Source organism: Pleurodeles waltl, chromosome 3_2 (genome assembly GCF_031143425.1).
Source record: "Pleurodeles waltl isolate 20211129_DDA chromosome 3_2, aPleWal1.hap1.20221129, whole genome shotgun sequence".
Taxonomy (NCBI): domain Eukaryota; kingdom Metazoa; phylum Chordata; class Amphibia; order Caudata; family Salamandridae; genus Pleurodeles; species Pleurodeles waltl.
Window position 1 is genome coordinate 129,541,289 of NC_090441.1, and position 144,179 is coordinate 129,685,467.

Below are 144,179 nucleotides of genomic sequence, written 5' to 3' on the forward strand. Positions count from 1 at the left end.
TCCAGGCAGCATGGGAAGAAGAGTACTTGTTTGTTGAATGGCCAAAGGAGAAAGCTACCTGTTTGCTTTGCAAAGAGAAAGTAAATGTTCTTAAGAGATATAACCTGGAACGGCACTACAAAACTCGAAACACAAGTTATAGTGAGAACTTCCCATTGCACTCACAACTGCGTTCAGCAAAAGTGGCATCGTTAAAGCAAACACTTCTTTCCCAGCAGAAGCTCTTCCTTTGCCAAATGAAGGAATCTGAGGCTGTTACAGAAGCATCATTCAAAATATGCTACCTGCTTGCCAAACATCAGAAGCCATTCACGGAGGCAGAGCTGGTGAAGAAATGTTTCCTTTCAGCAGCTGAAATTTTGTTTGAGAACTATAGCAACAAATCCAGCATTTTAAAAGAAATTGGTGCCTTACAGCTATCAGATTCCACTTGTGCACGCAGAATAGAGGCAATGGGTGAAAATATCCAGGAGCAGGTGATCAAAGCTGTCAGAGAGTCACCGTTCTTCAGCATTGCCATGGATGAGTCCACAGATATAGGCGATGTGGCCCAGTTATTAGTTTGGGTGAGGTATTTGGACCAATCACTTCATCCCAAAGAAGAGCTCCTGTGCCTTCTACCACTGCACGGGCACACAAGAGGAGAAGATATTCTGGACAGTATCTGCAACTACTTCGAAACACATCACATACCACTGGACAGTCTTGTTAGCATCACAACAGATGGCGCGCCTGCTATGGTAGGCCATGACAGAGGCTTTGTATCTTTGCTTAAAAAGAAGCTCACTGGACAGCCTGTAATAGACTACCACTGCATTATTCATCAGGAAGTTCTGTGTGCAAAATTAAAGCATGGAGAACTGAATAACGTCCTAAAACTTGCAGTGAAAATTGTTAATTTTATTCGTGCCAAAGCCCTTAACCATAGACTTTTTAAGGCTATGCTGCAGGATTCTGAAGCTGAATATACAGACCTCTTGATGCACACTGAAGTGCGATGGCTAAGCAAAGGGAAAGTTCTGGAGCGGTTCATTGCTTTGCTTCCTGAAATTGAACACTTTACAAACAGCAGAGGTCAAACATTTTCTTTCAGATCTATTTGCACACTTCAATGCTCTTAATTTGATGCTGCAAGGCAAACAACAGCTTGTGTGGTCCATGATGAATGGTATTTACTCATTTGAAAGTAAGCTTGTGCTATTCAAAGAACAACTGGATGTTGCTGACTTCACCCACTTTCCAAAACTGTTGGCTGTGACTCAGAGGTTTCCAAATGCACAAGAAATGCTGCCAACGCTAAATCTTGGTGCATGTCTTGAGGAAATTTCTGGGGAGATCAAAAGGCGATTTTCTCAATTCAGAACCCTCACCCCCCTATTCAGGCTGGTTGAAAACCCCTGGATGGTGAGTGCACGAAATCTTGATGCTGTTGAACTTATTGGCGTGAAAAGACCGCAAGCACAAATGGAGCTGATAGACATGCAGCATAACTCAGCTCTTGAAGCATCTTTTTTGGGGCAGGCACCAGAAGAATTCTGGAACACTGTGCCTTCTGACAAATTTCCTGTTCTTTTTACAGTGGCCCAGAAAATAATTTGTATGTTCGGGTCAACATATGTTTGCGAAAGTTCGTTTTCCACAATGGGACTTTTGAAGAGTAAATTCAGAAATAAGCTAACAGACTTACATCTGGATCAGCTCTTAAGGCTTGCCGTTTCAGACATAATACCAGATTACAGAACACTAATAAGAGACATGAAGTGCAAAATAAGTTCGTAGTATGTCTTCCTTTGACATACCTATTTTCCAGACTCAGAGAAAACTGTGCTGCATTGGGCCTGTGCTGAATATCCTGTTCACAAGAATTACCATGCCATGCCTCTTAAGATTACTATTGTCTGATAATAAAAATGTTTTTCAAAATGTCCCCTTTGTAGGTTTGTAGTTATACCTGGATTCAAAATACAGCATTGTTTAGCATTGTTTTGAAAAAGGGAGTGGGGTGGTTGTTCCCCCTCTAAGCCCCGTCCCCTCTAAGCCCCGCCCCCCGCTGTCACTTCAGTGCGGCCCTTGGCCGCAAACCATACTGCAATTTTGGCCCCCGAGAAAAAGTTTGTGAGTACCCATGATCTAGAAGTTCCAGGACCATACAGAGGAGCATATTTACAAGCCCCAGAGTGCCACCAGAGAGTCACTTATTGTAATGTTCCCAAGGCGCTGTGCATTACGCATACATATACAAGGCAGCGCTTTTGTGGCTTAACGGCGCCTTGTAAATATTTCCCCCAATGTAGTTTTCTGCGGCAAAGGGGCACGCAATGGATGTTGCTGTGGGCATTCCACCGTAACACCCACGCTTTTGACGCTGCCCCAGATTTACAAGAATCTGTAATCCTGGGGCAGCGCCAAAAATTAACACCACCTCATGGGTGGGTGTGAGCATGGCACAACGAGGAGAAATGCTTTAATTTCTCCTTATTTTTGCTTTTGCACAGAGAAGGATCAAAACTGCCATAAATTATGTTTATGTGCAGGAAGGTGTCCCTTCCTGCACAAAAACAATCATTCAAAAATGACATTTGGTATTTCTATGTGTGTTGCATTATACAGCACACATAGAAGTGTCAAATCACCATTGTAGATTGTTTATGTGCAGGAAGGGACACCTTTCTGCACAGAAACAATCAATATCCTCAACGCAGTTGCCCTTGCATTATAGTGCAAGGATGCCTGCGTTGGCACTAGGCAGCTAAATTTTGCCGTAGCGGAGGGGGAAGCACAGCCGTATTCTTGTAAATAGAACGCATCCCTGCCTTTCAAAACTGCACCAGTTTGTTGTAAATCTGGCCCAGAATATCTAAAAACATTGTCCGTATTTTATTTCTGCCAGGGTTTGCAACCATAGGCTGAAGATCACCGGTAGGCAGACTGTACAGACTTGGAAGACAACAGTGCCTTTTTGCCTTGCAGGTAATACAAACACAAGGGTAAAATGTTTATTTTGAATTTACTCTTTAGTGTAAAACATGTTTAGTGCTGGAAAGATGCCAGAAAGCAATGCGAAAGAGCACGTTAAGCTGCTTTCCGTTAAAGGGGTGTTTCATGGGTGGGACATGATCAATCTCATGGAACTACGATTGATTTGTGACACAAAATCCTATCTGCTAACAACCTCAGACAGGGTTTCTTACCAAAAAAGAATGGCTCTTTGAGACAGACAAAATGCTTCTTTCTCTCCAAATTTTTCTGACTTTGTATATGTACAGCCCACATACAAAGTGGGAAACATTTTCAAAGTTGTCTAGCCATAGTCTTTTGTACTGGAAAGGTACCATTCCAGTACAAATCCTATGTAGACATCGCACACACACCCTTGCATTACCGTGCAAAGGTGTGTAAATGGCACTAGCCAGACTAAGGGGCTGATTATGAGTTTACACCGTCCGCCAAACTTCCGACTGGGAGTTTGCCCCTATACAAGCTACCTCCCCGACTGTCTCATTAAGAGTTTCCTGCTAGGTCAGCAGCCGGAAACCTGAGATTTGGCCCGCTGGCCTAGTGGGAAACTGCCTACAGCATTGTCTCCGGCTCGTAATCGAGCCAACAGCAATGCTGTAGAGCGCATGGTGCACCAGCATTCTCGCAATGTTTACTGTGTGCAAAGCAGACAGTAAACATTGCGATAGTGCTGGCCAGGGGGGTTCCCTGCACTCAGTGCTTAATTTGTGCTTGTTGTTTCCGGTGCTGAGCACCGGCACTCATTTTTGAGGGCAGGGGCTTATTCTTCTGCCTCAAGCATTGGCTATGAGTAAAAGACACACATAAGAAAGATGGAGGAAGGTATAAAACAAAAAAGTATCACAAAAGGAGAAAGTAGAAAGCTGCAAGAGTGAGCTGAAGGGGCAGGGAGTGGCTTTACATGGATTAAAGAGGCCCGAGATGGCATCAGGATTACACTGCCTCAGTATTCCATGTTCACACAACTAAATGCAGCAGCTGCATGTTTAAGAGGGGGGCTTTGGGCATCGGCATATTATTCTTTACAAATTAAGCACTGCCTGCACTGCCCATGTCAAGTGCTTGGGCAGTGCAGAGGCACCCTGCACCCGTTCCCCGCCAACATTTTCATGGTGATTGTACCGCCATGAAACCGCTGGCAGAGAAGGGAGTCGTAATCCCCAGGACAGCATTGCTTGCAGCACTGGCCTGGCGGATTAGGACCACTGACACCGCCAGACCGTCTGGATCTCAAATCCTTGCAGAGCTGGCGGTTCCCTGGCGACCCGACCACAGAGTTGTCATGTCCGACCGGTATCCACAAGTAATGATGCCCAAACTGTGTAACATCTCTAGGAGGAGAGTGCAGGAAAGTGCCATATTTCAGTAGGTATGGGGGACATTTACTAATATTACTTGCAGTAAGGCACAGCAAGGTAACTGCTGCAGAATGCATCACACATGGAAAGAGAAATTAACAAGGACAAAAAAAAAATCCTCATAATGCCATCTTCTGTAAGTTGTACTGATTTGGCGCAGTCCCAGATTGACAAGGCTTTGAAAATCCGGAATTGCATCAAATCCATGGGTGGATGAACGGGGATGTCCATGCTCCACCCATGTAATGCCTACCAACTTGAAAGGTAATACAACACAACACAAGCCACAGCATTGTGTTACATTTCTTACAAAGCCAGGCAAGTCATTGCATATCACCCCTTGCACAGTTTAGTAAATTGTACTGAAACCTTTGTGATTTGATTACATCACTTTACACTATGCAAGGACAATGCAAAGGCTTAGTCAGTCTGAACCCTGATGCTTTCCTGCTCTCTCACACGATGCGGCACCTAAAGTTGCTGTGCTGCGTACTGTGATGTTTGTAAATCTGGGACAAACTACCCATGGAACATTAAAATGAAACAAGCCTAGGCACAGATTTAGTAAAGTTTTGTACTGTGTTTCTGTTACTTTTGTAATGCAAACCCAACTCAAAAAGTTATGTTGGGATTTACAATCCAATCCAACCACCCAGGATGCACATTGACTAGTTTCCCTAAGTAAAGCAAAGTTGTACTTGATGCTATTTTCCATTATTTTGTGTCAAGGGGCGTTCCATAGTAGGTACTTGGGCACTCCAATGCAACTACCCAGGGGATCTGATGCATATCCCTATCCCTTGCAAAAAGACCTAGGGACTGGACTTAGCTGATTGGCTCCCTGAGTCCCTGCTGCACCTGAGACCCGCCCCCCACACCTGCTCTGGCCCCTTAAGTTTGCGGAGGGAAGCCCAAGACAGCCACCTCCATTTTGTGAGCCCCTGTGTCCTGATACAGCCCAGTGTTCTAGGATTGCAAAAAGACCTAGGTAAGGAGCCCTGAGATTTTTCTGGGTAAATAGTATTATTTGTTCAAAAGTGTTTGTTTCAGCTACCTGTGTCTGTTTCACTGTGGACTCTCTGTGTTTCAGGCAACCTGGCCTCTTTTAAAGTGGTGTTTTTTTTAATTCGTTTTTGCCGTGACTGTGTGAATTGCCTTGCTAGTTTGTGGCACCCCCCTCCCCTTTTTTGTATTCTAAGTAAAAAAGGCTACATACATCTTGCAGAGTGTGTTTTTAGGAGACTGTTTTAATCTGTTTCTGTGATTTAAATTGTGCTTAAAAACTGTCTGCCCCCCCTGTATTTTTGCCTTTAAAAAAGACCGATTTTAGAGTGTGCGCCCAGCACTTTTCCAGTGTTTGTTTGTTAAACAATCTCTCCCTTACTTGGAAAGTAGACTCTGCTAGCTTGGAAGTGTGGATTCAGCCTGTCTGTATCCAAGGAGATTCTGAATAGAGCAGCAGTTGCCTTTCCCCCTGACCACAGGGACTGGACTTCAGTTAACTTGCTCCTTATATATCCTATTGGTTGTTGCATATGTTGTTGTGATAGGTTGTTGGGAGATGATCTTTCATTGGTTGCTGGCTGCAGGGCTGGGGTTATTTTTGGTGGATAGGGCTGGGAATCTGATTGGCTGTTGGTTCTAGGGCTGAGATTCTGATTGGCTGTTGGTTCTAGGGCTGTGATTGGTGGATAGGGCTGAGTGGCTGTTGGTTCTAGGGCTGTGATTGGTGGATAGGGCTGAGAATTCGGATTGGCTGTTGGATTGGCTGTTGGTTCTAGGGCTGTGATTGGTGGATAGGGCTGAGATTCTGATTGGCTGTTGGTTCTAGGGCTGTGATTGGTGGAAAGGGCTGAGAATTCTGATTGGCTGTTGGTTCTAGCGCTGTGATTGGTGGATAGGGCTGAGAATTCTGATTGGCTGTTGGTTCTAGGGCTTGAAATTGGATTGGCTAGGGTTAGGACCAGCTTCTTATTGGCCAGTAGGGCTATTAAAGGCCAGGACTCAGGGCGTCTCAGCCCGGGCGTCGAGGCAAAGGGCGGATAGGACAAGGGCAGCTGTCTGTTTGGGCCCGTTCTGGACAGGTAGGGACTAGGGACTAGGGCCAGAAATGCTGCCCAATTCTCAATGGACCAAGAATGGTTCCAGCCCCTACACATCCCTCAACATGCAAACACATATTCTACAAAGGCATCCAACTCATACATCACAAACTGACCACAGACAGATTGCATTGCCCCATCACCCAACACAATACCCTTTATACAACACATATACACAAATCCCCCACAACTACTACAGTCAAACACCTGCATTCTCACAGCCAACACTACTCTGTCCACTCCCACAACCTGCCATCACTCACACAACACAACACTACAATATACATTTCTCTCAGTCTCAGCCTTCCAGATACACACTCTCTGCTCATACTAACCAACAACACTATCCGCTGTTTGCTCCACACAGACCACCTGTCATCATAACAATGCCCAAACCCTGCCTTCAAACACACCATCTACAAACTCTCTTCCCCTCTCTTCACCAACTACACACAACCATACAATCCCCACATTTCACTCCACCACACATATTACCTTTTCCAGTCATCACAACTAATACTAACACCCCTGACACACACCCATCACCTCTTACACACCTCGTACATTCATCTCCAAAACACATCAACACCCCATCTAGCACTCAGTTGACTCACATACAAATCCCTCACCAAAAACAACTACACAATATCCCCTCTCACTATTCCACAAAAACAATACCGACCACAAACATCAGCACATCAAAGCAACACAAACTTACATTACACTTATCATCATACCCACTCCTACCCTCAGGACTACACAAAGAATACAAATTCCATCCTATCTCCACCCCTACTTTCTCACTCTTCACAAACACCTACCACAAGCACCCCAACCCAGCAACTTTCATTCACTCGCCTCTCCTCCATTGCACAATTTAGAGCCTTACATCATGATCCACATGCTCCTCCACCACCCCTAACCCATACTCCATCCACACTAAACAAACGCAAACAAAATAAAAAAAACATGCCACTCATAGCAACCTCGCATCCCCTTGTCTATTACATTATAAAACTACCCTACAAAAAACAGTACACTCCTCATGGCTCTCTCAGCCACCAAGTCCACCACCCACACACACAGACCCAACAAAATGCCTCCTTAACCTGCTGGAAGAGGAACACTATATTGAAAAGCAAGACTATTGTGAGCCTCAAACAGTTTTCACAACTAGCAACACTCCTGCTTTAAGCTCACATTATACTACTTACCCTTCTCCTAAACAAAACAACACTACCACTAACACACCTTTTCTAAACTGCCAGCTCATAAATGCTCGATCACTCTCAAAAAACAAGCACCACATCTACGACCTGCTCACAGACACACAACCTGACTTACTATTCATAACTGAATCCTGGTTGGGAGATGACATGGCACCAGTGTTGCACAAAGCCGTTCCTCCGGGCTATCAAACCATCACTCAAAACCGTATAGGCAAGAGAGGAGGTAGACTAGCTATTATATTCAAACAGGCATTGAACCTCAGTAAAACAGACAACATCTCCATACAAGGTTGTGAAGCCCTCCTTACCAGATGCCACCCTACTCCAACTTCCTCCTCTAACTTTTCAGACCTCCACCTAACAACTCCACATTCCCAGATGCTTTTCTAGACACAGTCTCAAACCTTATTACACTATACTCCAACCTATGCATTCTTGGGGATCTAAACATTTGGTTTGACAAACCCAATATGCCCCATCCAAAAGCTATCACCACTGGCCTAGTCGCATTTAACCTACATCAGATTGTACACAATCCCACACACATTGCTGGTCACATCCTAGATGTCATTTTTGCTAAGCCTGAACTAGTTACTATTCATAGCATCACGTCAATCACTTGGTCAGACCACCATATGATAACTTTCCAACATACAACTCCACAAATCAACACACCCCACAACTACTTACATACATACAACTATCGGCCATGGAGCAAACTCAATTTGGATCACTTAGAAACACAACTAACAGCAAACACAGATCTAGATACAATGAATTCTGTGCCAAAACTTTATGAGTGGCTACATGAAGCTTTTGATACCCTAATACCACTCAGAAAAACTAAACACAACACAAGAAAACCAACACCTTGGAGAAAAACAGAACTTAAAAAGATAAAGCAACAAATCAGAAAGTTGCAGCGGACCTAGCTCAAAACAATCAACAGTCAAGACAAACTGCAGCTACACAAACTTAACAGGATATACAAATCATCAATCAAAAAAGCTAAAAAAAGATACTACTCAGACAGAATTCATAATGCTCAATCTACAACCAAGGAATTTTATAAAATTCTCAATGAATTTCAAAAACCTACATGCATGGAAGGAAGTCATCCCACTACTCAAGATTTCACAAACAAATTGGCAACTCATTACACAACCAAGGCAGACACATTGGACTCCTATTTAAAACAGAAGAAAACCATCATCACCAACCCCTTTCCTAAAATACCCTCTAAGAATAAACCAACCCAACCTCTACAGTCCTTCAAACAAATATCCCAGGATGAATTTATGGATTTGGTCAAAGCAAGCAGACCTTCTGGTTGCCCTTCTGACCCTTGCCCACCACAAATCTTCAAGAACATTCTTCTATCTACTTCTGCTGCCACACCTGTAAGAAGAATCATCAACAACTCTTTAACTTCAGGAACTTTTCCTGTAGACCTGAAAAAGGCATACATACGACCTTTATTAAAGAAAACTAACCTAGCAAGACCCCAACAACTACAGACCAATCACAAATGGACCTTTCCTGGGCAAATTGATAGAAAGAGCAGCATTCGCCCAGATGTCACAATTCATTGAAGACAATTCTATTCTTTCAGACTTCCAAACTGGATTCCACCCAGGAAGAAGCACTGAATTGGCACTCTTAGCAATCTGGGATGATCTTAAAAACACAGTTGACCGAAATGGAGTTGCTGCACTACTTCTCTTGGACCTCTCAGCTGCCTTTGATACGGTTGACCATGACACCCTAACTCAAAGACTCCACGAAGCCGGCATACTAGGGATTGCTCTTGACTGGATTACTTCCAATCTTCAAAAAGATCTAATATCATCCACTCACCTCCCTTCTCGTCCAAACCCTACCTCACAAAAGCAGGGGTCCCCCAAGGGTCAATCATCTCACCTTTGCTTTTCAACATCTACATGATATCTTTACCAGAACCGATCAATGATTTCCATCTCACATGCTACAACTATGCAGATGACACACAAATACTACTTAAATTAGAATGCCCCAAAAACATTGAAAACTCACAAATCTTCAGTTGCCTCAGAGCCGATGATCAGTGGATGACCTGGAGCCATCTCAAACTAAATACCTCCAAAACTGAAATTCTCATATGTGGTGACTGGAAAAATTATGACCCTCTGTGCGTCTGGCCTGACGATCTCGGACCACCTCCTCAATTATCCAAGGAAGTTAAAAACCTAGGAATCACCATGGATTCCAAGTTAACTATGAATGCCCAAGTGGACAAATTAGCACAAACAAGTTTCATCACCTTGAAGACTTTACGACGCATCTTCCCCCACCTCGGATTTCCACACAAGGTGCAAGCTACTATCTCGCTTGCACTATCCAAACTGGATTATGCCAATGGCCTCTACCATGGATCTTCTCTATCTGTTATGAAAAAAACTACAACGTATCCAGAATTCCGCAGCCAGCCTACTATTACATGTAAAGCCGCAAGCCCACATCTCCCCTGCCTTGAGAGCACTACACTGGTTACCCGTTGCCAGAAGATGCACTTTCAAGCTGCTTTGTATCACCCACAAAGCTATACATGGAACAGGACAGCTTCTTATCAGAAACAAAATTACCAAATACATCCAACAAAGAAACCTCCGCTCCAGATTGGCACCCCGCCTTAGAACACCACCATTCAAGAAAAAGACTATAGGTGGTACATCCTTTCCGTCAAGCAGCCAAACTATGGAATTCATTACTCCCAACTATAAGAGCCACAGATAACTTTCTTGTCTTCAGAAAACTACTCAAGAGTTGGCTCTTTCCTTCATAACCACCATATTCAAACAACTATGAACTGCATATGCCTATGTTGATAAATATTTTTTTCAGATTATGTGTATATTTCTAGTTATTTCTAATGTCTTTAGAAAATATGTATCGCTACTATGTCATAACAATAAAATACACACACACTCTTTAAACCTGTTTGAGTAAGTATATTTTACCCATGGTCCTAAGTATGTATTTTATGTGCATATGTGTGTGTATTCATGTGTGTGTGTGTATATATATGTGCATATGTTGTTTCTGTGCTTGGCATGTTCGTGGATCATTGCATGGCTCCTGGGTGGGTTGTTATACTAGATCTCTATGAATTCCTGCTCTCATCTTATCACACTTATCTACCCATCATCATATGTCATGTCTCTATCAAACTATCCTCCATTCTCACTCTGACTCAACCCAAATCCTATCTACTACTTTCATCTCCTAAATACCTCTGCCTAAACTCTTCCCTCCGATTCCACATCTAACTCACCAAACCTCACTCTACTACCGTGACCTCCCACACAACCCTACTAAATTCTCCCACATTTATCTCACCCTGCTACTATGCTCTCCCTAACCCTTCCACATACTCTTCCCTCCTCCACCCCCCTTTACTCATCCCACGCCTTTGGGTTGAGTAAATGAAGTATATACTCCCAATTAACACTTCTGGATTTCTTTCCTCCTACACCCCTCCATTACTCCAGTCAATCTAACTAACAAACTCTCATATCCGCGGCTCAAATTAACTCATAATAATACTAAAACTTTACTCATTATTTCCCGATACTAATCCATCACTAATTCTTGTTGGGTTCCAGAGTAGCGTGCTCCTCACCGAAAAGCGCTTCGACGCCTCGTCAGGGGTAGTAAGCGCTATATAAATACAATTACAATACAATACAATCTACTAACAATCATGGAGAGGGATTTGCTCCAAAATCCTACACCTTCTTGCAGACGCAAAAAAGAGAAATGTTTTCATTTCCACTCATTTTCCCTACTCTGCATGCATACTGCATTGTGCAGCACAAAACACAGAGTGTCAGCATGCTAACTTCTACTAAAGAAACACAAGTTAGCAGAAAATAACATTGGTAATGGAATATACCTCTCCTACTGCCAGCATTTAATTCAGTTTCATCAGCAAAGCATGTACATCATCAGCAAAATCCGTTTGGAGCACCATCAAGGACTTTGAATAATATGGGCTGCACAGTGAAACAATCAGGAAACACCCAAGGGCTAGGACCAGAAGAATACTCTAAAGGTTACTGACTGAAACCTTACAAAGTCCTTCCCTAATTAGAAATACTCAAAACAGCTTGATAGGTCAGTTTGATGAGTCCAAATCATGCAAAAGGGGCAATGTCCAATTAGAATCTGAGCACAAATCGAATTTTCAACATGAAAGAAAATTCTTGGGTTTGTTTAAAACAATTTTGTACATCACTTGATAGAACACACATTCTTCTCTTGGTGTAAGGCGATTAAAAAAATTCTCCTGGGAATGTTCATGTTAACAATTTCAATTGCTTTGGCATTGAACAACATATTTATACTTTTTGACGCAAAACTGTGCAAACGCAGTTTTGCGTCAAATTTTGCATCGGCTTGCGCCATACGGGCATCATCTTTATAGTATGATGAACGATGGCACTACGAAATGGATAGAACCAAAAATGTTGACGTTAACCCCTGTGCCCTGTCGTTAGGCAAACTGACGTCAATGCTGCAAAACTGACTCTAACCCATTTTGCAGCATGAAAACATGTCTCAAACGGATATGCACCAGTTTAACACCGCATTTGCATCAACTTTAGACGCAGAGTGCAATCCAAAGGAAAGATGGAAGCAGCAGGCCAGGAGAGACCCCAGGGTGACCCCATCCACCCAGGAACCAGCCAGGAGAATACACAGAAGTCCTAGGAGAAGGAAAAGAAAAAGTGCAAGTGTCGGTTTAGTGAGGAGGAGCATGAGATCCTTGTCAGGAAGGTGACAGAGCACCAACACCAGCTATTCATCACCTCCAAATTGCCAATTGGCAAGAGAGAGGCAATATGGCAGCAAATAGTGGACAAAATCAACAATGTGGCAGAGGTGAAGCAAACTGTCACAGAGTGCAAGAAGCGCTGGCATGATTGTAAGTGTAGAACTAATGAGAATGAGAAAATTACCAGGAATAGAAAGGCGGCACTGCAAACTTGAGGTGGAATTCTTGCACCACAGGAGGATCCGGATGAGATGGAGGAGATGGTTGCAGCGGTCATCCAGGAAGAGCTGGTCACAGGAATACAAGAACAGGACTTCCAACAACCACCACAAATGCAGGGTGAGTTGCAGGGGGTGAATAACTGCAAGTTTTACTAATGTCAGAAGGGGGAGGCACATAGAACACACTGTATGCTAAAGGAGTGCAGAGGGACACATTGCCCATTAATCAGGATGCACCATTCAAACATAAGCAACACATGTACACATGCCTTGGTCGTGCCATGCACCACAACACATACGCAACCTGGACATATGTTAATCACCAGGGCAATATACTAACATGTACATATGCTGCACACTGGATGTAAGTCATGTCTAATTACTGTGGCTGTGTCATCACAACACTCCTTGCATATAATCAAACCTACCTTAATCACACAAGTGAGACATCAGAGACTATGAAGAAAGTCAATACCATTCCTGGGGTTATGTCATGGTGGTGGCTCTTGCAGAAACACTTCGCTACTTCAATGTCTCATTGCTGAAACACGTGTGCTGCATCTTACAGCACACATTAAAATGGCACCTTAGCTAACATTACTGATACATGCGCAGGAAGGAACACCAGCCTGCACATAAACAAGACATCCCCAAAAGGCAGTCACTTCTCCATCATGCTGCAAGAATGCCTGTCTGGGTACAGGGAGAACTAATCTGTGCAGCTGCTGGGGGAATTGCAGGGTGGTCCTGTATCACAGTAAACATGGCACCACCATGCGTAACTAACCTGGTGCAGTTTTGAGCCGCACATATTGACACTGATCAGAACTGTGCCACCAGAGAAATATTTCCAATACAGATTGCAATTTGTAGAACACAACACATACAGGATGAGCCTACAACAACTGTGCCACAATGTGAGCCACATAGGAATGGGAAAACAATCACACAAACATAACATATGGTGTTTGTCTGTGAACATCATAGTGCGCATTATCATAATGACGGGTGGCGGATGGCGCATGGGCAATTCTGGCAGTGGTAAGACTGCCAGTGTGGTTTTCCCTCCGCGGTTGGCAGTGTGGGGTTTTACGCTGGGATGGAGGGTGGAAATCTGTCTCCACATTTCAGCTCTTTGGGAAAGTTAACACAACATTGTTGCTGGATCAAATAGAGCCAGCGCCAATCTTGGGATGGATTGAGTGTGACAGCACATGCTGCAATTGTGCAAATCATGCAGTTAAAAGGGCAAACAGCCTGGCCATGGGGCTGCTGGCGGTCGCCTCCTGGGCAACGGGGCTGCTGCTGGCGGTCCTGGCTGGAGCATTGTGGCTGGTGGTGGTCGCCTCCTGGGCAGTGGGGCTGCTGCTGGCGGTCCTGTCTGGGGCAGTGTGGCTGCTGGCGGTCGCCTCCTGGGCAACGGGGCTGCTGCTGGCGGTCTTGTCTGGGGCAGTGTGCTGGGCAACGGGGCTGCTGCTGGCGGTCCTGTCTGTGGCAGTGTGGCTGCTGGCGGTCGCCTCCTGGCCAGTGGGGCTGATGGCGGTCTTCTCCGCCGTGCTGATCTTCCCAGACGTGCCAGTTTTCTTGTGCCCCTTCCCCACCTTGGAAGGTGTCGCAGCTGACTCCACAATCACAACTGTACCCCTTGGTGGCTGGTGTCTTTCCCCTCTCCCGCCAGGCACTGGCCAACTTTTGATGCTTGACAGGTGGGGAACTGTCCGTGCTGTGGCTGCTTGCCACACTGCCTGCCCTGCTGCCTGGTGCACTCCATAATCCGGTGACTACTGGCACCACTGGTCCCACCGATGTTGTGGCTGAGGTGCTAGGTTGGGACCTGGAGAGTTGGGCCCTAGGAGACTGACCGGGTGGGGGAGGTGAGGGAAAGAGGTCAAGGGTGGCCAGGAAAAGTTTCTTAGGAGCATTGGGACGGGTAGATGGAGGGGGTATGGGAGTGGAGGAAGAGGTAGTGGTCGTAGGAGGTGTACGTTTGGTGACTTTGGGTGAATGTGCATGGGCTGGAGGCTGTCGTGAGGTGGATGGCTGTTGGGTGGGTGGCTGCGTTTTTGTACCTTGGGAGGTGGCCTCACACACACACTGGGAAAGGACACAGGGGACGTGTAAATGTGAGTGGGGGTGGTGACTGCACGTGAGCGGGGTGTGGTGGCGGGTGTGCTGGTGATGGATGTAGTGGCTGAAGATGTAGTGCATGCAGGTGTGAGTGGAGACGAGACAGGGAGGGATGAGGGAGATGAGGAGGAGGGGGACACAGTGGAGGCAGTGGATGTTGGTATGTCTGCATGTGTCTGATGCTTGCGTGAGTGCTTGTGGGATGTGTGGTGCTTATGTTTGCCTGAGCTCCTTTGTATGTTGAGGTGTGTGCATGCCGGTCTGATGGTGTGCTTGGGATAGGCTGAGGTACAGGGGTGCAGGTCTGGGTGGAGGAAGTTGGAGGGGGGAGGCTAGAGACAGGGACAATGGCTGCCATCAGTGCTGAGGCCAGAGTCTGAAAAGCTCGCTGAAGGGCTGCCTGACCAGAATGAATGCCCTTCAGGAATGCATTGGTTTGTTGCAACTGCCTCTCTACACCCTGGAAGGCATTCAAAATGGTAGACTGCCCAACAGTGAGGGACCTGAGGAGGTCAATGGCCTCCTCACTGAGGGCAGCAGGGGTGACAGGGGCAGGGGCTGAGGTGCCTGGGGCGAAGGTGATGCCCACCCTCCTGGGTGAGCGGGCACGGGGCAAAGGCTGAGGGGCTGCTGGGAGGGCGGTGCTGGAGGGGATGTGGCGGCTGTACCAGTAAATGCGGGGGGTACAGATGGGCCCGCCACCGCAAGGGAGCTCCCATTAGAGTGGGAGTCCGTATCGTTGGTGTCAGCTCCTGTCCCCGCCGTGGAGCTCGCCCTCCGTCCCACTGGTGAATTCAGTGTTTGTAGTCTCGCCCTCCAGGGCCATGTGGGATGCAGCTCCCTCCTGCTCCAGTGCCACTGCTCCTCTGCCTGATGATGCTAATGCACACAAGTACAGGGAGACCACAAAAAGGGGGGGGGAGACAAAAGAAAGACATGTTGAGTGCATGCAATACCGCTACCGTTGGCGGACACGAAAGACACAGAAGCCCCTTGCACTACGCCGTGCACTTGGGGTCCACTATTCAATCCCTGGTACATGGCTTACAAGGCTATGGCCGATTTCTGCACACATGGATGTCATATGAGCCTGACTAGGTGTAGTTGGCACTGTACCCAGGTGGGGTGGGGTGCCAAGGGGTCTGTCTGAAAAAGGGGACTTAACTAGCAAACTCGCCCTGGCCTAGGGGAACCCACAGCCCACCTCCCCCACCCATACACCTACAATGCGCACTGAATCAGCTGAATGAGAGTGTACTCACCCCCTTGTTGCTGCTGTGATGCCCTCAAGCGTCCATCCAACTCCGGGTATGCCAGCGTCAGGAACCTGAACATCAGGGGGGTCATGGTGCAGTGGGCACCCATCCCACGTTAGAAGGCCATCCCCAGATGGGCCTCCGCCGTCTTCTTGCACCAGTGGCTAATGTCCTCCCATCTTTTCCGGCAGTGGGTGCTCTGTCTGTGGTAGACCCCCAGGGTCTGGACGTCCTTGGCGATGGCACGCCAAATATCCTTCATCTGGTGGGCGCTGACCTACAGGAATTGTACAGGGGAAAAAGAGAAGTTATTACCAACAGCACCATAACAGTCATTGGCCCGCATCCCTACCCTTGCCATGTGGCACATGCACTCACTGTTGTCTCATGCACGCCTCATCCCCCCCCTATCTTTCATCCACACCACTCCACACAGGCATTGCCCATACAGCATGCTCCCAGTGTACTTAGCTGTTTGTCTGGAGGACCGTAGAGTAGCGTGAGCTGGAGGAGGACCCCATCCACGAGTTTGTCCAACTCCTCCTTGCTGAAGGCAGGGGCCCTTACACCAGACGCACAAGCCATTGTCTCTTCCAGACTGAGGTCACAGCAGCACTTGCAGTGTAGGTCCTCTCCTGTCGAAGATCAGGTATCGAGTGATTGAACAGATAGAAAATAGCGGTCACGTCCGCGGCAGTGCGTACCGTCACTGCCGGCGTACATCGTCATTAGCAACTGGGACCCATAGGGTCCAATGTTAACCAATGTAGAATTGTGCCGCGGTCTTCGACCGCCTACCGCGACAGTGTACAACGCCAGAGCAGTTACCTCATATCCCATTGTCCCACTTTACAGGTCAGGCAGCCGCCATTTCATGGGCCCACATGGCTTTATTTTTAACTGCGTCACACATACCTAGGCCTTGGCTCAACACTCATACAGGCTAATTTCGGTTTATGAATGGTTTTCTGAGTAAGCTGTGTTTACGTACCTCAGAGTTGGTTGACTCTGTGCTCACTGTTCTCCTCCATAGGCACCGTCCGCTGGGGCATGTGAGGAGGTGGCGGCATCCTCCGGTGTACAGACCGCTGGTGGACCTGTCGATAATGGAGGAAAGACATGTGATCATCACCTACAGGCTTGATTGTGCCACAATCCTGGAACTGTGTGCCCAGTTGGAGCCAGACCTTATGTCAGCTATCCGCCATCCCACAGGAATCCCCCCTCAAGTGCAGGTGCTGTCAGTGCTCCATTTCCTTGCAAGTGGGTCATTTCAAACAACAGTGGCCATAGCATCAGGGATGTCCCAGCCTATGTTTTCCAACGTGTTGTCCAGTGTGTTGTCTGCCCTGCTGAAACACATGTGGAGCTACATCGTTTTCCCTCAGGTGGAGGATTTGCCTACAGTGAAAGGTGACTTTTATGCCCTGGGACATATCCTCAACATCATAGGTGCCATTGATGGGACACATGTGGCCTTGGTCCCCCCCGCAGGAGTGAACAGGTGTACAGAAACCGGAAGAGTTACCATTCGATGAATGTGCAGATGGTGTGTTTGGCAGACCAGTACATCTCCCATGTTAATGCCAAATTCCCTGGCTCAGTGCATGAAGTTACATCCTGCGGAACAGCAGCATCCCTTATGTGAAGGGGCAACTCCAGAGGCACCGTGTGTGGGTATTCGGTGAGCACCTGGAACCAAATCAGTGGGAATAGTTGTCTGGGTCTGGTTATATCTCTAAGAGTTTGTGTGTGTCTAACAGTTGTCCCTCGCCATTTGCAGGTGACTCTGGTTACCCCAACCTGTCATGGCTACTGACCCCAGTGAGGAATCCAGGACAAGGGCAGAGAAACGCTACAATGAGGCCCATGGGCGAACTAGGAGGGTTATAGAGCAGATCTTCGGCCTCCTGAAGGCCAGGTTCCGGTGCCTACATATGACAGGTGGTTCCCTATTCTACTCACCAAAGAAGGTGTGCCAGATCATCGTGGCCTGCTGTATGCTTCACAACTTGGCTTTGCGACGACAGGTGCCTTTTCTGCAGGAGGATGGTCCAGATGGAGGTGTTGTGGCAGCTGTGGAGCCTGTGGACAGTGAAGACGAGGAAGCAGAAGAAGAGGACATCGACAACAGGAACTCGGTGATCCTGCAATACTTCCAGTGAGACACAGGTAAGAAGACAAACCTGCCTGCTACATGTACTTTAACACTACTACCTCTCTACTGTCTGTCCTTTTCACCCAGTGTATGGTCATTGAGTTTTCACTTTCCCATACGATTTCACAGATGTGGGTCCCACTGTGTGACATCTGCTTTGTTTCCTCATGGACTAGAGCTGTGTGACATAGGTATGTTGACATTACATTTGAAAGAGCATTTTGTCACTGTAATTGCTAATACACTAATTCGAAATCACAGACAGACTCAAGATTGTTTTGCGCTTTAAGGGTGTTTATTTAAGTGCTGAGTATTGGAGGGGGTTGTAAAATGGTGAGGGGTGACGGTGGAGGACTGTCCATGCAGAGTCCAAGCTATTAGTCTCACAGGTGCATTGTCCAAAGCGGCATAGGAAGTGGAGCTGGGGCAGTTTGAGGATGGACAGGGTTACAAGGTGGGACAAAAGGATGACAATCAGGGTGGTCTCATTTCTTGGCGGGGGTCTTGGCATCGTTCTCTGTCTTTGTCCTGGATCTCAGGGACCGTTTGCGGGGTGGTTCTCCATCTGCAGGGGGTGGGGTGCTGGTGTGGTGGTCCTGTGGTGGTGCCTTCTGTCCACTAGCGCCGGTGGAGGTGGTGGGCAGTTCATCAGCCAGGCAAGTGTCAGGGGCCCCTTGTTGTGCCACAGTGACCCTCCTGGTGTTGAGGACTTCCTTCAGCACCTTTACGATGGTGCCCAGGGTGGAATTGATGGATTTGAGTTCCTCCCTGAAGCCCAAATACTGTTCCTCCTGCAGCCGCTGGGTCTCCTGAAGCTTGGCCAGTACCGTTGCCATCGTCTCCTGGGAATGATGGTAGGCTCCCATGATGTTGGAGAGGGCCTTGTGGAGAGTGGGTTCCCTGGGCCTGTCCTCCCCCTGTCACACAGCAGCCCTCCCAGTTCCCCTGTTTCCCTGGGCCTCTGTCCCCTGAACCGTGTGCCCACTGCCACTGCCCCCAGGTCCCTGTTATTGTTGGGGTGGTGGGTTAGCCTGGGTTCCCTGTAGTGGTGGACACACTGCTGATTGAGGTGTCCTGGGGACAGAGGTATGGGCCCGCTGGGTGGGTGACGTGCTGGTGTTTCCAGAGGGGGGAAGCTCTGTGGTGGCCTGTGACTGTGTCAGGGGAACCGACTGTCCTGAGGTCCCAGATGGGCCGGGCTGGTCGTCAAGATCCAGTTGGACAGAGCTGCTGTCATCACTGTGGGCCTCTTCTGTTGGTGGTGTGGACATGTCTGGACCCTCCTGTCCGGTGACGTTGGGTAGGGGTCCTGCAGGGGTGCAAAAGCATGATTATTGCATCTGTGTGTGCCATGGTGTGCAATGGGTGGGTGGCCGTGTACCCCAGTGCTTGCATTCCTGTGTGGGACCTTGTGTGATGATGGTTTAGGGGGGTGTATGGGTATGTGCAGTGGCCATGCTTTGGTGATGGGTGTCCATGCTTTGTTGTTGCATGCAGGGCTTGGTGTTGGGATGGGTGGTTTGTAATATTGGGACATTTGTGAGGAGCTGGAGTAATGGGGGTGAGGGCGAGGGTGGAGGTATGTGATGGCATGCAGGTAGGGTGGGGTGGGGGATATAGTGTTAAAGATTTGACTTACCAGAGTCCATTCCTCCAGCTACTCCTGTGAGGCCCTCAGGATGCAGAATAGCCAAGACTTGCTCCTCCCATGTTGTTAGTTGTGGGGGAGGAGGTTAGGGTCCGCCGCCAGTCCTCTGAACCGCAAGGTGGTGTCTTGAGACCATGGAACGCACCTTCCCCCGTAGGTCGTTCCACCTCTTCCTCATGTCATCCCTATTTCTTGGGTGCTGTCCTACTGCGTTGACCCTGTCCACTATTCTTCACCATAGCTCCATCTTCCTAGCTATGGAGGTGTGCTGCACCTGTGATCGTAATAGCTGTGGCTCTACCCTGATGATTTCCTCCACTATGACCCTGAGCTCCTCCTCAGAGAACCTGGGGTGTCTTTGCGGTGCCATGGGGTGGTGTGGGTGATGTGTGGGGTGGTGTGTGTTGTGATGTGTGGGGTGATATTTAGAGGTGTGTTGTGTGAGGTGCGTGGATGTTGTGTGAGTGATGGTGTTGAGTGCCTTTGGATGCTAGTTTGTAGATGGTGGTGTCTCTCTCTGGCCCTCAGTCACAATTGTGGTCATAAGGGTTTGTGGGTGATGTGAGTGTGTGTTTTATATTGTATTGGATGTGTGGGAGTGGTGTGTGTATGTGTATCAGCTGTGTATATTTTAAATTGTCCAATGTCGTTGTGTTTTGTAAATAGGTGTGTATTTTGAGCGCGGCGGTGTGTACCGCCAATGGATTACCGTGGTTGAAAGACCGCCACGTGGATTCGTGGGTCGAGATAGTGTGGGCGTATTCCTGTTGGCGTGACGGTGGAGGTTTTGTTATCGCCAGTTTATCACTGACCTTTGCTGTTGCAGACTTTTGTGGGTGTCTAGATTTTGGCGGATTCCGAGCTGTGGGTCATAAGGCGGAATTCCGCGGCGGTGTGTTGACGGTCTTCTGCACGGCGGTAATCGGCTTTTACCACCAATGTTGTAATGACCCCCTTTGTCTTTAGCTGTCTGTTACTTTAACCATCCTCGCCTTACCCCCTGCCTGATGTGCACTTCTCCTCTGTATGAGGGAAGAGCCTTTTATTTTGCCCTGCTGAGACTTACCTACTTATCCTGGCTGATGGCGAATCGACTGGTGTCCTGAGGATGAAGACTAACACTGTATGCTGCCCTCTTTGGATGGGTAACTATCTGATGATAAAATTGTAATGGTCTGTTTGCCTTTTCTTTCTAGGTACCAACTGCTCTTTTGATAGAGCCCATAGTTAGATGTTTTCAAAATTCATGTTGCTAAATTGTTTTGCATGAAGCCCAACATGCTGATGCTAATTAGAGGTTAGTTAAGGAAATCACTAATATCGGGTGAAATTAGACAAAAGACTGAAATCTTTGCTTTGTTGAAAAATTTACTAATGATACTCTGCTAAAGTTTGACTCATGTTAACGTCGTGCTTTGTTCTAATGTTCATGACCTATGCTTTGATAAAGCCTTATTTGAGTTTCCAAGTTATAGTAGTCTTGATGTGCTTATTGCGACTAATAAACATGATATTAGAGTGTAACTAATAGGGAATAAATATCCTAAATCTTACTAGATTATGTGTGGTTATTCATGGTTGAAAGGCCATGGTATGTTTTCATTTGTTGAATGTTATTGATTAGTTTGATTGATTAGTTATTGCAATTATTGATTAGGTTATTGACCTATTGATTGACATGCTAAACAGCTATCTCGTTCTGGGAAGTCCCCAAACGTGGTCAAAAGATTCTTTGGCCTAAAACGAGTCCCCTTGCAAGTAAATTATCAAGGTTTGGACACGTTATCAACAGTGAAACTATCAGGAAACATCCAAGGGCAAGGACCAGAAGAAGACTCTAAAGGGGACTGACTGAAAACTTACAAAGTCCTTCTCTAATTAGAAATACTCAAAACTGCTTCATTTGTCAGTTTGATGAGTCCATATCATGGAAAAGGGGCAATGCCCAATTAACATTTGAGCACAAATCGCATTTGCAACATGAAAGACATTTTTTAGGTTTGGTCAAAAGTCATCTCCCTTTTCCGTGAGAATACAGTAGTTTAATACACTTTTGTATATCACTTGATAGAATATACATGCTTCCTTGGGTGTAAGGCGATTTCAGCAGTTCTCCTGGGAATGTTTATGTTAACACTTTCAATTGCTTAAGCAGTTAGTCCACAGGCCTAAATGTTCCAGAATCAAGGTCATTGTGAAACGCGTCTTGTACATTGAACAATGGGACCCTTTATTATTCATGAGAAACAACCTGATGGAAAAATTCATGTTAGATGGAAATGAATCCCCACTTTACTTGACTGCAAATATGAGGTCTGCAGGCCTCGTTATGCTAACACATAAATGATAATGCATTAATATTGTTATAAATAAAACACACATAATATGCAAACTTATACATTCATCATTAATAATATATTCAATACTGCAGATACTGCCCATGTTTGCCCTTGTTTGTCGCCCAGGATTAAAATCTAGCCGTGTTAGCCTCCCGTCCCCGCAGCTTGGGTGCCCCTGCATCCCGTGCCTCCACACCTTGCATCTTGGGTGCGGGAAAGTGGATTTAGTTGGGTGTCACGAAACCATGAGGAGAGGAGGTCCGTGGAGATTTGTGGAGGCGAGGAGATCTGTGCACAGGAGCACTGGAGCACAGTTGAGGGGACAGCGTTTTTGTCATAGGGCTGTGTAGGGTGTGAGTGAAGGTAGATTGGCTGGGAGAAGCATTTGACTGCGGGTGGCCCACGTAGTGCAGAAGCAGCTGGCAATAGGTCAGTGTGGTTCGTGCACGCGAAGCCACCCGATTCCCTCCTCTCCTGCTGGCTCCCCTTTTGACCCCCAGCCCATCACTGGTGGTGACCATCGCTAAATCATAAAATGTGATGTGGCAGAATTGGGGGCAAGAGTCTGAGACAAAAGCCACAAAAGGGGCAACAATTAAATTGGACATGGCAAGTTTTGATATGCTATTCAATTAATTATTGGCCTATCAGGGCACCCATACAGCTACACCTGTACAGCAGCAAGCCCATATGAGGACAGTGACTGGTGGAAAGTTGGTGGGAAATAAGGACAGTAAGGGCAATGAGGGCAACAAGGATGCATTCATTACTACTGAAGTTGACCCACTGGGTCTCTCAATAGTGGAGAATATACACCTGGAATATGTGATTCCTAGTAAAGATACTGTTAAAGACTCCTCTGGGTTCTGGAATGCAGTACTAAATACCATGCAGACCACAGTGGATGCCTTAAATCATCATGCCGACAAAATGGATATTCAAGTTGACTTGCTCAACTCACTTGCAGTCTTTGTGACTGGCATAGACGGGAAGTTGGAGGAGCTAAATGCCATGATTAAAAAAGTGGAAGCCAAGAATGATAATGACTTCACCGTGTCCTCTTGCAAGGAGGTAATTGACAACTTGCCGCGACTGCCAGATTTCTTGAGGGAGATGTTGGGGGAACTAAGGAATGTGACCCTCATTCCAAAATACAGCAAGGAGAAACCACTCAATGATGTAGCTGAAGGTTGCAGAAGCTCTGGTAACCCAAGCACTGCACCCAGAAGAAATCAGAGGGAGGACACAAAGAGTGTATCTTCCATTCATGAGGGAAGTATGACGGCACTCAGAAGAGAGGAAAGTGCTCTAAGGGATCTCGTGGACCCTGTGGTCGCTGTGGACCTAGATCAACAAGGGTCTGAGTTAGCTCTGACAAGAAATCTATTCCCAGTATTTAATGCACCAGCTCCTCCTCCTATGATGAAGCGGGAAAGGAAGTGCACCAGGAAAGGCAGGAAGCTGCTTAACCCCGCAAGAATGCCGAAAGCAGCAGCTATGAAGGATCCCATAGTGTTAGGTATCTCGCAATTAGATGTAGACACTGAGCACCAGGGCAATGGCAAGAACCAGGACCACAGGAGTGGACTTCTGACCAGGACAAGGAACTTTAATCGTCCGAGACATATGGAAGCTGCTTCAAATAGTAGTAATGTCGACACTTGATGCCTGATACTGTAACAGGCCGCGTCTTGTAACATCAGCAGTCCAGGGCTAGAAGTGGGCACCTCCGCCCAGGCCGACGGACACCAGTGACCCTGGGCACAAGAATAGCGCTCACAGTAGTAATCAGGTAAACTCAGATGCTGCTCCTGGGTTTGTTAAAACAACAGCATTGCCTATTCAGTCAGAAATGCGCTATTTCACTTAAACCTCCTGCATGATATAGATGAATAAGTTGACTCTGAGTCTGACACGTTTGATTCAACTGCTTGTGTAAATAAAAGGAATGTCAAACGCGGAACGAGTCTCGCCGAAGCTGTCAATTGGCTGGTATTACAAGATTAAATGGCCACTTCCCTGGTGACTCCCTCTTACCCCCATTGTGGACCAGGTGCTCAGGCACAATGACCTCTCTCCTTGATTACACCTTTGTGAGCACCAGTATGTTTTCGAGGATGATCGATTTTAAGATGGATCAGTGCCTAGGAAGCGACCATATGTCACACAATATCTGGCTTTCGGTCAAAGCTCGATTCTTGGGACACGGCGAATAGTGCAGATGGAGGCTTACACTGAAGATCTGAAAACACCACAATAGGAACGCAAGAGATATCTAAGCCCTTGCAAGCGAGGCAGTTGACATACTGAAAGGAACATCTACTCGCAATCAAGATCCAATAAAGGCCTGGGAACAATTCTCTGAATGTCTAGTGGCAAGGCACTCGGCGGGCATGTAGTCAAATGGTAAATGCATCTTGCGCAATAGACACGTTCTTGAGCCAAAGCCTGGCGACCTTTACTGGTCAAGGATCAATAAAACTTTACCACAGATTCACTCTACTCTGCAAACCTCTGAACTGTTGCAGAATCCCCGAGAAGATCGCAGAAGCCTGAAGAGAATGGTTTGGCTATATTAAAAGAGTAAGGCTGAAACTTTATGGGCAAAGCTTTTACATTGCTCAAAATCAAAGGACCACAGCAAATTTTGGAAGTTAACCAATTAACTTGATAAGGGCTCGAGGGCTGCAAGCAGCACGTACATAAGTGAAGAGGAGTGGGTGACCTTCCTTAGAGTCCATTCTAAAGAAACTCTGGATACTGGCCCGAGGCCCGTTCACAGCCCAGAGACTGTGGCTCCCGATGATGTGTTATGGATAGTAACATCGCCAGTCTAGAATATGATATTAAGTCGCTGAAGAAAATTATTGAGTGCTCACGCAGTAACTGTGCTCCAGGTCCGAATGGGATCCCATTTGCCCTTTTAAAGAAAAGCCCCAAATAATGGGCAGGTTTCTTAACATCAATGATTGATTACATCTTGCGGGCAAGCACCATCTCGGATAGCTGTAGGGGGTCAGTTATCCATCCTTTTTTAAAGGGGGAAAAGTTGCATCACCAACTAACTACCGGCTGATCGCCTTATTAGATGTGGATTTAAAATACTTCCCAACCCTACTCCTGAAGATTTACAGGAGTGGGCATCAGAGGGGAAATGTGTGCCGATGAATCTAACAGGGTTCTCCAAGAAGCAGGGGACTCTTACAAATCTAGTAGCGGTGAAGGGAGAAAGTGATACCGGCACCCCACTCTACATGTGCTTTGTGGACTTCAAGGCGGCATTTGACTGCGTCCCCCGTGGCTTGTTGTGGGAGGAGTTACAGTATTAGGACATCCCACTGAAGCTGCAATGGGAAATCAAGTTGGTGTACACAGAAACAAGGCTGAAAATCAAAGTGCGGGATGGTAGCCAGAAAAGAGGGAGCATTTTGGGGGTAAAACAAGGATGAGTTATAGCCCCACTTCTGTTTAATCTGTTCATTTCTGACATATCATCGTGTCGCTGTGTCTGGCTGAAGTTGGTTCGTGTTAGACCTGACAGCCTTAGGGTGATCACCCCTAACTTTTTGCCTGCCTCCCTCCACTTTTTAGATACTGTTTTTGCTGGTTTTAAGACTCTGTGCACATTACCACTGCTAACCAGTGCTAAAGTGCATATGCTCTCTCCCTTTAAACATGGTAACATTGGATCATACCCAATGGATCATTTAATTTACTTATAAGTCCCTAGTAAAGTGAACTATAGGTGCCCGGGGCCTATAGACTAAGGCCCATATTTATACTTTTTGACGCTAAACTGCGCTAACGCAGTTTAGCGTCAAAAAGTTTTGCGCCGGCTAACGCCATTCTGAAGCGCCATGCGGGCGCCGTATTTATTGAATGGCGTTAGCCGGCGCAAGCAGACCGGCGCTGCCTGGTGTGCGCGAGAAAAACCACGTATACCAGGCAGCGCCGGCGTAGGGGGAAAATGGCGCATGGGCGTCTTAAAATGGGGCAAGTCAGGTTACGTCGAAAAAATCGTCGTAACCCGACTTGCGCCATTTATTTTCGACGCCCATCCCCCATCAACATGACTCCTATCATTGTAAAGATAGGAGTCATGCCCCCTTGCCCAATGGCCATGCCCAGGGGACTTCTGTCCCCTGGGCATGGTCATTGGGCATAGTGGCATGTAGGGGGGCACAAATCAGGCTCCCCTATGCCAAAAAAAATTATTAAAAAAAAATAAAAAAATACTTACCTGAATGTCCCTGGGGTGGGTCCCTCCAGCCTTGGGTGTCCTCCTGGGGTGGGCAAGGGTGGCAGGGGGGGTCCCTGGGGGCAGAGGAGGGCACTCTGGGCTCATTTTGAGCCCACTTGTCCCTTAACGCCATGCCTGACCCAGGCGTTAAAAAGCGGCGCAAATGCGCCGTTTTTAGCCACGCCCACTCCCGGGCGTCTCTTTTGCCCGGGAGTATAAATACCACGTAAAGGCCTGGGAGTCATTTTTTAGACGGGAACGCCTCCCTTGCATATCATTAACGCAAGGAAGGGGTTCACGCTAAAAAATGACGCACATTCCGGGAACTTTGGCGCTATTCGCCTCTAACGCCATAGTATAAATATGGCGTTAGTTGGCGTTAGTTTAGCGTCGAATTTGCGTCGAAAAAAACGACGCAAATTCGGCGCAAACGGAGTATAAATACGGCCCTAAATGCTACTAGTGGGCCTGCAGCACCGATTGTGCCACCCACTTAAGTAGCTCTAACCTTGTCTCAGGCCTGCCATTGCAAGGCCTATGTGTGCAGTTTCACTGCCAATTCGACTTGGCATTTAAAAGTACTTGCCAAGCCTAAAACTCCCCTTTTTCTACACATAAGTCACCTCTAATGTGTGCCCTAGGTAACCCCTAGAGCAGGGTGCTGTGTGGGTAAAAGGCAGGACATGTACCTGTGTAGTTTACATGTCCTGGTAGTGTAAAACTCCTAAATTCATTTTTACACTACTGTGAAGCCTGCTCCCTTCATAGGCTAACATTGGGGCTGCCCTCATACATTGTTGAAGTGGCAGCTGCTGATCTGAAGGGAGTAGGAAGGTCATATTTAGCATGGCCAGAATGGTAATACAAAATCCTGCTGACTGGTGAAGCTGGATTTAATATTACTATTTTAGAAATGCCACTTTTAGAAAGTGAGCATTTCTCTGCATCTTTCTGTGCCTTACAATCCACGTCTGTCTAGGTTTAGTTGACAGCTCCTTGTGCATTCACTCAGACACATCCCAAACACAGGGTACTCAGCCTCACTTGCATACATCTGCATTTTGAATGGGTCTTCCTGGGCTGGGAGGGTGGAGGGCCTGCTCTGACACAAAGGACTGCCACACACCCTACTGGGACCCTGGCAGACAGGATTGAACTGAAAGGGGACCTGGTGCACTTCTAAGCCACTCTTTGAAGTCTCCCCCACTTCAAAGGCACATTCACCTCAGACACTTGCTGGAGAAGAAACCTGAACCAGAACCTGCATCCTGCCAAGAAGAACTGCCTGGCTGCTCAAAGGACTCACCTGTCTGCTTTCTACAAAGGACTTGCTGCCTTGCTGTTGGCCTGCTGCCTTGCTGAACTCTTGTCTGGCTGCAAAAGTGCTCTCCAAGGGCTTGGATAGAGCTTGCCTCCTGTTCCCTGAAGTCTCAGGACCAAAAAGACGTATTTTTTTATTTGGACTCCTCGTGCGCCGAAAATTTAGACGCACAGCTTGCTCCGGGGTGAGAAAATCGCCGCACGCCGACGCTGCCCGACGCAACACCTACGGTGCGACCGGAACTTCGACGCACGGCCTTGTATGGACAACGCCGCCCGACTTCCAGAGAGGAAATCGACGCGACGCCTGCTGTGAGAAAGAAAATTCCACGCACAGCCTCCCGGAACGACACGCAGCCAGATAAAAAGCCGAGGAATCCACACACAGACCCTGGGACATCTGGTAATCCCGCGAACCATAGAAGGAGTCGGCCCGCGTGCCGGAAAATGACGCGCGTCTTCCCCGAGTGAAAAATAACGACGCAAGTCCGTGTGTGAAGGGGCGAAAAAGACGCACACACCATTTTTCTTCCCGCAGAAGGACGCACGTCTCCCTGCGTGAAAAATAACGACGCAAGTCCGTGTGTGAAGGGGCGAAACCGACGCACACACCATTTTTCCACGCATCTCCTCCTCTGCGGCCCTCTGCGGAGATTTTCCACTCCAAACCAGGTACTTTGTGCTTGAAAGAGACTTTGTTTGCTTTTTAAAGACTTAAGACACTTTACATCACTTTTCAGTGATACTTCTACGAATTCTTATTGCATCTTTTATTGTGTTGATCTACAAATATCAAGATAAATATTCTATATTTTTCTAAACACTGTGTGGTGTATTTTTTGTGGTGCTATATGGTGTTATTGTATGATTTATTGCACAAATACTTTACACATTGCCTTCTAAGTTAAGCCTGACTGCTCGTGCCAAGCTACCAGAGGGTGGGCACAGGATAATTTGGATTGTGTGTGACTTACCCTGAATAGAGTGAGGGTTCTTGCTTGGACAGAGGGTAACCTGACTGCCACCCAAAAAACCCATTTCTAACACCTATCTATTGGAGTCCGGGTAGAGCTGCTAGGAGAAAGGTATGCTGATTATAGTCCCCTATCTATTGGAGTCCAGGTGGAACTGCTAGGGGAATGTTATCCTGATTACAGTTCCCTATCTATTAGTGTTGTGTCTAGGTAGAGCTACTAGGGAAAGTTATGCTGATTATAGACCGATATCACGCCTAGTAAGGTTTCCCAGTGAACTTGAACTAACCATGGCTATTTCGGCTTGTATAATCCATCTATATGTTTTCTGCCGATGCACTAATGGCGATTAAAAGATCTCTGGCAATGAGCCCTCTTGTAGGGCCCGTTGGGCATCGCTGCACCAGTCCAACATGGAGTAAGCCTGATGATGAAGCATGTCACCTTCTGGTGGGTGAGGGCACTTGTTCCTAAGAGTGCATGGTCCAAGTGACTGTACAAAGACTCCAGTGACAGCCTAATTTAGTTCAATAGGGAACAGTAACTCCTATTTCTTTCTTCCAGGCTGTTGGCCCGTAATGAATCATATAAGGGCTAGATTTGCTAAGATTTCGTGTTGGGGTTCTGCTACTTTTGTAGTGCAGCACCAACAGCAAAATCCATGATGAGATTTACCAAACAACGCAAATCAAAATTTGCATGACTCTGCATTGGATTTTATCCCAGAAGTAAAGCAACGCAGAGCATAGCACTGCTGGGCAGGCATTACATGCCAGGAGCATGGCCGTTCCCCTGCATCCACCTCCTGTTTGCATGTGTGCTGGCGTAAGTAGCACACTTGCAAAGCAGAATAAGCCTCAGAGTAAAGTTTTTGTGTAGGAAAGTATCCCTTCCAGCACAAAAACTATTCTGATGTCAACAAAGGCACCCTTGCATGCTGGCGCAAAAGGGCCTTTGTTGGTGTAGGCACCCAAAAGTGCACCAGAGCTACAAGATTGTAGAACTGCACCATTTCTTTGTAAATATGATACATTTCTGATCTTGTCCTTTGATACAAAGTAATACAGCAGTTTCCCTTAGTGGTTTGTGTGAAAGGAAGAGTGCAGAACCGTGCCATTGCTAATGAGATGTGGCGCTGTTTTCCACACTACATTGCACTTGCACATTTTTGGCTGCAATCTGCCAATGCACACACCCTTGTGCCAAAGTGAAAGGGTATGTGCGTTCAGTGGGGAATACTTTTTGAATTGAAGGGGACCGTTCTAGTACAAAAACTATCCTTTAAACCTTTTCCTGATTGTACAATACAGCACACATGTAAAATAGGAAACAAATTAGTAGAAATGAAAAGATCTCTCCTTGTTGTGTCTGCATGGGGGCCTAGGGTTTTGGTGCAATTTGCTGTCTACGATGGCAGATTGCGTCAAATACCCTGGGTTGTTGCAATAAAATGCTCATGCATCACCCATAAAACGCACCCCTGACATAAAGGAAAACAGCACAGTGTACAAGTTTGCTTTACTTTGGGGGACTATCCAACATGCATCCTGGTTGGCTGAATTGGATAGCAAATCCCAACATAGCACTTTACGTCACAAAACTAGTGCAAACTCAGTGCAAAACGTTATTAAATCTGTGCCTAGATTTGTTTCTTATGCATATTTCATTGCTATTTTGACCCAGATTTGCAAACGTCATGAATGCAGCTGACCATCCAGAGTTGCTGTGCTGTGCGGCATTGCGAGAGAGGGAGAGAGCAGGAAAGCAGTAGGGTCCAGATTTACTAAGCCAATGCATTGCCTTGCATCATGTTAGGCGACACAATGAAAACGGAAAGGCTTCAGTAAGAGTTACAAAGTCATACAAAGGGCGATTTGCACTGTCTTACCTGGCATTGTAAAGAAATGTAACACAATGTTGTGGCTTGTGCTGCGTTGCATTACATTTCGAGCTGGAAGGCATTACATGGGAGGGGCATGGGTATTCCCGTGCATTCCACCCATGGATGTGATGGAATTACAGATTTACAATGCTTTGGAAACCTGGGATTGCATCAAATCAGTACAACTAGCAGAGGCTGGTGTTATACTGAGAACAATCTTTCTATCCTTGCCATTTTATCTTTCTAAGCATGATGCATTCTGCAGCAAGGTTACCTTTTCATGAAAATTCATGAAATAATAGTAAATATGCTGAACATCTACTAAGATATGACACTTTCCTGCTCTCTCCCCTAGCAGTGGCACACAGTTGGGCAGCCTTGCACCATTCCCACACCTTTGCTAGAGAGTGCAAGGGTGTGTGTGAAGTCTAGCATAGCTCTTGTACTGGAATGATACCTTTCCAGTACAAAACATTATTCCTAGGCAACCTTTGTATGCCTGATCAAACAGCCATTATTTTTTGGTGCAAACCCTTATCTACTGTCGTTAGTAGATAGGGTCCCACGTCAAAAACCATGGGTGTGTGCATGAGAGCACTCAAGGTACCACTCATGGAATGCCCCCTTAACAGAGAGCAGCTTAAAGAGCTCTAGTATTACTTTCTGGCAACTTTCCAGTGCTAAACATGTTTTGTGCTAGAGAGTAGGTTCTAAATAAACATTTTGAGCTAATTTGTTTCACTTGCAAGGCAAAAAAGCACTGTTCTCTTCCAAGTCATCTGCATGCAAGTCTTCCTGGTGATGTTCAGCCCAGGGCTGCAAACCCTGTCAGAAATAAAATACAGACAATTCTTTACATATTCTGTATGGGCAAGGAACTTGTAGCTGACTACAAATTTCCTTAAAAGCCACATTCTGTTTACTTTAACAATTTTGAGAAAGAATTTAGACATCTTTAAATTACTAATAAGATTGTTGTTATTTTTCAGACTTTTTCATTAATTCCTGCTTCTCATGGGGTGGAAAAATATATACTTGAGTGTTTAATTTAGCTTCATTTCGCATAATGTCACCAGCTCTCTGAAGTGGGCGAAACCTGTAAACATTTGGAGAGAATTTTATGAATTCTACGGAAAGTACAACTGAATCAAGACGTAGGGGCCAACTGCTATAAGCTAAGAGTTTTCAGACTGAATATGGTTTTTAAATGTTAGCACTTAATTTACAGATAAACATAAAATCAATGCCCAGTATTTAGTGACAAGTGTCTCTTGTTATGTGGGTTGTATGCTTGCAGACAATATAATATGGATATGCTATGTTAAAAATGAGTATGTACAGTTTTATGTAAAGGTCACTCTCTGTGGGAGATTCTCAAACATTTTGCACCTGGTTAGCATCACAAATGTGACTAACCAGCACAAAATGTTTTTTTTCCTGATTCGCTTTCCAGTGCAAAACTTGTTTTGTGCTGAAATGTACACAAAAATAACACAAAGCCGCTTGAAATGCTGCTTTGCATTACTTTGCATCAAGGGGGCTTTGCATGGGTGGCACATGGGCGTTCCCATGCAACAACCCATGCTTTTGATGCTAAACGCTTTCTCCTAATATTAGTAGACAGGGTTTAGTGCCTGAAAAGCAGGCGTTGAAAGGAGAAATGTTTTCATTTCTCCTTTCTTTTCCGACTTTGTATGTGTGCTGCACACATAGAAAGTAGATCAAAAATGTTTGACTTGTCTAGTGGTACTATTTTGTACAGGATGAGTACCTTTCCTGTACAAAACCTTTGGTAGTCTCAGGTATGCACAATACTATTATGGCACTAGGGTGTGTGCCTGGCGCACAGCAGTTGAAATCAGCGCCAGCACTAAGGAGGGGAGGAGCGAGCCACATCTCTGTGAATATGGCTTTCTCCTGCGCTGCTCTCTCTCTGTTCTGTGACACCTTTGAGAATCTGGGCCTAAGTATCAGCTCTGGGTCTTTGGGAAATCTTAATACATGATCAACTGGCCAGTAGTTGTCTCTGGAAAAGGTGGCAACCGTATCCGTAACTCACCTTTCACCTTGATTGTGATGTCAGAATTCAACTGTGATAACTTGTTACAGCTGGAGAGCTAGGTGATTTCTTTATTGGAGATGTGGTATATCTGACCTGTAATCACAATTAGACAGAGGTTTTTACATGCATGCCAAAGGACTTGATTGTGGCGAGAGACTCCCCATTTTTTAACCCAGTAAAGACTCACCTCAAATTGCCTCTGCTTCAATAGAAGTCAATGGGGAAAACATTTTCCCCAGATTTTTTCTCAATGTCTCCTACTTTCCTGTTCTTTCCTAAAATGTTGACATATGTGCTTTTACACAAAGACGGCAAGCTCCCACATATAAGAATATTGCGTCACCTTGGAGTGCCATGACGTTTTAAAAAAGTGGGATCATGGCCTTGGTCCTCTATATGATAATAGAAGTCCCACTACCCAAAGTTATTGAGTGAGGTTGCATCACTATTGACGCATGCTACGTGATGCATGTGCGATGCAACCCCAAAATGCATTTTATAAAGCCACACAAGGCCATCCGCGTGGTCCTGAGTTGCTTCATAATTTGAGAGTAACGTAGGGCAAATCACTGTGTTGCATTACTTGCCTCAGGAAGACATTCCATGGGTGGTTTGTGGATGTTCACATGCAACACCCATGGATTTTGACCCATTCCCACATTTAACCACAGTGGTAGACCAGTAAATGTGCCAAAATGCTACGCCTTCCCAGTGAGACATAAGGAGACATTTCTTTATTTCTCCTTGTTACTTCTTCTTTCTGCAGCACACATACAGGCATATATATGAGAGGCTTGCGCCTCCATTGCATCACTTTTTGTGACGCAGCAGCATCGCAAACCTTTCACTCATATCTATGAGGCCACAGAAAGCCACTTTGTGTGGCTTTGAATGGTCTCCTAAATATTAAGTACGGCAAGGCAGAGCAAGTCGCTGCGTTGTATTACTCTGCAATGTATGGACTTATAAAGTGTCCCTGGGTAGACACACAATGAAAGTGTTAAACAGTGGTCTTTCCTTTTGTGTGTAGGATTGATACATCATGGCAAAGTTGGGCCAACTTCAACCAAAGTTCCTTCCCAGGAGTGGACGCTTGCCAACCAGACTCAACACTTGAAGGCGGAGAAACAGAGATCCTGGTCAGAGCGACTCACATCAGAGAGTGAGAGACTGATAGAAGAAATAGAAAAGACAACACAGAGAACTTATGTTCTCTGATGTTAACAAGAAGCTAGGTGATTAATACTCATGGCTGTTTTATTTTATCCTTCATAGGCAACCCCTTTTCCACCTCTATGGCCTGATCACTCCCTCAAAAGCCGTATCCTCCGGTAATGACATTAAAATTAAGTATACCCAAACTATAAAAAAGCAGTGGTAAATTCAATTGTTCTTGCCTATGAAAGCTATTGGCTTTGGCCATGTTTTGAAGTCATGTTGCACAGCAACGTGGCTGCTTTGCATCATGGCTAAAACTAATTAAAAAGTGCTATGACACAGCAATCCCTGGTAGCATCATAGCTCTTATTTTTATTTATAGCTGTGTTCTCTCCTTAGGGAACAATGGAGGGAGGACGGGTGGGAGAGATGGACGCAGGTGGGGGGGAGGGCAGACTAAAAGACATGGGGGCACAACTGGACAACAAAGAGTGGCCAGAAAGGGCTATGAGTGCAAGCAGGCAACAAGGAATGGGCTTGGTGCTCAGAGTAAGAACATGGACAACAGCTTCCGGGGTCAAGCATATAGACAACAGGGGGTTGAGCGATGGTGGGGCATTCACACGGGCAATGGAGGAAGGGCTGGGGAGGATCCAATAGAGGGGGAGAAGTACACAAGAGAGACAACTGAAAAACGCACACACTCCTTTATTCTATAGGTCATTATTGAGGGAGCATTAATTGAAAGAAAATGCAATCAAAGAAATCATGATAATTTATCTATTCCATTGAGTTCTGCATTGAAGTATTTCTAGTTGGTCTTGCTTTATTTTATTTTACACTTGGAAAAACACATGCTATTTCTTTGTTTACATCAAATTGCTTTGTTGATAAGTGAAAGTTTATCTTCCCTCTAACTCATGCCGGAAGACATTTTCTTTCTCTAATTTCTTTGCTTGTTGGCATTCCGGGTGTGTCTTCTTTGGTGATACTTTTCAAAAGGATATTATAAACATAATTTGATCGGCAAGACACAGATGAAATGTCTCATAGATATTAAACCTGGTGGAACTCTGGATATTGAACCTAAGTGGTGGATTTCAAGTGAAAATGAACATAACTTTTTTCAAAGAAAAAAAGCAATAAAATGCAGAGTAGAACTGCTCAAATAGTCAACTATGGACTTTCAGCCTTACACAATGATTTTAGAATTTGCAGTGGTGGTGTTTTACAGTGCTACGCTTTTTGCTCTATGAATTTCCCAGACTTCCCAAGGGATTTTAAATTTTGTGATCAAATAAGTCCCTGTAGATTCTTAGAAGCCTTATAGTTTAGACATGCTCTTTACATGGAATGAGTGCAAATACAAACAAACAGGGACATAGCTTGGTAAGTAAGATTGAGGGGTGTTAGCTTCAAATTTCCCAACAATCACACTGGCATATCATGGCACAATACAATATTTGAGAAGCAGGGCATGAGGGGGCTTAAGGGGCAGTGGGAAGGGAGAATAGTGCAGATTATGGCTACTTAAAAGAAAATACGTTGTAAAATAACCAACAATTTTAAGAACTTCAAAACAGAAAGGAGAAAGTGTGTGTGCATGTTTGTGTGTGTCTGCATTTCTGTCTGTGTGTGCATTTAAAAAACCTAGGTGAAATCCAACAGACACTTCACCATACACAACTGAAAGTACCTGTACCCAACCACTTACTAGGAAATACATTTATTAGGGAGGTGTAAAACCCCAAACACTGCTCTAAAGCTAAGCCCCTGACCACCACATGTATCTCTCTCTCTCTCTCTCTCTCTCTCTTTCTCTCTCTCTCTCTCTCTCTATCTTTCTTTCTTTCTCTCCTGTTTTACATCAAAGGACATTGGTCCTCATTTACTAGGCCCTATTGGCATACTGCGCCACAAGAGTGTCATTTTAATGCTCCAATGGTGCAGTGTGTGTCCCATGTCTACAAGGCCACACAAAGCCACCTTGCACGTTTTTTCATGGCCTTGTAAATATGGGCCCATTTCACACATAAAATCTACCTGAAAGGAGCGTTCCATGGGTGTTGCTGTGGGTGTTTTTCTCATGCAACACTTGTGGAATGCTAAGAAATCTGATTTCCAGATTTACAAGTCAGGGAATGTGTCAGATTTCTACGCCACCTCAGAGGTGGCCTAAAAGTGACGCAATAGGGAGAAATATCTTTATTTCTCCCTGTTTTTACCTATTTGAATGTCTGCTGTATTCTGCAGCACACATAGAGAGAGGAAAACACCTCTCTTGATTGTTTCTGGTCAAAAAAACAAATATCCTCACAACGCAGGCATCCTTGCACCATGGTGGAATCTGCGTTGGCGCCTGGCAGCAATTTGTGTGCCAGCGTATGGGGAGAGAACAGAAATGCGCCGTATCTTATAGATACAGCTCATTTCTGACCTTTTCCAGGGGGTTCAGGGTGGCGCAGCAAGACACTTGCTGCACCACCCTGCGCCACGGGCCTTGTAAATAAGCCCGATTGTTTTGTCTTTTTTTCTTGGTGCATAATGAGAAAACCAACACAAATATAGTAGACACGACTCTGGGTCCCGGACCCAACTACCAAGCCAAGAATGCATTTATTTGGGAGTAAGTCACACCCCAAAACCCCCTGTGAAGCTATGCCCCTATAAACAACCCTTGGCAAAGTCAATAGGTCTCGCCTTTAGGATCGATTGGCTTTGCCAAAGCATTTTGGCAATGCTGTACAGTTCCAACATGATGCCATGCAGCATGGCCAAAAGGAAAAATAAAAAAAGCACAATGACTTGGCTGCAGCCATGGTGTCATTTTGTAGGTGCATGCATGTGTGATGATGCGTGCACATGCTTACTTATAAAATGATGTGGACACCATTTTTTTTATTTACTGATCCCAGATAGATCGACAAATCAAAAAAATTAAATAGAAGTAGTGCAAAGTGCTTTCTTTAAGGCGGAAGGGCAGCGGCAATTTGCCACCTGGTTTTCCCTCTAAAAAGAACTGAATAAATAAATAAAAACTCGATATTAAAATATAAAAAAACTAATAATTAAAAGAAAAAACTTTGGGTTGGTGAATAGCAGAGGAGAGGGGAGTGGTTGTGGGAGGAGCATCAGCAAGTGGAGGCGGAAAAGCAGCACACATGCGGGAGAGCCTCACAAGGGTCATGGGAGAAACACATGAGTAGGAAAGCGACACAGAGTGTGGAGAGTGGAAGGCTTTGGCAGGAGAGAGTCAAAAAAGATAGATTACAACATGAGCGAAACCGCATCATGGAGTACTGGGTGGATATTTGGCTGGGGATGAAGCACACAAGGGAGAGAGGTGGAAAACATGCACTCTCGTTGAGTGCTTAAGCACAAAGCAAAAAGTAGTAACCTTAAAGTGAACTATGGAAGGATACAAGTCAGTTAAGCCAGGGGATGGCTATGAGGCTGTGCTTGAGGGGAGGGACAAAGGATGGACAAGAATAGATATCAAATAAGAAGCAATTAAATTAACGTGACAATAAAGCCCACCACTGGTAAGCCCTCTGTAAATTCTTTAGAAGCCAAAAATAGGTATTTTCCAGCTTCTGCTGTCTGGTAAGGGAGACCTAAAAAACGAAGAAGATGAAGCTACACTATGTTACATGGTTATACCTCTTACTCAGGAAACCAGCCATGTAGCAGAATGTTAAAGTATACAAAAAAGTGATGGATGGAACGCTTGAATTTTCTCAGCCACTGGTAATTACTTCCATCATTATTTTACACACCATGAGACCTCATTGTGGACACAGCCTTATGGAAATCAGTCTGGTCCCTGCTCTATCGGGAACAGTCCATCTAAAATGTAGTTGCAAAATGTAGCATTGCCTTAGGAAGCTAACAAGGAGTTGGAAAATCAACCAAAACTGAATTCCTATAGTCAAACCTCGAAAGAGACTAGAGTTGCACAACAGATCGGAAATCAGAAGATTTCAACTAATGAACAAGGATTAAAGTTAGCTACACAAGATATGTTTTTTCATGAGGTCAGTCACAAACCTTGCTGATGTGGTGATTAGGAACTTTGGGAGTATGAGTCCCTCAGCTCATAACTTAGCCATACAGATCCAAACAATATGTTTGCAGTTTTATCTGGCATGCAAGGTTTGCTGTGCAACCCCGGTTCCAGTCTTGGGCTTCATTCCTCATGCCAAGCAACTGACTGTGAGCCCCTCGATTGGTAGCGCTCAATCACTCAGGTTGTGGTTCAGTCCTGTCGACTTTTGGATGGAGGCCTCCAGGAAACAAATGTATCTTCTGGGCTTTTTAGACAATGGGAGCCATGCAAGGTTCTCATGTTTGGAACCAGAGAGCTGCAGGCATGACTTCCCTGCATGGTTGTGACTTCGGCTCTCTGCTTGACCTGCTCGAATATGGTTTGACAAATTTCCCTTAGCTGAAACTCCCTGCAGGGTCCAATGTGGGGCAATTTTTGTTGTTAGGCTGCTAGGCTTGTAAGCTCTGTGGGTGGTGCAAATCATTTTGACCTTCAATTTTCTGGGTGAGTGGAACTGTATGGCCTGTGTACAGTGTTACAGTAATCCGGACAGCAAAGCACCGCAGACCTTTTGAGTTAAACCTGATGGCTGAACTGTAATAGCAGCAGGATTGTCCCGTTGGTTTGTGCTTCTACTTTAGGGGTGAAGGTGAGTTCTTGGCCACATGAGCCAGGGAAGTGTTGGGAAGGCACTGGGTGTTGCGGAGCACCACCAGGTGTACCTTTTACGAAGGATACAGTGTAGTCAATTCTAACTCTGTTAAGTTTGGTTTAGTAAAACTGACTGTCCAATCAAATTCTATTGCTCTTTCAGTATTTTTACTATGTGGTCTCCACCCAGCCAACATTCTCTACCTTGCAGAAGGCTCTAGATTGACAAACCATAAAGATTCCCTCTATCTGAGAACTGCATAGGTGAATACGTCTCAAACATTAAATCAATGTTTCTGATTTGTAGCCATGACATTTTGGAACTCCGTTCCTGCTTAACCTCTCATACAGACCAAGATGAAGCTGATACCATTTCCTTTCACCTTAAGCTTCAGGGTTAAAAAACTTTTACTTAGACTAATGTTTTATCATGTACAAAAACGTTTTAGCAGCGATCCATTTTAATAGCAGTTTGAACTCGGGCAAAAACTTCTCTGTGCGCCATCATAGTCAACCAAAGAATCCTCTACATTGAAGGAAGGTAACATATCAGCCTTTGTGTTTCAAAACATTATATATTTCATAGTCAATAAAAGTACTGCCTTCCATAAGGTATTGGAAAGACAATCAAATCTGATAAGATTTTGGCGCCACTGTGGTTTTTGGACAAAGAAATGATTCAGCCATGTTACACCCAATAATGTATCCTCATTAATCTATAGTCTCTCACCTTACAACTGTTGGTAAATAAGAAAAGGTGCATTGAAAGTGCATAGAACATTAATCAAGGCAGAACATATACTTATTTATGCACTTTATCACGTTTGATGCTCCTTAGATCAACAGATTTCCATCATAACAGTTATTCAAATTATGTAAAAGCCAGTGAGGTATGTACACACCATTTATAGTGTGCATGCTATGCCATTTAATATACAAAGAAACAATGTAACATCCAGTCTAACAGACAAGAGTACTGTAAACCATATCATATTGTTGCTTTATACATCAACATACTAACATGTAGATATTAAATAGCAAATGCTAATAATGTCAATCCATATTTATACAATTAAAGTCAAACAGTTACCACTTTACAGCCTCAGTAGGATTGCTGATAGGTGACTCATAAAAATACATGCAACTCTTTTTCAGTATTGAGTATCTTCAGTGTCAGTCCCCCTGAAGTTCAGATCAAACTCTGTAATGAAATTCTAGATTGTAATTGCCTGAGTGTATTTCAAGGTTGCCTCTGCGCTCATTTCTCAATATTCAAAATATGTCCAACAATTTACAACTTCCAACTAAAACAAACGTGTTTGTAAGAAATGTAACACTGCCAGGTAACTTAGATGTGATTTTTTGAAAGCCATGGTATGTTGTACCAACCTATTCAAAGCCGACAAAGACAGCAACTTACCGATTCAAGGCACTGTCTATAACTATTCTGATACACTTGCAATCATAACTCAACCTTAACCTCTAAAGCCACTATCAGTTCTGAAACAGAGACATGAAGCAAATTAAATCCTTGGTAAGGGGATTAATGCGTATGTAAACTGTTGTATGATTTTGTGAATAACCAGCCATATTACTACTGATCATACATGTTATTTGGGGAATCATTTCTATGTGTGAGAAGGTTTTGGTACTTTGTGAAAATATTTGAGATTTAAAGCATAATTCGTTGTTGGGTTAGCTGAGTTTTTGGCTTATCTTATTACATCCTCCTCACATATCAGTGTATGATAGACATTTAGGTTGTGTGCGTCACTGTCAGATATTTTTGTTCTATTAGATGTTGATCTTATATCATTAAGTAAATATAGATGTACTCAAGATATTGTACATAGTATTATGTCTTATTTAAGTGGGGAATGAGAGGCTTTTGCGTGACTAGCACATATACAATCTAAAATCCATCACCAGACGAAAGCACTCAGATATTGTCTGTCAACCCAGGGGTGGCAGCAAGGATGACATTAACACGTGGAAAGAAAAAAGCAGTAAAGAGGCAAAGGCAAGGCTCACCAGGGGAAGGCCAGCATGAGCAAAAAAATGAAATCGCTTTGCAAATCTCCAAGCAAGGGAAAAAAAGCAGGATACAAAATCACAGACTTCTTGCTCACTAAGAAGGAATCGAATCCCACCAGCGCCTTAATGGGTATAGCTCCTGCCAACGACTCCGAGACAACATGTGCAGCTGACTTGAAGACCACGCAGGACATCGAAAGGACCTGTGCGGACCTGGGAAAAACCATCATACCAATTCCCCAGCCAAATAAAACCAGCTTAACGTTCAGCGCATAAATTCACAGATGTTACCTAGATGATACTTTTTCCACTTTAAACCTCAGTAACTGGAACAACTGAGGTGAGAGTCTGTGCTGCACTCCTTTTTCCAAACAACCCCCGCAAGTAGTGAACGACACAGACTGTATCATAATTGAGGAATTTCCGCTGATAGACCTTTCAGATACTTGCTCAGATACACCTCAGGGCACTCAGTTTGCAAACAACAAAACAAAAATGAGATCTACCTGCTATACAAGCTCACCACGAAAAGATCTCTCATCTTGTAATATAAAAACTACAACAACATTCGACACGCATGTATCCTCAGCTGTCATGGCAATGGAGCAACCAGAGCAACTAGAGGAACTTGAAGACTCACTAGAACACACAACGGGGGCTAAAGCAAATGTAGAACCATCAACATCTGGAGACTCGTGGAAGGCCTTGCTAGCAGCAATGGATGCGATATCAGCAGCCATCCAATTTCAAGCAGATAAGCAAGACACTCAGGTAGATTTACTCAACATCCTGGCCATCCACATTGTGAGCATCGACAACAAGCTACAATCTTTGAATGATTTGATAAAGAGGGCTCAAACCCACTCATACACTCAGCAGGTGACATGTCAGTGCTCCATCACAGGCGATAACTCACAAAGATCCCTGAATATCCTAAACGACATATTGAAAGACGTAAAAACCCAGACCCTTAGAACTGAACAGCATCTGAGTAGTTGTGGCGAGAAGATCCCCAATAACCAAACGAAGAAGGATAACCCACAAAACGCAAAGATATCCCATGAGGAAAGCAATAATAACAAGGATAATCATTTATCCAGACAGGGGATGTCTCAGAGCAACACAGAGGGCAGATCATGCCTCAGTACACAAGAAATGGGACCCCTTATGGGTGGATCGAAGGACTTAATTCCCAACAATTCAATAGTGGAGGAATCATCACTTACGAAACGGGAAAAGAAACGAAAAAGGAAGGCACGGAAAAAACAAAGGGGGTCCAGCAAAGCTGTATATGGAAATCGTTTGCTATATCAAATGGCACGCAGCCCAAGGAATCAGAAGCACTGAAAACAGAAACAAGATCTGCCAATCTAGACAGATCAGGGCAGAATGGCCAGCCAGCGAGGACGATTCTACGGGCGAACCAAGCACTTTTGTTAATCAATCAACATCACAGCAACAGTCTCCAAAAACCCACCGTTCCAGCAACAAGCAGGGTAGCAGCTTTTTGCATGGAGAGACGGCCTTAAGAGAATTTGAGGGAAAAAGAACAATTATCAGGCAGTGCCCAGAACAGGGAACTCAGCGGTCTACTAACAGGCAGGAAACTGGGAAACCCTGGGAACATAACCCTCAATGCACAAGCTCCGCACACAACATGACCGCAACAAATCAACCTGCAGGCAACAACAAACAGACTTTAGATCATGGTTACCATCCTTGGTCAGATGATTGCACAAACAGCGCGGCACAAAAAAGAATCCCAGGACACCAGATAACGCAGGACAATACGGCCTCAGAGGAAAATAAATTACTTTTCATTCCTTGCTAAAATTCGAAGGGGGCTTTTGACATTCTAAATAGAGGCACCATACTGAAGTTAATAAATGAGATTTTGCCCCTGGCTCACATTTCAACAACAGAATTGATGACTGTGGAGTTCACTCCACATCCAAACAATAAAGATAAAGAGGCAACGCTGACATCCTGGGCCACGTCCGCCATTATTGACCAAATTCTAGCACATCAAGACATGTTTAGTGCATGGGGCATCGCCCTGCAAAAACTAGAACCGCCCAGATACCCTAACCTTCTGGTACCGCAACAAAAGAAGGGCGGCTCAATCTTAAAAGGGGCAGTGGGAGTAGAAACCTCCCTAAGCAGTTGGGACCACATTACAACGCACAGAGAGCGATCACTTTCCACAACTTATTAAGATCCGGAATGAATGGAATCGGCTCCCCACTGCCAATATCATAATTTCAGCCCCAGTGACTTATGATACAAAAAAACTGAAATGGAAGGGGCCTGGCCTTGACAAAGTAATGGAAGAAGTGTACCGCAGTACAGGCACAGCTAAAGAGCTCAAAGAATCACTAAGAGTGCAGGAACTAGAAGACCACCCCCAAGGAGAACGAGTGATTGCTTGGATGCACTTGTGGGATTCTTTAATAAATACATTTTCCATCAAAAAACGTCTTCCAATTTCACCCATAGAGTCAAAAAACAAAGTCAAGAGTCGCAAAGAAGAAAAGCCATGATTCAACAGGACACTGCGCAATCTGAAAAATCAAGTCTCTAGAGAATCAAAAAAAGTCCTAAAGGACGTACACTGGGGGAGGAAATCTGACGACACAAGGCTTTCTGAATTAAGAGCCAAATATAAGAAAAACCGCTGGATGGCAAAACAGAGTTATCACGAGGATCTGTGGACCAAGCTGCTCATGTCCAGCAAACAGAAAAATAACAAAAAGTTCTGGGAACTAATAAACGGACTAACTAAGGGACAAAATCGACACACGAATGCAGGTATCGATGCAGCCACATGGGAAGCCCACGTACAGACAATGGGGGTGATTCTAACCCTGGCGGTCGGTGTTAAAGCGGCGGCCAACCCGCCAACAGGCTGGCGGTAAAAAATATGGAATTCTGACCCTGGCGGGAACCGCCAACACAGACAGCCACTTTAACACTCCGCCCGCCACGGTGGTACAAACAAACAGCGCGGCGGTCACCGCCAACAGCCAGGCGGCAGACAATGTACCGCCCACCCTATCACAACTCACCAATCCGCCACCTTTTCCGGGGCGGGAGCACCGCCAATAAAAACACGGCGGAAACAGACTACGAACGGGAAAACGCTCACCACTACGCACTCCAGGAGGAAGGAGGACAGCATGGAACCCGAATTAAACATCCTACCTGCTCTCGTCTACCTTCTCATCTACCACGAGTACGAAGTCCGGCGCAGACGACAACGGTGAGTACTGCACCTACGACACACGGGAGGGGGGAGGACGAAAGGTTACGGGCACACACATATGCGACCCACCCCCCCCCCAACTATGTACACACCAATGCAGAGCAACAAGTCACAGTGACACCACCCAAACACCCCAGAAAAATGCTAGGACATAATCAAATTTGGAATAAATATTTATGTACCAAAAAGGTCCTGAAAAATATCATACAACCATGAAAGATATTCACAAGAAAACAAATGACATACACATCAGTGTATAACTGAAGTAACAAGTCCTGCACATCCTACGAATTCATCATGTCCGTGGGCCAAAGTTTTGAGAAACAAGGGCAAAGCCCACTCAGGAGACCTGAGTCCTTTGGAGAGAACACTGCAGGAGCATCAGATGTAAAAACTACAGGCACCTCAGGGGGAAGGGAAGGGGGGGGCACCACAGCCACATGAGTCCACGACGCCAGATCCACGAGGAGCCACCATGCCCACTGTACCATCCTGGGGAGTGCAAAGCCACAGTCTCTCAATGTCTCTACAGTGGGTGGGCTGCCCACTGGACCATCCTGGGGAGTGCAAAGCCACAGTCTCTCAATGTCTCTACAGTGGGTGGGCTGCCCACTGGACCATCCTGGGGAGTGCAAAGCCACAGTCTCTCAATGTCTCTACAGTGGGTGGGCTGCCCACTGGACCATCCTGGGGAGTGCAAAGCCACAGTCTCTCAATGTCTCTACAGTGGGTGGGCTGCCCACTGGACCATCCGGGGGAGTGCAAAGCCACAGTCCATCAGGTGGATGACAGTCTCCACTGGTCAAGGAGGAGGCATGGTGGGCACAGTGAACCATAAACAGTGATTGAGACGGCGGTGCTTGAGATGAAGGGCCCAGCGGAGCGGTGCTTGAGAAGAAGGGCCCAGCGGAGCGGTGCTTGAGAGGAAGGGCCCAGCGGAGCGGTGCTTGAGAAGAAGGGCCCAGCGGAGCGGTGCTTGAGACGGCGGTGCCCAGCGGAGCGGTGCTTGAGAAGAAGGGCCCAGCGGAGCGGTGCTTGAGAAGAAGGGCCCAGCGGAGCGGTGCTTGAGACGGCGGTGCCCAGCGGAGCGGTGCTTGAGAGGAAGGGCCCAGCGGAGCGGTCCTTGAGACGGCGGTGCCCAGCGGAGCGGTGCTTGAGAAGAAGGGCCCAGCGGAGCGGTGCTTGAGAAGAAGGGCCCAGCGGAGCGGTGCTTGAGAAGAAGGGCCCAGCGGAGCGGTGCTTGAGACGGCGGTGCCCAGCGGAGCGGTGCTTGAGAGGAAGGGCCCAGCGGAGCGGTCCTTGAGACAGCGGTGCCCAGCGGAGCGGTGCTTGAGAAGAAGGGCCCAGCGGAGCGGTGCTTGAGACGGCGGAGCCCAGCGGAGCGGTGCTTGAGAGGAAGGGCCCAGCGGAGCGGTCCTTTAGACGGCGGTGCCAGCGGAGCGGTGCTTGAGAAGAAGGGCCCAGCGGAGCGGTGCTTGAGACGGCGGTGCCCAGCGGAGCGGTGCTTGAGAGGAAGGGCCCAGCGGAGTGGTCCTTGAGACGGCGGTGCCCAGCGGAGCGGTGCTTGAGAAGAAGGGCCCAGCGGAGCGGTGCTTGAGACGGCGGTGCCCAGCGGAGCGGTGCTTGAGAGGAAGGGCCCAGCGGAGCGGTCCTTGAGACGGCGGTGCCCAGCGGAGCAGTGCTTGAGAAGAAGGGCCCAACGGAGCGGTGCTTGAGAGGAAGGGCCCTATTCAGCGGTGCTCTTCTCCACGGCGGGCCCTGTTCAGCGGTGCTCTTCTTCACCGCGGGCCCTGTTCAGCGGTGCTCTTCTCCACGGTGGGCCCTGTTCAGCGGTGCTCTTCTCCACCGCGGGCCCTGTTCAGCGGTGCTCTTCTTCACCGCGGGCCCTGTTCAGCGGTGCTCTTCTCCACGGCGGGCCCTGTTCAGCGGTGCTCTTCTCCACGGCGGGCCCTGTTCAGCGGTGCTCTTCTTCACCGCGGGCCCTGTTCAGCGGTGCTCTTCTCCACGGCGGACCCTGTTCAGCGGTGCTCTTCTCCACGGCGGGCCCTGTTCAGCGGTGCTCTTCTCCACGGCGGGCCCTGTTCAGCGGTGCTCTTCTTCACCGCGGGCCCTGTTCAGCGGTGCTCTTCTCCACGGCGGGCCCTGTTCAGCGGTGCTCTTCTCCACGGCGGGCCCTGTTCAGCGGTGCTCTTCTCCATGGCGGGCCCTGTTCAGCGGTGCTCTTCTCCACGGCGGGCCCTGTTCAGCGGTGCTCTTCTCCACAGCGGGCCCTGTTCAGCGGTGCTCTTCTTCACCGCGGGCCCTGTTCAGCGGTGCTCTTCTCCACGGCGGGCCCTGTTCAGCGGTGCTCTTCTCCACCGCGGGCCCTGTTCAGCGGTGCTCTTCTCCACGGCGGGCCCTGTTCAGCGGTGATCTTCTTCACCGCGGGCCCTGTTCAGCGGTGCTCTTCTCCACGGCGGGCCCTGTTCAGCGGTGCTCTTCTCCACGGCGGGCCCTGTTCAGCGGTGCTCTTCTCCACGGCGGGCCCTGTTCAGCGGTGCTCTTCTTCACCGCGGGCCCTGTTCAGCGGTGCTCTTCTCCACGGCGGGCCCTGTTCAGCGGTGCTCTTCTCCACGGCGGGCCCTGTTCAGCGGTGCTCTTCTCCACGGCGGGCCCTGTTCAGCGGTGCTCTTCTTCACCGCGGGCCCTGTTCAGCAGTGCTCTTCTTCACCGCGGGCCCTGTTCAGTGGTGCTCTTCTCCACGGCGGGCCCTGTTCAGCGGTGCTCATCCAGCAGGTCAAGGGAGCCAGACCTGGCCTGGACTCCCTGCTCAGTTGCCCTCGGACCGTGACGTTTCTGGACCCTTCGGGGACGGACCCCTGGCCTCCTTAGTGTCCTCCTTCCCAGCTGGGATGTGGCATGTGGGGTCCACCTTCTCCGCGCTCCTGCTGCCCTTCCGCTCCTTTGATGGGGCTCTCGGGCCCTTGCCTCCCCTAGATGGTGTGGGTGGTGAAGTGGCCGCACATTGCTCCTTGGGGGCAGCCCTGTCGGTCTTCGCACGGCGGCCCTTGTTTTTGCGGGTCCTCTTGCCGGGGGGGGGGGCTGGACGTGTCCTTGCTGCTGATCGATGTGTCACTGCTGGCAAAGGGTGGGCTCCAGAACCCATGCACAACAGTGACACCCGAAGCTGGGCTGGTGGTGGCTGCGGTGCTCTTGGGACTCTTTGAAGATGGATGGGGGAGCTCATCGGGGGGAAAGAGGTCAAGGTTAGCCATGAAAAGTTTCTTAGGGCCAAGGTAAAGGGTAGGAGAAGTGGAGATGGAAGTGGAGGTAGAGGAGGTGGTTGTAGGAGAGTCAGGTGTGCTGTCATTGGGTGAAGGTGCTGGTGCTGTAGGCTGTCGTGAGGTGGATGGCTGTTGGGTGGGTGGCTGCCTGGGTTTGTGTGTCTTGGAAGAGGGGGTGACAGACACAGTGGGAGAGGACACAGGGGACGTGTAAATGGCAGTGGGGGTGGTGACTGCACGAGTGTGGACTGTACTGGAGGGTGAGGTGGTGATGGAAGCACTGGCTGATGTTGGGGTGCATGCAGGTGTGAGTGTAGACGTCACAGGGAGGGAGGAGGGAGACGAGGAGGAGGGGGACACAGGGGTGGCAGTGGCAGTTGGCATGTCTGCATCTGGGTGTTGCTTGGGTGAGTGTTTGTGGGATCTGTGGTGCTTGTGTTTGGATGAGCTGCTCTTGGGTGTTGAGGTGTGTGCAGGCTGGTCTGATGGTGTGGATGGGATAGGCTGAGGGACAGGAGACAGAGAAAGGCTGGAGGCAGTAAGAAGAGGGAGGCTGGAAACAGGGACAATGGCTGCCGTCAGTGCTGAGGCCAGAGCAGTGAACGCTCGTTGATGGGCAGCGTGACCCGAATGAATGCCCTCCAGGTACGCATTGCTCTGTTGCACCTCCCTTTGCACACCCTGGATGGCATTCAAAAGGGTCGTCTGCCCAACAATGAGCGTCCTTACCAGGTCAATGAGCTCCGCACTGAGGGCAGCAGGGGCAACAGGGGCAGGGGCTGAGGTGCCTGGGGCGAAGGAGACGCGCGCCTTCCTGGGCGAACGGGCACGGAGCGAAGACTGAGGGGCTGCTGGGAGGGCGGGGCTGGTGCACTGGGTGGCGGCTGTACCTGTAGAGGCGGGGGGCACGGATGTTGCCGCCACCCCTAGGGAGCTCCCATCCGAGGACGTGCCGCTTTCGCTGCTCTCATCAGCGGTCCCCGTCGTGGTGCTCCCCTCGCCCTCCGGATCACTGGTGCCCTCGGTGTCTGTTCCTCGGCCCACCGGGGCCTTGTGTCCTGCAGCTCCCTCGTGCTCCGATGCCAAATCTCCTCCGCCTGATGATGCTAATGCACACATGCACAAGAAGATGAAGAGAAAGGGTGGGGGGAGAAAAAAGAAGACCAGGTTGAGTGCATGCAATGTCAACACCGTTGGCGGAGAGGACAGACACAGGTGCCTAATGCACTAAGCCGCGCATTCGGGGTACACTACTCAGTACTACTGACTAAGACAACAGGCCAAGAGACGTCAAACGCGCACATGGGAGATGCTGGACCTTCAATGGCTGTACTTGTCACCCTACCGAGGTGGGGGCCGGGGGCACAGGGCCATGCCTAAGGGAGAGGACTACACTACAGAAAGCGCCCTGGCCTAATGTCACCCACAGCCCTCCTCCCCCACCCATACGCCTCCACTGCGCAGAAAGATAGGAGAATGTGCTGATACTCACCCCCTTGTGTCTGCTGTGATGTCTTAAAGCGCCCATCCAATTCAGGGTAGGCCACCGCCAGGATCCGGGACATCAGGGGGGTCATGGTGCGACTGGCACCCCTCCTAGGTTGGGAGGCCATCCCCAGCAGTGTTTCTGCGGTCTTCCTTGTTCCGCGGCGGATGTCCTCCCACCTCTTGCGGCAGTGGGTGCCCCGTCTGTTGTGGACCCCCAAGTTCCGGACTTCCTTGGCGATGGCATGCCAAATCTCAATCTTCTGATGGGCGCTGACCTATTTGACATGTACAGGGTGGAAAGGAGGAAATCATCAATGACCTGCATGTTAGATGTGATTGGCCCCCCCCTCCAACTTTGCCATATGGCACATGCTCTCATCTGTCGGGCGTTGCACTCCTCATTCGCCCCCCACCCCACCAACTTACATCCACCCCAATCCACACAGGCATAGCCCATTCCATGTGCACCCGGTGTACTCACTTGTTGGTCTGGAGGGCCGTAGAGTAGCGCATACTGGGGGAGGACCCCATCCACGAGCTTCTCCAACTCTTCAGACGTGAAGGCAGGGGCCCTTTCCCCAGTCGCAGCAGCCATTGTATCTTCCAGACCGAGGTCACAGCAGCACTTGCAGTATAGGTCCTCTCCTGTGGATGATCAGGTCTCGAGTGATTAAGCAGATAGAAAATGGCGGTCACGACCGCGGCGGTGCGTACCGCGGCGGTGCGTACCGCGACCGCCGGCGCACTTCGTCATTGGCTCCTGAAACCCATAGGCTTCAATGTTAACCAATGCGGCTTTGCGCCGTGGTCTTCGACCGCCTACCGCCACGGTGTGCCCCGCCAGCGCATTGACCTCACATCCCATTGTCCCACTTCACAGGTCAGGCAGCCGCCATTTCAAGGGCCTACATGGCTTAATTTTGACTGCGACACACAGGCCTAGGCCTTGCATTGCCACACATACACGCCTTTCAACCCATTGCCATTCTTTAACTGTGCAAGCTGTCTGTACGTACCTGTCATTTGGCTGACTCTGTGCTCCATGTTGTCCTTCCTAGGCACCGTCCGCTGGGACTTGGGATGAGAAGGAGGAATCCTCGCGTGTACCGACCGCTGGTGGACCTGTCGACAATGGAAGAACACCATATAATACTTCGATACAGACTTGACCGTGCCACTATCAATGAACTGTGTGCCCAGCTGGAGCCAGACCTGATGTCCCCCATCCGCCAACCCACAGGGATTCCCCCTCTGGTGCAGGTTTTGTCAGTCCTCCATTTTTTGGCAAGTGGGTCATTCCAGACCACAGTGGCCATGTCATCTGGAATGTCTCAGCCTATGTTTTCTAAGATTTTGAGCAGAGTGTTGTCTGCCCTGATGAAACTCATGCGGAGCTACATCATTTTCCCAGAGGAGGGTGACTTGCCTACAGTGAAGGGTGATTTCTATGCCCTTGGACATATCCCCAACATCATTGGTGCCATTGATGGGACCCATGTGGCTTTGGTACCCCCAAAAGACGATGAGCAGGTGTACCGAAACAGAAAAAGTTATCATTCGATTAATGTCCAGGTGGTCTGTTTGGCTGACCAGTACATCTCCAATGTAAATGCCAAGTTCCCAGGGTCAGTGCATGACGCGTATGTGATGCGAAATAGCAGCATCCCCTATGTGATGGAGCAGCTACAGAGACAACGTGTGTGGCTAAAAGGTGACTCTGGTTACCCCAACCTGCCGTGGCTACTGACCCCAGTGAGGAATCCCCGGACAAGGGCAGAGGAACGCTACAATGAGGCCCATGGGCGTACTAGGAGGGTGATTGAGCGAACCTTTGGCCTCCTGAAGGCCAGGTTTAGGTGCCTGCATATGACCGGTGGATCCCTAATGTACTCACCAAAGAAGGTGTGCCATATCATCGTGGCGTGCTGTATGCTTCACAACCTGGCTTTGCGACGCCAGGTGCCTTTCCTGCAGGAGGATGGTCCAGATGGTGGTGTTGTAGAAGCCGTGGAGCCTGTGGAGAGTGAAGAGGAGGAAGACTCAGAGGACGACACAGACAATAGGGACAGAGTGATACAACAGTATTTCCAGTAACACCCAGGTAGGAATCACCCACGCCATTTCACAATTGCTTATAGCCTCCTGCATCTGTACTTTCTGTAGTTCCCACCAGATCTTTTTGGGTAATTTTTGTTTTTCCCTTCCCTTCTCAGTGCTGTATGACTCAGTGCCTGACTTCTGCTTGGTTTGCCCATGAACTACAGCGTATTGACATTGGTATGTTGTCATCACTAATTGACAGAACAGATATTGAACAGTAATATGTAAAACATTTGCTAATAATACAGCATGACTCCAAACTGATTTGTGTGCAATATGTGATTTATTTACAGTGCTAGATATTGGTACATGTGATTATAAGGGTGATGGGTGGGGGTGGAGTAATGTCCATGGCAGAGTCCAGTTCTCAGTCTCACAGGTGCATTGTCCTTTTGCCTGTGGAAGGATGGAGCAGAGGCAGTTCATGGTTGGACAGGGTGGCAATGTGGGACAGTGGGAAGAGTTCAGGGGGTATGTCCTGCTGGCGGGGGTCTTGACATCCTACTCTGTCTTTTTTTTGGATCTCAGGCTCCTCTTACGGGGTGGTTGTTCTTCAGCAGGAGGTGGGGTTCTGGTGGCCTGTCGTGGTGTTGGGGCCTCCTGTCCACTTGCGCCGGCAGAGGTGGTAGGCTGTTCCTGGTCCGGGCTAGTGACAGGGGCCCTGTGTGGTGCCACATGGTCCCGCAACGCGTCTTCTATCCTGTTGAGGGCCAGGACGATGGTCCCCATTGCGGTCCCGATGATTCTCAGCTCCTCCCTAAACCCCATGTAGCGTTCCTCCTGCTGTGCCTGGATCTCCGTGAACCTGGCCAGTACCGTCGCCATTGTCTCTTGGGAGTGGTGGTAGGCCCCCATGATGGTGGTGAGGGCCTCTTGGAGAGTGGGTTCCCTGGGCCTCTCCTCCCCCCCCTGTCGCACAGCAGCCCTCCGAGCTGCCCGGTTTCCCCCGGCCTCTGTCTCCTGGACGGTGTGCCCGCTCCCACTGCCCCCAGGTCCCTGTTGTTGTTGGGGTGTTGGGTTAGCCTGGGTGCCCTGTAGTGGCAGACACACCGCTGATTGACGTGTCCTAGAGACAGAGGCATGGGCCCGCTGGGTGGGAGCTGTGCTGGTGTTGGCAGAGGGGGTCGGTTCTGGTGTGGCCTGTGGCTGCCTGAGGGGAACCGACTGCCCAGAGGTCCCCGATGGTCCGGGCTGGTCATCAGGTTCAGTGTCGACAGAGCTGCTGTCCTCACTGTGGGCCTGTTCCGGGGGTGGGATGGACATTTCTGGACCCTCCTGGCTGGTGTGTTGGCGTTCGGGTCCTGCATGGGGTAAGAGAGTTTGGTTATTGTTTCTGTGTGTGCAATGGCGTGCGTGTTATGGGTGCCCTCGTCCCCCAGTGCAGGCATTCCCTTGAGGGAGGTGTTGTGAGGGTAGTTAGTGTGGGGGGGGGTAAGTGCAGTGGTCATGCTTGGGTGATGGGTGTCCATGGATTGTGTTGGCATGCAGGAGTTGGTGTTGGGATGGGTGGGTTGTGCTGGTGAGACATTGTCAGGGAGGATGTGTGCTGGGGGTTTGGGGGTGAGGGTGGGGGTGTGGGTTGGCATGCTGGTGGGGTGGGGGGGATATAGTAGTTGAGATTGGACTTACCAGAGTCCATTCCTCCGGCTACTCCTGCGAGGCCCTGAGGATGCAGGATGTTGAAGACCTCTTGCTCCCATGATGTAAATTCGGGAGGGGTGGGTGGGGGTCAAATTCTGGACCGCGATGTTGTGCCTGGAGACCATCGATCGGACCTTCCCCCGTAGGTCGTTCCATCGTTTGCGGATGTCCTCCCTATTCCTGGGATGCTGTCCCACCGCGTTGACCCTGTCCACGATCCGCTGCCATAGCTCCGCCTTCCTAGCTATACTGGTGTGCTGCACCTGTGAGCCGAAGAGCTGGGGTTCCACTCTTAGGATTTCCTCCACCATCACCCGGAGTTCTTGGTCCGAAAAGAGTGGGTGCCTTTGGGGTGCCATGGGGTGGTGTGGGTGAGGTGTGGGGTGGTGTATGTGATGATGAGTATGTTGGTGTGTGGTGCTTTGTGCTACTATGTGGTGTGTGTGATGGTGTAGTGTGCCTCAGTGTGTATTGCTATGGATTGTCTGCTGTGTCTCTCTCTCCTTCTCTCAGTAATTGTGGTCGTAGGGGTCTGTGGGTGATGTGGGGGTGTGTTTTATAGTTGATTGATTGTGTGGGAGTGGGTTGTGTATGTGTATCAGGTGTGTGTATTTGTAATTGTCCAATGTGCCTGTGTTTTGGTGCTGTGTGTGTATTTTGACCGCGGCGGTGTGTACCGCCAATGGAATACCGCGTTGGAAAGCCCGCCGCGTTGATTCGTGGGTCGAAATGGCATGGGCGTATTTCTGTTGGCGTGACGGTGGAGGTTTGGTCATCTCCAGTTTATCGCTGCCCGCTGATGTGGCGGCCTGCAGTGGAGGTCGGATTTTTGGAGGTTTGGCCGTTGTGGGTCAGAATGACCGTGGCGGCTTTCCGCGGCCGCGGCGGTGTTATGGCGGTCTTCTGACCGGCGGTAAGCGCCTTTTACCGCCGAGGTCAGAATGACCCCCAATGTTCTCACTCCCAGAGCACCATGCGAAGGAGGAGGCCTCACAGATAGCTAATGACTTAAGCAAGATTAATTTTGGCTTCAGAGTGACAACGCAAACAGACTTAACTCTAAACGGAAACTAAGGAAAGCACGCACTAATGACAATTGACATAGAAATGCTGACAAGCCTTATCAAGAAACTAAAAATGGAAGGGGCAGCTGGTCAGAACGGTATTCCGAACGCCTTGTTTAGAGGAGACCCTTCGTTCTGGGCGTATTATTTTGCGCTGCTTTTTAACGAGCTCCGAGGCACTACAAGACTCCCAGATGCATGGAAAGGCAGCATTATTCACCCTATATACAAAGCAGGTAACCCCGCAAATCCTTCAAACTACAGGCTAATAGCATTGATAGACGTGGAAGCAAAACTCAACGCATTCTGCCTACTGCAACAACTAGCAGAATGGATTCATGACAGACAGTTAATTCCACAATGCCAGACAGGTTTCAGAGCTGGTATGGGGGCTTCCACCAACCTGGCAACCCTGGCCCTGCTGGGAAACAAAGCCAGGCTTAAGAAAAAAAAGGCTACTTGCATGCTTTATTGATCTAAAGGCAGCATTTGATTGTGTACCAAGAACCCGCCTATGGGAGAAACTGAAAGGGTGGGGCTTACCATGCAGCCTTCTTAGCGCAGTGATGGACTTGTACACAGGTACTTGGGCGCAAGTAAAAATTGGAGAGGGTAGCCACCTCACCAACAGAATATTAACAGCAAAAGGACTAAAATAAGGGTGTGTATTGGCTCCCACGCTGTTTACTTATATCTTGCGGACCTAGCCGAGGCTCTAGCTCCCGCAAATAGCCACCCGCCAGTTTTGGCCAAGAAAGGAATTACATGGCTACAGTACGCAGACAACATAGTTCTACTCAGCCAAACACCTGTTGGGCTACAGCATAGCATCGATGCATTTTATACATACATAACAATGCAAGGCCTAGAATTGAATTTGGGTAAAACTAAGGTTGTCCGCCTAGTTGACAGGAAGTTTAAATCTGCTTCATGGTTCATAAACGGATCCCGGGTGGAGGTTGCACCCACATATAAGTGGGATTCACTATGGACCGCCTCCTGACTTTCAAGCCGCAGCTTGCTGTCGCTCAAGCAAAAGCCCTCTCATTGACCTATAGTTTTAAAGTTCTAAAACAAAAACTGAGCTGCCCTTCATACACTCACCTGCTTTCTGTCATGGCAGCACGGCTAATACCCACCATCACTTATGGCGCCGAAATTATGCTGGGGAAGGAGTCCGTTTTTTTTCAATCAATTCCAGACGAAGGCCTACAAAACAGTTTTTTGGATACCACGACCAGCATCTCCAGCTCAGGTTCGTTTAGAATTGGGTCTTAAAAACTATGAATTTCAGAGTAGATGTGCCTTCATTAAACTATGCTGGAGGTTGCGTGCAGCTGAGACTGGTACTCTAAACAACCTATGTTGGATGGAAATTGAGGAGCAACAGCGACACAATGATAAAAGCACCTGGGGTCATCACTTAAATAACTGCATTAAAGCACTAGGTTTGCTTGAAGCCTGGGACCAGAACCCAGACAAAAAGGAGTTTTTTCGGAAGGCAAACGCTGTCACTAAGAAGAAATCTTTAAATTCTGATAAACAAAAACTGGCAAGCAGACAGCACACCTGGACTATAATAACATCATACAAAACTTTAAGGGCACAGGAATAGCTAGCAGCAACCTTCAACCAGTCGCTGAAACATCGGTTCATGCTTTTCCACTTTGGGTTGATGGAAACGAAGGATATGGTCCCTTCATGGAGACAGCAGGATCTGACACATTCCTGTCGACTGTGTGGGTACAGACAAGAGTCATTAGAACACATTTTTTGTGTGTGCCCAGCTTTGCTAGGCCTCAAGACATTAAGGCCCGTATTTATACTTTTTTTAGCGCCGCATTTGCGCCGCTTTTTGACGCAAAACGGCGCAAACCTACAGAATACAATGGTATTTTGCAAGTTTGCGCCGTTTTTGCGTCAAAAAACGACGCAAATACGGCGCTAAAAAAGTATAAATACGGGCCTATATCTGAAAAACATTTTTAAGACACTGAACATACGCTCATGCAGACCGGCCATTATAAGCTGGTTTAGCGGACTTTCAATCCCGTTTTCTTGTCCAGGGACCAAATTCATTGTACAGGCTCAGAAAGAATTGTTGAATAAAGTTGAAGCCGAGTGTGCAAGGGCCATCATTTTATGATTAGTAAAGCTCCGAAAGTTTAATTCCAGCCAGGAAACAGCCCTAGGTACTACTTAGGATTCTCACTCAGCTTTACTCATCTACTATTATAGTGTTCGTAAGGGAGTAAGAAAGTCCTAAAGTTAAGTTCAAGACCAAGGTTGGAATTAGTGGAGATCATTTTAGCTATGCTCAACTCTTTACCATGATATGTTTTAGTTTCAAATAAGCTTTTATGTTTTTATTATGTGTCTTTACTAACATAATGAGTAGGCAAAGTATTTACATTATTATGCATTTTGGAATTGCGATGGTTTTAATTAACCGAGTCAATTAACTTAAACTTGAAACTATGTCTTATTTATTTTGCATGTGAAAACAAGTTTGTCTTTAGTGAAATGTAGGGCAGTGGGGTTTATCATACAATATAACAGGCTTCTTTTATGAATGTATATCTTATTACTTTGGTACTGTTTGGAGGGGTAAATGTTTATTTAATCTAACATCCTGATTTCATCCGATTACATTGAAATGAATGCTTTGTTGGAATGATGCAAGTACTCCTCAATAACTCTGAACAGAAGGTGGCTAAACTGAAAGAACAAATAGAATCAGTAGAAAGGGATTTTACAGAGATTAATCTTAAGGATGCAAGGCTGGTGTGCTTTAACAGGATTGTGGGTGTAATAAAGAAGAATAAGCTTGTTAGACACATATCAATAAGAAGAACCAGACATATATTGGGAATGATGGTGGATCCCTGGTATTCCTTATTATGTGCAGACTTTGATATCATATTTATTTGTGATTAACATGAAGGAGTGTAGACACTGATGAATGTTAGGCATTTGTTGAAGTGGTGGACTTTGAACACAAAGTGATTAACCTTCACAGTGAGAACGGTAGGCAATACAATGTTTGTAGAATCTCTTATTTTTGTAAATGTTGTGGCATTGCCAGTATTGCCCCTTATCAACCTTAACTTTCCCTTACCATTCGTTCTACTAGTGGATTTCATTTTTTTATCTGGCCTATTCACCACAGAAAAGAGGGGGCGAGGTCGGTATCCCCTGTCCCAGGCTTCCTTGGTAGGCAAAATGGTGCAGGTCAAGGTAAAACTATTTCAATTCAAAACAAACAGATATGCCAAAATAAATCCATAGTTTTGGGGGGTTAGCACCATTTCAAACCTACGTCAAACATTATTGTCAATAAATGTCATTATTCATGCCTAATAAAAGGTATGAGCTATTTTCTTATACATGCCAGTTGTTCCTAAGAATAGCATGTGAGATAATCAAAGTATGCAGATGTTACTGCCCTTACACACCAGTGTCGTGGTACGTTTTTCTACCGCTACCGGAAAGGATTTAAACGTGATTAATTATTTGCAAACAGTTTGTATGGTGATCAGAGGTAATACTGCATCTGAATAGTAGTAGTGGTAGTAAACTTTATTGTTCGATTACTTAAAACCGTTAAAAAAATACCATGAAACGAAGAAAGAGAGAAAAAAACTTCTCATAAAATGCAAGTTAAAGTGCGAAGAGGATATACAGATTTAAAACCCTTGACTCACTAAAAAGATTGTGTGCAGCAGTTTTGGTTTTAATCCTTGGGCAGATAGACCAACGTTTGGACCCGGGGACGTTTTGTGCTAGTTCCAGATATCATTCCAAAATGCCATTTGGATTTATCAGAATACTGTACAGATTAAAATGCAGGAGAAAAACACACCCTCAAAACACTTGACTTAAAAAGATTAGTGCTACAGATTTAGCCACAGACCGTAGCATATTGGCCTGCATTTATACCAAGGGGGGTTTTGTGCCGATGACAGATGTCAGGGGCCACTCAACTCCGAAAAGGTACTTGACAGTCCGTGAGATCGTCCTCTCCTCTGCTGAATTAAGGCAACATAAGGGTGCAGTTTTCTGCGCAGGGCCAAGGTTAACATTGCAAATACAAAACATGTGGATCACGATTTTCAGAGGTGGATCACGATTTTCAGAGGCAAGCTCACATAAGAGACAGGGACGGGCCTTTTCGCCCTCAGCCACGGACTTTCATGCATCCTTGCCGGTAGAGTCCCCAAGCAGATGTTTCCTCTTTAGTCTATAGTCTAAGACTTCCCCCAAATACGGTTGTGGATGCAGGGTCTTATAGCTGTTTCATATTAGCCAGGCATGAGAGCATTTTTCAAAAGATGTCTTGTCTTCTAACGAGAAGGTTAATTTAATGACTTATCTAACTGTTAACTTGAAGATGTTGCGATTTACTGCTTCCAGGCCTAACTGATCAATTGAGTCGTCAAGGTAATCTCGAGCTAGTGAGCGTGACTTCTTTGTAATATCCTCCTATATATGGTGGTTTATAGTGTTGTCAGCCGCATTTTTCAGTCTGTGGCAGAAGGTTAGGAAAGCTGCAGGCCTGGCATGAGTCTGCTTAGGTAACCCAAACTCCAAACTGTGGGCAGGCGAGGTGTTGGGGCAGCGTAAAGATGTATCTGCATATGCATACGATAGTTGCTTCCAGTACTTTGGAGTCTCTCCCACGGAAATCCACACTGCCATAGGCCAGGGTCGCAACCACCATTGCTCTGGCTAGTTCTAGCAGTGGACTGAGTGAGTGCTTATTCAATTTCTCTGATAGAAGTAGAAGCACTGTGCCCAAAGCAGTCTTATGTAGTCGAACTGAGCCATTCTTGTAAAACATGAGGCCATGGTACATTTAGCTTGCTGTTTCTTCTAGTTTGCTCCCAGCTAGACTTCAGGTAGCTTTTCCTTTAAGCCATCGCCAACCAAGGATCACTATTTTAGACTTTTTGTAATTTATTTGCAGATCATTTGCCAGGGGGTAGGCTTGTGTCGCATCCAATAGCCGTTGCATGCCCACCCTTGTTCAGCTATGGAGTACAACATCGTCTGTGTAGACAAGGTTTCACAGTTGAGTCAACTCCAGCTTGGGAGAATGCAAGTTGATGAAGGACAAAGTTGCGAGAAGATCGGCCAGAAAGAGGTTGCTGCCAGGATGCATCCTTGTTTGAGGCCTCTAGTTGTTGGAATCACCCTTGAGAGATTTGGGGCCTCATTACAACTTTGGCGGGCGGCTACGGCCGCTCGCCAAGCTGTAACCACCAGGCGGCCGCCAATGCAGCCGCACTCCCGCGGTGCCCATTTGGACATCCCGCTGGGCCGGCGGGCGGAAACCAAGTTTCCACCCGCCGGCCCAGCGGGGATGGGGGCCGCAACATGGGAGCCGGCTCCAAATGGAGCCGGCGTTGTTGCGGCCGTGCGACGGGTGCAGTTGCACCTGTCGCACTTTTCACTGTCTGCATGGCAGACAGTGAAAAGCCACATGGGGCCCTGTCAGGGGGCCCCTGCACTGCCCATGCCAGTGGCATGGGCAGTGCAGGGGACCCCAGGGGCCCACGACTCCCCGTACCGCCAGCCTTTTCCTGGCGGTCGGGGACTCGTAATCCCCTGGGCAGCCCAGGCGGATTATCACCGCCGGGGAAAAAGTAGCAGAATACCGCTGGGGCAAAAGTGGCGGAATACCGTCGGCCCCAGCGGTGCGACTGCGGCGCTTCTGTCGCGGTCGTAATAGGCCAGGAAGCACCGCCAGCCTGTTGGCGGTGCTTCTGTCATTTTAGCCCTGGCGGTCTCGGACCGCCAGGGTCAAAATGACCCCCTAGATCCATTTCCTAGTTTTACCCTTACCCAGATTCTGAAGTGTAAATTCTCTATGGCTTTCAGAAGCTGCGGCGGGATATGCCAGTTCTTAAGTTTCTCCCAAAGCTTACTTCGGTTGACACCACCGAATGCGGCTAGAAAATCGTCAAAGCAGAGATAGCGTGGCGGTTTGGAGTCTAGTATTAACGATAAGGCCATAATGTTTGTATCAGTCCTTGATTTACTTGTGAACCCAGTTTGGTTTGGGGGGATTATAGAGTTACCGGTGGCCCAATCGCACAGTTGTTCAAGAAGGATCCCAGCATAGTACTTTGCCTCATTGTCTATCAGTGTTGTCAGCCAATAATTCCATGGGTCAGATGTATTCCCTCATTTGTGGATAGGGGAGATTATTGATCCGTTCCAGCAGTCTGGGATCGGATTACCTGCAAGAGCGAAGTTAAAAAGTGGTGCCATAGCTTTGGCCCATTTTGATGGGTAAGTCCTGAAGATGGCCTGTTGCCTGCAGTTTGGGCCTGGAGCCCTGTAATGCTCCCCTTTTTTATCTGTCACTTCCAACATCGTTCGGTGATCTGACTCTATGTTGTGTTCCGGCACAGCTGAACATTGATTATGTACGGTTAGTTGTGCACCGTTGTGTGAGTTGAAATGGGCTTTTAGGAACTTTTACTAACCCAATCTTCCTCGAATATAGACGAATCTGGCTTGGTGCTAACAGGTTTCTTTAGGGCATTTATTGTTTTCCAGAACATACTCTGGTTCTTATGCTTCACATCCCAGATCAATTTTGCCCAGAATGAATCATGGTTTTGCTGCCTAATGGCCCATATTGCTTGCTTGAAATCCCTTTTTGTTGACCTCAAATTGGCAACATAACTTTTGTTGGTTGGAGAACCGCATACTAATTGGAGCACTTGACTGACCTTCTTCTTCATTGTCTTAGAGCCTCTGAGATGAACAATTTTTGGTCACGGTGGGGGATGGTGTTGAGGTGCCCCCCTGTGTGGGCTGACTTTTTTGGCAAACTGTCCCATATAGATTTTAATGAATACTTCCTATTGATCTTTGACTGAGCCTGCAGTTTGTACCGAGTTTCACAGGAGGTGGTCGGCTTCCTAAGGCAGAATGCTAATGGTGTCAGAGTTCCATTTGATCCTTTTTAGGTGGTATATATATGTGGATCCGGCCTGTTCTACTATGTGCTTGTTCACATTGGGGTTAATGCTGAATTCCACTTCCTGTAGGAGGTGATCACTTTTGGATCTGAACCCCATTTTGAAGGAGAGGATCATCTGTAGGAGAGGTAGGGAGACCAGTGTGTAGTCCATTAGTGAGTCTCCGGTTGTTGAATGTAACGAAAGTGAAGGTGGAATATCCCACCTGAAGTGGCCATTTAGGACCCTCAGTCCTATCTAAATGTTTTGTCATTCCCAGCAGGGTTATGCCAATAGAGTCCTTCCTCCCTGAATTAATTTGAGATTGTTTGGGGATAAACCACTGTTGTTCCTGGGCCTAGATGACTTCATTGCTGTCAGATTGATCAGTAGGTTCATATGAAGTCCCCTGTAATTATCAATGGCAGGCCTGGGTATGATCTTCCCAGTTGGAGGATGTGTTCCACTAGTTTTTTTGACAGCTCCTCCTGTACCCACCACCTTGCTGACATGTAGATGTTGGGTGGGATGATTCCCACCTCCTTTTCTCTGTTTGCAAAAGGTATGTGCAGTGTTAAAAACTTGTAATTACCGGTTGTTATCACCTTGCGATTGACCTTTAGGGCAGTTGACAGGTAGATACCTAAGCTGCCTTTGCCTCAACTGAATTTTCCTTCCTTGACAGCGGGTAATAGGGAGTGTTAATACCCTGATATGAGGAGTGATTCAAGTGCCCAGGTTTCCTACAGAAGGATCACAGTGAAGCTTTGAAGATAGTTTAATGTATCAGGTTCGTCAAGCTTGCCTTTCATTCTGTGTATTTTCCATGAACAGAGCCTTAGTTTTGGCAGATTCCGGGATGATTCTCTATCCAAGCCAAGAGTTAACTTTGCTAGTTGCTGTTGGTTGATCGTTTTGGCGATCCACCCTAAATTGCCTTTCTGGTGGTTGTCCCCCTGCTGGATTATTGAGGCTGTGAGTGGGTTTTGTCCTAAGGCACTTGGTGGACCCGTTGGGGGAAGGCCATTTGGCGCCCCTAAGTACCGAATAGGGCTCAGATGGCAGTCGTGATTCCTCAGCCTGGGTGCCCTTGTGTGACTTCGGGGGTATGGATAGCCTGAGTCAACTAGGCATCCAAAATGATCCCCCAGGCCTTAAATAGTTCACTTTCACTAAGAACTGCCTGGGCTATTTTGGAAGACCTCCAGGTGACTTTGGTTGATGCACTACCTTGCCCAGGCGATGTATCGATGAATTCTACTGACTCGATCTCGGCTGAGGAAATTTCAGTTAGACCAGGGATCGACCTTAACAATCTAAGTATATTTCCATGGTTTAGGACATCTTCATATAGAGCGAATGTTTGATGCTCCGGAGGCTCCCTGCTCCCTAAAGTCAGTGACAGAGGCACCTCAATTCTGACTTAAGGTAACCACTTCCCTCCCCTTTTTACTGTTTGGGTCAGGGAGTCATCTCTCATTTGTATGTGAGCCAGCTTCAGAGAAATTGTTTGGGTAAGTCTTCAGAGTCGGGTCCATGGGCAGATCCACAGACTGAGCTGGGGCTTCAGTGGGGTGTAGTGCCTTACAGAGATTGTTTGCTCTTGATCTAGGCTGGTCATAGATGGCATACGTCTGCAACCATCTTGTTTTTGAATAATTTTTATTGCGTGATCTGTGTTTTGGGCTCCTTTTAGATTTGATTTTGTTCCATGTTATGGCAGTAGAGTTGTCGTTTCTGTTTTTTGCCAGTTGTCTCAGCTCCAGTTCATCTCTTTAGCAGACTGTCCTTGTGTTAGTGGTGTTTTGGGTATCGGCTATGAGCCTACAAGAGTTTTCCTTGCTGGAGGGGGAGCATCTTCCGGGGCTAGACCGACTGACGATGGAAGGCTAATCAGGTCTACCTGAGATGATTCACCTTGCTCAATTCCCACTGGCTTGTCATGCAGAGCACCGTTTCCCTCTCCTTTATTATGTCCTTTTTTTGCATCAAATTCACCCAAGACATCTCTTTGCTCGCTGACCGTAGGCTTGACACACGGAGCTCCAATTTCTTCTCCCTGATTTAGTCCCTCCTTTACAAGCGATGTTTTATTGGCTTTCAGCGCCTCTAACACCTCCCCCAGTACTCTGGGTGGGAAGCTTCGTTTTTCCAGGACTGGCGAACAGGTGCATCTTGGGGTAAGTTACAGAGTGTCTTCTTTAGCTCTCTTAGTTACGTTTTTTTAGTTCTACGATTCTAGGGTCAGATCCGGCCACATGGGCTGCTACAGTATTCGGCACCTCAATTTCAACATCCATTTTTACTGAGTGATATGTTAGAGCATTGGCCACTGATTGGATGGTTTTCAGCATTGCTGGCCACACAATACTTTCAGTCTGATCTGGGGATCTGTTGATGATGCAGAGAGATGGGCACCTAGGAGTATGTCGAAAGTCAGCTGTGCCCATGCTGGCTGCAGTGAGAGCAGTTATTGTACTGTTGTGGTCATTGTCGTTATCATCCTTTTCCAACGTGTAGGAGGCAAATAACTCATTCCATTTCTCTTGTGTTAAATCAGCAAAGTAGGCCCCGGCTTCCAATTCTTTGTATATCTGCGACTAGTCTGGCATTGGGCAGTCTTGTTAAGATTATTTAGTTTGTTGCTTAATCCGGCTCCCACACTCTGCAGCATTGAGGCACTTGTGGCGCTTTAAGAGGGCCGTGCCGGACTCCGGTCCTTCTTATGTTCGGTGGGGACTTGTAAAGGGCGTTTCCAAAGTAGTGCCACCATTATTGAACTTATCGGCAGTATCGTTGGTGATGCCATAGGTTAGATCATATCCCTTTGCAATCTCTGCTGACATGCTGTCATCAATTGTTTGATTTATCTGGCCTGCCGACCATTGGAGGCTCTGCCTCTGTACCTGATCTGGGCTGCTCAGTTTGAACGGATGGCTATATGAAGGATGGCTGGCCTTCTTCTCTATTGTGTTGGGCATCAGAGGTTGTAATGTGCTGGGGTCTTTGCAGGCCTTGTGATTGGTCCTTCTGTTTGATAATTACAATCAGTGTGAGTGGGACAGGCAGGCTGGTGATCGGAGGAATGGCAGAATAGCTGGCTGCCCCTCCGTCCTTTAACAATTGGAATTTCATAGTAATTTTTGGTTGCCCAGCTATGGTTCCCGCAAAAACCTGGAACACAGATATCCACCAGAGTTGATGCGCTGATGTTGGGCTTCTTCCGCTTGCTGGTCTGCTGCAGAGACCTTCTCAATCTCCCTGACCTCATTTCAACTAAGCACTGTGCTGGAAACCGTTAAGGACTTGGATTTTTGCGTATTGAGCAGATAGGTTTTTCTTTGACAACACCGGCTTGCACAGGCTCACATAGGCCTACTGTAGCTTCTTGCCCTAGTCTTATCTGGTCTTGTCTGGTCTTATCAGGTCTCAGCTCCCCTCCTCCTTTCAGACCTGAGACCAGTGTGGCCTCAGCTGTCCACCGCCTAGGTTGCCAAAGACACTGAATTTTGGCTGTTGAGGTTTTAAATTTTAAAACAATTTACATTTAAAATTTGAGGTTTGGTTGACTGTTTGCATTTGAAGCTGTTTGAATTGCATTTCTGTTGCGCTTCAGTTATAGTCTCTGATGGGTCTCTTAGCAAGAAAGAGCTGTGTGAAGCTGCGCGGAATGGCCTGAGAGAACAGGCGAACTGGCAGATGTTAAACGTGACAGCGCTGGACTGCCCTGGTTAGTTAGTGGCAGAAATGGAGTGGGAACGGCCATACGAGTGGGGCACACCAGGCCCCCGGTAACCTGCACTCTGTGCTAACCAGCCACGTCCGCGTGTCCTGGGGCGTGCACTCGCCGTAGCTGACTAAAGCTGCCGCACTCGCTCCCACATCCAGTCAGCAGCATCCGGGGGCAGAGATCCAGCAGCCCGGATGAAGAGGGCGTAAGATGTACAACCAAGGCTGATGCGACAGACTGCGGAGGAACACACCTCAGCCCCTCGCGTTTCTCCTCGCCCGTTCCTCATAACTTCCTCTCTGTCTACAGGCTCCTATGGGAGCCACTAACGCTGACTCTGCTCCCTGGTCAGGCTAGGCCCGCCGGGCTGCCTCCACTCGCTGCGGCCTGCTGTCTGTTAACGCGGGCTCCCCGGACACCATGGCTCATGCCTGGCACCTCTATTCGGCTCCTGCTCCTGGTCACGGCGGTGACTGGATCCTATTTCTCTCGCACTCCACTCTCTGCAATCTCACTTCCTGCTTCCAGTGAAACCAATGGTTTCTATGATTACTGCATCTGAATACAAAAATATTTATATGTATTTTGTGAGGAGGAACACATATTTCAATACTAACAGTGGGGTAAACATATCACACTGGTCTTAGATTTACTGACAGTGTTTTCAGCATCTGGAGTTGCCACTGGACTACCAGTCACCTGGTTTCGCAGTCACAGACCAATCCTTCCTGAGCCTACAATTCACTTTCTAGAGGGGTCCCACCAGCTCTCCAAAAGCATTTCTGGGCTTATCCAAACTCTGGTGCAACTTTTCGCATAAGGTCTTGGTCCTTGATGCTGCACAGCAGTGGTGGTAGCATCTTGAAGACTTTGGTCTACCAACTTTCCTCAGCAGGCTTCTTCAGCTGATGTGTCCCGGTGGTGCCAACTGGAGGACAGTTGGCTGGTCCTTGAAGGCTCTCAGTTTGGCTGGACTCTGGAGACAGCTTTTCCACAAGCAGGACATGGTGGGCATAGTCTCTATCTTCACTAGCCACCAGGTGCAGCAGGATAATCTTTGACAGTGCAGCCTCTCCTTGTTAGTCCCTCGGTACGGCAGGGCAGTCCTTTTTCAGTCCTTCTTCCAAGTCGGTTGAGATCTTAGTTTGGGTGCCTGAACTGCCCCTCTTCTGCTCAGAAAATGCCATCAGGGCAGGATGCAGTTGGTAGTCAATGGGATACCAACTTCCCTCCCACTTGGTGAAAACATCCTGTGGAATGTGGCATCTGGCTCTCCCATGATGCATCTTTCTGCCCAATCCCAAGATGACAAGACCCCTCTCTCGGTGTTCAGACCTCCCTAGCCCACCCCTGGGGTGTCACCACCTCAGGGCTACACACCCCTAGGGAAACCGGTTTGGGAACTAGTTTATCCTCCCAGTTCCCAGTGCCATCCTGTCTGCCTAAACAATGGGGAAGTCCTGTTCCCTAGTGTGACACATCCGCCCTTCAAAGGCGGCTTCCAATCTGAAGCCTATCTTTTGGGTCCAACACCTAAGTGGGTTCCCTCAGGAGGGAGCTAACACCTCCCTGGCCTGCAATACCTAATTTTTCTCCTTTCTGAGAGTTTATGGCACATCTATGTAGGAGGGTAGAAAGCTGCCTCGTGGAACAGGCTCCAGGTGTGCCAAGAAAGGCACAGGAGTTTTAAAGACAACAAAGTGGTAGATTTGTACCGATCTTAGGGCCATATTTATACTCCGTTTGCGCCGAAATTGCGTCGTTTTTTTTGACGCAATTTTGACGCAAAACTAACGCCAACTAACGCCATATTTATACTATGGCGTTAGAGGCGAATAGCGCCAAAGTTCCCGGAATGTGCGTCATTTTTTAGCGTGAACCCCTTCCTTGCGTTAATGATATGCAAGGGAGGCGTTCCCGTCTAAAAAATGACTCCCAGGCCTTTACGTGGTATTTATACTCCCGGGCAAAAGCGACGCCCGGGAGTGGGCGTGGCTAAAAACGGCGCATTTGCGCCGCTTTTTAACGCCTGGGTCAGGCATGGCGTTAAGGGACAAGTGGGCTCAAAATGAGCCCAGAGTGCCCTCCCCTGCCCCCAGGGACCCCCCCTGCCACCCTTGCCCACCCCAGGAGGACACCCAAGGCTGGAGGGACCCACCCCAGGGACATTCAGGTAAGTTCAGGTAAGTTTTTTTTTTTTTTTTTTTAATAATATTTTGTGGCATAGGGGGGCCTGATTTGTGCCCCCCTACATGCCACTATGCCCAATGACCATGCCCAGGGGACAGAAGTCCCCTGGGCATGGCCATTGGGCAAGGGGGCATGACTCCTATCTTTACAATGATAGGAGTCATGTTGATGGGGGATGGGCGTCGTTAAAAAATGGCGCAAGTCGGGTTAAGACGATTTTTTCGACGTAACCTGACTTGCCCCATTTTAAGACGCCCATGCGCCATTTTCCCCCTACGCCGGCGCTGTCTGGTCTACGTGGTTTTTTCCCACGCAAACCAGGCAGCGCCGGTCTGATTGCGCCGTCTAACGCCATTCCATAAATACGGCGCCCGCATGGCGCTTCAGAATGGCGTTAGACGGCGCAAAACTTTTTGACGCTAAACTGCGTTAGCGCAGTTTAGCGTCAAAAAGTATAAATATGGGCCTTAATGTAATGAGTTGTTTGGTACCTAAGAATGCCCACTTTGTTAGCACCATTCAGGAGTTAGCACAGGATTGCCAATGTACAATGGTAATTTTTCATATTTACTGTCAGGACATGTAAACTGCATGCTCTGCCTATGTCATATGTTGCACCCTGCTTTAGGATTCAGTAGGCCTGCAAGAGAGGTGACATACACAGATGTGCATGGGAAGTAGTGGCTTTGCCATTGCTTTTAATGGCATAGTTGGGCTAGCAGTGTACAACTGCTCTGCCAGACTGCACTGGCAGACAAGGGGATAATTCTACTCAGGGGACCTCCAGGGTGGCACAACTAGCGCTGCAAGCCCTTGGGTACCCCTCTAACTTGCATGCCCTGGGTACCAGGGTATAATATACAAAGGACACACAGGTAAGTTAGCCATTTCCAGTTGGGTACAGCCAATTCAACATGCACTTTAAGGTCAGGGCACTGGCACTGAGGTCTGGTTAGCAGGCCTCAGGGCAGTCTCAGATTCGAAAAACCAGCAGCATCAGTTGAAAAACTTGGGGGTGGCCGTACAAAAAGAGGCATTTTCGTACACCAACTGCTACAACTAAGTAATATAAAAACTGATGAAACCCCTTACCAACTGTTAAAATCACTTCCCATAAAAAGAGATTTAAATGCTCGATAAGTTCTCCAGCGTGTGGATATCATAGTGAGACACTGGATAAATCACAGGGATGTATGGATAAAGCACAGAGATGTATTGAGACTGTAACCCAAAAACAGGCATCCGAGAGTCCCCAGAAGATAATAGCAATGCTTCAAATTGATTATTTATTTTATGATAAAAAACAACTACTTAAATAAACATTGCAATATATTATAAAACGATCCATACTTTACGAATTCACTGAAATTAAACCAATGGTTGGTTAAACCAAGAAACAAGTTTCCAAAATTATTTTATCAGAGCAGATATATGGACTAATAAATTATACATAGAAGTGGAGCATACCTGTTTTCACAGTGCATCCACTCTAGACATGGAAACTGAAATAATGTTCCTTTTAAAGAGTGGTTTCCTTTCTTTATTCCGATGAGTTGCTTGTTTCTCAAGCGGAAGTTTCTTATAGTGGGAATGATGCATCTCTGTAGGGAGAGTTGGTGGTCTGCATTATTTTCCTAGCCTTGGTGTCAAAAAGGCTAGATTTTATTAAAGACACAGAGGCAAATATTATCAGAGTCACCTTCTGTTGAGGGAGTTGAAGCACTGAATCGACAGTGTTTATTATGAAACCGAGAAATTCAAGATGTTGGGAAGGATGGACTTTTGAAGATTTATGAGAAATCCCAGCTGAGACAAGAGGCCCCGGCACAGGTTTAACTGACCCATCAGGCAAGACTTGTCCTGTGCCATAATGAGGAAATCATCAAGATAGACAATGAGTCTTATCCCCTGGCCTCTGAGAAGGGCCACTACCGGTTTGAGGATCTTGGTGAAACACCAAGGGGCTCATGAAAGGCTGAAAGGAAGAGTTCTGAACTGAAAGAAGGAGGTCCCCCACTGGAACTGAAGAAATTTCCTGTAGGAGGGATGAATGGGTATGGAGAGATACACATCTTATAGGTCCAGTCGGACCAACCAATCGTTTTGAAGCAGAAGGTCTCTGAGGTGGAGAATAGTCTCCATATTGAAATGATCGTATACCACAAAATTGTTGAATAGTTTCCAGTTTATAATTGGTCAATGTTTGTTGTTCTTTTTCTGAACCAGAAAGATGGTACTGAGAAACCCAGAAAGGTCGTAGGAAACTTCTTCTATAGCCTGTTTTGTTAGTAAGGATTGTATCTCCTCCTGAACCAAAAGGAACTGATCTCGGGAAGAATGAAGAGGTTGAGGCAGATGAGTCTGCAAAGGAGCCTGATACAACTCTATGGAGTAATCTTGAACAGTTTGGATGACCCAAGGATCCAAGGTTAGAGATAACCAAGCTTCTAGACAATATCCCAGTCTGCCTCCTATGGGAGGAAGGCCAGGATTGGAATTCCTTACCTGCGAGCTGGTCTGCTTTGGATCGGTATCCCCTGTAATGGCCTTCATGGAAACATCGGGGATAGAATTGAGGTTTGTACCCCTGCTAGAACTCCTGCTGGTTGCCTTGATTAAAGGAGCCTCTGCCGAGAGATTGCCCTCTTGAAGAATAACCGCTGGCAAATCGACCCCTTCCTTTGCCGACCCTTCCAAAAACAAGTTGGGAAAATATTATTTTCATTGAAGAATGTGCCTTGTCCAAAGAAGTAAACGCAGAAATGTATCTGCTCATCTCCTTGATAAACGAGTCCCCAAAGAGAAGGCCATCGGCATTTGGGCCTAAGGAACTGAGCTGGGGTCAATTTTAAGCAGAAGGCTTTTACGCCGCTCCTAAGAGATGTAAGTGTTGGCATTGCCTAGCATGCATATTGCTCTCTGAGCCCAATTTGAAAGCGCCTCAGGTTCCACCTGATTGCCCTCCATCTTTGCCTCTTCTGCCAAATCAAAAATCCTAGTTAAAGGTCTAACTAGGTCCAAAAATCTATCCTGGCAGTTCGACCAGGCTCTATCGACCCCTTTCTTGGGATCCTTCCCAAATTTGGTAATTTTGTAAAACATATTGGGGTCAATAGTGCGTGTATCAGCCACCTTAAATGGAAGGGAAGGTCTAGGGCATTCAGACTTTAACTTATTCCTAGACGCTTTATCAAGCGCATGCCTCAAGTAAAAGGACACATAATCAGCAACATGATCGGATGGAAACCATTCCGAAGAATTTGGATGGTGAATCGACATAAGGTTGAAAATGGGTTCACCAAAATGATCAACAAGATCATCAGACACTAGATAAGGGGAGAGCACAGTGGGAGAAACTTTACGCCTTTTCTCCAAAGTCCCATTATTATAAACATCATCATTTGTGGTGTGGGGTAAAATATCATCCCCATCACTGTCAGTGTCTCTAAGGTTTAGAATATTAAGTGGGGAGGAAGGGAGCACCGAAGAATTCGCCTCTCGGGTGGGAGGCTCAAACTTAATAGAAACACCCTTGGAAGGCACAAACGATGGTGCCATATGTTTCGTTCCTCTTTTAGGAGGATTATTCTTGGGGTTCTGTAAATTGTTTCATATTGAGGCTTCTAAATTCTTAGAAATATTAAGCATGGATACAGAGACTGCATGCTGAACCGAGTCCTTAATGAAGGACTTTAAATTGAATTGTCCTTCATAGACTGGGTCTGCTCATCAACAGTCATAAACAAAAAAAAACTGTGGAGATTTTTTGCCAAACAAACATAAGATATGAAAAGGGAGACAAAAAATTAAGCAGAAGCCTGGAAGACTTCAAAATACAGAAAACAAATTCTGACCTAAATCAGAGAGAAAGTCAAGAGGGAGGGTCTACGTAAAAGAGGGCTGGGAAGGGGTGTGCCCAGAGGTGGTGGCTACACAGAGTGAAGGCAGGAAAAGGAAAGCCCTCACCAGCCGTTTTTTTCCAACAGACAAGGGTCAGAGCAGTTGAAAGGCAGAAAGGCCGCTTCCAGTGATTGCTGGCGGCAGCACAAAACACAGCCAGCGAAGGCGCGCATACAAAGGTAGGAATACCTCAAGAAAAACAAAACGAACATTATAGGACAGCCCAGAGCGTAGTATAATAAAACAACAGCGTGAGACCAAAACTGTATAAATCACAACATTGGAATTACATCTAAAATAACACCACATATGTTATGAAAAACAGCATAAGAGTAATGGCGAGCAGAGTACTTATCTTGACTGCGAGCAGCAAGAAAAGAGGGCTTGTTGTTGTCAAGTTTGTTATGTGTATGCTCGATGTCGGATTGGTCAACCCCATTGTGATGTTGTTTGGTAGTTTTTTCTCCCAGGGTTTCTGTGATCTGTAGTTCTTGGCTTCTGTTTAATAAAGTAAGAAAATAAATGTATGTTTGTATATTAGGGCATTCCCATACCATATGGTAGAAGGGTGCTGACGGTGTTTTGCATCTTGGGCATACTGGCTCAGCATCAGGAAACATACGCTTTATCCTGGCTGGGGAGAGATATGTTTGATGCATGAAATTGAATTGAGTGTACTTAAATCTGGGATTCCTTGACACGCCGCGGATGTGGGACAAGGCTTTTGGCCAATCTGCCTGTGGGTTCGGGGTGGGGAGTACTGCGTTCCATCTCCCCCAGGCTTTCCCCGCCTGTGGTTCGGGAGTCTTGTTGAGGGTTTTGTATAGGTTGGATATTATTTTTATTTGGTCATTATATTGTAAAAGCTGGTGGATCACTGGGGAAATCGCTGGTTCCAATATACCTGCCCCCCATATTTTTCTAATTTCGTGGCATACCGTGTGGTACATCAGGAACTGACCCGGGTTTATCTCTGTGAGGTCCTGGAGAGCCTCGAACGACATTAATTTGCCATCCTCAAAACAGTCTCCTTCTGTCTGTATTCCTGCTTCCCTCCACACCCTCGCAGCTTGCATTCCGGCTGCTGTCCCCGCCAATAAATAGTTTAGTGGTATGTGTGGGGAGTAAGGAGATTTATCCGCTCCTTTTTGCACATATTTAGCCCAACACACGTGCGCAACTGCAAGCAATGGGTTGACCTGTTCCGTTTTGGGGGCCTTAGACGACAGCCAATTTATGAGGGGGGTCCCGTTCCGCCGGGGCTCTAAGCTCATAGGTTCTGCCTGCTCTGGTCTGTGGATCCAATATTGGACCCACTGAAGTTGTGCGGCTGCATAGTATCTTTCAAAATTAGGAGTTCCCAGGCCGCCGTTATCCGGCGGGAGTTGCAGCGTGGTTAGTGCCACCCGTGCTCTGCCACCACCCCAGATGAGCTGCAGCAGAGCTGTGTTTAAATTGCCGAAAAAGCTTTTGGGAATAGTTATCGGCAGGGCCGCAAAATAATATCGCAGCCTAGGTAGGATCAACATATTGGTAATCGCCACATTACCGGGTGGCGAGAGCGGGAGCTTATTCCAGAATTGCAGTGAGCCTTTTATGGAGGTTAGCGCCCTCCCCAGATTCCCGTCTCTTAGATCTGCTGTGTCATGATATATGTTTATCCCAAGATATTTAAATGTTGTCGGGCACCATTTTAAGTGCCCTAGCTTAGGGGCATCTTGATTATTGGGAGCCCTCTTTGCCAGGGGAAACACACAGGACTTCTCCCAATTTACCACAAGGCCTGAAAGGCTTCCGAATTCAGCCAATAAGGATATTACAGAGGGAATAACTGTACAGCCGTTTCTGATATATATTAAAAGCATCATCTGCGTATAATGAGACCGTGTGGTATAACCCGTTTCTAATTATTCCCCATTCGTGTTCCATGAGGCGTATTCTTGCCGCTAGCGGTTCCATTGCTATGGCAAACAATAGCGGGGATAAGGGGCAGCCCTGCCGTGTCCCCCGGGAGATCAGGAAACTATCAGAAATCACCCCGCCCGTCTTCACCCTCGCACTTGGATTGGAATACAATGTCCGGACCCAACGGATGTAATTAGGGCCTATTCCCATGCGAGCCATCGTAGCTAATAAGAAATCCCACTCCAGCGTATCAAAGGCCTTTTCTATGTCTAGTGAGAGCACCATTTCCTCTTGTGCATCGCGGGGGTGTCCCCCATTATGCTCAGCAGTCTGCGAATGTTTAGGAAGGTGTTACGCTTTGGGATGCAACCGTTTTGATCTGTGTGTATCAATGAGTGCATGTGGGGGGCTAATCTATTAGCTAATATTTTGCCTAATATTTTGCAGTCTGTATTTAGAAGCGATAGTGGTCTATAGGATTTGACAAACGTATGGTCTCGGCCCTGTTTAGGGAGTACCACTATCATAGCTTCCCTTTGGGATATAGGTAGGCTTTCTTTAGTCCACGCCTCTGTGAACACTCCTAGCAAATGGGGTTTCAGGCTGGGTAAATAAGCTTTATAATATTCCGAGGGGAGGCCGTCTGCCCCGGGCCCTTTGTTCCTGGGCAGCTGTGCAAGGGCTAGTTCTATTTCTTCTGTTGTTATGGGGGATTCGATTATATCTCTATCTGTTTGTGATAGTTGGGGCAGGAGGGAGTCCGCAAGAAAAGCCTCAAGTTGTGTAGCTGTGCATGAGGCGCGTTTAGTGTATAAGTTTGAGTAGTAATTCCTAAATGTCTCGTTTATTTCTACTTGTGTGGTAGCCATCTCTTGCGCACCTGCACGAATGGCACCTATCGGAGCTTGCTGTCTATCTTCGCAGAATAGCCATGCTAGCATTCTGCTTGATCTATCTCCTTCCGTTTGCAACCTAGTTAAGTAGTGGTTATAGTCGTGACAGCGGAGTCTGCTATCTACATCATTATAATTTGAGCGCTTTTCTTTGAGGACGGCGTTGGAGATTTCCCCTAGCGCTACCGCTTTTTCAGCTGTTCTTAGCTCCTTCTCTAGTTTGCTAATCTCTGCCTGTAAGGAGCGTCTCACTCCCCACGTAGTGGATATACATATTCTGCGTGCTACTACTTTATGGGCGTCCCACTCTGTTGCCCGAGTTGTTGCAGACATAGCGTTTATTTCCCAGTATTGGCTTATAGATTTCCCCAATATTTCGGCGAATGCTTGGTCTTGTAAAGCCTCCGCCTGGAATCTCCAAGTGGGGACTGTCTGACGTGTCCTACCCCAGTTCAGTGTCTCTCAGAGGCACATGGTCCGAGAGCGTCTTTGCTAAGTATTCAGATTCAGTGACCAGTGCCCCTATTTCGCGAGTGCCCCATATTATGTCTATTCTAGTATGGGTGTTGTGTGGTACTGAGTAAAATGAATATTCTGTTTGTTCTGGATGGCCTAGTCGCCATATGTCATGGAGTCCCATAACGTTTGCCCATTCTTGCAGGGGACCTATGGGTTTCCTATTGGTTAGTGAGCTCGGATAGGCACTGGTTCTATCCAATACTGCGGATGGGGTACTATTGAAATCACCGCTAGGGCCATGGGGTGGGACAACAATGTTGGAGTGAGAGTGGTGAGAAAACCCGTGATGCCACTGTTTGGAGCGTATACCCCGACCACCGCCATTTGTCTGCCATCTAGTCTGCCTTCCACAACTACGTATCTCCCTCCCTGATCTATCTTGTGTGATGTCAAAAGGAATGGAACTCCAGCCGCTATCCAGATCAACACCCCCCTTGCGAAGGCCGAGTATGTCGTGCCTATCAGTTGGCCTCCCCATTTCGTGCGCAGGTCACGTAGGTCCCCCTCTAACATGTGTGTCTCTTGCAAAATAGCAATATTTACTCCTAGTCGTTTGAGTCGAGCGTGCACTCTAGCCCGTTTACTCAGCGCCCCAAGACCCCTGATATTCCATGTTACTATGATATACTGGTTTTTAGTATTATTGCGGGAAGACATCATATGGGATTCTGAGGGTGCATTGCTGTGTTAAGGATCTGGGCTCTAGAGTTGGCCCATCTGGTCACTGCCTTTCTGTAGCTGGTTTTTAAATATAGCGGGTGCAGGTGTTCATTTTGTGCATTAAGTGATTCCGGAGCTTGCGTTTCTACTAGACTATTAACCCCAACTACCCTTATTAAACCCCCTATACTACTTTCAACTACTGTGAATCTACAAAACTTGAAAATACGTGAAATAACCCATATCCAGTTGGATCTGCATAGAGGGATTCTCATATCGTACAGATGTGGCTCTTTTAAGGGGCTCACATCTTTCCGCAGACTTAGGCCCTCATTCTGACCTTGGCGGGCGGCGGAGGCCGCCCGCCAAAGTCCCGCCGTCAGATTACCGTTCCGCGGTCGAAAGACCGCGGCGGTAATTCTGACTTTCCCGCTGGGCTGGCGGGCGGTCGCCTTCAGACCGCCCGCCAGCCCAGCGGGAAAGAGGCTTCCACGATGAAGCCGGCTCGGAATCGAGCCGGCGGAGTGGAAGCTGTGCGACGGGTGCAGTTGCACCCGTCGCGTATTTCACTGTCTGCGCAGCAGACAGTGAAATACTTGTAGGGGCCCTCTTACGGGGGCCCCTGCAATGCCCATGCCAGTGGCATGGGCACTGCAGGGGCCCCCAGGGGCCCGCGACCCCCCCTACCGCCATCCGGATCCCGGCGGTCCGACCGCCGGGATCTGGATGGCGGTAGGGGGGGTCGGAATCCCCGCGGCGGTGAAGCAAGCTGCGCCGCCGCGGAGGATTCAATGGGGCGGCGGTACACTGGCGGGACCCCGCCAGTGGTGCCGGTCCGACCGCGGCTTTACCGCCGCGGTCGGAATCCCCATTGGAGCACCGCCGGCCTGTCGGCGGTGCTCCCGCGGTCCTCCGCCCTGGCGGTCAAAGACCGCCAGGGTCAGAATGACCACCTTAGTCCGCTGATATCGTCAGGCGCCCCACCTAGGCATGAGTTTGTTCCCTCTGACCCCGCCCGCCAATAGTATTCCGCCCTGTATGCCCCCAATCCCTTAGCTTAGTTTTTATGTCAAAGATACATATTATTGGAGGCACACTGTCCCCACACCTCGGCGGTGCCACAAAGTCTCTGCAGATTTACAGGTTTCAAGCATCAACGCTGGTGGCCTCTCTGGGCGTGTGCGTATAGTTTAAAGTTCGTCAGCAGTTCTGGGGGTGACCTTTGGCCCACCTAGTTCTCCTGTTAACGTGGATGCGGAGCTGGCCGTGTCTGAGTCCGATCCCGGCTCTGGGGGTTTCCTAGTAATTGCACTGTGACTTTGCATGTGTAACGGCGTCTCTTTTAGCACTTTTGCTCTTTCTTCTGCTGCTTGCCAGTCATTGGGCTGGCCTCTGGTGCGTCTTTTGGATCGCTTCCTTGCAGCAGGAGTTTGCCATTTCTCGTCCCCTTCCTTGTCTTCTCGGGGGTGTGCTAGGCCCTTGGCGTGTAGCCATGTCCAGGCGTCTTTGGGGTTTGTGAATATATGGGTGCGGTCCTCCATTACTACCCTTAATTTGGCAGGGAAGAGCAAGACATATTTTATGTTGTGTTCCCGTAGGCGTTGCTTAATTTTGATGAAAGAATTGCGTTGGTTCTGCACCTCTTGTGTAAAGTCTGGGTATGCGTTAATGTTCGAGTCTTCATATTTGAATGATCCTTTACTGCGGAATTGTTGCAATATTGCATCCCGATCTCTGCAGTTCAAGAATCTAGCAATCAATGGCCTGGGGGACTGGCTGGGGGCCGGGGGTCTACCCGGGATTCTGGAAGCCCTTTCAACTGAAAAGAACTTAGATGGAGCCCCATTTAACACCTCCTTGATTAGCCACTGCTCTAGGGAAATTTCTGATTCCGGTTGTCGCATACTTTCTGGAAAGCCCAGAAACCTCACGTTATTGCGTCGCGTCCTGCTCTCCATTTCCTCCGATCTCCTCCAGAGTACCTTCAGCTCCTCATCCATGCGCTGGATCTGCTTTTGGTTTCCTTGCGCTATTGGAGTTAAATCGGCTATTTCAGCTTCTGTTGTTTTCACTTTTTCAGCTAGGCTTTGGTGGTCCACTGGCAAAAGATTAAAGTCTTGCGCAACTGCGTCAATTCTGCTTGCCAGAGATGACTTAGGGGGTCATTCTGACCCCGGCGGGCGGCTGGGGCCATTCCAACTTTCCTGCTGGACCGGCGGCCGCTACCTAAGGTAGCGCCCGCCGGCCCAGCGGGAAAGGGGCCTGCAACACTGAAGCCGGCTCCGAATGGAGCCGGCGGTGTTGCAGGTGTGCGACGGGTGCAGTTGCACCCGTCGCGCTTTTCACTGTCTGCTAGGCAGACAGTGAAAAGCATGCTGGGTCCTGTTAGGGGGCCCCAGAACACCCGTTCTCGCCATCCTGTTCCTGGCGGTAAAAACCGCCAGAAACAGGCTGGCGGTAAGGGGGTCAGAATCCCCATGGCGGTGCTGCTTGCAGCGCCGCCATGACGGATTGCCCAGCCGGGGGAAATCCGGCGGGAAACCGCCGGACCCGGTTTTCTGACCGCGGCTTTACCGCCGCGGTCAGAATGGGCAAGGAAGCACCGCCAGCCTGTTGGCGGTGCTTCCGTCACCCGCGGCCCTGGCGGTCTATGACCGCCAGGGTCGGAATGAGGGCCTTAGTGTCCAATATTGCCTGCAATACTTTCTCGAACTGAGCAGAATGCGCAAGAAGTGTACTTTCTAGTGACTGTAGGGATGGGTTGGATTGTTGGTCGGCCGGCGTTAGTCCTTGAGTGGTTCGGTCTGAGTTCTTAGCTGCTTTGGCTCTACCGGCCATTTTGGCTGTTTCGAGATCTCCTCCCAATCTGCAGTGATTTCGCACTTTTAATCCACTTAGTTCGTTGAATTAAACTTTTACTGAGATACCTGGGCGTGGTGTACACATTAGTTGTTAAGAGCGTGAGATTGGCCAGCGATGCCAAGGGATGTTGTAGCCTTATTCAGGCGTGTTGATAACCTGGGGCCTTGTATTCATTGACAAATGCTGCAGCCATTGATTGATTTGGTGGTCCGGCGCTGAGTTCCCGTGGGACTGTCCGCAGGACCCACCGGGGTGTACGGGGAGCATAGGAGCTGGAGGAGAGCACTCTCTCCCTCGTGTGTGATGGCAGGGCTTGGTACCAGAGGTTTCCCCAAATGGAGGGGGAGCGTATTTGAGGGCCGGGGGAGGCGGCGGCGCATGGGAGAGACCACAAATCAGGGCGAACGACAGGCGCCGCGGATGGGCTCCGTGTAACAAAGAACAATCATGACAGGCGCCCACTGCAGGGGGGTTCAGCGCAGGCCACGCGCCCGCAGCGTGCACCAGCCGTCTGTACTGTGCTGATTAATAGGTCCGAGCTCACGGGGGCACGCGGCTCACATCGGTCTTGTACTCCTGCATTAATGATGAGGTGGGGTGGGGGGGGTGTCCAAAAGTCCAGGAGTTTCCCCACAGCGTTGGTTCTGATTTTTTCACCCCCCCTCCAGGTGCCCTCCTCACCTCATTCCTCTTGCTCCTATTTGGAATCCCCTGCGTCCTCCTGATTTGCCATAGCGATAAGTCTTCAATCCTGGGCAGGGGTGCCCCTTCTCTGTCCTTCCCTGGCGTATGCACGCGGCTTCTGCCGCGACGGCGTCCAAAATGGCGCTCTGGCCCCTTGGGCCGGCACCAGCCTTGCGCGCCTCAGGGCGCCTTGTAAAATTCTCCGTGCGGCCCGTTTGGCCGCGGCGCTTCAGCAACCCCTCCCGCTCGTCGCCGCGCCCGGCGCGAGCTCACGAGATCCGGCTCCAGTTCGCCCGCTCTCAGAGGGGCGCACGCTGCACACAGCGGACGCTCCGGTCCTCCCCGGTCGGACCGCCGTCCCGGCTGCTTCAACAAGGCTGCGGAGGGCGCCTTTCAGGATGTTTAATTCAAGCCGGGGACGGAGCGCTCAAGTCAAGCGACCGTCCCTGCCGCCATTTTGGCTCCTCCCCGTAATAGAATTGTCTTGACAATCAATGGCATCAAGCTTCATGGTTTTGCAAGGGCGTGGTTGTCATCACGTGACAAGTACAGTGCGCCCTGTGCTTGTGGCTTATTAGAGTATGTGACACAAATAGCATAGTTGATCTAGTGATCCTTTCAGATACATTTATTCAAAGTTGGGGATCTCATCTGGGAAAGCAGCGGGCAAGGTCCATATTCTGCATCATAGAACTCACCCTATGAACATGTTGGATTTCGGAGCAGTACACCTTTTCTAGAGGTATTCTTGTCTATAATTCAGGGTAGGAGGACCAGGAGTGCACCTTCTGTCCAGGGAAGCTCAAAGCCTGTGGCATTGGGCTCTGAAGACGAGGTCTGTCAGGATTCATGTTGCTAGAGGATCAAAACATCCACTTTAAAAAGACTAGTCTGAAAGAACACAAGTGGAGTTTTAAGTGAGCCATAGAGTTTTCCAGTAGGCGATTTGTTTGCCACGTCTGAAAACAAAAGAAGGTCAGGTTTTGCATCCTGATTCTCAGAACTGGATTATCATGAGTAGAGGTATGCTCTCTTCGCATCCTGGTTAGATAGCCTGTTCTACACATTAACTTCCAATTACCATGATTTCTAGTATGATTCATGAGGTCAAGAAATCTCTTTAATTCCAACGCACTTATGTCTGCTTTACAAATGGTTTTAATTGGATTTTCTGCAATATTCAGACAAGCCCCTTTGGAGGTTGGTAGGCAGACAGTATCTACCTTCCAGAACGAAAGGCAAGATTTACGAGCCCAATTTAATATTGTTGAAATTGACAACCTGACTTCTTCTGATGTCCTGCAGAATGAACCTCTAGATCTGCAGCTAAAGCGTATAAAGTGGTTGACAAAACTGAAGATACATTCCATAATAATGTAATGCCTTCAACTGGGAGAGATTCTGCCAGTGGTGCATCCAAAAGAGTTAGGGCCATATTTATACTTTTTGACGCAAAACTGCGCTAACGCAGTTTTGCGCCAAAAAAATTCACGCCGGCTAACGCCATTCTGAAGCGCCATGCGGGCGCCGTATTTATTCAATGACGTTAGCCGGCGTTAGCCGCCGGCGCTGTCTGGTGTGCGTTAAAAAAAACGACGTCCACCAGGCAGCGCCGGCATAGGGGGAAAATGGCGTATGGGCGTCCACAAATGGTGCAAGTCAGGCTGAGGCAAAAAAATCGCCTCAACCCGATTTGCGCCATTTTTTTACGACGCCCAACCCCCATTGAAATGACTCCTGTCTTAGCAAAGACAGGAGTCATGCCCCCTTGCCCAATGGCCATGCCCAGGGGACTTATGTCCCCTGGGCATGGTCATTGGGCATAGTGGCATGTAGGGGGGCACAAATCAGGCCCCCCTATGCCACAATTTTTTTTAAAAAAAAATACTTACCTGGACTTACCTTAATGTCCCTGGGGTGGGTCCCTCCATCCTTGGGTGTCCTCCTGGGGTGGGCAAGGGTGGCAGGGGGTGTCCCTGGGGGCAGGGGAGGGCACCTCTGGGCTCATTCTGAGCCCACAGGTCCCTTAACGCCTGCCCTGACCCAGGCGCTAAAATCCGGCGCAAATGCTGGTTTTTTAGACCCGCCCTCTCCCGGGCGTCATTTTTGCCCTGGAGTATAAATACGACACATATGCATCAGAGTCATTTTTTAAGACGCGAACGCCTACCTTGCATATCATTAACGCAAGGAAGGTGTTCACGCAAAAAAATTACGCTAACTCCATGAACTTTGGCGCTAGACGCGTCTAACGCCAAAGTATAAATATGGAGTTCGTTTTGCGTCTAATTTGCGTGGAAAAAACAACGCAAATTCGGCGCAAACGGAGTATAAATATGCCCCACAGAACCTGTGGAAGTGCTAATAGGAGGCTGTCTTGCTTATATAACCCCAATTTTCCTTAAATATTCACACTTGAGTTCCTTAGACTGCTATTATTACGTAGAGACAAATCTTTCCCAGAGTTCACTTCTTCTTTAATTCCTGAGATTAAATAATTCTTGGATGGTTATCATAAAGTATTTCCTTTAATTAGAGGTTTGGTCCTGAGTGGCAATTTTATATGACATATGAAATTAAATGAAATACGTAGTTGTTAAGGAGCAGACTTGCAAATCCCATACATAACCTTAACCCGATTCAGGCCTCAATAGAAGTCAATGGGGAAAATAGTTTCTCAAATTTACTTCTAGAAATCTCCCACTTTTCTCTTCTGAATTGTTGGCATGTATAGTACATGTCAACTAAACTTTGTTCTAGTGAACAGCCCTATAAATGAGGCTCTATACTGTGCGCATATGTTCTTCCTTCTAAATGTGATGTCTGACTATCATTTCATACTGGCAGTGGATTTTCCTGTGTTTATGCCAATTCAAAGGGCCAGCAGAACAGTTGCTGTATACAGTAGATGTTAAAAGGTCACTGAAATGCTACTTTGAGAAAACTCATGGTATAAAGCAGTGTGAGCATCTTTTTGTTTCTTGTCCAGTTCTTGGGAAAGAGACTTCTGTACCAGACAAACGATAACTTATCACAATACAAACATGGACACTTTCCAACAAGGCCTAAAGTTCATACTACTGAAGGAAAAACTGCCCAACCAACACTGTTATGTAACTTTTCATTTGCTAAGATATGCTGTGCTACTACATGGAGGTCAATACATATTCTCCACAACCATTAGTGTACCCCTGAAATAAATTCGTTTGTGAGGCTAGATGCACTTAAGAATCAGTTCTGTAATTTTGATGTTTCAGCAATTTGCTTGGTCCTCCTCATTGTGGTGTTTGTTATCCCGTTCTGGCAGTTATCATATGAAGAGGATCCCATGTTGAAAAAAAGCATTTTCTTAACTTTAATTGAGATTTTCTTAGCCTTGGTATCAAAAAGGCTAGATTTTATTAAAGACATGGAGGCATGTATTATGCAGTCTTTTCTTGCTTTAATTTTTACAGCAGCCAAGGAAGAACTACATTTCCCAGAAAAAACAAACATTACAACTACAAAATTATATCACAATGGAAACAGCCTTTAGGACATCAAGTATCACAATAATTATATTGACTGCGAACAACAAGTACTATTTTCTTGAAGCTAGAAATTAAAGAGGTGTAGAAATGAACAAAAGAATAGGATAACAAGTAATTAACATGGAGAACAAGTGTGTGAAACATTCGGCAAAGGGGAAAGGATTTTCAAAGAGATCCAAGTGGAAGAATCCATAGAAATGTCCAGTATCCTGTGTAGATAAATCAAACCAGCTGGATTAGGAATAACCAACATGTAAGAGGGTGCTGGTACTGCAGAAAAGAAAATGGGGGGGGGGAGGGGGGCCAAGGAATCAGTGTTGAATAATACTCATCTCCATGTCTTTAATAAAATCTAGCCTTTCTGACACCAAGACTAGGAAAATCTCATATTTATCACAAGACTGGAGGCTCATATTATGCATGTTCAAAGCTTTGCAATAACAGACTCAGACACATGTGAAATTGCTTTGCAATAAAATGTCCTAAAAGTATTCACATTAGACCGATCTGCAGATTTGAGAATGTCATGTAAGGAAGCCCCAGCCAGAAAGCCTGAGAGGCCATAGCTCCTCTGGCTGAGTGTGCACCAAAAGAATCAATGTTAATTCCTGCTAAAGCCATGATCCATTTAATCCAGTGGGCTAAGGTAGGAGAAGAAACAGGTTTAAGAAATGAGTAGTTGATTAGATTAGGGAGATCTCAAATCTGCAGTGTGAGTCACATAAGATTTTAAACAATTTCCAACACACAACTTAGGTTGAGAAGGCAAAAAAGGATAATGAATGTAAGCAAGTTAAATTGGTTTTGGTATGCCATTTTAGCGTCATTTATTTTGACGCTAAGATGGTGCAAACCTAACTCCATGTTTATATTTTGATGCTAGACTCGCCTAGCATCAAAATATAGGAGTAAGCGCCATGTTGTGGATGCGGCAAACTACCTTGTGCTAATTAGATGCAAGGAAGGCGTTCCCGTCCACAATGACGCTAACCCCCTACGACCATATTTATACTCCGGTGCAGAAAGAACACACACAGAGTATGAGGATCCAAATAATGGTGCTAAGTCTTCTTAGCACCATTATTTAACGCCTGGGTCAGACCAGGAGTTAGGGAACGGGTGGACCCATTTCCATGGCCAAATACCATGTAATGGTCCCACAGATGCCCACCCTAAGCCCCAGCAATACCCCCACCCACACCAGAAGGACACCGCAGGATGGGGGACCCCATCCTAGGTAAATATATTTTTTGGGTGTGCCATTGCAGGCCTCTGACATGGGGCCCCCTTCCCGGCACTGGGTCTGATGGGCTTGCCCAGGGGACACTGGTTCCCTGTACTGGCCATTCGGGGTGGGCATGATTCCTGTCTATACGTAGACAGGAGTCATGTTTGTGGCTGCTTGTGCATCAGAAAATAACGTTAGGCTGGTTAGCGGCATATTTTGTGCTGCTAACCAGCCTAAAGTCATTTCAGACCCACTAGCGCCATAATCCCTAATGCCATCCCTGACTGGCTAGCGTCTTTTTTTGAGGCGCTAGCCATTCCTTAGCGCCATCTTGGGTAATTTCATAAATATGGTGTTAAGATGGTGCTAAGGAATGGGGTTAGCCGGCATTAACAATTTTGATGCAAAACTGCGTTAGCAAAATCCATAAATATGCACCCTAATGTTTTAACATCTGAAACATGTTTTAATTAAATCGAACATAAAAGCATAGTTAACTTTGCAGAAAGTTGTTCATGTGAGAGTGAAACATTGACTGGCCATGCAATAAATAACTTGAACACCAAATTGATATCCCACATCATGTTATATTTAGGAAATGGAGGTTTAACAAATCTTACTCCCTTTATTAGTTGAAAAATCAAAGGATGTTCTCCTATAGGTCTGCCGTCCAATCTGTAATGTTCAGCTGAAATGGCTGATCTATACGTGTTGGTACTACAATAAGCCTTACCCTGAGAAGCTAGAGAGGTGAGGAAATTAACTACTAATGTTCCATCTTCTGAAAAGGGATCTGAATTCCTGTCCACACACCAGCTGCATCAGGTGAACCAGGCTGACTTGTAAGCCTTTGATGTGCCAGGGGCCTGTGATTGTTGAATGAGTTTGATAGCTTCTGCTGAAATTCCTGGGGTTCTCCAGGAAACCCCAACATTTTCCAGGCAATCAGAAAAAGGGAACTGTCGAGAATCATGCTGTGTTGATGACCCGGAGGGTCGAGCAGTAAGTTGGAAAAGTGAGGGAGCCAAACAGGACGATCTGATGCCATCTTTAAAAGCGTTGGATACCAAGGTTTTGCCTGCAAAAGGGGGTTATGAGGATTAGAAAGTATTGCGGTCTGTGTGTTTGAGCGAGGACTCGAGGGATGAGAAGAAATGGGGGGAAAGCATAGAGAAGAGTCTGTGGCCATTTTGAAGGAAAGCGTCTGTAGCTAGAGCTTGAGGGTCGTGTCTCCTACTGAAAAAGAAAGGAAGTTGAGAATTGAGATGAGAGGCAAAAAGATCTATTGACATGTTGCCGAAGAAGGAAGAAAGACGAACATTGAAGGGTGTAGTTGCCAATCACTTGAAGCTTGAATATGTCTGTTATACAAAGGGGGTCATTCCAATGTTGGCGGGCGGCGGAGGCCGCCCGCCAGAATTCCCCCCTCCGAAATACCGCGCCGCGGTCAAAAGACCGCTGCGGGTATTACAAGTTTTCCCCTGGGCTGGCGGGCGGTTGCTGAAAAACCGCCCGCCAGCCCAGGGGAAAACGACCTTCCCACGAGGATGCCGGGTCGTAATCGAGCTGGCGGAGTGGGAAAGTGCGACGGGTGCAGTGGCACCCGTCGCGTATTTCAGTGTCTGCAAGGCAGACACTGAAATACTTTGCGGGGCCCTCTTACAGGGGCCCCGCGACCCCCCCTACCGCCATCCTGTTCATGGCGGCTTTCCCGCCATGAACAGGATGGCGGTAGGGGGGGTCGGAATCCTCATGGCTGCGGAGCGCGCTCCGCAGCCATGGAGGATTCACACGAGCAGCGGAAAGTCGGCGGGAGACCGCTGACTTTCCGCTTCTGACCGCGGCTGAACCGCCGCGGTCAGAATGCTCGTTGGAGCACCGCCAGCCTGTTGGCGGTGCTCCCGTGGTCGGTGGCCCTGGCGGCCACCGGCCGCCAGGGTCAGAATGACCCTCAAAGTCTGCTACCACGCTTAGTTTCCCAGGGAAATAAACCACTTTGACTCAAATATTTTGTTGTGAACAATACTCCCAAAGATGTTTGGTGATAATTGATAGAACTTTGTGCCCCTGAGGTGGTTGATATACCTGACCACTGTTAAATTGTCCCTTCTAAGAAGAATGGACCAGCTTACTCTTTCTTTTGTAAAGGATCGGATGGCAAAGGAACCTGCAAGCATCTCTAAACTGTTTATGTGCAAGAAGGACTCCTTACGAGACCATGCGCCTCTAGTTGAGAGTTGACCACACCTTGTGCCCCAACCAGTCCGACTTGCCTCAGATTCTAAGTCAAGATCTGGGGCGGCAGAGAAAATTGTGAGTCAGCCACCAGAGGAGTTCTTCCCTGGACTCTGGGTCTAAAGAAACTGGGTCTCAGGAGGCAAGGCCTTTGTGAAGATGTTGTATTTTTAATTATTGAAGAACCCAATAGTGCGGTGGGCCCAGAAAGATCACTTGGATTGAAGAAGGGAGCAGACCTGAGGGAGAAGTGAGGAAGGATTAAAGAATGATGAGTTTCCTTTTTTATGAGAGTGGCATTGTGTTGAGGAAGTTGAAGGATAGAGTGAGAAGTGTCTATCAGAAAACAAAGAAAACACAGAAATTCCAAATGTTGAGCCGGAACCATGGCTGATTTCTGGACATTGATGAGGCAACCTAGATGAAGGAGAAGATCTTGACAAAGATGTACATGAGAAAGAAGAAGGTCCTTGTCGTGGGCCATAATTAGGAAGTCGTCTAGATAAGAGGACCAGACGAAATCCCTGAGCTCTGAGGAAAGCCGCAACTGGTCTGAGAATCTTGGTGAAACACCAAGGTGCCGCAGATAGACCAAAGGGAAGAACTTTGTACCCATAGAAAGAATTTTCCCACTGAAACTGGAGATATTTTCTGTGGGAAAGATGAATCGGCACAGTAAGGTAGGCATCCTGAAGGTTTATTCTGACCAACCAATCCTTTTGAAGGAAGATGACCCTGAGATGTAAAGTGGTCTCTATTTTGAAGTATCGTCAGACCACTAAGTTGTTCAAGCTATTGAGGTTCAAAACAAGGTCAAACCTTTTGTTCTTTTTCAAAACTAGAAAAATAGTGCTGAGAAAACCTGTAGTATTGAAACGGACTATGGCTTGTTCGACAAGAATAAATTGGATCTCAAGGTGAATGAGTTGTTGTGGTTCTTGAGAAAAAATAAGAGGATGAGGGAATAGGAATTGGATTGGAGGTTGGTCAATTTCCATGAGGTATCCTTGAACTGACTGAATTACACAGGAATCTGTGGTGAGGGAAAACCATAAATTTACAAATAGAGACAATCTGCCTCCTACAGGAGGAAGGCTAGAACTGGAAACACTTACAGGAATATTGCTCTTCTCTGGTTCTGGAACATCTAGATTTGTACCCTCTTGTCCGACGGAGATAGAATTGATGTTTGTATCCAGAATATGTGTCAATTTGATTCTGCTGGTTGAAGGAGCCTCTATTGAGGTGTTGATCTCTTGGAAGAACGGTTGGTAAAGTGACTCTAACCTTTGCCAGCCCTGGTGAAAAACTGTGAGGAAAAAATATTTTTTTTACAGAAAGCTGAGCTTTGTCCATTGTGGCAAAGGTAGAAACATATTTTCCTCATTCTTTGATAAATGAGTAACCAAACAATAATCCTTTGGCCAAGGGACCCTCCTCTTTGGAAGCCAGAAACCCAGGGGGCTTTTCCTTCTCTCCAGAGAGATATGCATGTTTGTGTTTCCCAAAATACAAAGCATGTTGGGCCCAAATGGAAAGAGTAACAGGATCAATCAAAGTGCCGTCCATCCTAGCTTCTTCTGCCAATTCCAAAATTCTGGGGAGAGGGCCCACCAGGTCCAACATTCTGTTGTGTCAATTGGACCAGGCTCTGTCCACTCCTTTTTTAGGGTCTTTACCAAATTTAGGGGGTCATTCTGACCCTGGCGGTCATTGACCGCCAGGGCCAACGACCACGAGAGCACCGCCAACAGGTTGGCGGTGCTCTCAAGGGCATTCTGACCGCGGCGGTTTGGCCGCGGTCAGAAAGGGAAAACCGGCGGTCTCCCGCCGGTTTTCCGCTGCCCTATGGCTGCGCCACCATGGGGATTCCGACACCCCATACCGCCATCCTGTTCCTGGCGGTTCGCCCGCCAGGAACAGGATGGCGGTATGGGGTGTCGTGGGGCCCCTGGGGGCCCCTGCAGTGCCCATGCCAATGGCATGGGCACTGCAGGGGCCCCCGTAAGAGGGCGCGACAAAGAATTTCAGTGTCTGCCTAGCAGACACTGAAATTCGCGACGGGTGCAACTGCACCCGTCGCACCTTCCCACTCCGCCGGCTCCATTCAGAGCCGGCTTCCTCGTGGGAAGGGGTTTCCCGCTGGGCTGGTGGGCGGCCTTCTGGCGGTCGCCCGCCAGCCCAGCGGGAAACACAGAATCACCGCAGCGGTCTTTAGACCGCGGAGCGGTGTTCTGTCGGGGGAACTCTGGCGGGCGGCCTCCGCCACCCGCCAGAGTTGGAATGACCCCCTTAGTAAAAAACATAAACATATTAGGATCGATAGTGGGGGTAGTAGTTATGTTATTAGACAAGGAAGGGCGGGGGCTTTCAGATCTTAATTTATTTTTAGTGGACTTATCCATAGCGTTACGAAAGTAAAACGAAACATATTCCACTACATGATCTGGAGGGAACCATTCTGTTGAACTGAGATGATGAATGAAAGCGGGCTCAAACATGGGTTCACCAAGGTGATCCAGTAATTCATGAGACACTGGGGGCCAGATTTAAAGAAAAGTGACGCAGAACGGAGCTGCGCCAAAATTGGCAGCGCCCCGCTGTGTCACTTTAGAAAAGCAGGGATGCGCCGTATTTAAGGAAATACAGCGCACCCCTGCGCAGGTGCTAAATTAAGCTGCCAACGCAGGCATCTTTGCAGCATCGTGCAAGGATGTCTGTGTTGAGAGGTGTGATTGTTTATGTGCAGGAAGGTGTCCCTTCCTGCACATAAACAATCACTACTGGTGCTTTGGCACTTCTGTGTGTGCTGCACAATGCAGCACACACTGAAGTGCCAAAGCATCATTTTCAAGTGATTGTCTTTGTGCAGGAAGGGACACCTTCCCACACATAAACAATCATTTCTGGCATTTTGCTTGTTCTATGCATGCGGCAGACTGCAGCACGCATAGAAAAAGCAAAAAACGAGGAGGAATAAAAGTATTCCTCCTTGTTGTGTCCTGCTAACGCCACCCCTTGGGGTGGCGTTAGTTTTTGGCGCTGCCTCCGATTTATGAAATTTCATAAATCTGAGGCAGCGTCAAAATGCAATGGGTTTTGCTTTGACACACCCACAGCAACACCCATTGCACGCCCCTTCCACGCACAGTGCTGCGTACCAAGGGGCCGTATTTCCAAGGTGGCGTTAAGCCACAAAAAGTGCCGCTCCTGTGGCGCTAGGAGCCTATAAATACGGCCCTGAGTGACCAACACCAGTGCCATGAGGAGGCATTTTCTGCCTTTGCTCCGGAGGCCCATACATAGTGGGATCCGCAGATCCATCCAAGTCATCTGTGTCATATAACACATCATCATCGTCATCATCAGTGTCTCTCAACTGGACTATATGAATACGGGAAGAAGGGGGCCCGATTTAGAAACCTCTAGGTGGGAAAACCACATTTTATAGAAAAGCCTTTAAAGGACTCAACGGGGTTGCAGCACGTGTCTTACCTTTGGTGGAAGGAACTTTGTTGGAGGAAGCAATCATTTTGGATATAGAGGCTTCTACATTCTTAGAAATGTCCAGCATAGAGACTGATACAGCCTGTTGGATGGAATATTTGAGACTGCTCCTCCTCAGACATATTGAATAATAATCATTATTATTTTACACCTAGAATAATAAAAACAGTTCAGCTATGATGCTAAAGTTGTTTGTAAATTTATATACAGAGCAAATTGGTAAAGTAATGGTTAAATTCCCTCAAGTAAATGAAGGGGGTGCAGGTAAACTGAAGAGGTTGTGGCTATAGGACAAGGGGGAGGAAGTCAAGTTTAAAGCTCTGACCGCATATGGGGAGCGAGGGCAGAGAGTAAGAAAAGCCACGCCACGGGCATGCTCACAAAATGAAAGGCTCCACATCAGAAGAACTATGACCGGAGCATGTGGTTTTGGAAAAGACGCATGGCATAGGAGGCAGGCCCGGTGAAATGATGAAGCGCCAAAGAAAGAAAACAGCTGCTCAGAGCATCTCGTAATGGTCGGTTGATGACTGCTACAAGGCGCGCACAGAAAGAAAAGAGAGATGCGTGCGACGCCGAGCGCTCAAAGGTATTGAGACAATATATTTTATACAAAAAACAGCAAGCGTAATATACTGTGATCATAAATATGTATCAAGAATAAAATGTATATAAGAGAAGTAAAAAGTACTTATCTTGACTACGAGCAGCAAGAAAAGAGGACTTGTTCGCAGACAACATAATTATTGTGATACTCATTGTCCTATTGGCTGTTTCCATTATGTTATCATCTTGTAGTTCAATTTTTTTTCTTCTGGTAAATGAAGTTCTTGTCTGGCTGCTGTAAAAATGAAAGCAAGAAAAGACTGCATAATTTAAGCCTCCGGTCTTGTAATAAAATTGTAGTTATGTATTATAAGAGTGCTCATGATTGATGACCGACCTGCCCATCCCTCCTGACTGAGTGTGAGTAGCTGGAGCAGAGTTTGTGGGTATTGCATGGTAGATTTTCTACAGGCAACACTGGATTTCCATTGCAGTTTCTTAAAAATATTGAAAATCAAATATATTTTGTTTATGTTTGGTTTTATAGCAAACAAGTAAAATTATTATTTTGTAGATGGTAGTTTAAAATTGTTCAAGACTCTGATGGGCAAACAAGAAGAATTATCATGGCCATTGATAATGAGCATTTTCCAAATGGCAAACTGCAAATGCAAATAAGAATAATTTCCAAATATATATTTGCTAGACCGGGCATCCTTAGCATGGTTTCCCCTATCTTTTTGCCTTCAGACCTCTTGTTTTGCTGGCTTTGTTTTTGCTGGCCTTAGGATTCTGAGCGCTTTACCACTGCTGACCAGCGTTAAAGTGCCTGTGCTCTTTCCCTAAAACGTAGTAACACTGGCTTATGCACAATTGCCATATTTAATTTACTTATAAGTCCCCAGTAAGGTGCACTACATGTGCCCAGGGCCTGTAAATTAAATGCTACTAGTGGACCTGCAGCACTGGCTGTACCACACACCTAAGTAGCCCTTTAAACATGGCTAAGGACTGCCACTGCAGAGCCTGTGTGTGCAGTTTGCACTGACATGTAAACCTGGCAAGCTAAACCTCTTCCAAGACTTTAAATACATATGTCACTCCTAAGTTGGCCACTGAACAGCCCAAGGGCAGGGTGCAGTGTATTTGAAAGGTTGGACAGGTAATTTTAAGTTTTACATGTCCTGGTAGTGCAAAACTCTTACATTCGTTTTCGACTACAAGACCTATATCTCCCATATGGTAACATTGGGATTACCTTATTACATCTTGTAAGAGTAATTTCCAAATCGGAAGATATAACTGATTCAGGTTTGGTGTCTCTGGAATCGCAATTTAACATCACAATGTATGGTAAAGTTAGATTTTAGATTGTAGTTCTAAAAATGCCACTTTTAGCAAGTTGGCATTTTCTTACTTTAGCCATTTGACGCTTGCAGTCTGTCTCTGATAAAATGTCTGGGGGCAGTTGACAGTTGGGCTTTGTGTGTTCCTCCTACTCAGCTGACACCTAGCTCAACCTCTCACTGTCAGAAAACCCCTCCACCACCAGAACCAAATTCCACAGATCTATAGTAAATATTGCTGACTGGATGAAGGACAATTGTCTCAAGCTCAACACGGACAAGACGGAAGTCCTCATCCTTGGGACCAACTCCTCACCATGGAACAACACTTGGTGGCATGCTGAACTCTGCTTTTCCCCTGCCCTGATAGACCATGCCTGCAACCATCATCTTGGACAGCAAGTTAACTATGCAGAAACAGGTAAACGCAGTCTTGTCCGCCTGCTCCGTAAGATCTTCAGGTGGCTCCCATTTGACACCAGAAGGACTGTCACTCACGCCCTCGTCACCAGCAGCTTGGACTACTGTAACACTCTTGACACAGTAATCAATGCTCACCTCCTGAAGAGACTACAGACCATACAAAACTCAGAAGCAAGGTTCATTCTTGACCTTCCCAGACAGAATCACATTACCCTGCACCTTCAAAAGCTACACTGGCTCCCGATCTAGAAGAGATGCCAGTTCAAGATCGTGCCCAAGCATACACAGCCCTCCACAATGAAGGGCCAGCATACATCAACAAACAAATGACCTTCCACTAACCGACCAGATATCTGAGATACACCTCCCTTTTCCTTGCAGACCCCCCCTGGTCCGCCATTCCAATAGCAGAGGATGCTCCTTCTCTCACCTGCCCTCGAAAGCGTGGATCAACCTTCCTCTGCACTTCAAGAATGCCACATTGCTCCAGGAATTCAGAAAATGACTCAAGACATGGCTGTTCAAATAAACAGAGCACCACGAAGCAGCTAGCAAATCCGGCACCTTGAGACCGTTATGTGTGATTTGCCACATTTTATAAATCCCAACTGACTGACTGACTGAATGAGAGCGTGATGGGCCATCCTGGCAGTATAGAAGGGAGGAGCTGGGCACAGCCTCACTTACACCTGAATGGGCTGTGTTCTGTCCACAAACAAAGGGCTGCATAACCCCTGGAGTCAGGGCAGGAAGGACGGGGACTCTGTGCACTTTGAATGCATGTCTTTGAAGTCTTTGAAGACACCACAACATGAGTACACTTCAGGACCTGTGGCCACTCTGCTAGTAAGAAGAACTGCTGTGCTGAAGTGACTGCCACTCTCCTAGACTGTTGTTTGCTGGGCTGCTGCCTTGCTGTGTTGCCCTGCTGCCTGCTGCTCTCTCTAGCCTAGGTGAGAATGGCTGGACCTGCATCACTTAATCCCAGAGTGAATCCAAGGGCTAGTTGGCTGGCCTCCTGATCTGAAGTGTCAAGGACATGAAAGACTTCAAACCATCCTACTCCCGCACTTGGACCCTTCAATCTATGAGTCTGCCTGGCCAAGTGGTGCCACCCAAGTCCTGGACCCTTGGAAGTGGGCCTAACGTGTTTGCTTCAGGTGAACCAATGCATCTTCTGCTGCAGGAGTAAACTCGATGCATCGCTGCTGTTTCAGGAACAGAACCGGCGCATCGCACCTTCAGAACCACTGCACCTTGGAACAGGTGCATCGCCTTGAGAACTGACGCATTTTCTACTGTGGGTGCAGAATCTAAGCATTGCTGAAATTGCGGGCACCCAACCGAAGCATCTCCTTTGAAAGTGCTGCATCACAGAAACCGATGCATCATCACTGCTACGTGGAGGAAATTAACACATCATGTACTGCATGGAACAACTGACGCATTCTCTGATGCACTAAGGTATGGGCCCTGTAGCGGCTTTCTGATTCACTACCAGAAGCTGCCTTTTCACTTGACTGCCTTCTGTCTTGAAATTAAAGACATTATGAGTGTTGAGAGTAGCTATCTGCGATGTATTGGGGGCTATGGGGCTCAACCTCTCTTCCTGGGGTCCCTCACTTTTTATGGCAACTCACTGACTTCCATGATTCCTCTCTTCAGTCGTATAGCTGAATTGGGCCTCCATGGGTTCCAGCAGTGCAACTACCATTTTAAATAGTCTCCTTAAGACTACAAATAAATTATACATTAGGTACCTGGCCCTCCTTAATCCTGAATAAGATAGGGTCTGGCACCAGTTTCCCTACATATGCTAAAATTGAGGTGGGAAAACCTAAAGCTCTCACATTAACAGAGGAGACATACACAGACATTTTCACCAATGATTTTGAGCAAGAACGTGCACAGTGCTTCATGGAACACATAAAGCAGGAATCGGATCTTGATGGGGAGGATCTGACATCTGAGGTCCCTCCCTACCACATCTGTCAGAGTTGGCAGAACTGACAGGAGCTGATGGACCCTCCAGAGAGTGTCGTCAGGGGCAGAGAGACTGTTCTACCCTTGACGGCTTGAGACAGATTGCCTTAAAGCAAGAAAAAGAGTGGTGACAGTGGATTTCACAGGATCTACTAGGAAGATGGGCTGCTGTATTATAAGGCCAGAAACCTCAAGGAGGAGGCCACCAGGAGGTTGGTGGTGCCCCAGAGGTACAGAGAGTTCATTCTGACTTTGAGTCATGATATCCCCTTCGCAGGACATTTGGAGCAGAGCATGATTTGAAGCCAGTTAGTGAACCATTTCTATTGGTCTGATTTGTCTCAGAAGGTAAAGGAGAGTTGTAGCTCCAGTGTCACCTGTCTGGTCAGTGGCAAAACAGGGGGCACGGCCAAGGTTCCCTTGATACCACTGCCACTGGTTGGGACTTCTTTAGAGCGGGTAGGGGTGAACATTGTTGGTTCCTTGGAACCACCTACTGCCACAGGGAATAAGTATATTTTAGTGGTAGTGGATCACGCCACAAGGTATCTTGAGGAAATACCCCTCAGAACAATATATGCCCCTGTGGTGGACAAAACCTTGCTTGGTGTGTTCACCAGAGTAGGTTTCCCAAAAGAGGTTGTTTCAGATAGGGGCACAAACTTCCTGTCCAGCTATCTGAAGGCGATGGGGGATGAATGTAGTGTAACCTACAAGTTCACCACCACATATCATCCCCAGATCAATGGTCTGGTGGAGAGGTTTAATAAGACCCTGAAAGGTACGATAAGTTGGTTGTCTGACAAACTCAGGAAGAAATGAGGTGTTCTCCTCCCATGCCTACTGCATGCCTACATGGAGGTCCCAAAAAAGGGGGTTGGTTTCAGTCACTTTGAGTTGTTGTTTGGGGACCCTATGAGAGGGCCATTGTGCTTGCTGAGAGAGTCTTTAGAGAAGCCTCTCAAGGAAGAAAAGGACAATGTACTTGACTATGTACTAGGCCTGCTCTCATGCATGGCAGAGTACATTTACAAGGCAAACACGAAACTGGAGGCCAGGCAGAAGCTCATGAAGCACTGGTATGATCAGAAAGCTGCAATGCCTGAGTATACTTCAGGATAATTGGTATAGCTGTTGGAGCTTGTAGCCCCTAGGGCCCTCCATGACAAGTGGACTGGGTCCTATCCAATCACTGAAAAAGAATGGCAAGGTTACCTATCTAGTAAGACTTTACACTCCCTCTAACAGGGCCCTGCATGTCAATAGATTGAAACCCTATCATGACAGGGCAGACATAACCAAGTTATTGGTCACAGATGAGGGAAAACAGGAGGCAACTGAGCCAGTGCCCAACCTCCTCTCCAATGTCGTGCAAGATGGGTCAGTGGAGGGAGTTGTACTGTCTCCCAAATTGACAGACCAACAGCACAGAGACTGCAAGCAGGTCCTGGGGCAGCTTGCTGCTCTGTTTTCTTTGACCCCAGGTGTCACCAATTGGTGTGTACACCACAAGGACCCTGGTGACAGCCTCCTTGTGAAAAATAATTTGTACAGGTTGTCTGATCATGTCAGAGACAGCATTAAGGCTTAGGTAGCTAAGATGCTGGTGTTGGGAGTTATTGAGCCCTCTGGCAGTCTATGGGCCAGTCCAGTGGTACTGGTGCCCAAACCTAATCCCCAGGGGGGAAGGAAGGAATTAAGGTTCTGTGTGGACTACAGAGGACTGACTGCAGTCACAAAGGCACATGCTCACCCTATACCTAGAGCGGTTGCGCTCATTGTTAGGTTAGGGGCTGCTAAGTATCTGAGTACATTCGATTTGACCCCAGGCTAGTGGCAGATTGCCCTCACCAACAGAACAAAGGAGAGACCAGCATTCTCCCCCCTCCAAAAAGCCATTACCAGTTCAAAGTAATGCCCTTTAGCGCTGGGATGCCTTAGGGTAACTACGCGCTTTATAAATCCTTAAAACTAAACTAAACTAAACTTTGGCTTAACAAATGCCCCTGCCACCTTCCAATGTTTGGTGAACTGGGTCCTGTCTGGGTTGGAGCAGTTCAGCGCAGCATACCTGGATGATATAGCTGTGTTCAGTTCCACCTGGGAGAATCACTTGAACCACCTGAGGGAAGTGCTTCAGGCCATGCAGGAGGCAGGTCTGACTATTAAGGCCATTAAGTGCCAAATAGGGCAGTTATATTGTGTACCTGGGCCACCTGGTAAGTGGAGGACATGTACAACCTCTCCAGGCCAAGACCCAAACCATTTTGGATTGGATAGTTCCTACCACCCAGACCCCGGTCAGGGCCTTCCTTGGTCTGACTGGGTACTATAGATGATGCGTTCAAAACAATTGGACCATGGTGGTTCCCCTAACAGAACTTACTTCTAAGAAGAGGCCAAAGAAAGTGATTTTAACTCCAGAGCGTCAGAAATCTTTTGACAATCTGAAGGCTGCTATGTGTTCAGCACCAGTGCTGCTGGCCCCTTAATACATAAATAAATTAATGGTTCAGATTGATGCTTCAGAGCAAGGAACTGAGGCAGTGTGGGACAGGTAAATAAGGAGGGCCTTGTTCAGCCAGTTGCCTTCATTAGCAGGCGACTTTTCCCAAGAGAACAAAAATGGAGTGCCATTGAGAGGGAGACCTTTGCTGTGGTCTGGTCCCTGAAAAAGCTGAGACCATACCTGTTTGGTACCCACTTTCGTGTTCAAACCCACCACCGACCCCTCAGATGGCTCATGCAGATGAGGTGAGAGAATCCCAGGCTTTTGAGGTGGTCCACTTCCGTACAAGGGATGGGCTTCACAGTGGAGCACAGACCTGGGGATGCACATGCCAATGCAGATGGACTTTACAGGTTTTTCCACTTAGCTAATGAGTGCTATTTGGGTGCAGGTTAGTGACCTATCAACCTTCGTTTGGGAGGGGGCCATGTTGCAAAGTCATCCTTTTGCAATGTTCACTCCTGTTTTGTGTTGCTGACTGGTACCTGACTGTGCCCTGGGCTCTACCAGTCAGACTCAGGCCAGTACTATGTTGAAACACACACATGTAGTAGAGTACACTATGTATTAGGGTACCCTTACATTTGCAAGACAACCCCTGTAAGTCCCTAGTAGATAAGGGAAGGGGTGCCAACTACCTATAAGACCCTAGTAGATAATGGGGCATGGAAATTAGAGGCACAGCAGACTTTCTGCCCTTTGCACGTGGGCACTGCTGCAGGTTTTCTGTAATTTTCAAATGCAGCCTGACTATGAAGACTGCCTTTAATTGGAAACGGTGTCCCAATTCGACTTTGTTGATATGGGCACTTTAAAAGTGCTATTCTACATTATTTGTACATATTAGTTACCCCAAGGGTCTCCCCTAGGCGCCCCAGGGCTGTGGGGGGTCATGTAACTATAAGCAGGGTCCTTATAAAAGATGTTATATAAACTCTGGTGAGGGAAAACTACTCATTCATTTTCCCCCTTTGTAGATACTGGGTTCCATAGGCTAACATTGTTTTGATAAATCCAGCAGAAAAGGCTGCTTTGATTAGGTGATAAGTGGTTGTCCAGGGGGAGAGGCTATCTGCTGAAGGGAACTCTGCATATGCACAGGCATGCCAGAGCAGTGGCATGGGTAATAAAACCCACAGCCTCAAAGGGCAGCAGGACAGGCATGGAATGTCAGGCCACCTACCCCCACATCCTGTACCTCTCACCCAGATAGCAGGCTTAAGGAATAAATCTGCAGATGTTAGGAGGAGGAGAGCTATGGAAATGAGCCACACTGGGAGTTGGTTTAGTTAACTCTGGCTGCTCTGCTGAAATTTCTGCCATCATGGTGTTTGGGAGAATGGTGCTTTCTGGGACAGGAATATGCCACACTTTGGAGGAAGTGGTCATGCACCTGGGTATTGACCTGCATTCTACTGGTCAGGGGTGCCCCCCTTCCTGATGCCCAGGAGCTGCGAATAAATATGTGAGATGTGCATAGCCTCTCAGTTATGTTGCCTGAAACTACAAGAGAAAGAAGGACTGTTTTGCTGGAATCTGGATCTGCACCCTTGGCCTGCACTTCTGAGTGGACTGCTTCTGCTGCACAATCTGGTACTACAGCCCTGGGAACTGTGCCTCACTTGAAGAAGGACTAATAAGTGGACTCCCTGCAGCTACAGGTTAACAGAGCTTCACCTGCATTATCTCCAGAAAAAGTCCCCAGCCTGGAGTGCATCCAGTGGACTTTTAAGGATTTGGCGAGGTGCATGGTGGGAATTGGGGTCCCAACCTTCCAAAGGCCCTCCAGGAGATTCCTGGCCCTTGGATTTGTGTTTTGGACCTTTTGAACCTGCAGGGAGGGCTTCAGGAAACATCTCCTGAAGTTTGGAGAAGTTTACAGAATTTTGATAAAAAAAGGTCCACAAGGTGACCCAGGAAGTCAAGCCAGCGAACCCTGACTGCGACCCGGATTTCAAGTTTGTCCCGCTGAAAAACTCAGTGGGTCCAACTACCAGGATTTGACTGGGAGTTCCCTGAAAATCAAGCCGACAAACCCTTACTGAATCCGGCCTGGGGAAGAGCATCAAGGTTCCCTTGAAGTAAAAGCTCCTGAAAAGTTTCTAAGTGTGAAGGTAAAATGTTTATCGAGGCCTCCCGTATAGTGTACCCGACCAGGTCTCCATCGCAATCGGCCTCAAACTTTGACTTTGGCCTGGTCTACCGCGACCAGATGTCCTGATTTGGCGCTTTGTGTTTCTAAGCACTAGAAAGTGCTTATTCATTAAAAATTCATATCTCTGGTTCCCAACAGTGGATATTTGTCGTTTTGGTGTCTATTTACTCGTAAAAATATAACCTATTTCTATAAATTGCCGTGGGATTTGGGTAGTGTGTTGTGTCTTACTTATATACTGTATTGATGCTTTGCACTCTTGTCTCCTAAGTTAGGCCTTCCTGCTTGGCTACAGCTACAAAGGGTTGAGCAAGGAGCTAATTTACTGCAACCTTTTCTGACCCTGTATTGTGTTAGAGGCCTTATTGCCAGAGTAGGTGCAGACTTACTACTGCCAATAACCCACTTTCCAACAAGGAGAAAAGAGCAAAGAATAGGCAGATGAAAGAGGAGATAGAGATAGAGAAAAGGAGAAGCATTTATTATTGTAATCTCAAGGAAATGGAGAATTACAGCAGACCTTATTAAAATAAGAAATCAAAATTCTGAATTGTCTTGTTAAAACGAGAATTTGGCCTTTTTGTGATGGTGTATTTCATCATCAAAGGAGGGACTGATACAGCGTAAATTTTAGCTCTGTCCCCAGTATCACTAAATTCATTAGACAGTGACAAGTTTAAGAATGTAAATGAGAGAAAAACTAACAGAAATCTGCACTGACACACATATTTAAATATTCAATTTGCTTGTATTTCAGAGTTCGACATAGGAGCCTTTTTGATTAAATCACATGCTAGAAGGTCAAAGTTGATGTTAAAACATAATTTAGACTCTAAACTAATAGATCATATCAAAATGAATTTAAATTTCTTGTGTTTAATGGAAGATTTATCAGTTTAAAAATATGTGTAAGTGCGAAAATGCAGGTCTCTGTTATACTTAATGTAATGCAATAACAAAGTTCTCCAATTTATATGAAATGCTTTACTTATACTAATTAAATGTTATTAATGTTGAATTTATAAGTTTGCATATTATTTTTTATGAACAAGTATTATATCGATTGCATTTTTATATTTTCTTGTGCTAGCATAACTGAGCCCCACAGAGCGTGCATTTTGCAGCTATGCAAAAGTATTGCGTTATTTTTTGATAATGTCAAGTCTTCTTTCAGATTTTGTTCCTATGAGAAGGAAAGTCTATTGTTTAACTGCAGAAGAACTGTACCCATTTGACCTTGAGAACTTTGTAGTACAGGAACATGGACTAAAATCATACACAAATGTTTCAAACCCTTTAGAGTCATATGGTCCCATGACAGACTTGGCAAAATGTAGATCTGCTGCAACCTGAAGTCTGATGATCGATTTTAATTGGATGATTGCAACTTCAACGTAAAATGAACCGGCACCTTGGACGATTCAGAGTTTTTCGTTTGGATTAATATAGCGTTGGTTAATCAAACTTTGCTCAGAGCAGTCAAGAGCAGAGCAAAAGCAGCCCTTGTCCTGTCTTGGTCAGAGACAGATACTTTCCTGATACTTGCAGATGCCTTGCTGACCAGATGCTTTGCTGTGGAAGATTCCCTGAATGCTGTATCCCTTGGCGATGCATCTTCCTCTCTGCCATTCACCATTGCCCCTTAAAGTGCTCTTTTAGAATAGAAACACCACTATGCTGATGCTCATTTTATTTTTATTTTAATTAGTGCGATGTAGCCCAAGTTAGATATTTTTTCCAAGTAATTTTTGTCCTTTCTGTACTTTTTGTATTTTGCACGCATGAGTTTCTTCCTACACAAGTATTTCTGTAATTTGCTTAGCTGTAAAGTTGAGCTATGCCCAGCAAAAGACTACTGATAATTGAATTTGAAATATCTAAATGATTGTGCAATCTGAGCATTACGTGATTTCAGTGTCCCAGATATGTCTATTGACTTTCTGTATCATTCATCTTGAATGCTTAATTTTACTGCCTGCCTGAATCTATTTGGTCGCCTTGGGCAACCCTTGGTGATTATGTATGTTGGCTTTGCGCATTGTCTGTATGACTTTGAGCTTGTGTTTGTAATAAATCGTTGAACCATATTCCTGATTGGAATTTTCCATATGTGGCTAAATTGGTCATGGTGTCTAAAATATGGGGATGGTGTTGAAGTAATTGTTGATGGTTCATCACACATTTTCTGGGTCCAAAGGTCCATCGACCTCGTTGTAGGAAGGTAGCCTCTTTCCAGCCTTGGTACCCCCACTTTTGGCCTGTTTGTGAGTATATGTCAGGGTGTTTTTACTGTCTAACTGGGATCCAGTGCTCATAGTGAAAACCTTATGTTGTCAGTATTGGGATCCTGCTAGCCAGGACCCCAGTCCTCATAAGTTTGTGCCCTATATGTGTTCCCTGTGTGGTGCCTAACTGTATCACTGGGGCTCTGCGAACCAGAACCTCAGTGTTTATGCTCTCTCTGCTTTTAAAATTGTCACTGCAGGCTAGTGACTCATTTTACCAATTCTGATTGGCACACTGGAACATCCTTTTAGTTCCCTAGTATATGATACCTAGGTACCCAGGGTATTGGGGTTCTAGGAGATCCCTATGGGCTGCAGCATTTCTTTTGCCACCCATAGGGAGCTCAGACAAATCTTACACAGGACTGCCACTGCAGCTTGAGTGACATAACGTCCACGTTATTTCACAGCCATTTTACACTGCACTTAAGTAACTTATAAGTCACCTATATGTCTAACCCTCACTTAGTGAAGGTTAGGTGCAAAGTTACTTAGTGTGAGTGCACTCTGGCACTAGCCAAGGTGCTCCCACATCCAATTTCCCCGGACTTTGTGAGTGCGGGGACACCATTACATGCATGCACTACACATAGGTCAATACCTATATGTAGCTTCACAGTGGTAACTCCGAACATGGCCATGTAACATGTCTAAGATCATGGAATTGTCCCCCCAATACCAGAGTAGTATTGGGGGGACAATTCCATGATCTTAGACATGTTACATGGCCATGTAGCCCGGGTACTACCAAACTAACTCTCTGGGGTTTTGTCTGCAGCTACCGCTGCTGCCAACCCTCAGACAGGTTTCTGCCCCCCTGGGGCCTGGGCAGTCAAGTCCCAGGAAGGCAGAACAAAGGATGTCGTCTGAGAGAGGGTGTTACACCCTCTCCCTTTGGAAATAGTTGTTAAGGGCCTGAGAGCAGTAGCCTGTCCTGGCCTCTGGAAATGCTTTGAAGGGCACAGATGGTGCCCTCCTTGCATAAGCCAGTCTACACCGGTTCAGGGATCCCCCCAGCCCTGCTCTGGTGCGAAACTGGACAAAGGAAAGGGGAGTGACCACTCCCCTGACCAGCACCACCCAAGGGGAGGTGCCCAGAGCTCCTCAAGTGTGTCCCAGACCTCTGCCATCTTGGATGCAGAGGTGTGAGGGCACAATGGACACCTCTAAGTGGCCAGTACCAGCAAATGACGTCAGAGACCCCTCCTGATAGGTGCTTACCTTTCTCTGTAGCCAATCCTCCTCTGAGGGCTATTTAGGGTCTCTCCTGTGGGTTTCTCACCAGATAATGAATGCAAGAGCTCACCAGAGTTTCTCTGCACTTCTCTCTTCGACTTATGCCAAGGATCGACCGCTGACTGCTCCAGGACGCCTGCAAAACCGCAACAAAGTAGCAAGAAGACTACCAGCAACATTGTAGCACGTCATCCTGCTGGCCTTCTTGACTGTTTCCTGGTGGTGCATGCTCTGTGGGCTGACTGCCTTCACCCTGCACTGGAAGCCAAGAAGAAATCTCCCGTGGGTTGACGGAATCTTCCCCCTGCCAACGCAGGCACAAACTTCTGCATCACCGGTCCTCTGTGTCCCCTCTCATCTTGACGAGCGTGGTCCCTGGAACACAGGAGCTAGATCCAAGTGTCCCCGACAGTCCAGTGGCCCTTCTGTCCAAATTTGGTGGAGGTAAGTCCTTGCCTCCTCACGCCAGACAGTAATCCTGTGTACTGCGTGAACAGCAGCTGCTAGGGCTTCTGTGCTCTTTGGCAAGACGTCTTTTGTGCACAGCCTAGCCCAGGTCCCCAGCACTCCATCCTGCATTGCCCAACTCGCTGAGCTGGACTCCGACTTCGTGGGACTCCCTTTAGTTGTGCTGAGACGACTGCCGTGCTCAGATATTCTGAACACCTGTTCAGGTGCTTCTGCGGGGGCTGACTGCTTCTGCGTGGGCTCCCTGTGTTGCTGAGCGCCCCCTCTGTCTCCTCCTCCAAGGGGCGACTTCCTGGTCCTTCCTGGAACCTGGCAGCACCCAAAACCTTCAACTGCGACTCTTGCAGCTAGCAAGGCTTATTTGCAGTCTTTCTGCATGGAAGCAAATCAGCATCCTCCAGCATGCCGTGGGACATCTTCTGACCAAAGGAGAAATTCCTGGCACCTTCCGTTGTTGCAGAATCTTTGGCTTCTTCCACCCAGAGGCAGCCCTTTTGCACCTTCAGTATTTGCACTACTTTGCTAACTGTTTATTTACCGGATTTTGGTTTGTGTGTATAGTTTGTGTATTTTACTTACCTCCTAAGGGAGTATATCCTCTGAGATACTTTTGGCATATTGTCACCAAAATAAAGTACCTTTATTTTTAGTAACTCTGAGTATTGTGTTTCTTATGATATAGGGCTCAGTGATATAAGTGGTATAGTAGGAGCTTTACATGTCTCCTAGTTCAGCCTAAGCTGATTTGCTATAGCTACCTCTATCAGCCTAAGCTGCTAGAACACTACTAATCTACTAATAAGGGATAACTGGACCTGGCACAAGGTGTAAGTACCACAAGGTACCCACTATAAGCCAGGCCAGCCTCCTACACTTGTTGCACATTTGATTCCTGCAAAGGATTAAAAATGCGTCCACACATTCCTTACAGTCTTATTTTCCTTTCTTTTTACACTCAAGAACTTTGTTTATTTTACTCCTATATTTTACATTTATTTATCCGTTTTTAGGACATTATAGCTTGAGACTGTCAGTGCAAGTAATAAGAGAGCTGATGGCAAGCTTCACAAACCAAACCTGTTCAGTGCTTTGTGGAAGCCCTAGCTGCTTGGTTCCTTTGGTAAAGTGAAGGTATTGTACTAACAGCAGCTCAACTCGGAGCTCTTCTACGTCTGTCTGGCCATGCTGAGGAAGGGGGGCACATTTACTCATCTTTCACACAGGGCAGCAAGCAAAGCTGCTGCACTGCACTACGTGAAAGGGAGAGAGCAAAATGTCCTGCTTACCTACCAGTAATCTTCATTAACCTTAGGCCTCCTCCTCCTTGTCACAGACATTACAAAATGACGGCACCTAATGACAGGAACAAAGACCAGGAGGACCCTTGAAGGCTAGTCCCATCTTTCCAAACTAGGTGCCATAAGGGGGATGGAACATCTGGCTCCTCCTGTAAATATCCAAGCCCTCGTACAAGGACTGAGAGGAGGATTGGTGGGTTGGATTGTAATGACTGCCATGAGAAGGACTAAGGGTAATGAAGATTATCAGTAATTAACTGGGTCATTACCCCTACGGTCCTCATCCCAATTATTATGAAATGAGGTATATCAAAGCCAAAGTCCTTTGACAAGCTAGCAGAAAATGAAAATAATGAACCATGGCAGCACATAAGGTTTAATGTATGTCAAAATCAAAAACAGAAGGGAAATGTAGAAGGCTCGCCTGGTGTGTGGTGGGTACCTAAGGTACTTGCACCTTATACCAGGTAGCCCCTATTAGTGTAGTGTAGGCAGTGTCTAGAAGCCAGGATCTCTACAGGTAGCTGTGGATGAGCAGTAAATGCTTATCTAGGAGACATGCAAAGCTCATGCAATACAAATGTAGTCACACAGCACTTACACACATGAAATAAAACACTCAGGGGGTCATTCTAACTCTGACGGGCGGCGGAGGCCGCCCGCCAGAGTTCCCCCCTCCAGAACACCGCTCTGCGGTCATAAGACCGCTGCGGTGATTCTGGGTTTCCCACTGGGCTGGCGGGCGACCGCCAAAAGGCCGCCCGCCAGCCCAGTGGGAAACACCCCTCCATGAGGATGCCGGCTCCGAATGGAGCCGGCGGAGTGGAGGATGTGCGACGGGTTCAGTTGCACCCGTCGCGAATTTCAGTGTCTGCTCAGCAGACACTGAAATTCTTTGTGGGGCCCTCTTACGGGGGCCCCTGCAGTGCCCATGCCATTGGCATGGGCACTGCAGGGGCCCCCAGGGGCCCCACAACACCCCATACCGCCATCCTGTTCCTGGCGGGCGACCCGCCAGGAACAGGATGGCGGTATGGGGTGTCAGAATCCCCATGGCGGCGCAGCAAGCTGCGCCGCCATGGAGGATTCTGCAGGACAGCGGAAAACCGGCGGGAGACCGCCAGTTTTCCTGTTCTGACCGCGGCTGAACCGCCGCGGTCAGAATGTCCTGAGGAGCACCTCCAGCCTGTTGGCGGTGCTCCCGCCGACCCTGGCCCCGGCGGTCTGTGACCGCCGGGGTCAAAATCAGGCCTTCAGTGTTGCAAAAATAAGGGTACTTTACTTTAGTGACACAATACCAAAACGTACTAGAGGCAACCCTCCAATTGGAGGTAAGTAACACTACACTTGTTATCAGCAATAGGCATAGAAAGTGATGGGAAACAGTGCAAATGCAATTAGACAACAGTGACCCTAGGGGGAGCCCAAACAATACACTAAAACAACGAAATACAAACACAGGACCCCCACCTAGGTAAGTGAAATGTGTAGAGGGGAGCTGGGGACACTAGAAAACCCCCAAAGGTATGTCCCATAGTGCCACCCCAGCGACCAGGAACAAAGGAGTAAGTTACTACTTTTTCCACAAACCACCCAAAAGGAAGAAAATGAAGCAAATGTAACACCCAAACAAGACTGCAAGAAACCAGTGGTGGATTCCTGAAGAGGAAGATCTGTGGAGGAGGGGGACCAAGTCCAGAAGTAATAGAAGAGTCCTGAAGGAGTATGAGCTACCACCCACCTACCTGTGGTGATGTGAAGAAGGTCAGCACTGCAGCCCTGGAGTCGGTGAAGAGTTCCTGAGGGATGCAGACAATGTCCCACGCCGGAAGAAGAATTGCAGTCGGGTGTTAGTGCAGGAATTCTACCAACAAGCCTCGGCAAAGGCAAATGTTGCGGTTGGCGAACAGTGGTGATGCTGGGTACCAGCAAGGCCCAGGAGGACTCAACCCAGGAGGGGGAGTCACAGGGGACCCTCAGCGACACAGAGAGTCCACAGAATCAGAGGCAGCACCCACAAGATGTGGACAAAGGAGTTGCAGATGAGCCCACGCAGCACGACTGGAGAAGGGTCCCACACCGCAGGAGAACCACACACAGGGCTGTGCATCGCAGGAAGGAGTGCTGGGGGCTGGAGCTACAAGCAGCCTGAAAATCCCTTTGAGGAAATGCAAACAAGCCTTGGCAGCTGCAAGAGACACAGTGCATGGGAGTACTGTCCTGCGTGGGAAGGCAAGGGCTTACCTCCACCAAAGTTGGACAGCTCTCAGGGAGGACCAAGAGGACTACTCCAGACCACCACCTGTGATGCAGGATCCACGCAGCTCAGGATGAGAGGAGATCCACGCAGCCGGTCGTTGCAGTAGGTACCTGCAGATGCAGGGGAGCGACTCCTTCATTCCAAGGGAGATTCCTTCTTCCTTCTCAGAGGATGCACAGCCGAAGAAATGTTGCAGAAGCTGGAAGGGGCTGTGAAAGCAATGTTGCAAGAAGAGTCTTCTTCGTGGATGCAGATTGTCGGTTCCTAGAGGGTCCAGTCGCGGTTCCAGTGCAGTTGCAGGGGAATCTGAGTCTGAGGACCCACCAAAGAAAGAGACCCTAAATAACCCTGAAAGGTGGATTGGTCACCTAGCCAGGTGAGCACCTATCAGGAGGGGGCTCTGACATCACCTGCCTGACCTGGCCACTCTGATGCTCCCAGAGTTCGCTGCCAACCTTGGATTTAAGATGGCAGAACCCAGGGACCCTCTGGAGGTGCTCTGGGCCCCACCCCTAGGATGGTGATGGACAAGGGAGTGGTCACTCCCCTTTCCATTGTCGAGTTTCGCGCCAAAGCAGGGACTGGAGGTCCCTGAACCGGTGTAGACTGGTTTATGCAAGGAGGGCACCAAATGTGGGCTACCCCTCCCAGACCATGTAACACATTTTTCCAAAAGGAGAGGGTGTTACCCCCCTCTCTCAAAGGAAATCCTTTGTTCTGCCCTCCTGGGCTTAAGCTGCTCAAGCAGCAGGAGGGCAGAAACCTGTCTGAAAGGTGGCAGCAGCTTGGGCTGCCTGGTAAACCCCAGAAAGCTGTTAGGAGCAATGCTGGGGGTCCTCTAAGGAGCCGCCAAAGTGCATGGAATCATACTTCCAATACTGGCAGCAGTATTGGGGTATGATTCCGACATGTTTGATACCAAACATGCCTTGGTTCGGAGTTGCCATTATGTAGCTGGACATAGATAGTGACCTATGTCCTGTACACAGGTACAATTACGTCCCTGCACTCACAAAGTCCAGGAAAATGGAACTGGAGTTCGTTGAGGCTCCTCTGCTAGTGTAGGGGTGCCTTCACACACAGGTGCTTGCACCCTGCCCTCTGGGCTAGGAGGACCTATCATAGGGGTGACTTACAGTGACCTGGTGCAGTGATCTGTAGAGAAAAGGGTGCATGAAACCTTTCACGCTTTCCGCAACGGCAGGCCTGCAGAACACTTTGCATGCCCTCCCCATGGGGGCATAATACATGCTGCAGCCCCTGGGAATCCCCTGGTACCTCAATGCCCTGGGTACCTGGGTACCATATACTAGGGACTTACATGGGGGCACCAGTATGCCTAATGTGAGGTGAAAATGGTACAAGTTACCAAGTTAGAAGGGAAAGAGCATAATCACTGGGGTCCTGGTTAGCAGGATCCCAGTGAGCATAGTCAAACACACTGACAACAGGCAGAAAATGGGGGTAACCATGCCAAGAAAGAGGGTACTTTCTTACACACACCCCTCCCCCCAAACAAAGGACAAGAAGGCTAACCTTGCCCATAAGAGTCTTCATTGTCTAAGTGGAAATATCTGGAGAGTTCATCCTCATTGGAGTCGTTACTCCCAGGTCTATGTTTCACTATATAGTCCATTCCCTACAGGGATATGGACCACCTCAACAGTTTAGGATTTTCTTCTTTCATCTGTTTTAACCATTTAGGGGGCTTGTGGTCTGTCTGAACAATGAAGTGAGTGCCAAACAGGTATGGCCTCAGCTTCTTCAAGGCCCAGACCACAGCAAAGGCCTCCCTTTCTATGGCTAACCAACACTGTTCCTGTGGGTCAACTTTCTGCTTATAAAAGCTACAGGTTGGTCTGGCCCTCAGTGTTAAGTTGATATAGAACCGCCCCAGCCCCTACCTATGAAGCCCCTACCAGCAAAGGCTTCCCTTTCTCTGGCTAACCAACACTTTTCCTGTGGGTCAACTTTCTGCTTATAAAAGCTACAGGTTGGTCTGGCCCTCAGTGTTAAGTTGAGATAGAACCGCCCCAGCCCCTACCTATGAAGCATCTGTTTGTACTATGAACTTCTTGGAGTAGTCAGGGCTTTTTCACATAGGTTTGGATCACATGACCTGTTTGAGATCTTCAAAAGCCTTTTGGCAGCTAGTTGCCCATAAGACTTTTTAGGCATTCTCTTGAAGGTGAGGTCATTAATAGGGGCTACAATTGAGCCATAGTTCTTAATGAACCTCCTGTAATACCCAGTGAGGCCTAAAAAGGTTCTCACTTCATTGAGCAGTAGGGGGGTCCAATCCAAAATTGTTTGGATATTCCCCTGTAGTGGTTGAATCTGGCCTCCACCTAGCAGGTGGCCCAGATATACAACATTCCCCTGCCCTATCTGGCACATAGAGGCCTTGATAGTGAGGTCTGCTTTCTGCAGCACCTCCAAAACATTCCAGAGGTGGACCAGGTGGTCTTCCCAGGCGGAGGTGAAGACAGCTATGTCATCTAGATAAGCTGCGCTACAGGCTTCCAAACCTTGGAGGACTGTATTCACCAGCCTCTGAAAAGTGGCAGGTGCATTTTTCAGACCAAAAGGCATCACTGTGAAGTGATACTGCCCTCCAATGGTTGAAGAGGCAGTTTTTGGTTTAGCATCATCTGATAATTTGATCTGCCAATAGCCTGCAGTCAAATCAAATATGCTAAGATACTTGGCAGATGCCAGTGCATCTATTAGCTCATCTGCCCTAGGGATAGGATGAGCATCAGTCGTTATGACAGTGTTGAGCCCTCTGTAGTCAACACAGAACCTCATTTCTTTTTTCCCATTTTGAGAGTTAGGTTTTGGGACGAGAGTGCTCTATGACTCCCTGTCCAGCATCTTTTGCACCTCTGCTTTGATGCAGTCTCTAACATGGTCAGGTTGCCTATAGATTTTTGCTATTTATGGGCAAACTGTACCCTGTATCAATGGTGTGTTCACACCATGTTGTATGACCAGTGGAGAAAACCTTTCTGAGAACTGCCCTAGGAGGTTCCTGCAGTCTTCTTTCTGAGATTCGGAAAGACCGTCTGCCAGGATTACTCCATCCATGGAGCCATCAGCTTCAGTGTTGGAGAAAAGGTCAGGGAGAGGGTCACTCTCTTCTTCCTGTCCCTCATAAGTGGCCATGAGCAGGGTCACGTCAGTACTGTCATATTAGGGCTTTAGGCGGTTCACCTGAAGTACTCTGAGGAGGCTTCTGGGAGTGCCTAGGTCCACCCTGTAGGTGACCTCACCCTTCTTCTCCACTATTGTGTGGAGACCACTCCAGCTGTCTTGGAGTGCCCTGGGAGCCACAGGCTCAAAGACCCACACTTTCTGCCCTGGCTAGTAAACAGTCAGAACAGCGTTCTGGCCATGTAACTGCTTCTGCAGTTCTTGGCTGGCCTGAAGGTTTTTAGTGGCCTTTTCTTGTACTCAGCCATTCTGGATTTGAGGCCAAGTACATAGTCCACTATGTCCTGCTTAGGGGGCTGGAGAGGTTGCTACCAGCCCTCCATTACAAGAGCAAGAGGACCCCTAACAGGGTGTCCATACAGACGTTCAAAGGGGCTGTAGCCCACTACCTTCTAAGGAACCTCTCTGTAGGCAAAAGGGAGGCATGGCAGTAGGACATCCCATCTCCTTCTGAGGTTTTCAGAGAGTCCCATGATCATGCCCTTGAGAGTCTTGTTAAACCTCTCTACCAAACCATTGGTTTGGGGTTGGTAAGGGGTGGTGAACTTGTAAGTTACACCACATTCCTTCCATATTGCCTTAAGATATGCAAACATAAAGTTGGTACCTCTGTCTGATACCAACTTTTTGGGAAAGCCCACTCAAGAGAAAATTCCCAGGAGGGCTTCTGTCACTGCAGGAGCTGTAATAGTCCTTAGAGGAATAGCTGCTGGGTACCTGGTAGCATGGTCCACCACCACCAGTATGAATCTGTTCACAGAGGCTATGGGCGGGTCTAGGGGGCCAACAATACCCACCCCAACCCTCGCAAAGGGAACCCCAACCATAGGAAGTGGAATTAGGGGAGCCTTTGGGGTGCCAACTGTCTTGACAGGTGACACAGAAGCAACAAAACTCCTTAGTATCTTCAGACATGTGGGGCCAGTGAAAGTGAGCGACAAGTCTGTCCCAAGTCTTGCTTTGCCCCAAGTGGCCTGCCAGGGGAATGTCATGTGTCAGGGTCAACAAACATTCTCTATATTGCAGAGGTACTACCAATCTCCTGGTGGCACCAGGCTTGGGTTCCCTTGGCTCTGAATATAAGAGGATGTCTTCCCAGTACACATTGTGGGTGCCACTGACATCCCCTTTTTCTTGGAGGACAGCTTGCTGTCTCAACCCTTCCAGTGTGGGACAAGTTTTCTGAGCCATACTGAATTTCTCCCTGGCAGGCCTCCTGCACCTGAGAGTTCAGCTGTATCAGCTTTCAGCTCCTTAGGTGTAGGTTCTGCCAAGGGAGTATATTCCTCCTCCTCAAAGGGGGAATCTTCACTGGAGGGTGGGGTAGGAGGAAACCTTTTGCCTTTCCTACCTTTAGGTTTTGGAGGTTCTTGGGCAATTATTCCAGGCTCCAATTTTCCTTGCTCTTTTTGCGTTTTGGCCTGTGCCCTAGCCAAAGCAAAAATATGCCCTGGGATGCCCAGCATTGCTGCATGGGCCTCCAACTCTACTTCAGCCCAAGCTGAAGTCTCCAAGTCGTTTGCTAGTAGACACTATACAGGTAGGTCTGTGGACACACCCACTTGTTTAGGACCAGTATTCCCCTACCCAGCTGAAATCAACAACTGCCATGGGTGGCACACAGTATTGTTATGGGCATCAGTCACTTGGAACTGGTGACCAAGTAGGTGTTGCTCAGGGGACGCTGGTTTTTCAGTCCTCATAGTGATACTGGCACCTGAGTCCCTGTAGGCCTCTGCCTGAACACCAATTATTAAGGGCTGCTGCCTGTACCTATCTATATTAAGGGGACTGGCAGCAAGGGTGGCAAGATCAATGCCCCCATAAGAGACTAAGATGTCCTCAGTTTTCACTCTGACTAAACCAGCCCCCACTACACTTTCTAAGGTGAGCACAGCTACAACCTTGAATTGGTTATTGTTACCTGACCCACCACTACTGCTATTACTAGGGGACTAGTGGTAAAGGTGGGGGTTGTGGTGGTGGGTGGCTTGGTGCCTTTCTTAGGGCAGGGGCTGTCTCCTGGCCTATGGCCTTTGTTCTTACACAAATAGCACCAAGGTGTTTTCACATGGGAGGAAGAAGTTTTAGACCCACACCCAGAAGAGTTTTGTGGGCCTGATGATGAGTCCTTGTTTTTGTCTTTGCCCCCACCTTTGTCCTGAGACTTACCTGCTTCCTTTTTCTTGTCTTTGTCACCCCCATGTAGGGGCTTTTCTCTTCACCCTAGTTCTGACCTATTTGTCTGCCTTCTTTTCCAATTCTTGGGGAGAGGTCAGATCTGAGTCAACTTTGTATTGGTGCAATAAATCAGACACACGGTTGTTCAAAATATGCTCTATCAGAATTAGATTGTATAAGCCCTCATAATCACTGACTTTGCTGCCATGTAACCAGCCTTCCAAAGCTTTGACAGAGCAGTCCACCAAATCAACCCAATCCTGGGAGGACTCTTTACTGGTATCTATATATATTCTATATTGCTCAGTGGTAAAACCAAATCCATCTAAAAGTGCAGATTTTAGAACAGCTTAGTTGTCAGCATCTTCTTCTCTGACAGTGAGAAGTCTATCTCTTACTTTGTCAGAGAAGGAGAGCCAGAGGTTAGCAGCCCACTGTCTCTGAGGGACCCTTTGTACTTTACAGGCCCTCTCTAGAGCAGTGAACCACTTGTAAATGTCAGTCCCCACCTGGAAGGGGGGAACAACCTTGTTCAAGTTTCTGGAATCAAAAGAGTCCTCCCTGACTCTAGGTTCCCTGAAACGAACGTTGCTGCCACCATGGGGTGCTGACCCCAACCCCTGCCTCTCTCTCTCCATTGCCAAGGCCTCCCTATCTACGGCTAGCTGTTGCTGCTGCAGCCTCAGCTTGGTCTCCTTCAGTCTCATTTGCCTGAGTTCCCTATCTAGAGAATCTTCCCTTGGAGTAGGACAGTGGGTCCCCTCAGATACTGAGGAGATGTGAGAGTGGGCAGAGGAGAATCTATGTCTACCCTTGAACACGCTCTAAACCAGCCCTCTAGGGACAAAGGTGGACTTGCTGGTGTGACCCCCCTTTACATTGCTAACAGTGCTCCTAACAGGACTGTGGGTGTGCCTAGAGTTTCTCTGATCCTCCCTGGGATCTTCCTGACTTCATCATCCTCCTCCCCCTGGCTACCAGGATGTTCCTGGTCATCCTCGAGGAGCAGGACTAGAAGCAGAATCTTGTTGGGATTTCTCCCAGTTTTCAGCTTTCTCTCAGCACACATCTCCCTAAGCTCTTGGAATGTCAGGTTCTCCTAGGGAGAATCCATGGCCTGAGAGGTGTACTCTGCAGAAGACATGTCAGCTAGCTAGAGTGGTGTAGGGTCCATAACTACTCTAACTCAGTCTCCTAAAAGAAGCTTGGAGCAAGGGCTATCCCTAGACCCCTAGCTTATCCAAACCCAAGAGACTATTGCCCTGATACTAGATACAGTGTGTACCCCCTAGCTAGTAAGCTGTCTTTCCTGTGGAAAGTACCAAGTGACAGAGTGGTAACCATGCCAAGAAAGATACTTTCCTACAGGAAACAATAGCAAACTATAAAGAAGAGTTCAAAACACCTATACCCAAAATCAAATGCAAATTTGAAATATTTTTAAGGTGGTAATGCTCAACAAAAGTATGCTTCAAAGTCCAAGTAGCAGCCCTACAAATTTCCTGGATTGATACTCAATGAAATACCACCCAGGAAGTGGCCATTCCTCTTGTTGATTTCCCCTGAACTAGATCTCCTGTACTGTCCTGCACAGTCAACAAAAGTGTAGACTTATTCCATCTACTGAAAGTCATAGACGTCACCTTCTTCCCCCTTCCAGACTACCCTAAAGTCACATACAAGGGGTCAGTTGACCTGTATTGTTGAGAACAGGTAACATAAATCAAAAGAGCTCTTTTAACATGAAGTATATTCAACAATTGTACTTTCGAAGCAGAGGGAGATGGGAAAAAGGAGGGGCAAATTATTTCCTGAGACCTATATAAGACTGAATTAACCTTTGGATCAAAGGTAGGATCAGGCCTTAAGATGACCCCTCCTTGCATAAATTGCATGAAGGGAGGGCAACACTTCAAGGTGCCCAGTTCATTCATTGAACTTTCAGAGGTGATGGCTACTACGAAGAGACCCTTATAAGACAGACACTTTTCATCTAAAGCATTCAAGGGCTCAAAAGAATGAGACTGTAAAGCCTCTAAAAGAGTATGATGCTCCCATGCAGGGGAAAGAGGATTTGTTTTCAGTCGTACAACCGAAAAACTTAAACAGTCTAGTGATTAAAGAATTTACCACAGAGGAACGTTCAGAAAAGTCCCTGAAAGCTTTAATTGCAAACCATTGAGATCTCAGAGTTGCAAGAGAGAGATTCGAGTGAAACCAATCCAGAAGGAAGTACAAAACATCAGATAAGTCACAGGCAGGTGCAGAACCATCATGTTAGGAACACCATGGCCCAGATTTACTGAATTCCCACTCAGCAGCCAAAAACTCTGTGCTGCGCTGAGTGAGAAGGAGGGAGCAGCAGAGTGTCATATTTACAGAAATATGGCAGTCTCCTCTCCTCTCCCTGGCACTGGCCCAGAAATAATGCAAGGGTGTCTAGGCGAGACTAGCATAGGTTTTATACTGGAAGGATACCCTTCCAATACAAAATACTATGCTCATAGTGACGTAGACACTTTTCCCACCTTGCATGTCTGCTGTACAGTGCAGCACACATGGAAAGTGGAAAAAGAAAGGAGAAATTAATGCATTTCTCTGTGTTTGCACCTGGTTGAAGTTGCCATTATGTTCTGACAATAAACCCTATCTACTTTTTTAAGTAAATAGGTTTTAGTATCAGTAATCTTGGGTGGTTGCATGGGAACACTCATGCACCACCCATGGTATGCCCCCTTGGCGCTAAGTAATGCAAAGCTGCGCTATAGGCTGCTTTGCACTACTTTTGAGTGATTTTCCAGTGCTAAACAAGTATAGCGCTACAAAGTAAATTAGTAAGAAAAAAGATTTAGCGTTGATTTGTGTCACTTTTGTGATGCAAACACAGCACTAAAACTTACTCAATATACCCCATGTGTCAAATGGCTTCCAGTGCTTTGAGTAAGATTTTAAGGTAGAAGGTTTTATAGAGTGCTGAATTACCTTCACCAAGGAAGGGGAAAACGCTTTTGCTAGAAAAAGGACTTTTCAACCTGGATACCAACAGAGTGAGTTGGAGCTGGAACGCCACTGCTGAAGGTTTGAGAGGAAAAGGAGACTTCTGCAGTACCTGAGGAAGAAGTAGCAGGGACTTTAGTAAAGGAAACCGCGATCTCTGTGGCCAGTATGGAACCACAAGAATCAAGTCCTCTCTCTCCTGCTGAAATTTGGAAAGAACCTTCTGGATCAATCGAAAGGGAAGGAAGGCTATTTCATCACCATTGTTCCTACTCCCCAAGCTCACTTTTCCAGAAACCTGGAGCAGTACCTGCAAAGGTGAGCACTGCCCTTGGTTACAACTAGATCCAGAAAGGATTTTCCAAAAAGTCTGCAAATTCTCCAAAAAGTTTTATTGGATAAAGAAATCTCCTGTGAGGGTGGAAACTTCTTGCTGAGACCATTGGCTTTTATGTTGTTGGTGCCCTTGATGTGCACTGCTGACCAATTCAACAGGTTGAGATCTGGATAGTGTGCATCCCCGATCACTGATGTAAGAGACTGATGCTGTGTTTGTCTGTTTTGACCAATAAATTCCTTTGAAAAAGATGGTGATAGAAAAACTTAAAGGCTTGGAAGATTCCCCTCAACTCCCCCTAATTCAATAAGCTGCAACTCTCTGGGATTCACCACTTGAAATTGGGAAGACTTGTTCAACAGAGCTGCCCCCCAACCCAATCTGCATGTGTCTGTAGTTAAGACTAGTTGAGGTTTGAGCTGCATCTGCACTCCCTTGAAAAGATTTCTGGTCTCCAACCATCAAGGAAGATGGAGTCTGACCTCCTGCAACAAAGAATCATCCTGTCTGGAAAATGTTTTGATGAGAACCAGTAACTGTTCAGATGCCACAAAAGAGGATGAAGATGAAGTTTTGCTCACTGGACTGTATGAACCTTAACAGCCATGTACCTTTGTACTTCCAACCAAAGTTTTTCTGGAGCCTGATCTCTTGAGATGAGATCCCCAACTGCTAACTGAAAGCACAACATCTTCCTTCCCATCAAAAAGTCTTCGTACTTCTGTTCTGAAGCGCATTTCTATGAAGACCAGATCTTTCAAAGGAGTCAGGTGATTTGGGGAAATTCGGGAGGGGGCTTAAGCTAGAGATCAGTCAATCACCTCCAACGTTTTCTCCCAGAATAGATGGATATGTTCCAGACTTGGTGCATGCAGGAGCCATTTGTCCAAGTTGGGGAAGACAGGAATCCTTAGAATATCCAAACATGCCACCACTGGAGCTATTCTCTTCATGAAAACCTTCGGGGATGACTTCAGATCTTAGGCGAGAACTTGAATTGCCAGTGGTGATCTCCCAACCACAAATCATAGAAACTTGTGATGACATTTTGCAAGTGGAATGTAAAAATAAGCGTCTAAAAGATCCATTGTTATTAGGAAGTGGTTGAGAGGAATCAGAAAATTAATCCTCTGTAACGTTTCGATCTTGAACCTTATGTCCTGGATGAAGGAATTGAAGTTCTTCAGATCAATGACCAAGTGGATGTCTTGTGAAGCCTTTGGATCAAGAAAGATAATCGAGTATACCCCTTGTCTACATTCTTTCCTGGAACAGTGGTACCTTCTCCTGAAGCAACAAAACTCTCTATATCAAAGCCTTCCTTTTGGCTGGATCCTGAAGCAACAGAGTGCGAATAATCCCCGAAAAGACTGGGAGTGACAAGTACTCTATCAAATAACCTCTTCTGAAAATATGAAGCACCCATCATTCCATTGTCAAAAGATTCACTGAGAACCGAACTGCTGAACTTGCCTACCGACCTTTGTTGGAAAGACCTCCTTATTGGCATAGTCAGGAGCACTGGCCTTAGTGTTTGCACTCAGCTTGATTTTCTTAAAGGCCTTAAAGAAGAATGATCTTGGTTGAAATTTAGCAGTTTGATCCTTATTCTGCTGCCTTCTTGAAGAATGCAGAAAACAGGATCTAAATTCTGAAGAACTTGCACCTTCGAGTAATGACCCTGAAAAGATAAATAATGTTTCCTTTTCTGAAAAATACTGTTAGACCTGGCATCTTTTGGCATGTTTCCCCTATCTTTTTGCCTTCTGACCTCCTGTTTTTATGGTACGCTGGACTCTGTTTTTGCTCGTTTATTTTCTCTGTGCTCTTTACAATTGCTGATCAGTGCTAAAGTGCAAGTGCTCCCTATGCAAATTGTACTGGTGATTGGTTTATCCATGATTGGCATATTTTTTTTACTCATAAGTCCGTAGTGAAGTGCACTATGTGTGCCCAGGGCCTGTAAATCAAATGATATTAGTGGGCCTGCAGCACTGGTTGTCCCACCCACATGAGTAGCCCTGCCGCTGCAGTGTCTGTGTGAGCAGTATTAAACTGCTAATTCGACGATGCAAGTGTAACCACCTACCAGGCCCAAACCTTCCCTTTTATTACATGTAAGGCACCCTTAAGGTAGGCCCTAGGTAGCCTCATGGGCAGGGTGCAGTGTATTTAGAAGGTAGGACATATACTGGTGTGTTTTACACGTCCTGATAGTGAAATACTGACAAATTCATTTTTCACTATTGCAAGGCTTATCTCTTTCATAGGTTAACATGGGGACTACCTTTAAACATCTTTTAAGTGTAGTTTCCCATTGGGAGAAGATAGAGATTTAGAGTTTGGGGTCTCTGAACTCACAATTTAAAAATACATCTTTTTGTAAAGCTGGTTTTTAAATTGTCAGTTTGAAAATGCCACTTTTAGAAAGTGGGCATTTTCTTGCTTAAACCACTCTGCCTGCTTATGTACTCTATGTCTGGGTCAGACTGACAGTTGGGCTGTTGTGAATTCCCTCTAAGCAGTGACACAAAGGGAGTGTAGCCTGCATATCCTGATGGGTCTCTTGGGCTGGAGTGGGGAGGAGGGCACCAACACTTATGCCTGAAAGGGCTGTGCCTGTCCTCACACAATACAGTTTCCAGCCCCCTGGTGTTTGTCTGGGGCCAGGCCTGGGCAAGGCAGGATCTTGTTAACAACAGAGACTTTCCTTTGAAGTTTGCCTACTACAAAGGCAGAAAGGGGTATAAGTAGTGGACCCAAAACCCCAGACTTTTAGAACACTTCTGGATCAAGAGGAACCTCTGCCAAGGAGAGGAGGTGGAGAGCTTGAGGAGGAGTACTGCCCCTTTGCTGTGTGTGCTGTGCTGGGTTGGCCTACAGTTGCTGCTTCTGCCTTAAAGAGGGTAAAGACTGAACTTTGTTGGGTATCCTGCTTGTAAAGTTTCTCCAAGGGCTTGGAGTAGAGCTTGCCGCCTTTTGGAAGTCTCAGGGATATCAAAGACTTCAGATTCATCCGCCTACAGCACTGGGTACTGTGTGTTTTGTGCTGAAACAGAAGATAACCCCCTGTGATGCCTTCAACGACGCCGCTGCCTGCTCCATGACCTGATGACACCACACTGAGCCGTGCCCCACGTCGCACCGCAACCCTGGTCTTACCGACGGCACCACGTGACGCAGTCACTGAGCCGCTGCTTGCACCGCACTCTGCATTGCCTTGCTCACATCGCAGCCTTGTCTTCCCCGATGATGACGGTCCACGATGACACCGGTGCCACTGCCTGCACCGTGGCCACCGCTTATGAGGTACATGAAGCACCGTCCCCTCCCGCACCGCAGCCCCAGTCCACCGACACCAGCGCTATTGACTCCAGTGTCGTCAACAGATGCCCCTGTCTGCACCGCGACCTGTAGATGCAGCACAAGGCCGCCCGCAGGCCGCCTTGGGCCTACTGAGGACAGCACTTCAGCAACAATGCCAGAGCTGCCTTCACTGTGACCTTCACACCGCAGCCCTTGTCTCACCGACGCCGCAGGACGCCGGCACTGAGCCACTGCCTGCACTGTGACTTGTGGGCACCGCACGTTGCATCGTCCCCCTTCTCACCGCAGCCATCCATGCCCGCCCCCCTGACTTTGTCATCAGCTGGGAGTTTGATCTGCAATGCGTGTGACTTCAAGGGCCTGACGACCCCCGCACTGACCTCTGGACCGATTCCTGCGATGCCAGTGATGCCGCACTTCGGATCTCATCGCAAGGATCACAACGCCTTGCATTTCCGAGGTACTGTTTGTGGGTCTTCCTGACACTGTAGCTGGCTCACGACGCTGCGGCCGGCCTGAACTTATGGATTTATTGTTCACGATGCCGTGAAAGTCCCAGGCGAAGCTATCGACTTCAAGGAACTGTATTTTTAAGTCAATTCTTGCACAATTCATATCTTTATTATTGTAGGTTGGATTTCTCTCGTTTTGGTCTTGCTATACATAGATAAATACTGGCTATTTTTCTAAAACTGTACTGATTTCACTGTAATACTGTGTGTTATGTGCAAATGCTTTACACTTTGCTTCTGAGATAAGCCTGGCTGCCTGTGCCAAGCTTCCAAGGGGGTGAGCAGGGGTTATCTGAGCTGGGTATTTCCCTTATCCTGACTAGAGTGAGGGTCCCTACTTGGACAGGGTGCAAACCGACCGCCAACTAGAGACCCCATTTCTAACAAATGCTATATAGTTTATCCTCCAGTTCTATGCCAAGCAATCTAAAGGCATCTTGAGAGCAACTGCTCTTTGTACTGCAAAAGTGTTCCAATCTTTCAAATATATATTCCAACTTGCAGCTATGGATGCTCCCCCAGCTAGAGCCGCTGATCTTACATCATCAAATGAGATGTGTGAAAGAAATTCAATCAGGCGTTTCATGGTCTCCACTAAGGGCAGGCTATCTGTCTCACTCTGAATAGCTGTGAATAGTGCTTTGAAATCTATGATGAGAGATGGTGCTGTGTAAGCCCCATAAATTCCAGCTTTCATTCCACACAAGAGTCTAAAAAAACTCTCTTTGAGGCAGAATCTACATTTTTGCCTGAAGAGTCTTTCAGAATGTTCTCTTCTGCATAGAGAAACGTCCAACAAGACTCACTACCACCAAGTCTTGAACACATACGCCCATATTTATGGATGGTTAGAGTCGCTTTAGCGCCATTTATTGTGGCACTAACCTAACTCCATATTTAAAATTTGAAGCTAGACCCATCTAGAGCCAAAATATTGGAGTTAGCGCCATGTTGTGGATGTGGCAAATTACCTTGTGCTAATTAGGTGCAAGGTAGGCATTCCAATCCACAATATGACGCTAACCCCTTACCGCCATATCTATACTTTGGCTCAGAAACGATGCGCATGGAGTAGGCGGACCTAAATAATGGCTCTAAGCCTGCTTAGGGCCATTATTTAACGCCTTGGTCAGACCAGGCGTTAGGGTACCTTTGGACCCATTTCCATGGCCAAACACCACGGAATAGGCCCACAGATGCCCACCCCAAGCCCCAGCAACATCCCTACTCACACTAGAGGGACACCACAGGATGGGGAGTTCTTGGGAAAGTATTTGTTTATTATTATCTGGTGTTGCATTGGGGGCGCCTGACATGGGGCCCCCTGCCTGGCTCTTATGGCTTTGACCAGGGGAAACTGGTCCCCTGTGCTGGCCATTGGGGTGGTGGCCATGACTCCTGTCTGTACTAAGACAGGAGTCACATTTGGGTGCTAGTGCATCAGAAAATGACGCTAGGCTGGTTAGCGGCATATTTGTTTGTGCTAACCAGCCTAACGTCATTACTTTCCAGCTCTCGACTTTTTCCCTAATGCCACCCCCCCCCCCACGGCTAACGTCTTTCTCTTAGATGCTAGCCATTCCTTAGCGCCTGCGTGTGCCATTCCATAGATGTGGCGCCTGGTTGTTGCTATGGAATGGCGCTAGCAGGCACTAAGGGGCATATTTATACTCCGTTTGCGCCGGAATTGCGTCGTTTTTTTTAACGCAATTTCGACCCAAAACTAACTCCATATTTATACTTTGGCGTTAGACGCGTCTAGCGCCAAAGTCCATGGAGTTAGCGTCATTTTTTAGCGTGGACACCTACTTTGCGTTAATTATATGCAAGGTAGGCGTTCCGTCTAAAAAATCGACTCCGAGGCATGTGCGTCGGATTTATACTCCCGGGCAAAATTCACGCCCGGGAGTGGGCGGGTCAAAAAAAATGACGTACGGCCGCTTTTGCGCCGTTTTTTAGCGCCTGCAAAAGGCAGGCGTTAAGGGACCTGTGGGCTCTGAAGGAGCCTTAGCACAGTTTTGTATCAAAATCCATAAATATGCACCACTGTTCGTCAGAATAGCGTCCATGTTCTCAAAGGGATATAATTTAGATTTAAACCTAGGTGACATTTTAGCAGTATTCTGGAAAGCGATATTGCACCTTATTACACGCTTCATGGGTTGGCCTGGGTTAACATTCCCAGCTCTTGTACGGACCTCTGTTGGCCAACATTAGGTCTGCAGCCTGTAGTTGTTAGGAAGAGGCCATTGTAAAAAGGTATCCGCCAAGTAAGCATACCCATAATGCAATGCTTGCAAACCCAGAACCGCTACCTCTGACAAAGACACCTCTCTCTAAGGCCCATGTTTATACTTTTTTAGCGCCACGTTTGCATCATTTTTTTATGCAAAAGCAGCACAAACTTACAAAATACAATTGTATTTTGTAAGTTTGCGCTGATTCTGCATCAAAAAATGATGCAAATGTGGCACTAAAAAAGTATAAATATGGGCCTAAATGCTATATTCTCGTTTGGTGTTTCTCCTAAGCAAAAAGTGCCATCATTTTATTAACAATATACGATCAAGCAATGTGCCCAAGGTCTTCTTTCAGGCAACCCAAAGACGAAGCTCAGTGAGAGGATTGCGCTCCTGGGGCTCATCGTTGCTAAAAGGAGGATTGCGATAGAGTGGTTGAGCCCTACACCCCCTGCTCCGGTGGACTAGAGGAAGGACAAGGTAGAGTGGGTGGGTGTTAAAGAGGCATACATTGGGAGATCCCGTACAGATGAGCGGTGACAGATGACTTGCTAGGTTAAAGTGCCATGGCTAGTGGAGTCCCCAATAGTGGATTAAAACTCCTTAAAGGCAGATAAAGTCTCCAGCACAATTCTTCTTATTTTTCCTCCTCCGTTTCCTGCCTATGCTTTATCCTAGGTTTGGGAGAAGAAGCATGGGAAGAAGAAATAGACGATGAGGGAGAAACCTGCCTCTTCTTAGCTGAATGCTTGCCCATCATGCACAGAACTTTAGGTTACAAAGAAGATGCTTTGTCAATGATAAAAAACACGCTTACCTTCAAGCCGAAAATAAAGGGGAAGAAGTGTGCTTCTCGCATGTCCAAAACTGAAAGGATATGCATGAGCGGAACTGGCTTCATCCAATACGCATGCATGAATCCTTCCACATCGCGCACGGGCTGGGCAAGAGATACTCCCTGCACTCACACCATCTACAAGGAGGGAGAGAGAGTAATAAGGAAATATGGCTGCTTCTCCTAAACTCTCATCAAGCAGGAAAGGACAAAACCTGCGGCCCAAACAGGATTAAGAACCACCACTCCACTTTCCTCCTGTGAGTTGCTCATGTGATCAAGGCTGGATTAACCATTAAGTAAAAAAAGCACATGCTTAGGGCATCAAGGGAAGGAAGAACCCATTGTCGTATTCTCCATAGACCATATGGTGCAATAGTGCAAATGGTACAGCTGAACTAGGCTCCACAAAAAGGGGCTACCCCAATAATTGAAAAAAATAACATACATTTATACAGTAATACAAATAATAATAATAGAGGTTAATGATATACATTAATCTTAGGAATACAACAAAGTTGGAATCTAGTAACTTAAAAACATGTGCAGACCTGTATGGATAATTAGCTGACCAACTGTGCGCTTCATGAGGTGAATTTGAATGATATGAAGCAGCTGCAATGAAAATGCTACCAGATGTAGATTACAAGCAGCTCAAACTTGCAAATGTAACAGAAAGAAGCTACCCAATGACGGAGATGCTGCACCAGAAGTGCATATGAATGCCAGTGATACATTTTGTATCGCCACCTTTTACACAATTATTAACTTGAAACTGAGATGAGAAGAAGAGGAGAGATATACAAAGAAATAGCAGAGAGATTTTCTTTTCTAAGTAGTGAGCCACATAATGTCACTTCATCATCTACTGAAATTGAAAGGTATTCTCATTGTTGTCGAAAGGTGATTGATACTTACCCAGAGCACTAATTTCTCAGTTGAGCTTCAGCGGTTTCACTCATGTGTGTGTCATACGTTCAGTGCAACAAACCCATATGTGTGTCATACGTTCAGTGCAACAAAAAATGTAAAAACAAGATTCAGGCATGCTTAACTTTATAAAATAATTTTAGAAGACAATATTAAGTGTGCCTTTCCAAATTTAGACATTTGCTTTTGTATATTTTTTTAACATTAATGGCCACAAATTGCTGAGATGAGCGTTCATTTTCTCAGTTGATGTATATTAAAAAATCCCAACAGAAAACTTTACAACAAGGCAGGCTGGATGCCTTAACCCTACTAAGTATAGAAGCAGATATGGTATGTAAGATTAGTTTTGAGGATTTGATCAAAGACTTTTCAATTAGAAAAAGTAGGAGAAATCTTTTCAAATATAAGTATAGTGGAAGTATACAAAAATAAACATTTTCCATCTTACTGTAAGTTTTGTTTCATTTTGAAAAATAACATTTATTTGACAGTTTATTATTGTTTATATTTTGAATTAGATATATATTGGGGCACCAAAATCTTAAGTGCTTAGGGCCTCTAAAGGTCTTAATCTGGCCCTGCCGGCGATGGAGGATGCCATCTCTCAGGCTCAGAAAGAGAGGAGCGCTAACCCTGCAGTAGCCTCGCTCAAAAGGGACCTCCCTGTACTTGTTCCAGACACAGGAAACAAAAAACAGGAAGAGCCAGGAAAGTCAACCCCCTTTATGGTGCCAAGTTGGATGTGTGGGGCTAGCCTTCAAGGATCCTCCTGTCCTTTGTTCCTGACATGAGGTCACATCACCTAATTTTGTAATGAGTAGGACAAAAATCGAGGGATTTAGGGGTAATGCTCCATATTTACAAAGTTATGGAGTATTTCTGCTCTCTCCTTGAGCTTGTGTACTGTTTGGAGCCTAGTGTCAATGCAGGCACACTTACACTATAGTGCAAGAGTGCCTGCGTCACAGGCAGGTTTATTCTTGCGCAGGAAGGGATGCCTTCCTGCACAAAAACAGTCCCTAGAGGCCTTTTCATCTTTCTACATGAGACTGCATCACACAAGAAAGAGGAAATAACAAGGAAAAATAAAGATATTTCTCCTTGTTACCCCTCATTTGGGAAGGCGTAGCATGTGGACACATTTCCAGCTTTACAAGAGTTTGTACATTTAGGATTGCACCAAAATCCATGGATAGGATGCCTGGGAATGCCCATGCCCCACCCATGGAACACCTCCCAAGTTGCAATGTAATGTAATGCAGTGCAATCAACTGCCTAGCATTACATTTCTTCAGTTCTTCCAAGTAACATGTATCATGTGTTAGACTAACACATTTCAGTGTCAGAGTCTGTATAGCCGCACTGAAATGCAATGTCACACACTAGAGCACCTCCTCAGCTGTCAAATCGGAAGCGTGGCAATAATAAAGCACCATACAAGCTGAGTGGCAATGGGCTGTGAGAGCAGTTCCCAGCAGGCTTGGGGGCTCTCTCGCTCAGCTGCTAGAGCTGAGCTGGACAGTTGTGTTTGCTGCTACAATACGACACTGACCAACCTGACACTGAGTGACAATATCACTGACATCAGGAGGATGGGGTTAGTGTCACTGCACCCTGGCCCAATGGCTACCCAGTGTGAGTTGTGCACATTGTGTGACTTAATTATGCGCAGGTCCGGTTTCTGCCTCCTACGGCCCGAGGTGGTGGCCTGCCACGCAGTTCTCTCATGGGCTGCACTGCCTGCTGGGCAATGGATAATTATGGCAGCGCAGCTCGCCACTTGCACTGCACGGCACATCCCACGATGGACCCGACCCCACTGGCCTGAGTGAACTTGCTGGAAGTGTCTGGCTGTGGAAGTAATGGCATTGATTGGCAGAACTCCCTGCTCACATACCAGCCGCGACCTTCAAAAAAGTTCCAAATGTATTGCTTTCCCCATTTCCAAATAAACCTCATTAGAGAGACAGGGCCAATGGCAGTAAATACGGAAGTGCTACGGGCATTAGGCTCATATTTATGGTTGGTTTGAGCCATTTTATCGTCATTGTTTTTATGTTAAAATGGCGCAAACCTAACGCCATATTTATACTTTGACGCTAGACCTGTCTAGCATCAAAATATTGGGCTTAACGCCGTTTCTAGAATGCGCCAACCCACCTTGCGTCAATGAGATGCAAGGTAGGTGTTCCCTTCCAAGAAATGACTCTAACCCCCAGCGCCATCTATACTCTGGTGCAGAGAGGACGCGCACGGAGTAGGCGGACCCAAATAATGATGCTACACCTATTTAGTACCAATATTTAACGCCTGAGTCAGACCAGGCGTTAGGTTACCTGTGGACCCATTTCCATGGCCAAACACCATGGAATGGGCCCACAGATGCCCACCCCAAGCACCAGCAACACCCCCCCCCACACCAAAGGGACATCACAGGATGGGGGACCCCATCCCAGGTAAGTATAGGTAAGTATTTGTTTTCTTAGGTGTGCCATTGGGGGCCCCTGGCATGAGACCCCCTGTCTGGCACTGGATCTAATGGACTTGCCCAGGCAACACTTGTCCCCTGTGCTGGCCATTGGGGTGGTGGGCATGACTCATCTCTACACTTAGACAGAAGTCATGGTTGTGGCTGCTTGTGCGTCAAAAAATAACGTTAGGCTGGTTAGAGGTGTATATTTTGCCGCTAAACAGCCTAACGTTGTAGGAGGCTGGCCTGGTGTGTGGTGGGTACTTATGGTACTTACACCTTATACCAGGTCCAGGTATCCCTTATTAATGTAGTGTAGTCAGTGTCTAGAAGCCAGGTAGCTGGGGATGAGCAGCCAGAGTTTATCTAGGAGACATGCAAAGCTCATGCAATACCATTATAGTCACACTTAGGCCCAGATTTATACCATCTTTGTGCCAAATTTGCATCATTTTCTTTCATGCAAATTCGGTGCAAATCTAACTCCATATTTATACTTTGGCGCTAGACCCGTCTAGCACCAATGTTATGGAGTTAAAGTCATTTTTTGCTTGCGGGGAACTACCTTGCATCAATAAGATGCAAGGTAGACGTTCCCGTGCAAAAAATGACGATATGGCCTTAGCGCCATATTTATCTGCCCATGCTAAAATCAAGCATGGGGGGAAGGGAGCCTTAAATAATGGCGCTAAGCTTGCTTAGAGACATTATTTAATGCTTGGGTCAGGGCAGTCATTAGGGGACTTGTGGGCCTATTTCCATGGTTAGAGACCATGGAATTGGCCCACAGGTGAACTTCCGTAGCCACAGGGACACCCACACCAGAGGGATGCCAGAGGATGGGGAGGACTCCATCCCAGGTAAGTAAGGTAAGTACAGATGAGTGTATTATTTTATTTTTAAAGTGCTATAGGGGGGTCTAACTTGCCCCCCCCCATATGGCACTGGTCCCAATGGTGGGGGTGGTGGGCATTTTTATGCTTTTATGCTCTAACCAGACTAGCGTTATCCTTTGACGTACATCCTCCTGTTCCCCCTACACCTCCCCCATCCGGCTAGCATCCTTTTTCATGCCGCTAGCCGGGGCCTTACCACCAGCTACTGTCATTCCATGAATATGATGCACGGCCGGCATCTCGGAATGGAGCTAACTTTTCACGCAAAACTGCATTAGCGCAGTTTTGCGTAAAAAAGTATAAATCAGGGCCCTATTACTTACAGACATGAAAGAAAACACTCAGTGTTAAAAAATGAAGGTAATTTATTCTGGTGACACAAATACCAAAAATACCATAGAGGTTATACTCCCCTATGAGGTAAGTAATACACAAATTATATACACTAGTAGGCAGTAATAGACATAACAAAAAGTTAGAAAACAGTGCAATTGGTGAAAATCACAATAGTGAGAAATGGGCCTAGGGGCAGCACAAACCATATACTAAGAAAGTGGAATGCGAAAGTGGGTCCCCCACCTAGGCAAGTGTAGTGTGTAGAGGGGAGCTAGGAGTACTAGGAAAGCCCAAAGGTAAGTACCACAAACCACCCTACCGACCAGGAAAACAGAAGTAAATCACAGTAAGTTTCCAGGAACACACACATAGAAGTAAAAAAGAATATGGCAAAACCCAGAAGAGACTGCAAGATACCAACAGTGGATTCCTGGGCAAGAAGACCTGTGGAAGAAGGGGACCAAGTCCAAGAAGCACAGCAGAGTCCAGGAACGGCAGGAGCCCCTACCCACCCTGATGAAGGTGCAAGAAGTGAACCACGAGTGAAGAAGAAGTGTCAGCACTTCACCCAAGAAGACGAAGTGGGGTTCCTGGAGGATGCAGGTGATGTCCCATGCCGGAAGGAGGATTGCAGTAGCCGTCAACAAGCCTTGGCACACGCAAAGCTCACATTTAGCGGAAAATAGCGCTGCCAGGGACCAGAAAGGACCAGGTGGACTCTACCCAGGAGGGAGAGTCAGAGGGGGCCCTCAACAACACGGAGAGCCCACAGAAGACCAGGCAGCGCTCAGAGCAGTCCCACAGGACGAGGACATGAGAGTTGCAGAAGGGGCCCACGCAGCACTACTAGAAAAGCTCCCACGCCACTGGAGAACCACTCAGCGAGCTGTGCGTCACATGAAGGAGTGCTGGGGGCTGCGGGCTTCAAGATGCACGAAGATCGTGGAGGAAGGACGCCAACAAGCCTTGGCAGATACAAAGGACGCGGTGCACATGGGTACTGTGTTGTGTGGGAAGGCAAGAGCTTACCACCAACAAAGTTGGACAGTTGGAAGAGAGGACCATCAGGACCACTTCAGTCCACTACCCATGATGCAGGATCCACGCAGCTCAGCAGGAGAGGGGATCCACACAGCCAGTCGTCGTCGAAGTTGGTGCCTGCAGAAGTAGAGGAGTGACTCCTTCACCCCAACAGAGATTCCTTCTTCCTTCTGATGCAGGCTGAAGACGAGCTGTCCTCAAAGGATGCACGACTGGAAAAATGTTGCAGTTGCTGGAAGGAGCCGTGAATACAGTGTTGCAAAAGGTGTCTTGCTTCTTTGTTGCAGCTTGTAGGGTCCTGAAGAGTCCAGATGCAGTTTCTTTGGTCAGAAGTCGAAGTGGTGAGTGCAGAGGTTTCCTGCTGGAGTCTTGCAATCTGAATCTAAGGAACCACCCAAAGGAATGACCGTAAATAGCACTGAAAGTGGGAGTGGTCACCTAGCTGAGTGACCACCTATCAGGAGGGGGTTCTGACGTCACCTGACAGCACTGGCCACTCAGATGCTCCCAGAGTTCCCTGTCAACCTTGAATCCAAGATGGCAAAACCCAGGGACCCTCTGGAGGAGCTCTGAGCACCACCGCTGGGGTGGTGATGGACAGGGGAGTGGTCACTTCCCTTTCTTTTGTCCAGTTTTGCACCAGAACAGGGACTGGGGGTCCCTGAACTGGTGTAAACTGGTTTATGCAAGGAGAGCACCAAATATGCCCTTCAAAGCATTGCCAGTGGCTTGGGGAGGCTACCTATCCCAAGCCTGTAACACGTATTTCCAAAGGGAGAGAGTGTAACACCCCTCTCCCAAAGGAAATTCTTTGTTCTGCCTTCCTGGGTTCGAGCTTCTCAAGCAACAGGAGGGCAGAAACCTGTCTGGGAGGTGGCAGCAGCTTGGGCTGCCTGGAAACCTTCAGATGCTGTAATGGGAATACTGGGGGTCCTCTACGGAGCCCCCAGAATGCATGGAATCACACAACAAATGCTTGCAAAATTATTGAGGTATGATTCCAACATGTTTGATACCAAACCTGTCTATGTTCGGAGAAACATTATGTAACTGGACATAGGTGTTGACCTATGCGCAGTACACGCGTAAAATGGCGTCCCTGCACTCATGAAGTCTAGGAAAATTGGCCTGGAGTTCATGGGGGCACCTCTGCTAGTGCAGGGTTGCCCTCACACACAAGCACTTTGCACCATGCTCTCTGGACTAGAAGGCCTGCCATAGGGGTGACTCATAAGTGACCTGGTGCAGTGTAAAGTGGCAGTGAATGGGTACTTGCACCTTTTCACGCAGGCTGCAATGACGTCCTGCAGAACCCTTTGCATGGGCTCCCTATGGTTGGCAGAATATATGCTGCAGACTATATGGATCCTCTGGAAAACCAATGCCCTGGGTATCTAGATACCAAATACTAGGGACTTATAATGGGGCACCAGTGTGCCAATTGTGGGTGAAATACAGAGTGATAACAGTTGCCAACCACTAAATTTAAGGGAGAGAGCATAACTATTGGGGGCCTGGTTAGCAGTATCCCAGTAGACATAGCCAAACACACTGACAAACAGGCCAAAAGTGGGGGTAACCAAGCTAGAAAGAGGCTACTTTACTACAAACGTTATTTCTGACCCACTAGTGCCATACTCTCTAATGCCATCCCTGACCAGCTAGCGTCTTTTTTCTAGACGCTAGCCTTTCCTTAGTGCCATCTTGTGTCATTCCATAAATATGACGTTAATATGGCCCTAAGGAATGGCGTTAGCCGGCGTCAATATTTTTGACACAAAGCTGCGTTAGCGCTGATTTGTGACAAAAAGCATAAATATGGGCGTTAGTGTGGGTGTCCTTGCCAAGGCAGCACTTCGTTGCACAAGGGACAGTTTCTTTTTAGAGGTTACCGCAGCGCAATCATGGACCGCTTTGTATGGGCCACTGGACTGCAGGAGATGAATTAGACACTAGTGATTCAGCAGCACGGTGTGCAGATGATGGGGAAGAGAAGGTAAGGGACAAGCTTCAAAACTCCAGACTGTGCATGAACGAGTCTCCATCCGAGTAATTCCATGTGAGAGTCAAGCAAAATAACACAGTGTGGAACAAGAATGGAGGAGTAGATCCCTGCCTATTGGTTTTCATATTGATCAATTTGTGACATTTTGCCTGACTCTAAAATGGCAAGAATTGTGACTTAGGAAATAAGACATGAGTGAGACCCACTATACTGAGGTTCACTATGCTCTCCTGATTCCTACACAATATTTCAGTCTGCCACTTGCAAAATACTTTCAAGGATACAATAACAGCAGCTTTGCATAGCTGCCACATTTTCAGCTTGCTTATGTGTGGCACATCCATAGTCTCATCCTGTTTATGTGTGACATTTCACATGTGTATGACACTTCGAGGGGCACTTTATTGTGGGCAAAACCAAGTAATGAAATCCATGAGACGACATATATATAAAAAAAATACTCTAAATTGCTCACAGAGAAGTTCTAGAAATTGTGTTGAAACAGCTGCGCCAACCCCAAAGCCTATGGTCTTTAAACATGATAGTACTGTGAATCAGGCATCAATTCGTCATCACAGCAATTCACCATCACAGTAGGCATCCAGGTACTGCCAGCATTTTATAGTGCTGGGTGACACACACACAAGGTGGGAATAGCTAAGTTTTCCTTTTGTTTATGTGTGACATTTTCATGTTTTCAGTATGTTTATGTGTGACTTTTCAAATGTTATGTGTAACACTTTGCGTAACACCGCACTTGGAATAGATCAATGCTGTTATAACCATGTACTGAGACAGATTTTAGAAATTATTTTTTTATGCAACATATTTGCCCAGAGACAACCTGAAAACAGCTGCAATGCTCTTTAAGCATGTATGCAAGTTCAGCTTTCTCTCTGCATTGATGCTCTCATCCATCTAGCCCTAACAATGACTTCCAGGGTATTCTGAATCTGCAGGCAGCAGGGAGCTATGCCATCTCATGAAGAGTGTGACTCAGCATGGCAACTCTCCTTGACCCTGGGTAAAAAGCATGCTGCCAGTGGCTAAATGCTGACTGTTCCAGCTCGTTTCATTTTACAACAGGTTTGCATGTACAGGCACTTCACACCTCCTGAGTCAATGTGCTGCTGACCTCATAGGCCCATGCAATGGCATGATAACAAGGTGTCAATGTGGTAATGTGGGAATAATGACTAATTTGCATTAGTCAAACCCCATTTGCGTGATGCTTGAAAGAGCAGGACCGGAAGCGACCCCACCGGCGCCATGGCCTGCTTGTGTGCAGCTTACAATCATCAGGGCTGAGCATAATTGATGCAGGAGACGGAGTCAGTTGGTGACGCAGATCCACGGCATGAGTCGTTGCTATGATGGCAGTCAGTGGGCCCGCCGATTGCCACGTGCCAGCTCATCGCCTCTCTGAGTCGAAAGAAGTAAGGCCCATATTTATACTTTTTTAGCGCCGCATTTGCGTCACTTTTTTATGCAAAATCAGTGCAAACTTATAAAATACAATTGTATTTTGTAAGTTTGCACCGTTTTTGCGTCAAAGAAAGTACGCAAATGTAGTGCTAAAAAAGTATAAATATGGGACTATGTGTGCTTTCACTTGCTGAGAGTGAGACAATATTTAGTGTTAACTTTTTATCAGGCTGCTATTTGCTTTAACATGAGCTGCCTGCGCCCTGAGTCATGCAGTCTGACTCTGCTCTGCTCAATTGTTTAGCAGCCTTACTAGCACACTAGGGACCTCACTTGCAAAGATTGATGCATCTCTGAATTGTGGCTGCGATGCGTCAAAAAAGGCTTTGCTGTATCAAAACAGTTTATGGTGCCATGAATGCGTTGTATTAACAATACAAGTCACCATGGCGCAAGGACCCAAGGATGCGTCAGAAATACTGACGCATCAGTGTGAACTCTGCCGCAACGCATCAGACTCAAAAGTGGCGCATTGCAGAAGGCAGCCTCACAACTGATGCAACTTCAGCAATGTGTCAAAAATGAGAGGTGATGAATCAGTTCTGACTGATGCAAGTAGCCTCATGTGTTGGGACCAATGTGACAGACTGTAAAATGGTGGAATAGCACTTTGTACAATCTCACATTGGTCCTGGATGTAATGTAAGCAGTATGGCTATGTGTCACATTACAGTGAGCATAGTCTACATATGGGTATGTGGAGACCTGGGTATGTGTGACATAGTGAGTGATAGTGTTATGTGAGTGAACACAAGTATATGGTGTAATGTACAGTGCGATACCTGTATTACCTACCTTATATGTGCACTTAGCTTTTGTCCTCTGGAGTACACTGGTCTGAACTTGGAGACCCCTTCCTCCATGGAGAAGTGACAATACTGGCCTATCCCTTACAAATAGAACACAGTGGATGATGATATATTAGGTGCCACAGTCCCAGCTTGGTCAAGGGGTCCTACAACATGATTGTCACATGTGTAGATCTACCACAACTAGTGGGGATGTGAAATACAGACATATTCCAGTATGTAAAGTGCTTCAGATGGTCAGATTCCTGTTACAAAGCCACTGCGTCAGTTCTTACGCCTGGACTATAGAGGCGCAGGAAGTCTGGCACATCTCAGGCTTTGCAAGAAGCATTTTGAAGAAGCAGCACACAATAGAAAACTTGTGGATATCACTGCATCAGTAGTAAGTGGGTTTTTCTGACGGAACTCCCAATATTTTTCTGACCTGGAAAAAAGTGACACATCAGGCCAAATGCATCACCGTGTAAATGTGGAGCAACAATAGCGCCACTGGTGAGTCAAAAAAGTTACACAATAGCAGCCCAAGATCTTTTGTAAATATGCCACAAAGTTCTTACAGTTTCTCGCTGCTCAAATGAGTGTCATTTCTGATATGTTTCTGTCATCTTCATTGCTTGATTTCATTCGTAACAAAGTGTCACTCATATTTGTTGAAATTTGTATTTGTATTTGGTATTTATAAAGCGCATTCCGGCCGAAGCATCGAAGCGCTCAGAAGGGAGGAGTGAGTGAAAGCAGAATTAACGTGGGAAGAGCCAAGTTTTAACTAGCCTCCTGAAGGCCATGAAATTTTGTTCCTTCCTTATACATAAAAGGAGTGAATTCCAGCATTTGGCCGCTTCCACCGTAAATGTCATGTCACCCCATTTAGTTTTGTGGGTACTAGGGACCTGAATCAGAAAGGCTCCCATGGATCTAAGTTGCCGGTTAGGCCTATACCAGCGTAGCCTAGAAGATAAATATTCATATCCACTTCCCTGTATGGCCTTATAGGTCAAACATAGGGTTTTAAACCTAATTTGTTTCACCACTGGTAGCCAATGAAATTGTTTCAGAATGCCACTGGCAGAAGCTGAACACAGAAGATTAAGTATGAAATGGGCAGCTGTGTTCTGAATTAACTGAAAAGACTTTCAATATTACACTGAAATTATTAATATTTCACACATAGCAATCTGAAACCTTGATAGCTATGTTTCTTTAGAAAGACAAAAAACGGCATTCAAATCAGACGTTGTGTATCTTTTCTAAATATTACTGACGCCATTGTGTTGTTTGGTTGTTGCATTGCATGATTTGGTGGAACTGGGGAACCAGGTTTGAGTCTTGGCATCAGCTCAACATCCTGTGATTCCGGGTAAATCACTTAGGTCCGGATGTATGACCATTTCATTTTATGAGTCTCTAATTGCGATTCATTGCAATTAGAGACTCCCAAAATGAAACGTACAAATGTATCTCAGACACATTTAGTGATTTCCAATGGTGTCGCAAATGACCTACCTCATTAATATTCATGAGATAGGTTGTAATATGTTACCCCATTGGAAATGGTCGCACTTACAGGGATGGTGGCCTGCTGTGACTGCTTTTTAAATAAAGACGTTTTTTTTTAATGCAGCTAGTTCTCCTTAAAGGAAAACGGGATGCATTTAAAAAATAAATAAATGAAAAGCTTTCTTTTCATTTTTGGGGGTCCCTTGGGGACCCTTTTACCGTTTGTGAATGGTTTAACTTTAATACCAACTTGAAGTTGGTGGTAACTGTGACTGTTTTGCCACAGCATACACAGTCGCAAAACAGTCTTGCATACCACTGCGATCACTTGTAAGGGACACGATGGGCAGGCCCCTTCCCACTAGCGGCTGGCAGAATAAGATTGGTACATACCAAAATGCTGTTTTCTGGTCACTAAAGGACCGATTCTGCGAATAGGGCCGCCTGCGAGAAGAAAATAGCTACTACATCTAGCCCTTAAATCCTCAAGCCTAAAAACAAAAGCAAGTGAACGTGTCCATGTGTAATGTAACAAATTTAACAAAATTGCACCAAAAAAAAGCATTTTCAATGCAATAGGTCTCGCATTTGAAAAAGTTTGAGCTTTTGGTAATGCAATTGCTTAATGTGTTTGTTTGTGCAATAATTTTAGGTTATTTGTGAACAAATTTGTTTTGTGTGATATAAGTGTTTTGAATTTGTAAATAATGTAAGCATTTTGTTATGTGCAGTAAAATATGAATATGGTGTTTTTTTGTGTTGTAATGTAAAATAGTATGTAGCTGAAAATTGATTTCCACTTTAAGTACTGTATTATTATTTTTTTTAGTTGTAACAGTGTAATAATGTTGTTTCATTTGTTTAATTAATGTTTAAGTTGTTGGAAAATAATGTAATTTAATTATGTATTTTGTTTAAATGGTATAGTTTTTTTCTATATGAATACTGTAATAATATTGTAACTAAGTACTTGATACTATTTGTAGTTGTGTAAGTAATGCTTGTAAAGTATTATATTTTTATTTTTAACTGTAGTTAATAGTGTAGTGGGTGTATGTTGTTTAACACCTTGTAGAGTGTGTTTATGTATTTTGTTTTAATTTTAAATGTATCTATATAATGTTAAATAAGTAAGGTTAATATTTTAAAAATAAATAGTATAATGATATTTGTATATGTGTATGCAATATTTTAAGACAATAATGCAAACAACGTTTTTTTTTAGTCTTTTTATTCTGCAGGTTATTAATGTTATAACATTTTTTTAAGAAACTTTACCGCATAGATATATTAAGATTTGCATAAATGTTTAAATTGTATCAATTTCTTTTATAATATGTTTATTACATCCATTGCAGAAAATAATTTCTAGTGTTGTTGGTAGATGTTCTATTAAATCATCATCGAAGTTTTTTGATTGTGGATTGATAAAGAACCAATCTATTAATAGTTCATTTTTAATGTCCATAGATTGGAAGGTTTCTTCATTTTGTATTTGCGTATTTAATGTTGTTATTTCTTCTGTAGATTTTTCAATTCCATATATGTGGATTGATAAAGTTTTTTCTGGTGGTTGTATTTGCTGTGAATGAAATAGAAAAACATATTTTAGTGTTATGTTGTATATTTTTATATCCAATTTGCAGCTTTTGAAATGTTAGTAGTAGGTTTATATTATGAGTGTATATTGTAATTATGTAAAAAAAAATTATGAGACTGATAGATGATATAAGTGTTATAGATAAAATGTTCGTAGATATGATAGATATATAGGTAGAAAGATAGATGTTAGCTTGTTGTATAATGGTAGTAAATATTTTGTTGATAAATGTTTGTGTAATAGATTTTATTATTGTAGGTTGTAATAGATATTAAGTAATAGATATTAATAGGTATGGTATGTTAATTGTTTATATTTTTTGTTAGTAATTTTGATTTTTATATTTATTGATTGTTTTCAGGTGGTTAATAACTTTGATAGTGGTATGTTTTTACTAATTTATTGATACTTTATAGTAAATAGAAGTATAATGATAACTGTGTTTGTATTAGGTGTTGTAAAGCAAAGTTGTAATAGTCCTGTTGAAGGTATGAAATAGTTAGGTAATATTTTGTTTTTATTTTTGTGCTACAATTTGTTGTTAACATGGTGTTAAATAGTTTTATGTTTAATAGTTGGATGTTGTATTGTAATGTAGTAAAAAGTAATTGTAATATGAAAAGGTTTTGTAAAAGATAAGATATTTTTGTAATTGTCTTACCTGCAGTATGCTGTGTTTAGTTGTGTTTAAAACGTTTTCTTTATTGAACTGATGTACAGTTACATGGGTCATTTTAATATAATCTCCAATTTTCAACTGAAATTGTGTAGCTTCTCTCCATAAAGTTATCTTTACATTGTCAGTTGTGTCTTTTATTCTTATTGATTTAATTTATGTTTCTTGTCCTCCAATAAGGACTTTTTAAATATTTTCTTCCTCTAAAAATGTGAATGGTAATGATTATTTTTTTAATAGAAGTATAGAAAGCTGTAGAAAGAAAGAGATAAAGAGATAAAGAATGAAAGATAACTAATATTATAAAGAAGGTAGATAGAGAGCGAAATAAATATATTGTAGTTAATTGATGGAGAGTGAGAGATATATATAACAATAGTTAAATATTGCGAGATAAAGAAAGAGTGAATGTGAGTGATAGAAAGAGATAAGGAAATGGTGAGAGAGCGGAAAAGAGAGAGAACGGAGGGGATAGAGATTTAGATATGTTTGAGAGATATAAATAGAAAGAGGTGGTATAGAGTTAGAAGTAATATGAATTTATTTTTAGTTTTTTTTTTGGTGGAATTAAATTGTTAGTGAAAGTGATATAGTGAAAGGTATAAAATGTGAAAGAGCATGAGAAGGAATAGAGGTTAGTGAAAGTTAGTGATAAAGAATGGAGAAAGGCTTGAGTTATGGAGAGTGTATGCATAGAGATTGAATGAAAGATATTAAGATGTAGTAATGAAGCTGTTGATAAATGTACAAATAATTTTTGTAAGTCATTTTAAAGGAATAAAGTCTGTTAATAAAATTAAAAATAAGTAAGTAAATGGAAGTGTGTAGAGGCGACGGAGGTAGAATAGAATGAGAGAGAGTGATTGGAAATAGATATACTTTTGTTAAATGAAAAAGGTAAAGCAAGTTTAAATAAATGATTGAGTAAAGTAAAAGGAATAATATAGTCTAATATGTTACATTTGGGACTGTGCCACAAACTGTCATTAGTGTTTTTATTTGAGCTCCTTTGATGTCTTTAATTGGTGATGTTGGTGGAGATGGTGGTTGTAATAAACTTTTTGCCTCTTGTTTAATTGTATCATGAATTGTTAATGGTGGTATCCTTGTTATTTTTGTTTGCTTTGTTATTAATATTGTTTTGTTTTTTACAAGAGTCCGAATTAGTATTCCATTTTGTTCTTTAGTTCAACTGTAATAGTCTTCATTATAGCATGTTGCTTTGATTATTCCTGTTGTATCTGCTATTGCTAAATGATATAGAACTTTGTTTTCTTGTTTTGCTGTTTTGTAATACGTTTTTTGTGAACAAGTGATGATGTTTGCTTTTATTGGTTTTTGATATATTTTGATGTCCTCTGTTGTGGTTTCATTAATTTCTTGGATTGACAGCATCTGAAATCAGAAAGAAAAATATTATACCATTTATTTTTTGTCTAAATTGCAACCCTTAAAGCGCTGTGGTCACTGTAATATGATTCTAAAGTTCCATAATGTTCTATGTGGTCATTAGTGTATATGTGATCTAATATTGTTTGATAATTTGTGGTGTAGGTATTAATTATTTGTGTACATTGAAAGTGTGTGTACATGAAATTTTGCAGTAAGGAACTATGTTTGCATTTGTTATTAAAATCTTTATTAAAATCCCCCATAATGATATATGTGTAATTGGGGTAGAAATTAATTAAACGTGTTAATTAGTCTAATAATGTGTTTATTTGTAAATGTGATGGGTTGTATAAAAAGATAAATAAGTAGTTCTTGTTATTAATATCTAGTGTGAAATGTAAGATATCAATATTGTTTTGTGTTTCATAAATAGGAAGTATGAAAAGGTTTTTTTTGTAGAACATTGCTATGCCATGATTTGTTTGTTCATTGTTGAATTTATCAAATAATATATGATGATATTGTTGTATTGAAAAAGTATCATAATGTGCTTTTCTAGTAGTGTTTATTTCCGTTACGCAAATAATGTCTGCACTCATGATGTTTTTATCACTTGTGAGTGATTTAATATGCATTTGAAGTGAATGTATATTTTGCACAGTAATATTTAAATTGTTGCTGCATGTAGCTATTTGTGGCACTGATATTTTTAATTGCATGTTTATTCTTAATCGTTCCATTTCATCATTAACTTTTTGATGTATAATTATTTTAGTTTCATCAAAATTTTAATGTCAATATTTGTTATTGATTTTGCTCTGCTTATGGATACATAATGCAAGTGATGTATTTTTCTATTTTTAAAGTGTATACAAAGTGGTTCAATAGTTTCACCTTGGGTTCTGTGTATTGTTCTTGCTGATGTTTGGCATAATGGAAATTGTTTACGTATAATAGTAAAGCATTTTTTTGTGCATTGAAATTGCCTAGTAATGGGATGTATGGGTGTCCAATTACTTGAAATAGCTGGGTGATATAAGTGTTTGTTATCTCTTCGTATTCTTTTGCCACTGTTTTTATTATCAAAGTTTATCCAAACTATAAAGGGTATATTGTTTATAGCTTCTATTAATTCTACAACACCAGAAGCGCCATTTGTTAATCCATCATTAACATCAATATTACATGTAATACCATAGTGTAATTTTAAAGCTATATGTAAGGTGTGTACAAGTCCCATAGTTTTTGTAGGATCTGTGGGTAATTGTTTTAATATTGTTTGCTTTACTTTTTCTGTTAGATCAGAACTAACTGTATCATTTGCTATTGTTGTAAAAACTGGATACTGTTGTATGTGTTGTTGCAAAACTTTATTATTAATGTCATTTACTTCATTGTTTGTTGACATGATATGTGGTATATTTTTGATAATAGTTTCATCCGGCGCTATTTCTCGTTGTTTAATTTGTAAAATATCTGTTTTTGTATGTTTTCCTTTTCTTAGTCTGTTAAGCAACTCTGCAAATGGTAAGTCATTTGATTGTCTCATTATTTTTGTAAGTTCATAAATTGTAAAATGTGTTACCCATAAGTTATTGCTTATTGGTCCATATGAATGTTTAGAATTTTCAAATATGTATGTGTCAAAAACTGGTTTTAATTGATAAAAGTCTCCTATTGCTATAATGGATATGCCTCCAAATGGATGCTTTTATTTCTTGTAATCTGTTATGTATAAAATTGAACATATTTGTACCAACCATAGAAATGTCATCAATTATTAGCATTAGTTGATTTTGTAGAATTGTTCTGTATTCATGAGTTAGTGGTTTATAAATTAAGCTTTGTGATACTGGTATTTTAAATGTACTATGTAGTGTTTTTCCATTAATATTATGTGCTGCTTTACCTGTTGGTGCTGTAATCAATATATAAATGTTATCTGGATTTCTGCCTGCTTTTGTATTGTAGTAACGTAATAATGTTTGATAAGGTGCTGTAATAAGAAAGCTTTTTACAACTCCTGCTTCGCCAGTACAAAATGTATAGCATGGTGTTTCTTTTGTTTTGATCCAATGTAAATGATGGTAAACAAATTTTAACTGCTCTTCAGTTAAATTATGCATAATGTTATAATAATCGTTACTTGGTAATAATAAATTAGTTAGAGTTTCATCTTCATTATTGCCTCTGATACCTAAATCTAATGACAGGTCATATAAAAAGTGTGTTTCTGTATTTTGTTGATTACTTGATAGTGAATTATATGGTATAGTTTGATGTGTTATGTTAGTTAGTGGTAAAAGCAAATGTGGGAATGTTGTTTCATTGTTGATGTTAATACTTGAATTAGAAATACTTTCATTGTTTTTATTATATTTGTTATGATGTTCATCAACTATGTGTTTTACTTCAAGATATCTTTGTAAATATGTTTTGCTATTTGCAATTATGTTTTTTCTTCCCTCCATGGATAGTATAGCAGTAATAATTCTCTATAATAATTTTCTGTGTCATTTTATTTCTTAAATCTGCAGTAACATATCATTATATTTGGCGCATAATTAATTTACCATTTGTTTCTATGTGTATGTTTTCTGTATCATCGTTTGCATCATTGATTTCAATGTCTTCTTCGTCAGAACTGTAGAACTGTGTTTCAGTGAGTAAATTGTAATTGTCATTTTGAAAGTTTGTTTATTTGTGTTTTTATGAGTAAACATAGAAGCATAATCTGCAAAAGTACATTGTTCTAATGCTTGTGTATGTTTGCTATATTTTATTATAATATTATCCAAATGTATATTAGTTGATGAATCAGGTAATGAATGTAATAGTTTCTTTGTCTTTCATTAAATAGGTTCTTTTTTCTGGAGGGTTTGTATTAATAAATACAAATGAACGTAAACTTTTGCATAATGGTATCTGAAGAATAAGGTAAGCAGCTTCTTGTGCACTTATTTCTGTACAGTTTAGGAATTTGTTGCTTATGTGCTTAAGTTGTTCCTTTATATTACTGTTGTAGTAGACTTCTTTTGTTGCTTGTGCAATAATTTTACTCATGCCTCTTTGAGATTTACTGATATATGAAATTATGTAAACTGCACAAGCATAAGCATCTAATATAAACTGTAAATATATGTTTGCTTTCCAAGATTGTAAAAGGATTAAATAATAGTTATTAATAAAACATTCTGCTAGAGTTCTCCTTAATTTTTTTTTCGTTTTGTCTAATAATGATCTTATACACATAATATATTCTTGTGTATTCAAATGTATAATTTGTAAAGAGTTTTCAAAACTTAAATGTTGAAAATTTGGTGTATTCATAGTTTCATGAATGTTTTAAATTTGCTTTGTAAACGTTTGTCTTTTGTGTGTAGTATTAAAGGTTCTAGGATTATAGTTTTTGGCATTGGATATTTAGTATATTGATATTTAACTGTTCTTTTGTTCTTTTGCCTGCAATTTTTGGTGTGTGCATATTTTTGTAGTGGTATTAAATTTGGTATCTGTGAGTCTTCTGATGATTTTGCACAGGTGATAATTTTATCTAGGAATTCAATTACTTCTTCTATGTTATTTTCTTTATATTGGGGTGCATTTTCCATCCATAATAAAGCATGTATACGTGGGGACCCTCTTTGCTGAAATTCTACTCTATAAAAGTAGTCAATTATTTTGCCTATAGGGAAACGTTTATGCATTAAAATAGTATTAAAAAATGTTCTTACTTGAAAGTCAAAATGTCTTGCACATGTAATTGGATCTTGTTGTTTTAATTTACACTTAGGCCCTCATTAAAACCCTGGCGGTCCAAGACCGCCAGGGCTGTTTTGGCTGAAGCACCGCCAACAGGCTGGCAAAGCTTCAGAGGGGATTACGACTGCGGCGGTAGCGCCGCGGTCGCACCGACGGGGCTGGCGGTTTCCCGACACATTTGCCCCGGCGGTGATAATCCACCAGGGCAGCGTTGCCTGCAGCGCTGCCCAGGGTATTACGAGTCCCCGTACCACCAGCCTTTTCCTGGCGGTTTGACCTGCCAGGAAAAGGCTGGCGGTATGGGGAGTCGTGGGGCCCCTGGGGTCCCGTGCAGCTTTTCACTGTCTGCATAGCATTTGGATCCGGCTCCCATGTTGCAGCCCAGCGGGGATGTCATAATGGGGACCACGGGAGTGCGCCGCATTGGTGGCCGCACGCCGGTTACAACTTGGCGGGCAGAATGTTGTAATGACCCCCTTAGTTTCCCAGGGCATATTCTCAAACTCTTCTTTTGAGTATTCATTTAAGTTTTGTATTCTTAGAAGTATATTAATTAAATGATGGCATTTAGTTTCAGCTGCAGATAAAGTTAGGAAAAATTTTGGTATTCCAAGCTGCCTTATCATAGCAAAAAGATCATTTTTGCACTGTTCCCAATATGGTGGGAAACTGCTAATAGTTTTGAGTATTTTATACCCTTCATTGTACTGAAAAATGTTTTCAAAATTATATTTTATGTCTTTAGCAGTAATACATGTCCCATTGTTAAAATGTTTTCTAAGTGATATATTTATTTTACCTTGTATTTGTTTTATGTGCAATTTTTTTAATTTGAAGAAAATATTGGTAATAGATTTTGCCACTCTTCTGTCCCAGCTCCTTAATTCCTATTAACATATTGTACTGTAATGTACAGGTAACAGTCTATCTTTATTATCAGGCCTTCTTTCTCCTCCAAATATTGTTGGAAAAGTTAAAAATTCGGAATCTTTGTCTTCATATAATCCTATTGGTGTTTTATGCTCAGCAGGTGCTAAACTTAAGATACTAACACTGGCAGTGATAATTGTTTCATTTGTTAACATAGTACCTAGATTTCCTTCTGCTATGTTCTCTAAAGTATCAGATGAATTGTGTGTTTCTGAATTCTCTTCGCATGAATTTATTTCTTGTGGTATATACTTCCAATGTGGATTTACAGTAGCTCCATATTTCTTGTACATGTTACTATTACATTAGGACAGTGCGCGCTCTACGGGCGACGAAAATGTAAAAAACCAGCCTTTATGCAAGAGCATAATTCATGCATTGTGTTTATATGCAGTTTGTTAACTTTTTGCATTGCAGATTTTAACCTTGAAAAACACTATTAATGATGTTTACAATAACTGTTCAGTTGCAAGGTATTGCTGCAGGCTTACTGAGTGTGTTAGGGTGTGGTCCCTTTCTAGGACCTTCTAGAAGTTTTCTCTGCAGCATGACTGGGTGTGGTCTGTTGGCTGGGCCAGACTCTATATAAGGGAGCCAGCCCAGCTCCACGTGCCCACTATTCAGAGGTTCTGGTACAGAGCAGCAGCAATTTCCTGAGCTGTTCCGGAGGCCTACCTTGAAGTTCCAGGTCTTCCCGGCATATCTTGGTGATCCTAGAGCAGGGTGGTAAGACGGTGGTCGGGCTGGGCCCCGACCCCGCTCTAAAAAGACTCTTGAATTTTTGGGCCTATTCTTGAAACTTTCAGAGTACGCAAAGCATTGCTCTGATGTTAATCTTGGTGTTCGGATCAGCAAAGGTTTGCGCGATCATTTCATGGCACTTACATATTCCTGTTGGAATCGGCTGTGTGCGCGATTCATTTCTTGCATGACAACCTTGGTGTTTGGATCGGCAAAGGTTTGCGCGATCATTTCATGGCATTTACATAGTCCTGTTGGAATCGGCTGTGTGCGCGATTCATTTCCTGCATGACAAACCTGGTGTTCAGATCGGCAAAGGCTTGCGCGATAATTTCATGGCACTTACATATTCCTGTTGGAATTGACAGTGTGCGCGATTCATTTCCCACATGTTAGACTTGGTGTTCAGATCGGCAAAGGCTTGCACGATCAATTCAAGACATTTACATATTCCTGTTGGAATCGGCAGAGTGCACGATTCATTTCCCTCATGTAAAACTTGATGCCCAGATTAGTAACAGTGTATGCAATCATTTTATGGCCATAATTATTTTTTGTTTTTTTGAAGTGTAATGTTATTTAAAGTGCACATATTTATTCTGTGAAGATGACAAATCCTAAATGTGACGTTCTTTGTGCATATTAAGTTCCTAGTACAATTCCAATTGTTTTCCAGGGATGGTTTTCAGACAGCCTTTAGTCCTCATGTTAAAAATGCAGTGTTTTGTTCTGAAACAGTATTCTAGAAGGTTCTTGTATTTCTAGACGTTATGTGACATGTTATGAAAAGCTCATATGAAATAATGCATTAACCATTCTTGATTCCTTTCCAGGAACCTAGATTTCTTGAGGCCTAGTTAAAGTCTAGTGCTAGGCCATTCATGTTCTTTCAGTCTAAGTGTTATTTCATGTTCTGAGTATCATAGAACTCTAGATTCAACAGAGTGTTACTTCATGTTCCGAGTATCATTGAACTCTAGATTCAACAGAGTGTTACTTCATGTTCCGAGTATCATTGAACTCTAGATTTAACAGAGTGTTACTTCATGTTCCGAGTATCATTGAACCCTAGATTCAGCAGAGTGTTATTTCATGTTCTGAGTATCATTGAACCCTAGATTGAACAGAGAGTGTTTATGATCCTAAATGTGATTTTATTCTGATGTTGTGATGTTTAACCTTTTGCTTCCTACAGGTCTCCTTCCCAGCTGTTCCCTACCTAATCCCATTTTCCCCACTTGGACTCTCTTAGACTCTGTGACATTCTAATGAGAGTATTGGAGCTGTCTTGTGATGGACATATTGGGAACGTGCGCAGACCCCGAGGATCTGGTGACTCTTTCAGAATAGTGAGCCCACAAATTATTATCCTCCTGGTTTGCGTGTGTTCTCAGTATGGCTACACTGGACCAGCTAGTCAAGGTTATCACGCAGCTCCAAGCAGAGGTAGTGTCATCAAAAGATATAGGTGGCCATTACAACCCTGGCGGTCGGTATTAAAGCGGCAGTAAGACCGCCAACAGGCCGGCGGAAAAAAAATTGAATTACGACCGTGGCGGAAACCGCCAACAAAGACAGCCACTTTAACACTCCGACCGCCACGGCGGTAAAAACAAACAGCTTGGCGGTCACCGCCAACAGACAGGCAGTGGACAATGTACCGCCCACAGTATCACAACCTACCAATCTGCCACCTTTTCTGGGGCGGATTCACCGCGAACAAAAACACGCGGAAACAGGACTTCGAAGGGAAAACTCTCACCTCTACACACCCCATGAGGAACCAGGACGCCATGGAACCCGAACTCCAGATCCTGCCAGCCCTTATCTTCTTGCTCCTCTACCAGGAGCACGAACGCCAGCGGCGAAGACCACGGTGAGTACTGCACCTACGACACAGGGGAGGGGGGAGGAAAAAAAACAGGGACACACACGCAACACCCCCACCCTCACCCACGACAACACACACACTAATACAGCATGATACATTACAGTTACAACCGCCAACCCCCTCCCCCCCCGGGAAGAATGCAATGACAAAAGGAAATGAGTGTAACCATTGTAATATATTAAAATCCAGGGGCATATTTATACTCCGTTTGTGCCGAATTAGCGCAGTTTTTTCGACGCAAATTCGACGCAAAACTAACTCCATATTTATACTTTGGCGTTAGACGCGTCTAGCGCCAAAGTTCATGGAGTTAGCGTCATTTTTTTGCGTGAACACCTTCCTTGCATTAATGATATGCAAGGTAGGCGTTCCCGTCTTAAAAAATGACTCCGATGCATATGCGTTGTATTTATACTCCCGGGCAAAAATGACGCCCGGGAGTGGGCGGGTCTAAAAAACCCGCATTAGCACCGGATTTCAGCGCCTGGGTCAGGGCAGGCGTTAAGGGACCTGTGGGCTCAGAATGAGCCCAGAGGTGCCCTCCCCTGCCCCCAGGGACACCCCCTGCCACCCTTGCCCACCCCAGGAGGACACCCAAGGATGGAGGGACCCACCCCAGGGACATTAAGGTAAGTTCAGGTAAGTATTTTTTTTTTAAAAAAATTGTGGCATAGGGGGGCCTGATTTGTGCCCCCCTACATGCCACTATGCCCAATGGCCATGCCCAGGGGACAGAAGTCCCCTGGGCATGGCCATTGGGCAAGGGGGCATGACTCCTGTCTTTGCTAAGACAGGAGTCATTTCAATGGGGGTTGGGCGACGTAAAAAAATGGCGCAAATCGGGTTGAGGCGATTTTTTTGCCTCAGCCTGACTTGCACCATTTGTGGACGCCCATACGCCATTTTCCCCCTACGCCGGCGCTGCCTGGTGTACGTCGTTTTTTTTAACGCACACCAGACAGCGCCGGCGGCTAACGCCGGCTAACGTCATTGAATAAATACGGCGCCCGCATGGCGCTTCAGAATGGCGTTAGCCGGCGCAAAATTTTTTGGCGCAAAACTGCATTATCGCACTTTTGCGTCAAAAAGTATAAATATGGCCCCCAGTACGCAAAAATATATATATATATACACTATAAACAAAATATACACCAAGATTAGTAGTCCAGGTAGTGCTCCATTGAAGTCTGTGGAACACTGGGCCCACACGGTATGGGCGAGGCCCACACTCAATCCCCGAAGTGATGGAGAGAACACTGCAGGGGCATCAGATAGCAATAAAATAGGCACCTCAGGG